The 143646-nt window shown below is 43.1% G+C and overlaps 5 protein-coding genes across 10 annotated transcripts in view; 2 read left to right on the top strand and 3 right to left on the bottom strand.

The window, feature by feature from the left end:
* Positions 1-6325, bottom strand: part of VTI1A (vesicle transport through interaction with t-SNAREs 1A) — a 333655-nt gene extending 327330 nt beyond the window's left edge. For all 3 annotated transcript variants that reach the window (XM_065407890.1, XM_065407891.1, XM_065407889.1), the window contains exons 1-2: positions 6158-6325; positions 215-273 (exon numbers count right to left, since the gene is read on the bottom strand). In XM_065407890.1, coding sequence (XP_065263962.1) covers positions 215-273; positions 6158-6251 — 153 coding nt within the window. In that variant the 5' untranslated portion in view covers positions 6252-6325. The remainder of the gene's footprint in view (positions 1-214; positions 274-6157) is intronic.
* Positions 6326-6632: 307 nt separating this feature from the next.
* Positions 6633-26092, top strand: ZDHHC6 (zinc finger DHHC-type palmitoyltransferase 6). Of its 2 annotated transcripts, XM_065407474.1 has the most exons (12): positions 6633-6700; positions 7589-8075; positions 10512-10603; positions 13313-13472; positions 14447-14608; positions 15674-15727; positions 19105-19272; positions 23387-23428; positions 23928-24073; positions 24161-24204; positions 24919-25029; positions 25488-26092. In XM_065407474.1, exons 2-12 carry the CDS (start codon positions 7809-7811, stop codon positions 25589-25591), a joined length of 1350 nt encoding a protein of 449 aa, XP_065263546.1. In that variant the 5' UTR covers positions 6633-6700; positions 7589-7808; the 3' UTR covers positions 25592-26092. The 2 variants fall into 2 exon arrangements, with proteins under 2 accessions (XP_065263546.1, XP_065263547.1); XM_065407475.1 differs by lacking the exon at positions 24919-25029.
* A 5977-nt stretch (positions 26093-32069) lies between these two features.
* On the bottom strand, positions 32070-55040 carry ACSL5 (acyl-CoA synthetase long chain family member 5). 3 transcript variants are annotated; one of them, XM_065407104.1, is made up of 20 exons: positions 54885-55040; positions 54007-54115; positions 51928-51992; positions 51726-51827; positions 51222-51321; positions 49609-49787; positions 47404-47436; positions 47058-47109; positions 46088-46161; positions 45237-45314; positions 41423-41557; positions 40665-40799; positions 39170-39265; positions 37802-37874; positions 35909-35997; positions 35707-35823; positions 34755-34898; positions 33214-33315; positions 32630-32701; positions 32070-32210 (listed from the first exon to the last, which is right to left on the bottom strand). In XM_065407104.1, exons 1-20 carry the CDS (start codon positions 55038-55040, stop codon positions 32070-32072), a joined length of 2052 nt encoding a protein of 683 aa, XP_065263176.1. The 3 variants fall into 3 exon arrangements, with proteins under 3 accessions (XP_065263176.1, XP_065263177.1, XP_065263178.1); XM_065407105.1 differs by lacking the exon at positions 32630-32701; XM_065407106.1 differs by lacking the exons at positions 51726-51827; positions 54885-55040 and having other exon boundaries at positions 54007-54109.
* Positions 55041-84541: 29501 nt separating this feature from the next.
* Positions 84542-126993, top strand: LOC135881791 (guanylate cyclase 2G-like). The gene is made up of 21 exons (XM_065408499.1): positions 84542-84925; positions 89060-89408; positions 96129-96232; positions 96506-96691; positions 97287-97431; positions 98663-98798; positions 102798-102901; positions 103727-103890; positions 105295-105444; positions 106374-106457; positions 107365-107469; positions 108298-108369; positions 112798-112966; positions 115651-115806; positions 117436-117613; positions 119012-119152; positions 119941-120133; positions 121248-121422; positions 124394-124492; positions 125545-125636; positions 126910-126993. The coding sequence occupies exons 1-21, from the start codon at positions 84542-84544 to the stop codon at positions 126991-126993; spliced, it is 3270 nt and encodes a 1089-aa protein (XP_065264571.1).
* Positions 126994-134425: 7432 nt separating this feature from the next.
* Positions 134426-143646, bottom strand: part of TECTB (tectorin beta) — a 14891-nt gene continuing 5670 nt past the window's right edge. Inside the window, exons 5-10 of the mRNA XM_065408689.1 lie at positions 140862-140965; positions 140691-140774; positions 139953-140115; positions 136636-136705; positions 135262-135294; positions 134426-134478 (exon numbers count right to left, since the gene is read on the bottom strand). Coding sequence (XP_065264761.1) covers positions 134426-134478; positions 135262-135294; positions 136636-136705; positions 139953-140115; positions 140691-140774; positions 140862-140965 — 507 coding nt within the window. The remainder of the gene's footprint in view (positions 134479-135261; positions 135295-136635; positions 136706-139952; positions 140116-140690; positions 140775-140861; positions 140966-143646) is intronic.

Below are 143646 nucleotides of genomic sequence, written 5' to 3'. Positions count from 1 at the left end.
AAAGTCTACTACAAAGGTACAGAGAATATGTTACTTAACAGAAGATTGTAAGGTTTGAGACATTTCCTGCTTGTGTTTCATATTCTAATAAAAGTCTCACATTACTATGGACAGGACATTATTTCTGAATATATGCTGAATATTACATTAATGGTACTTTCATTTATTTGTTCCACGGGAATTTTCATATAACATTTGAAATTCTGTGACATACCAGCTCTCTTGCTTCTTCTAGCTGTTTCTCCACATTTGCAACCATCTGCTTCTTCTCATCTAAAATAGAATTATGAAGAGAGAAATAAAATTTTGCTCTTCGCAGCAAAGAAAAGTCATGTATACAATTTTAGAAAAAGCGTATCTAGCTCTTAGTATCTGACACAAAGGATTATTTTTGGTGTAAAATTAGTATATAATTGTGACATACTGAGGTGCAATCCAGATCAGTGAGGGGCTGTGTCACTCCTGCCCTGCAACCTTGAGTGCTTTATAATACCTTGCTGATAGTAGCTCCCACCAGGACCGCTCACAAACAGCCTTCCAGCATGCAAATCACACCTGTGATTTCTGTGAGTGTCTGTATGTAGCTACAGCCTGCCAACTACACCTGGGTTACACTCTGGCTCTCAGCAGCCTCATCATACTTCTGGGTGACCCCAACACACGCCCAATCTCAGATTTCCCCCCAGAAATGTATGTCATATACTGTCCAGCCCTCTCCTGGACAGTCCAACTATATGAAGCCCGTTATTCCTTTAAAGGTAATAATATACGCACAATTTACCACCCTACATGGAGTTACCCAGACACTTCCATTTAAACACACTGGATTAGATAAAACAATAAAACAAGTTTATTAAGTACAAAGAGATAGATTTTAAGTGAGTACAAGCAATGAGGCATAACATTCAGAAATGATTACAAGAAAATAAAGACAAAATGCTTTTTAGTGCCTAACTTAAAAAATTACAGTATATTAAATTCAAGCAAAGTTTTTCATCACATTTCCAGCACTTACTGACCAAACTCCCCCAGAGTTCAACTAAATATTTATTAATAAAAGAAAAGAACGGCGTTATAAATGGTTAACAGATCATATAAATACAAATAATTGCAAAGTCCTTATATCAGGTTTGATGGAATAGACTGCTGGCTTGTAAAGTCTCTCTGGTAACTTCCAAAAGATTGGAAGGTCTTCAGTCTATAGTTCAAAATGCTCCTTTTAGTTGAAATCCATAGTCCAGACAATTAGGGCAGGAAAAAGAGGCAACATGGAGAGGTCTCAGGTGTCTTTTTATATCCTCTGCCATGTGCATGGAAATGTACTGTCCCAAATGAAGCCCATAGCCCTTATGTGCGGTAAATTACTGGTCCAAGATGGAGTCCAGGGTCACATGAGCATATCACCATTTGCAGACTCTCAGTGGGTGGCCATAGGCCCCTTGCTGTCTGAGGCATCCTCAGGAAAAGATATCTGGGCGGGATGAGTTTCTTCTATGGCCCATTTCACACAGCACTTTGCACTGATCAGCAGTATTAGAATGAGACGTTTAGGTAAAGATAGTAGTCTAGTTTGGTGCACATGTTACAAGATATTGCTGACTTCCAAGTGCAACACCTATACATAGTATTTCCTTTCCATTCCAGCTGTTCATAATGTCTCGCCACTTCCTACCCTTTGGAGAGGCTCTCCCTTGCTCTCATAGTCGCTGTGCATTGTGCAAAAGGCAGATCTTTCTCTGAAGCATCCAGCCTGGTCATGAGTCGCTTCCACCTTCCTTTCAGTCTTCCAAATGCATACTTCCGTCATTCTGCAGCTACTCAGGGTATAGTTAAGCAGCTCCTTTCTCTATTCAAGTGTCCAGTAAAAGGATTAACAAACCATGGAAAGGGTGAGTTGGGTCTCCCAGCATAACAGATAGAATTACAATTCCATTAACGTCCATAGTGGTTTTGGAAGAAAAAAATTCATTTCATTACAAAAAACAGGAAAGTTGTCTAAAGATCCTGGCACCGTGGCACTTTCCAGACCATCCCACATTACGGTTAACAAGCCTGCCATAATGACCAAGAAGGCCTTGTATAATCAAGAATAACTTCCTCTTTCTGTTGATTAATTCCAATGCCTGGCAGTGGGGTCACAGACACAAACAGGCATGTGGCGTCCATCAATGGCCCCTATGCAATATGAAAACCACAAGTATTCAAAGTCATCAATAATCCCCTACATCATAATAATAATCTCCAAGGTTTATTATCCAGGATAATAGCATCCTCTTAATAACAGCATACACTTCCATGACTACAATACCAGCAGTAGATTTGCCAACACCAAATCGGTCAGCTTCTGACCACCAGCAATCAGGGGTGTTAAGGCTTCCAGAGGGTGATGGCCACATGCCGTTCCACACTGAGAAGGTGATCTAGCATTGCAAACCGAGGATAAGGTCTGTGCAGTTTTCCAGAAAAGCAGCCCTCTGCATCCTAAAGTTCTGCAGCCACTGCTGGTCAACCCAAGTCTGTAACAGTGTCCTGTCCCACCAGTCAGTACAGGCTGGCTGAGCCCAGAAGTGGTGCTCTACTGAGTAAAGCCAATTCAGGAAAAAGTCATGTAGAAGTAATTGCTAGCTTTCATCCTCTTGCTTCTCCTTCAGCATCCGCACAGCATCATGGTGGTTCCTGTGGTGACATCTCCTCCAAAGCCACCAACCTGCCTGAATTCCAATACATCTGGAGCACCCTGTTTGTATTAATGATGGTCAGAATCATCTTCAGCAGTGCTTTCTTCATGCTCCCTGACAGCAGTTTGAAAACAAAATTTTTTGTTTGAAACTCAGTTTGAAAATGATGCTGGCAAAATGTCTATTGCCTCCACTGCCAACCACATGCGGATAAAAATCAACTGTATCTCATTTCTGTGCACACACAATCAGCACCATTATAAGGCTCTCACAATGCATACAAGACATTTACATGGAAAATGAAATTGACGTCAAAAGAATTTAAATATACTAGATTAGGGACATTTCTCAACCAATATAATGGTCTCCATTTAACTTTTGTTAGCAATTGGCTTTCACCAATCAGCTTGCTCTGTAACTTCTTAATTACTGTTTACTAATAAAAGTATAACAACTGCTGAAAGCTTTTACAATAGGTTTTCTAATAATATTAAACCTCTGTCATTAATTTTAGATTATAAACAGTACTATTACACCAAGAAAATCTTAATTTGAACCAGAAGTTTCTTTGATTTTTGTAATTTTATAATGTCATTGGCAAATGCCTGGAAAAATACATTAATCTTCCTGGTATAACGTTAGTTGTTCAAATAGAAAGAATACATAAATGACAAAGTCATTTTAAAATGCAGTTTTACCCTGACAAGTGACCAAAGAAGAAATCTGCTCTCTGAATGTATTCAGAATTGTATCTGAATAGTAAGACATGTTTTAATCACATTTCACTCCCATCTTATTCTGTTCTCTCAAATTCTTATGATGTACCTATCACCATCATAGCCCTGCAAAAGCATCGCATCTATAAGAAAGAGGGCTGTCTGTCTGCAGGCTCAGGAAAATAATGCAGAACCAGTTTACATGTGTGAAGTAGTCTTCACAAGCTTAAGTACTACAATTCTTTTTTTAAAAAGTTTTTAAATTAAAGTTTGAGTCCTGCCAAAAATGACAGATTAGGCCCTCCCCTCCCCCCATAACTAGCAAATAGGTAAAAAGATTTTTCAAGTCCTGAAATAAGTAATCCTTACAACACCCAAGTAAAGAAGGCAAGTAGGATTCCCTCTTTCATTTAATACAAAAGAAAAAAGCACACCCAAAGAAAACTAAAGAAGAGGTTGAGAGACTGTTTGCCTACAAATATATAGCATGCCAGGGGACAGTATTAGAACTCAGACAACAGACAGTGTTGAAAGCATGTAACAGTTTTAGCACCTAGATGTTAGAGCTCTAGAAAAGCATCACCAGTCAGGGGATATTCTCCTTTGGCTCAAGCAGTCAAACTGTTATTAATATACTTTTGATTCATACCCTAGGAGGGACAGAGTTCTCAGACACTAAGGAACATTAATAAAACACAAGAAGCCATCAGCTTAATTTCCTTAAGACCTGCTGGGGCTTCACAGAAAATCTATTTAGAAGCCACTCCCCTGATCCAAATTTTCTTGGCTTTTCTAACGCTATTTGCCTTCACAGAAGATATTTCTTCCTCAAGACGTCTTTTGTTCCTACGGCTTGTTGGTTCTGTAATACCACACAGCCTTGGTTAAGTTCCCCACTGGGACACTTATGTATTGTGACAATAAGGACTGTTAGTTGAGTCATCCTTCTAAACGAATCAATAGTCTCTCAACATCTGCTAAATTCTTGAATGTTGGGGAAAAAATTAACCAGAAGTTCTCCTATTCAAATAAATTCAAAGGGAAGCTTCTAGCAGGTCCATCTCATGCAGCAGAAGGAAACAAGGTCAGCGGGATTCAGGAGCTCTGCCATATAAAGGAAATTTGTATTATGCAGAAGCAGCACTACTACACCCCCCCACCCTCCTGCTTTCAGAGTGGGGGAGAGGGCCATTAGCAGTCTTTCCCAAAAGTCTGCTGAAGCACACCACCTCATATCTATCGCTCCTCATCTTTTTTTATTCTTTTTAGTTGAACAACTGAGATTATGCTGAGACGATTAATGTATTTATCCAGCCATTCTCCAATGAGGTTATGAAATTACAAAAATCAAAGCAATTTCTTGTACTTTGGTAGCATCTACATAGCATCCAATCACAGACTAGGGCCTTGTTGTGCTTGATACTGTACAACCACAGAGCAATGTCTTTTTAAACAATGTGCTCTATATCAGCCAGAAAATTATGGCCCGTTATGGAGAAGATCAAATGATATGCTCTCAATGCTCCCTTATGCTGGGTTTTAAAAATCTGTGCATCCATGGTTACCGAAATACCTTTCCACTTGTGACCAGAGTGCAAACTGAGCTACTGTCCCCTTCCTGAGCCTGCAGGCAGCACTCCAGTGCATCTGCTGCTGCTGCTGCTCAGACCTTCCCCCACCAATGGAGAAAATGTTTCATGTTTATCAGACTCTTATTAGCGACGGTCTGACAGGGAACGGCGGACACTCCAATGCAATATTGGGGGAGGTCCTGCTACAAACTCCGCGTCCCTCCGCACGGAAGGCGGGCGGTGCCTCAGACCCTCTCAGCGACCTACAGATAACGAGGTGTCCGGGATACGTGCCCGGCACCTGCCACAGGGGCTGAAAGTAGCACCGACGCTGGGTCCCTCCCCACCTACTCACGCCAGCCCACCCCAAGCACCCCGCCCCCCTGCCCTCACACTCCCCCACGCAGGTACCCCGCCCCCCTGCCCTCACACTCCCCCACGCAGGTACCCCCGCCCCCCCTGCCCTCACACTCCCCCACGCAGGTACCCCTGCCCTCACACTCCCCCACGCAGGTACCCCTGCCCTCACACTCCCCCACGCAGGTACCCCCGCCCCCTGCCCTCACACTCCCCCACGCAGGTACCCCGCCCCCCTGACCTCACACTCCCCCACGCAGGTACTCTGCCCTCACACTCCCCCACGCAGGTACTCTGCCCTCACACTCCCCCACGCAGGTACCCCGCCCCCCCTGCCCTCACACTCCCCCACGCAGGTACCCCGCCCCCCTGCCCTCACACTCCCCCACGCAGGTACCCCGCCCCCCTGCCCTCACACTCCCCCACGCAGGTACCCCGCCCCCCTGCCCTCACACTCCCCCACGCAGGTACCCCGCCCCCCTGCCCTCACACTCCCCCACGCAGGTACTCTGCCCTCACACTCCCCCACGCAGGTACCCCGCCCCCCTGCCCTCACACTCCCCCACGCAGGTACCCCTGCCCTCACACTCCCCCACGCAGGTACCCCGCCCCCCTGCCCTCACACTCCCCCACGCAGGTACCCCGCCCTCCTGCCCTCACACTCCCCCACGCAGGTACCCCGCCCTCCTGCCCTCACACTCCCCCACGCAGGTACCCCGCCCCCCTGCCCTCACACTCCCCCACGCAGGTACCCCGCCCCCCTGCCCTCACACTCCCCCACGCAGGTACCCCGCCCTACTGCCCTGCACCCAGGCACCCAGCCCCTCCGACTCACCGCCCAGCAGCTTGGGCACCTTCCCGATCCTGCCCGTGATCTCCGCTGTCAGCACCGCGAAGTCCTGCTCGTAGCCCTCGAAGTCGGAGGACATGGTAGCGGCAGGGTCCGGGCCGGAGACGGCGGCGGTAAGGAGAAGCCGGTCTCAGCTGCTCACGGCCAAGAGGCTTCCGCGTTGTGCCGCAGCCAAAAGCGTCCCTCCTGGAATCGGCAACCCCTGACAATGGTTCCGACGCTGACCCCGCGATGCCGCCTTCCCTGGAGCGCCGAGAGCTGCCCATCCCCCGCCCGCTACCCGCCGAGTCCCTGACCCGAGCCCGGGGAATAATCGTCCCCTCAGGGGCCACGAACTGCGTCCGGAATCAACATCGGCAGGAGGATTTCCGAGGGGACCCACTTCTGAGCTTAACCGCCAGGGCCGGAAAAAAAGAAGTGAGGGCGGAAGAGAAGAGTCTTATTTCCGGGTCACGTGAGAGCGCCGCCGGAAGTGCTGGGAAGCGCTCAGCGGGGCATGGCATGGCAGGAGCTTTCGGAGGGGCTGAGGTGAGCTGGGGGAGGCGGCTGGGGAAAGAGAGGCTACAAGGGGCTCCGGGGCTGGGGGGAGGGGAAGGCTACTTGGGGTGGGGATCTAGGGGGGAGGGGAGGCCAAAGGGGTATCCAGGGCTGGGGGGAGAGGGGTGGCTACAGAGGGACTCTAGGCATGGGGGAGGGGTGGCCCCAGTAGGATCCTTGCTCTGGGCTGGGCTCGGCTCATAGCGGTACGGGGGGACCCACCTCTCCCCTGCTGGGCTCTGGGGCTGGCAAAGGGTAGGGTGTGAGGGGAACCCAGGGGCAGGCAGAAGGGCCCCCCATCCCCTGGGGTTGGTGCAGAACATAAGCCATTGAATGTGGGAGCCAGAGTTGGTGCTCAGATGTCTTCTCCCAATAGCCTGACCATAGCACCTGGAGAAGGTAATCCAGATCTCTGGGCTCGGTGCAGGACAGGCTCTGCTGAAGACCTGCTGAATGCTGCTGCGTATTGTTGCAGTTACGGCCTCTCTGGCTCTTACGAGACTGCTTCCCTACAGCAGAAATGCTGTCACTGACTGATGGTCTCCTGCTGTACATGCACTGGTTTGTTAATCCTGTGATGTGGGTCTCTTGTGAGTTATCCCAAATGACTGATGTGGTGTTTCATGATTTTAACGGATATTATTGCATTTTATTTAGATTTTAAAAGTATAAAAGAGACACCTATTCAAAGATCTAGGTACGCTCTCATTAATATCACAATAAAATCAAAGCAATGTGAAAGTAATCATTTCATAGGAACTTGGCTTACGTGACAACACAGCTCCCTGGGCTGTGCATTGAATTCTGTCATTGCAATCGACTTACAGAACACATTTTGTTTTCCTTTATTTTGAAATTATCCTATTTCTGTGTTTCTAGGTCAGGAATAGAAGCAAATCGTCCTCTTGAGATGGATGTGAAGAGCTCCTACATCTGAAGACTCTTCCAAACATTAGAAATGTCTTGATCACAACTAACTATCTGGTATTTGGAGGCATGACCGTTATTGAAGATATGAAAACTTATGACAAATGGAAAACTGTAGTTAAAAATAGGAACATTGAATATTATTTGAAATAGGAAAATACTCTTCTTCAAAATGGGTGCACTGTGTTCAGTTATCAGGTTTGAGAATCTCCAGGAACTGAAGAGACTATGTCACTGGGGCCCCATCATAGCCCTTGGTGTGATAGCAATATGTTCTACTATGGCTATGATAGATGCTGTTATGTGGTATTGGCCTTTGGACACAACAGGAGGAAGTGTGAATTTCATCATGCTCATAAACTGGACTGTCATGATTCTTTACAATTACTTCAGTGCCATGTTTATTGGCCCTGGATATGTTCCTTTAGGATGGAAACCGGTAAGGAAATAAAATAAACTTTCACTGATAGTTAATTTTCATGACGAAATCTTAATAGTCATCTTTGCTAGTAGTCTGGCAATGCAGAAATTAAACTCAAACCTCGCTTGCCTTGTCAGCGTAGATTAAGAAATTCTGTGAAAGTAGCATGTTGTAAGCCAGGAGTGTCAAACTCATTGGAAGGAGAGGGTTGGATTCCATTTCAATATGATAAGTGGGTTGGTGTATAAATTCAGGATCGTATACTACCCAAAATATGTTATAGAAAATTCTCTAATGTCAGTAGGAGGTTTGCGCAGAGATCAAGGAGGAGAATATGGTTTTATGTAGTAATTAAACATTTGGTTATTGTTTCTTGTCTTTTTGGTAAGTGCTTTCTTGTCATATTGCTCAGTGAGAAAATCTGTCCTTTGGGCGTCCGCTAGCTCTGCCTTTTGTTTCTCTTCCTTCACCATCAGCCTTTCAGTTTCTACCCTCTTCTCGTCTCTGAATTTCCTTCGCTCCAGCAACTCCCAGTTTCCAATCTAATGTGCTTCAGTCCTGCCTCTTATCCCCATTCCATCCACTAAAATGATGAGTGGTTAAATAATTAATGTTGAGTCTGTAGTGTTATTGTCGACTTTATTTTTGATACTTCAGTCAGATTAATAGGGAACAGTGGTGTTCTCTGAGTCATTGTTTCAGGCTGTTTGCACACTCATGCAGACGTCAGTATCTATTACACTTGGTTCACATTTGGAAGATTGTCTGCAGTCGTGAAGGTTAGAAAACTAAGCTTTAATTTAAAAAAAATAAGTTAGATTCTGGTGAATGTGAATATGTTTTGTGAGCCATATAAATACATCATGTGGGCTGGATCCAGCTCCATGGCCGTATATTCAACACACTTCTGTAAGCTAAGGTAGGAGGTTGCATTTCTTTTGTTCTCAGTTTTCAATCTCCTCAAGCTAATTGAAAAAGTATTTATACATAATCGAAGGGCAGAGGTACAACTAGGGTGGCCAGGGGCCTGTTTTCAGTCCAGTCAAAAAGGGGACCTGACAGTGTCCAGTCTGACCTACTGACCAGACACGTGAAGTCCAGTTACTGCAGATGGGGGAGGTGCCGAGTCATCACCCGCGCCAGCTCCTACTTAGCCAGGGCTGCCTCCTACCTGTGTCAGGTGGCTGCAGCTCCCAGCCTCCGCTCTGCAGGTGAGTTCCTCCCAACCAGGACATAGGTGTGGGAGAGAAGGGAAGAGCAGCGAGCAATGGGGGAGAGGGGGAAAGAGGAGCGAACTAGGGTAGGGCCTCAGGGGGAAGGGGCAAGGCAAGGGCGGGGCCTCAGGGAAAGGGGAGGTTCCGGCACTCCTGCTGGAGTGTTCAGTTTTTAAATATTACCAAGTTGGCAACCCTAGGTACAACGTTTGAAGACTGTGTGCCAGTGGAGTGGTCCCGGTTCTGGCTTTACAGTGCTCTTCAATAGAAAGGTGAGGCAGGGGGACCCTAAAGCTGCCCTAACAGGGTAGCTGGGCATTCTACTTTATATAGGGAAATCACAGGCTTTATGCCATCCCCCTTCTGGCCCCTCCTCTTGCTCTCGAGAGCATGTTGGGTTGACAAGGAGGTTGGCTGGAACTTCTTGCACTCTATTGCACTGGTTCTCAAACTAGGGCCGCCGCTTGTTCAGGGAAAGCCTCTGGCGGGCCGGGCCGGTTTGTTTACTTGCCGCGTCCGCAGGTTTGGCCGATCGCAGCTCCCACTGGCCGCGGTTCGCAGCTCCAGGTCAATGGGGGCTGCAGGAAGGGCAGCCAGCACATTCCTCGGCCCGCGCCACTTCCCACAGCCCCCATTGGCCTGGAGCAGCGAACCGCGGCCAGTGGGAGCCGCGATCAGCCAAACCTGCGGATGCGGCAGGTAAACAAACCAGCCCGGCCCGCCAGGGGCTTTCCCTGAACAAGCGGTGGCCCTAGTTTGAGAACCACTGCCCTATTGATCACTGGTAGAATAAAATACCTTTCAGGCCATTACCAGTTAGCCCTAAGGCTACATTAACCTCCTTCAGGGTCCGGATTGGTCCAGAACTGAGAGAGAAAAACAGGCACATAAATAGAAACAAATTTCTAAGGATTCAGCGCTGCCAGTTATTCCACACAGGTTGACCTGCGCAGAAGCCTGCTTGTGCAGAGTAACTTGCAGGGTGAGGACCTACATTTTTCAGGTGGAAATGTATTTCTTTTGTAAAGCATTACAATTAACAAAGAGTTAATTGGAATGGTAGCCAAAAGTTTTGCTGATTTCTCTCATACACTCTTCTACCTACCATTTAAAAAGGGTGGAGACCAACCACACCCAGACAAAGCAAAGCACAGAAGCATCATAGTATGAAAGTACTAAGGCATACTCTGCTAGTGGAATTACATATTTGTTTCTGATATGCTTCTTCTTATGCTTAAAGGAAAAATCTCAGGACTGCATGTATGTCCAGTACTGTAAAGTGTGCCAGTCTTACAAAGCACCACGTTCACACCACTGCCGAAAATGTAACAGGTACGGTATTCCTTGTGTTCTTTTTTGTTCTTGGCTTAAAGCAGTTTATGGTTTTAATGGTGAGTTATTAATATATATTATTTGGAGTATTGCACTGTGCATTGTGCAGGGACTTCCATATTCAGAACAGTGTGCTGGTTTCCAATATCAAAATACACTGCTTGAAAATGGAAATGAATTTCTCTTACTGTTCTGAAAATAGAGCGCATATATGGTTAAAACAGCCATCTTTAGATATGCTCTTTTTTAAAAATTTGAATATTAGTTCCCATTAAGAATTTTTTAAATAGAAAAGTATTTGGATAGTGGGGTGAGTGGGCAAAAGCACCTGGGAAACTTTCATCTCCTGGTGACTCCTCCCACCCACCCGCCCAAAAAACGAACATCTACTTTTCATTTACTTAAGGAATACTGATTTGAGTGAGGGCCCAATTCTTCCATCTTTATACCTGGATAAAACTGACTTTAATGGGAATCTTGGGCTGGAAGTTTGTGAAATCTTTGTCAGGAAACAAGAGCTAAATTTTTTTTAAGCATACCCCAAAACCTGCTGGTTCAGCATAATAAACCCATAGTATAAACTTTCTAAGTCACAGTGAACTGCCACTTCATAAATCTTTCAGTTGCTTTGTTTCGAGTTTAAATAGTTTTGTCAGAGCATAAATAGCTGCACTGGGAAGGGAATGTGGCTTGAAAAGATGCACAAATACTTCTAGCCATCTGCAGTGCAGTATGTATTTACAGTTCACTTATTTAGCTCAGCAGTGCCTGATCTGAAAGCCATTTGAGAACATAGAAGAAGGAAGTTACAGCATACTCATAGATGTATTCCTGTTAACATTTGATGCATTAAATTGAGTCCATTTTATCAAGGCTGTGTTGAGCTCTATCATTGTGTGCATTACAGGAAGTAAGGAGTCTGAAACAGAGGGACAGCACTATCATTTGTATGTACATCAGTATATGATTCCTGTTTTTAAAAACTTAAAATTAGACTCCTGTCTACAAGTTACTGTTTTTTCCAAGAACGATTGATTGTGAAAGAGATGGCAGAAGTTTAGTAATATTCGCTTGAACTGTGAAGTTCTGTTAGCAGTTAACCTTTCACAAAAGAACATATTTGAAAAATTTAGAACATCAGTAGAGCATACTTAACTTTTTCATAGCTTGTCAGTAAACTCTAAGCCTTTCTAAGGTAAGGGGACTAGCTGCAGAGAATTGACCATGTTCTCAAACTAGTTATCAGAACCTCTTTCTTTTACGCTGCTGAAGTATATTGGTCTGTTAGAGCCCAGTCCATCACTCTGAACCTGTTTACGCACAAAGTTTCAATGATACATATAAAAATTACACTTATAATTGTATTTCCTTAAACTGATGCAACTTTATGTATGGACATTCTTATAGCAGTTTAATTTGTATCTGTAGACACAAACTAAACCAATGTAACCAGTTTTAAACTGATATATGAATGCCCACAAGGGTTTGTATTCATTTAACTAAAGAGAGTTTTAAATTAATTTTATCTTAAATCGGTGCAACTTGTGTGTGTAGGTTTTCCAGAAGCTTTTAAACTAAACTTAAAGGGACACTGTAATTTTGAAAAGGACACTTCCATATGCAAATTTTATATCTACTATTCTTACAGTTAATCTCTAGCTGAAAGAGTTAAAGAAAAATGTTTTTCCCCTCTGGTTTTTCAGATTGTTTACTTTGGGTATTTGTATAGTCCACTATTTTGTTGATGGTACTTGCTCTTCTATTAGCTCTGCAATGTGATATTTACCAGCAGAAGAGCTGAAAGCAAAAAAGCATCAGGTGGGATCGTGCACAGAGAGGAAGGGGAACTGGGGAGGGCAGTGCCTGGGGATGTCCTGTGTGTCCTGGGGATGTCCTATGTGGCTCCTGTAGAGGGAAAAAGACGCTTCTACACCTCCGCAGAGGAGCTGAAAAATCCTTTTTCTTTTTTTTTCTTTTTTTAAAAGAGTTCTAAGCCATAAAGGTGCTCTGTTAGAAACTGAATATTGTGAAACTAGTTATCATTTAATAATTAGTTGTCCCTTTAAATGAAAACAAAAAAGAAATTGGGGGGGGGGGGGGAAACCTATGCATCCTTTAGCTGTTTACTGTCATATCCTGGTGTTTGGTGTAAATTCAAATGTGATCAAAATTAGAGAAGTAGCAATTAGAGAAGTAGCAAGTACATATGAGGATGGAACCAAACTGCAGTCACCTGGACAGATTAGAAATGTGGGGACTGCAGGCAACACAGAGATCTAGTACACACCTCGGGAGGGGAATTAAAGATACAGAATAGTGGATCTAACCGAACAGCTACACCCATTGCTTTAAAATCGGTTTATTTTCATTTTGTACTCTCCTAATAAAACCTTTTTCACATAATCAAAAATTGTAATAGTCACATGGAAAGCAGGGAATCAGGAGTGGGAGGGAAAATGGAGATTGTTTCATGGATTGTCTTTAAAAAAAAATGAGAACCCGAGGACTGGATGAACAGATATATCTTTACCTTCTCTAATTTCTATGATTATAGGCTCTTTTAGAGGAAACTCAAGTAGGCTTTAATGTATGGAGGGAGAATTGCCAGAAATTTAGTTTATGCTTTTTATTTAAGTACTACTGATGTACAGTCCAGTGAAATATCACTAAAGTTCTTGAATGATAACAGTAAATTTTTTTTATTCTTAGGTGTGTGATGAAAATGGACCATCATTGTCCGTGGATCAATAATTGTTGTGGGTATCAGAATCACGCATCCTTCACTCTGTTTCTCCTTTTAGCTCCACTTGGATGTATCCATGCTTCTTTCATTTTTGTTATGACCATGTACACTCAGCTTTATAACAGGGTAAGAAAACACATTTGAAAGTTCAAAGCATTGTTTAAAGTAAACAATGGAAGTAAAGATGCCCCAACCCTCTGTAATCTGCTCTTTTTTCCTGTCATTCTTCACAGTCACTGTGTTTTCCTCCCACTTTGTTTCTTTATTGACTGGATACAACTTCTGGGTAGCACTTTTAGGGGTCAGGTCGTTTTTTGCTTTATGCTTTGGATGGTGACCAGGTCAGGTATCCTTTGCTTTTTTTCTGCCTGTTGCCAGAAGTCAGGAGATTTTTCCCTTGTGTTCAAGAACAGACTAGATTGATTATCTCAGTCTAAGACTGAAAATAACCTAAAGCAATTTCATTTAAATCAAGAGAAGTTCAAATAAAAAAGAAGCAGTATTTGCCATGGAATCCTTACCTTTTCACAGAATTATGTTTCCAGTTCTAAGCTTTCATTTTAAAACACAGTTGTTTCCAGCTTGCGTGGTGGTGAAGAAAAGCTTTAAAATACCAGTTGAGTATAACTAGAAAAATGACCTCTGCTGAAGCAATAGCATGGAGAAGTGTGACCTGCCCCCTTCATCATTTTAGCTTTTTGGTGGTGTTGTTTTAAACCTATGGATGCAAACTTATGCCATATTGTAAACAGAAAATGTGTGGACAGCATAATACTTATCTGAAGCTACCAATGAATTTCTACTAGCGTGCCACAGAATTTAGAGAATTTGCTGCAGAATTTAGGACCAGCTTGCTGTGGAGTCCACAGGATAGTGACTGTAGTTCTCTACAGAGTATAAGCTTTTAATCTAACAAAGACCTACTTCTGGCAAAGGACAAACTTGTGAAAAAAATTGAGAAACTCTACTAGTGTGTCTTTTAGGAATCACTGTTACTGCGTTAAAAACCTTGGCAGAGGCTTGAAGTCAGGTTTCTCATTGGTAACTTGTTTAGTTTCATTGGAAAATAACAGCAATTTAATCATATTTTCCATTAATAGATATCTTTTGGGTGGAGTTCTGTAAAGATTGATATGAGTGCAGCCAAAAGAGACCCACTTCCTATTATTCCTTTTGGATTGTCTGCATTTGCTGCATCTTTATTTGCATTGGGACTGGCATTAGGAACAACCATAGCAGTTGGTATGTTGTTTATTATCCAGGTGAGTTTAACAGCTTTTGTTACAAACAGCTAAAGGCTGTAAGATTTACTGGGGTGGCTACTGATGTCATACACTTCCTTATTTGCTTTCTCCACACCATTTTTGATTTTATAGACCTCTCTCATATCCCCCCTTACTCTTCTCTTTTCTAAGATGAATAGTCCCAGTCTCTTTAATCTCCTATGGAGAGAGATTTTGTTACCCTTCTCTGTAGCTTTTCCATTTCTAATACACCTCTACCCCGATATAACGTGACCCGATATAACACGGTAAAGCAGGGCTCCGGGGGGGGGGGGGAGGGGGCTGCACACTGTATCAAAGCAAGTTCGATATAACGCTCTTTCATTTTCTCCCTCATTCCTTCTATCATTTTCTTTCACTGAAGAATTTAGGGAGTGTAATCTAATGGGTAGAGAGGATTTGGGAGTCAGAATTCCTGGGTTCTGTTCCCCAAAAAGCAAATCATTTAACCTCTCTCTTTCTCAGTGTCCCCATCCTTGAAATAAGGATAATAATGGGTATTGTGGTGTTACATTTTTTGTTTTTCAAGTGCTTTGAGATCCTCTGATAGGAGTGGTACAAGTGCAAAGTATTACATTTTAGGCCTCCCCTGTAATGCACAATGAACATTTTTAAGGGTATGTCTACATTGCAAGTGAAGGTGTGATTGGAGCTGGGGTAGGCATATGCAAGCTAGTTTTAGAATAACATGGACAATTAGAATAGTGAAGATGTGGTGGCATAAGCTTCAATGTGGGCTAGAAACCCAAGTATGTACCCGGGTTCCCAGTGGACATATACTCAGGCAGCTAGTCCATGCCACCACGTCTTCACTACCATGCTACAATCACATATCCACCCTATAAGGATGGGATTAGAAAACATTTTATTCATGCTGAGTTTTAATATTTGTAATATTTTATAAATTGCCATGAACTTTTAACCTAAACATTTCCCTACAGTGTTGGAATGACTGTTATATTAAATGAAGTACAATTTGCCCAATTGATGTACTTCCTAGATGTAGCCCATGCCAACTTCCTCTAATTCTTTTACTTTTTTTAGATGAAAGTCATTCTGAGGAATAAAACTTCAATCGAATCATGGATTGAAGATAAGGTAGGCTATAATTCTAGTACATCCTGCAGTATATTCTATCACGACACTACTGCGCACTATATTCATCTCGGTTTTTTTTATTATTTTGCCTCTCGGACTTTAAACCCAAGGTATTGTTGCACTGTAAAACATTGTTTCAGGTCACCACAGATTTAAGCTTGCCTACAATACACAGTTGTACCCAAGACTCACTGAAACATATCTAAATAGAAGACAAACCCTCTAAGGCAGGGGTCGGCAATCTTTCAGAAGTGGTGTGCCGAGTCTTCATTTATTCACTCTAACTTAAGGTTTCGCGTGCCAGGATTCATTTTAACATTTTTAGAAGGTCTCTTTCTATAAGTCTATAATATATAACTAAACTATTGTTTTATTTAAAGTAAATAAGGTTTTTAAAATGTTTAAGAAGCTTCATTGAAAATTAAATTAAAATGCAGAGCCCCCCGGACCGGTGGCCAGGACCCGGGCAGTCTGAGTGCCACTGAAAATCAGCTCGCGTGCCGCCTTTCACACGCATGCCATAGGTTGCCTACCCCTGCTCTAAGGATATCTTTTATTTGGGGCATAGGAGATGAACCTGGAAAATACATTATTTCCCTTTGGACAGTTGTGCTACCCGAAGTGTGTGGCTCTGTATCTGGAACTAAAGATGACCGTCCTCAACTCTCTCTTTATCCAGGCTTGCCACTTTTGTTGTCTCACGCCCTCACCCATTCTGGCAATGGTGCCGCTTTTGACCTCATCTAGGAGATGAGTTAAAACAAGTATTTTTGTGCTTTCTTCTATGACTACTTCATTCAGTATGGAAAGCCCTCCCTAAACTAATCCATAAGGCCAGTACCTTCACCACCTTTAAATCCCTCCGTGAGACCCACTTTTTCTATAATACCTAACAAGAAATCAGCCAGCTAACAACAGCTAAAATGTAAGGGTGTCAGTGATGGTGATACTTTTTTTTTTAAAAAAACAACCTAAGTACTCGGAACCACCAAGTTGTGCACCTAACTGACCTGTTATCATCGTCCTCCCCCTGCTCTTGTTTGTCACATTCACTTGTTATCTCTTGTTTTAAATTGGACTGTAAGCCCCTTAGGACAGGGACTGTGTGTTACCACAGTACCTAGCACAATAAGGCCCTACGGGTTCGCACAGAAGCTAGCACAATTGGGCCTTAATCCTAATTTGAGTCTTTCAGCGCAACCACAGTACAAATAAAACATGAGGCTCCACGTGTGGCAGCTTCCTATTAAAATGGAATAGAAAACTGCCTTTGGGCTTCTGTGTGCAAACACAGAGTCATAGTGGTAAGACTCTTTGCAAGTACAGATTGATTGTCGTTTTCATAAAGTCGTAATATGCTCCCGCTGAAAACTATACACATACAGAAAATGGTTTAAATTTCAAACTGCGCAGCATTAAATATATTTTATCCTTCTGTGACTGTACCACTAGATGTCACTATTACTTAAAGAATTAAAGGTTGTTAGGTAATAAAAGAGAACATTCAGAATGCACATGTATGTGAAATCATTTGAGAGGTGTGGACGTTATTTCAGATAATACCAAACTGCGCACATATCATGAAAGTTATGATATAATCTGAAAAGTCCATGAATTCTAAATTATGCAACACATTGTACCAAGTTTTGAAAATTGGCCAGACATCAGCCTTTTTAAAACAAGCAAATATTTGGACCATAGTGAGCTAATCAGTGGTGTATCTAACTGACCCCATTGCTAGTGTCATAGGGTAACTGGCCCCTTTAAGAGAGGATGTAGGGTCCAGTGTATCTGTGACTGATTACCTGCTGCCCAGTTGAACTTAAGGGAAGGTGCCTGGGCCTTACTAAAAGGGAAGTGGGGGCAACCAGGGGGAAAGAGAAGAGAGCTGCTGCTGAAAAGGCTCAGCAGGGAAGCAGCTGGGGAACCTGTTGGAGGACTGGCCTGAGAGTCCAACAAACATAGGCCCAAGAAGGGAGCCTGTGCAAGCCCCTGACTGCATGCAGAGGGACTGAGCAGAGCCTAGGAGCGGGCTAATAACTGTGCCTAGTGAGAGGCTTGGAGCCAGACTCAGACAGGAGGCAGCGCTGTGCCCTACTGCCAGAAGCTGGGCCTGGACAACAGGGGCTGGATCACTCAATAAATGCCCTGTTCTGTTCATTCCCTCTGAAGCACCAGGCTCTAGCCACTGTCAGAAGACAGAATATTGGGCTAGATCAGTGGTTCCCAAACTGGGGTTCGTGAAATTTTACAGGGAGTTCTCGAGGAAAAAAATCCCTAATGGCGGACAGAGCTGTCCCTAGGGACCCCAGGCACCACGGGGCCAGCAGCCCAGAGCCCCTGGACTTCCAAGAGCTAAGCAGATCAAAGCAAGCATCTCTATCACACTGGGGAGATTTAAACTTCAAGATTCCTTATAAGAAATGGAAAGGGAGGTGGATATTTTTTGCTGTTTTTAAAATGAAATAGGCAGCTAGGATTGTTTTTAAAATTATTATGAAGAACAAATTTAAGCTTTGTTGTAATGTGCGTTGTTTGCCTGGATTGCTCAGGACCTGAATGCTTATGTAGGAGGAACTCTTTGAATTGGCTTTTTAAATCCCTTCTTGCTGTTTCACATCTGATACTCCTTGATGAAACATAGGAGCCTTGTCTTATAACAAGCTTATTCAAAGTGATACAAGCTATGAAACTGAACTTGTTGCCGCTTTCATAATGTAATAAAAATACTGTAATGATAAATAGTAATTAATAATAGTGTGTAATAAGCATGTCATAAAAACAAATGTTATATTTCCGAGATCACTGCTTTTATAATTTATACTCAGGTAAATGAGAAAATCCCTGGAAATATTCATTTTTAGGAGGAGGTTCGTGAGACTTGACATTTTAGTGAAAGAGGTTCACAGGTTGTTAAAGTTTGGGAATCACTGGGCTAGATGGATTATTTGTCTGACCCAGTATGGCCATTTTCATGTTCAGTGGGAGACTGGGGTGGAGGAGACTTTACTGTGGAAAGAAAGCAGGTTTGTGACCAGACATAAGCCCCTGTGGATTATTCCTGGGAATCTGTGAAGGGAATGAGGCAAGGGCCTCCTTGCATGGCTGCCATGGTGTGCATGTGCATGCATGCACCCGGTGACACTACGGATGCTATAAATGAGTAAAACACATTCCAAAATAAAACAATACGAGGCTATAAAATGGCACAAACTAGGGAAACTCTCGCAGGATTTCACTCTCTCTCTCACATTCTTGGCCTTATGGCACTGTAGGGCCTGTACAACCCTACTCTTGGCACTCTTAGTATTAGCTGTTAAGTCATGTTGTGTGGTTTTTTGGTTTTTTAATGTCATGTATGTGTTTTCTGTGTGCAGGCCAAAGACAGAATCCAATATTACAAAACGGGAGAGATCTTTATTTTTCCTTATGACATGGGAAGTAAATGGAAGAACTTTAAACAAGTGTTTACGTGGTCAGGGATTCCTGAGGGAGATGGCCTCGAATGGCCAGTAAGAGAAGGCTGTCATCAGTATACTTTGACAGTAAGTATTCTTCTCCGATCTCTCCGCTATTTTCCATGTACACACTCACACCCCTCAGATGTCTGCTTACCTTCACACATTATAAATCTGTTTTTAAATAACCCCACACAAAATAAGACTAACTATATCACAGATAAAATGGAAATATAAGCTCTGTCAAATCCTCCCCCATCTGTAATACAGTAGATTCAAAATGTTTAATTTTGCATTTAAGAATTTTAAATGCCCATCATACTACTTCATGTTTCCTGTTAAGTGTCGCTATACCTGACTTTATTTTGCATGGATTAAATCTGTTTCTATTTTTCATTTAAATTAATTTCCTACTGAAAAAATGCATAAAAGATGCTTGTGTGTTTTTTCTTCCTACCCTCAGTTTTCTTCCAAGAAAGGCTAAATGTAGCAGTTCCAGCTGGCTTAGTCACCATTGCCCATCTAACTTGTGTGTGTAACTTTTCCTCACAATTCCAGTACATCCTATTCAGATTTCTGCAGCATCTTTAATTGAACTGTTTGGTCAGAGAGAATGGATATAGAAATAGGGTATCTAGTGTAAAAATGTATCAAAAGTTTTAGACAATCTTTATTTTTCTTATAAATGACTACTGCATTTGGTAAATAAAAGTTTAACTTTTGCCTTGTGTACTTTTATCAAACTATAAATATGCTGCAAGCAGTATAACAGATTTATCAGTGCAGAATAATATACCATTTATTTTCATTCTTCACACTTTTATATAAGACTTTCGATTAACTCGGCCTCACTTAACAAAAGTGTGTCCTTTTTTTTTTTTTTTTTTTAATTTTATTTTATAATCTGATCAAGGAAGCATCTCTTCATTTATATCTTATTATCCTAATTTAAATTACCCTGTATTTTAAATTGCTCAGCCCTAGGAAGCAGTATCTGCTAACAATGTAATTCACTCTTTCACTGCTGGCTTATCTTTATAGCTATAAATTATTCTTTTTGCTACTACTAGAACTATCATATAGTATTTGTTTTGCAACGTTTTTAATATCGAAGTCTCATTTTAACAGAATGGAATAAATTGTAAATTTAGTCCTTGTGAATGGTAACGGATTGACAAGCATTGACAGTATTTATTCATTAAAATAGTTATAGCATGGATATCAGCAGTGTAAACTTCCTATGCACCTCTCCTTTAAAGTGCCTCTACCCTGTTATGAAGGGACTTCTAGGAGGAAGTTCAAGTTCTTGGTGCCTGCTAAGACTGCCATCAAAAGTGACAATTACCTGAGGATCTATTCTGGTTTTATTATTTGATATTAAACACTTTCTTTGCCTCTACACTGACAATAAAAGCTAACCTCTCCAGTATTTACTTAGAACAGGTGTAGGTAAAGCAAGTGGTACTTATAATTCCAAAGTAGTATGTCCCACTCTGGATCAGTTTTTGAGACGGGGGGGAAAGAGCGCTTAAAATGAGTCCATTAAATAAAGCAGGCATGCAATCCAAAGGATCCCTTTGGTAATCTAATTGTGAGAATCTGGAAATATTCAGATGCTGTGGGGATGTGTGTGGTATAAGAACTTATATAAAATAGAAACTCCTTTTAAAAAGTGGAAGTAAATCCTAGTGAGGAAAATAGAAAGAAGCATAAACTCTGTCAAATGTAGTGTAAAAATATAATTAGGAAGGCCAAAAAAGAATTTGAAACATCTAGCCAAAGACTCAAAAAGTAATAGCAATTTTTTTTTTTTTAAGTACATCAGAAGCAGGAACCCTGCTAAACAACCAGTGGGGCCAATGGACAATCGAGATGCTAAAGGAGCACTCAAGGATGATAAGGCCATTGCAGAGAAACTAAATAAATTCTTTGTATCGGTTTTCATGGCTGAGGATGTGAGGGAGATTCTCAAACCTGAGCCATTCTTTTTAGGTGTCTCAGATTGAGGTGTCATTAGAGGACTTTTTGGAACAAATTGATAAACTAAACAGTAATAAGTCACCAGGACCAGATGGTATTCACCCAAGAGTTCTGAAGGAACTCAAATGTAAAATTGCAGAACTACTCACTGTAGTCTGTAACCTATCATTTAAATCAGCTTCCGTACCAAATGACTGGAGGATAGCTAATGTGATGCCAATTTTTAAAAAGGGCTCCAGAGGTGATCCTGGCAATTACAGGCCTGACTTCAGTACCGGACAAACTGGTTGAAACTATAGTAAAGAACAGAATTGTCAGACACACAGATGAACATAATTTGTTGCAGAAGAGTCCACATGGTTTTTATAAGGGAAATCATGCCTCTTTGAGGGGGTCAACAAGCATGTGAACAAAGGGGATCCAGCGGATATAGTGTACTTAGATTTTCAGAAAGCCTTTGACAAGGTCCCTCACCAAAGGCTCTGAAGCAAAGTAAGCTGTCATGGGATAGAAGGGAAGGTCCTCTCATGGATTGGTAACTGGTTAAAAGGAAACAAAGGGTAGGAATAAATTATCAGTTTTTAGAATGGAGAGAGGTAAATAGTGTTGTCCCCCAGGGGTCTGTACTTGGACCAGTCCTATTCAACATATTCATAAAGAATCTGGAAAAAGGGGTAAACAGTGTAGTGGCAACATTTGCAGATGATACATAACTACTCAAGACAGTTAAGTTCCAGGCAGACTGCGAAGAGCTACAAAATGATCTCTCAAAACTGGGTACTGGGCAACAAAATGGCAGATGAAATTCAGTGTTGATAAATGTAAAGTAATGCACATTGGAAAGCGTAATCCCAATTATACATATAAAATGATGGGGTCTAAAGTAGCTGTTACCACTCAAGAAAGAGATCTTGGAATCATTGTGGATAGTTCTCTGAAAACATCCATGCAATGTGCAGCGGCAGTCAAAAAAAAGTGAACAGAATGTTGGGAATCATTAAGAAAGGGATAGATAATAAGACAGAAAATATCAGATGGCCTCTATATAAATTCATGCTCTGCCCACATCTTGAATGCTGTGTGCAGATGTGGTTGCCCCATCTCAAAAAAGATATATTGGAATTGGAAAAGGTTTGGAAAAGGGCAACAAAAATTATTAGGGGTATGGAACGGCTGCCATATGAGGAGAGATTAGTAAGACTGGGACTTTTCAGCTTGGGAAAAAGAAAAAGACGACTAAGGTGGGATAGGATTGAGGTCTATAAAATCATGACTGGTGTGGAGAAAGTAAATAAGGAAGTGTTATTTACTCCTTATATCACAAGAACTAGGGTAATTAATGAAATTAATAGGCAGCAGGTTTAAAACAAACAAAAGGAAGTCTTTCTTCACACAACGCACAGTCAACCTGTGGAACTCTTTGCCAGAGGATGTTGTGAAGGCCAAGACTATAACAGGGTTCAAAAAGGAACTAGATAAATTCATGGAGGATAGGTCCATCCATGGCTATTAGCCAGGATAGGCAGGGATGGTGTCCCTAGCCACTGTTTGCCAGAAGCTGGGAATGAGCGACAGGGGATGGATCACTTGATGATAAGCTATTCTGTTCATTTCCTTCGGGGCACCTGGCAATTGGCCATTGTCGGAAGACAGGATACTGGGCTAGAAGGACCTTTGGTCTGACCCAGTATGGCCGTTCTTATATTCCTTGTACACACTAAAACTAAAGCCAAGGCCAGTCGTCTTGATTGTCCAGTAAGCATGCTTCCTTTCGGAGAGGTAAAATCGTCTTCTGCATTCTGAATGAAAATGGGTTTGGGATCAGACTCTTGTAGTTCTTGTGTGCATTTATTATAATCTGTTAGCTAATGGATGGGTTAATTGATGGCCAAATGTCAATAGTGCTAACTAAAGGAGGTGTTCAATTTGGTGACCTGGCATCACTGAAGTCAACGAGATTTTATGTTGTTCATTTCAGTGGGAATGGGAGCAGGCCCTTAGAAACAATAGTGATAAAGAGAGAAAAGGAAACTCCATGAAGGTCTCAGCTCTTAATAACTCCAGCTTTACCCCACAGATAAAGCTTTTAAGGCAGAGTGTCCATAAATAGACTTTAAACGGGAGGAAATAGATTTCAGGGTACTATTTAGTTTGTATTTAAAATTGGTAAGTGCTCTCATACTAAATGCTGCCTTAAACTCCTGTTTATAATCTTTTGCAGATAGAGCAATTGAAACAAAAAGCAGACAAGCGAGTAAGAAGTGTAAGTATTTCTGTGTTGCTTGGAGTCTAACATGTTTCCTGTGTCAATAAATGTAAGTTATTACTGATATACTAGTTCTCGGTAAAATGGAGCTTTAATACTACCCATCCAGTTTAACACTTTGGAAATACAAATTTTGATTTCTCACAAACAGAGAGCTGCAATCCTATTTAATTCAGATATTGATCTTATTTTACACTAAATTCTTCCTCTCTAGATTATATTTGATAAGCAGGAGAGTCCAGTACTATATACCCAAGGCACACAAGTGCATCCATGACAATACAAGATAAGAATGACTCCAATCTTCTTTTTTTTTTTTTTAAACAGTTAACATAGACTTTAGAGTGGCTGTGACAGTAGTTGTCATTACACATCAGATTCTCAGTATGCTTGAATTGATTTTAGTATGAAATTAAGGCTAATGGAAAAGTGAGACTGACAGCAAAGGAGTGACTTCTTGCACTACAACATGTCTGTGATCTCTTTAAATTGGCAGGTGCGGTACCGAGCAGTAGAAGATTACAGTGGTGCCTGCTGCCCTGTGACTAAAGGTGTTAAAACATTCTTCACAACCCCATGCACTGAAGAACCGAGAATTGCACTGTGTAAAGGGGATCTGCTTTTGGCCACTAGAGGCTTAAAGTTAGTGGCTTTATACCTTTAAACTTGATTGAGAGAAGTTTGTGTGATTTAGCTACTGTCTAATGAATATCTTTGCACCTTTTTCAGACACTGGATGTATGGAGACAAAGTTCTTGACTCAACTACTGACGGTACAAAGCAATTACTTTTAATTATTCTTCAAGAAGCAAATCCGTGTTATAGTTTTAGCAGTATAGTCTAGGTTGGTACACTGTGCAAATGTAAAAACCATTAATTAGATAACTCCATTAACTAAAATATGGTAAATAGTAAATGTTAATCTTCAGAATATAGAATTGACATACATTCAGCTGCAAAAAACACCCAGCAAACTGATCCAACTTTTTTGAATATTAACATTTGATGGATACTCCAGGTTTTATAAAGGAATAAAGGCTGTAGTTTCACTCAGTTTAATAAATTCTACAGAAACATATCCTGGATGGTATTAAGAGGCTCATTCTGTAATTTGGTAAAACCCTATTAAACAGAGATTTGATGAATATATCACTGCATGTTTCTCCGAACAAAAAACCCCTCACTGTTGTCATGATTATCATTTTATTTCTGGTATTTAGAGGGCAATGATTTGTGAACCTGTTAAATAAATAGTTTAGTTAAAAAAATATATTTAATGCAAAATAGACTGCTCCAACATCTGGAGCTTGTTAGTGTCCCTGAATCAAGACTGATTCTAAATCCATGTTTTATGAACCATCATAACTATAAACAGTATGTAAGTTCTCGGTCTAATTCTACAGAAAATTAATTTCTAACAAGATGTATCAGATTTTAGAGTCAAGTAGTTCTGACTGTCATCTTGCCATATCTAACCCCATCTGCAGGGCTGCCAAGAGTGGGTTCGGGCCCCACAGCAAGAGCGGACCGGCTAAACAGGGCCGACGAGAGGTGGGGGAAGCCAGGCCCCGGGCTCCCTTCCGGACCGCCAGGCCCCGGTAATTTGTACCGGCTTCCACCCCTCCCCTCTCCCCCCCACCCGCCGGCCCTGCCCATCTGTACTTAAATTCCAATGACTTTTTTTAGCAGCTTCTATCTCAAACAGTTAGGAATTAATACTTTATAGTGGAAAAGCAGCTTGGAATACCAGCTTCAGAATAGATATTTCTAAGTTCCAAATTTTGGCTGCTCCGAATCAGCCTGGAAACAAGGAAAGATGAGGATAAGTTATGATGATGTGTGTGCCTTTCTTGGAAGGTCTGAGACTGCCTAGGGCTAAATGTGCTTTGGCAGTTAACTTCAGTAAACACTGATCCTAAGCCAGTCATCAGAGTGAGTAATGTCAAGTCCTGCATTTTGAGGGTTACATGATGTTTATCCATTAGAATGAATACACAGGAGGATCCCTGGTAAATGCTATATTATAACTAATTAATGTATCTTTTCTTACCACCAGCTGGAATGAGAGTCAGAGGCTGGTTCCCAAGGAAATGTGTGGAAAAATGCCTGTATGACTCTGAAATGGATCAACCATTGGATGGAGAGAAGAAAAATAGATAGCCGTCTCATCGTCTTTACGAATAAATGGAAATGTTCCTTTCAGACCACAGTCCTTTACTTGAAACCTTCTGTATATTTAGACTTATGCAGGAAATATGGTGTGAAAGTGACTTCTTTTTCTCACAATTAAAGGGTACCCTAGTGCCATGGTTTGCATATATTTTTATTAATGTTTTTATAACTGAAGAAGCCATTCCACATAGATGCCTTTGAGATACAAAGGTTTTTCCACCTTAGGACAGATTTGATTGTGTTTTCTTTACTGTTTAAATGAAGGATTTTTTTAATTGCAAACTGAGGGACCTTTATTTCTAAATTTTTCCACAACGGTATCTATGGCTAATGCATGCTGCTTTTCCTTTGTATATTACTTGGCCGTGTGTCCCAAGTGCCCCCTTGAAAACTATAGAGTAAACTTTGAATTCAAATGCAAGTATGATTTGCTACCTGTGACTTTTAATAATGTGTAAACTTTTGTCAATTGCAAATAAACAATGTGTATTCTGTATATGTGTATTATGACTGTGCATTGAAATGTTTAAAATGTCACACTGGTCAATTTACAGGTGCAGAAATGGGAAAAGATCTGGATCTGAAAGGAGCTTACAGTGATGGAACTTTTAGAGATAGGAAGATCAAGAATTGAAACATTACTACTAACTGTAATCAATGTCCTCTGCATACTCTGGTAAGGGAGCAAAGTCCACCTAATTAATGGCACAGTTGCAGAGTTAGCAGCACCTCTGTTCCAAGCACCCACTACAGGGGCTGGGCCTCGTGACCTTACTTGTCTCAAGGTGGAATTTCAGAATTCCTTCACTCCTAGGCTGCCCTGTATAGACCAACTGTTTATCAGCCTGCAGGGCAACAGGTTTTGGGATCCTGTGATTGGTGATAGCTATTAACATCCTTCTTCCTCCAAACTGATTTGATTTAGCACTTAGCGTAAATCATTCGTTTGGTTTTTTTTTTTTTCCTCTAAGCAGGATGCATGTTTTAAAGTGTTAACATTCCATAATGATAGCCAAGGTAGGCTTAGCTACTTCACACACCTCCCAGTTCCACTGTCTGAGTTCTCCTTTGTACCCAGTGAGAATCCTTTTAAAGCCAGCAAGTGTTTTTTGTTCTCCTAGAGGCTGGGAGCTGTTGGTCAAATTAGATGCAGGGGGATGAGAGCTGAGATAGTGTCATTAGAACCCCTTGACAGTCCCTTAAGTAGTTCAAACTGGTCCTAACTGCTTCTAGCTTCTCCTGCTGGGATCATCCCCAATAGTCATCTATTAGGAAGCACTGAGTCAAAGCTATGTGTAGAGAGCCAGGCCACTGTCCAATAGAAACAAATTTAAGAGCACTCCTATACTTGTCTACTGCTGTGACATACCCACCCCACCCATGACTCTGGCTAGGTTTTACTTTAATGATTTCAACCATTTGAGGGTTCTAATGACACTATACACAAGGGTGTGTAGTGGCATTAGCCTAACTGCTTAATGGGCCTTAATTCCTGCAGTGTTGGCCAGGCACCCTAGCTTGGTGATGACTTTCATGTTTAGTAGAGAATTGACAGTTGTAGCTGGTTGCAGTGACTCACTTGAATGTCTGTTTTTCCAAGTAGACCATTCAGCCTGTCTGCATTCCTAGCTGCCCTAGTTTCTAGCTAAAAACAGGATTCCATGGAATAACGTAGGAAGTATGCCATTAACTTCCTCTGTGGAGGCAGCAGCAGGTGTTAGCCAAAGTGTCTAGTTGCATCAAAAACATTATGGAGGTATATCAGTGGAGGCTATGAACCGGTCAGCTGAATAGGCTGTTCAAATCTCTACCTATGGAGATAGTTCCTTAAGTTTACTCAAAGTTCATCATATGAAGGTCTCTACAACTATGAGGGCTAGGAATTTGTTTAGGTGAAAACTGAGCAGGTATCAAGATTCAGTAAGAGAAACTATGGCATGCATAGCACCTGTCTATTGAAGATCATCTAAATCCTAATAAAACATGCTTTGTTTTACAGTATGAATTCCTTTACTTAAGGGAAATTAAGTGGTAACTACAACTATGTACTGGAGTAGTTTTGATACAATTGACCTACTCCTAGAGAGTCAGGTCATAACTTTCTCACAGTGGTACTTGACTTAAGTTACTCTAAGCTTCAGAATTTCAAAGGGGCGGAAGAGAATTTGACCTTACACTGAGTAGGAAGAAGGTGTTTGTTTTTTTCCTGCTTAGATAAAGTTTGTTTTAAGATGGCAGTAACTTGCTGCAGTACACTAAACTCCCATTAGCATTCCTGCAGAGTACATGATGGCTGAATAAGTTAGTTTTGGTAGTGTTTGTCAAGCATCTTTGAAGCCACATGTGAGTTAATACCCACCTTCCCTCACTTATAATGAAAGTGAGTGTAGACCTTGAGAATTAGAACTGCAAAGAGCAATCAGGAGATTGTGAACAGTTTAAAATAAATCCTCAAAGTTCTGTTAAAGTTACAAATGCAATTGTGTTTTACATTATAGTATGAGCTTATCCTGTTCCAGCAAAAATTAGTTTCTTCTATACAGCATCTCTTTCTTCCCTAATGGGGTTAATGCCTTTCACTGGTGGTGGAGGACTAAGCTCCACCATCCCACTCCGGTCACCAGATTGTCTGCAGAAGAAGTTGGCACTTCAATTTCCACTGATCATTTATAACATTCTAAATGCTGTGCTGTAGTTAGTGATTTGTTTTTCCCTCTTCTCCCTCCCTCTCTCTTCCCTCCTCCCCCTCAAAAACACAAGGTAGCTAGTAGCATGACGGTTGCTTCCACCCAGCACTCCTTCTCATGCCCACGTAAGAGCTGGCTAAATCTAAGTGCTATCCCTTCTGTGAGGCAGCATTTACATGCTCTGCAGGGTTAGAGTTACAGACTGTCTGTTCAGAGCCAGCTAACCCACACTGCTTCTGCTCTTGAGTGGGTTTCTCAAGCTGTTCCTTCTGAGAAGATGGAACCATGCACCTGATGAAATGCAAAGTTAAGTAGTTGAGATCTCAATATCCCTTTTTGGGCAGTCAGTACCAACATGCTACAAGCCAAAGCAGTTTTTATTCTAGCCCCTTGCATGTTCATGCTGGAAGGGAGGCTCAAACAGAAGGAAACATATTTTGAAGACAAAATGGTTCCAAAAATCCAATGTTTTTGTTAACTTCAAACAGCTCTCAGTGGTGTCTGAGCAAAAAAGCCCACACCACAAACATGGCTCAATGGGATGGGACCAGTGGTCTATGGAGTCTAGTATCCTGTCTGGCAGTGGCCAATACTGGCTACTTCAAAGGGACAGAAAGCAACATAGCAAGCAATTATGTTCTAAGAAAGTCTACCTCCAGGTGACTAAGGCATGAGTAGGGCCCTACCAAATTTACAGCCATAAACGACATCCTGGACTGAAATCTGTCTACTGTACAGATTTAATGGGGGGGAGACCAGTGTTTCCTCAAATTGGGGATCCTGACCCAGAGGGAGTTATAGGGACAGGTCACAAGGTTATATTGAGAGTTGCATTATTGCCAGCAAGCAACAGTGCAAAAATAAAGGTGGCAATACCATACCATGCCACCCTAACTTCTCCACTGGTGCCTGCAGAGCTGGACAGCCAGAGAGTGGTGGCAACTGACAGAGCCCAGCTCTTTACTTCTGCCTAAAGGTGGCAATACCATACCATCCTTACTTCTACACAGCTGGTAACAGTGGCTCTGCCTTCAGACTGGGCTACTGGCCATCAGTTGCTGCTTTCCAGCTGCCCAGCTCTGAAGGCAACACGGTCTCCAGAAGCAGCACCACAGAAGTAAGGGTAGCAGTACTGCAATCCTTGCTATAACCACCTTACAAGCCCTGCCTCCCCCACCCCCCTTTTTGGTTCAGGACCCCAACACCACTGAAATTTCAGATTTAAATAGCTGAAATCATGAAGTTTGATTAAAATCTTATGACCATGAAATGGACCAAATTTGGTAAGGACTTAGGCATGAGTGTCACTCCCTGCTTTGGGAAGGGAGAAGTAGAGGTCAAATCTTCTCCATGGCAACAGAAATAGAATCCTGGGCAACAAATTAGCCCATCTTTCTTTTTTTTTAAATATAAAGTATGGCAACCCTCTTCTGGCCCAGAAGCCACCAGAACTCTCATCCAGACCTGGAACACCTACCCTTAGCAGCCTGGTTGCTAAAAGTTAAGTACAGTCATCATGGATTTTCTTATTAGCCTCTAATGCATTCTGATATCCAGGTAGATCTTACCAAGAAGTTCATTGATCTGATCAAATTATGTTTCTGGGGTGGAGAAAAATCAAGTGTTTGGAGCAGGGACTACTTTGTTGTCCACTACACAACACTAGTGTGCCCATCTTTAGATGCTACTGTAATACAACCCAACACCACAAAGTCCTGTGGATCTCAGCTACACTAGAGCTTCTCTGGGACAGTGAGAACCAAGCACTGTGGAAGAGTGGCAACCCTAGTGGTATCCTTTAAGCAGGCATATCAGACTCACCACCTGATCATCAGGGGTCTAGGTTAATCAGAGTGATTGACAAAACTGGCTTGACTTCTAGGGTACACCTATCAAAAAGCCACATGATAGTTGATCCAAGCTCTGAGCTGCACTAACTAGGAATTATGCTATGGGGCTAAAAGTAGCTGTGTAGACATTTTGGCTTGGGAGGGAGCAACACCCCCCTTTAAGTCCAGTGAGGGGGAGAGTCTCAGAGGTGAGGCTCCAGCCCAAGCCTGGATTGTCCACACTGCTACTTTTAGTCCCATAACACAAGCCTGAGTCAGTTGACCTGGGTTCTGAGACTCAGGGCTGCAAAAAAAAAAAAAAAAAAAAAAAAACCACACACCACACCACCTGCAATGTAGACTGTAGTCACTATTACCTTTGAAAGAACATTTAGAGAGGGGTCTCTTCTAGTGGGAGAAGCTGTGGGAGTGAGGAGATTATTCCTGTTCCAGAAGCTGTTCCACCAACACAGCTGCACTACAGTAGCGTCTTCACTAAAGTGCTACAATGTGGATAGAAGAGCTTTCCCATAGGTGTAGCTAATCTGCCTCCACAAGAGGCAGTAGCTATGTTGACATAGCACTGTCTATACTGGGGCTTAGGTTGGGGTAACTGTCAGAGGTGTGGACATTTTACACCCTGGAGCAATGTCGTTATACCAGTGTAGACCTGGCCTAAACCTCATCTCAGGAAGATTTACAAATGAAGTTTCCATTCTTCTGCTGAAGGAAAGCTACTGGATTGGTTCCCCAATAATTCCTGGTTTTACAAAGCTTTTGCTTTATGTGGGGAGGGACTTTCATTCCTGTATATTATTTTAATTAAATCTCTGCTTAGCCTTCTCTTCCCCCCCTCCTTGCCTTCTGTTGTCAGCTGCTTGCTACTTCCCATTAATGATAATGGAAGAGACATGTGCAACAGTATGAGGCACTTCTCACCTGATAGCTACTAGAAAAAAAAATTCTCAGGTTGCACACTTCTCTTCCTATTTAACCTATCCTGGTAGATTAGGAGACAATTTGACAGGGAGATTTAGACATGAGCTAAAATTAAGAAAACTGTTATGAAGTTGTAAGTTGCTGGAGAGCTTTGAAAGGACACTTCTGGTGGCCTTAGTGGAAGGATAGGGCTTGCTGCTGGAACCTCCAGCACTAACACTGGACTGACTTGGTATTCCATAGGTAAGAACAATGGACAAAAAACAGCTTCACTCAACTTATCAGATGGATAGAGGTCTCAGTTTTTAATCACCCCATGTTTGCCCTGTAGCTCAGGTGGTATGCATGCAGGAAGCCAGTAGGTCAGCTATAATTTGAGCTAAGATCTCTGCTTAACAAAGCATTCTGCGAAGACATTCTACCACTATGGTCTGAGTGACTGAATTTTGCCAAGGACTGTGCAGAAATGATTACTCCTACAGTATAGGTTTTTTTAATGTGCAATTAAAATTTATTGCTTCACATAGCAGTCGTTACCAGAAGGCAGCTGAAGCACAATACAAATAGTTTCAGGCTTAAGAAAGTGCTGGAGGCACTATGAATGAATGGTCAGTCTTCCAGCCAATGATGATTTCATAGTTTAATAAGTGGAGGGCATGGAGAGGGACCACCACTTTTTGATGAAGGTGGAAGCTTAGTAGAACCTGCCCATTTGCTTCCTAAGCACTTATTTTAGACATCAGTGTGCTTCAGTCTGAAAGCAAGAGCTTCCATGTTACTTGGAATCTTGTGCCTATTCCAGAGGCAAGGCAACTGGAACAATAGTTTATGGTCATCATTGTGATGAAGTCCAAACCAAGGCATAAAATTGGCAAGTATAAATATATCATCTTCCTGTTAAGATTCCTCTTGCTCCTCTATTCAATCTTGTTCTCAGTAGGTGACTTACTGTCCTGAGGAGTGCTTTGGTATTCCACAGAAATCTCAATGGGTGTTTAGAATGCCACCCTATTATTCCTGCATATTTGCATAGAGGGCTTCAAGTTGGGTCTGAAAGTATTTAGAGAGTTCTGCTCTTTTTGCCTTCAGTGTTGGAGTCAGGAGTCCCTGTTCAATAGTGAACATCTCTGGATGAATGTAGATGTCTTTAACCTGAGTGTAGAAAGACAGACATTTAAACTAGCTATCAGTGATGTGCTAGAAAGTGTATTAGCACCATGATAAACTGAAAAGCCACTCAATTTCCATATGGATAGGTTCTTTACTAATGCGGTTCAGGACTAGTTTAAGCTACAGCAATGCATACTTCCCAGGCCTTTAGCAGCCACTGTTTGCCTGTGCTAATGTCTGTTACAGAAAGTTCATAATCCTAAATAGAATATCAGGGTTGGAAGGGACCTCAGGAGGTCATCTAGTCCAACCCCCTGCTCAAAGCAGGACCAATCCCCAACTATTCTTCCCCCCCCCCCCCCATCCCTAAATGGCCCCCTCAAGTACTCAACTCACAACCCTGGGTTTAGCAGGCCAATGCTCAAACCACTGAGCTATCCCTCCCCACCCCAAATACTCACTTGTTCAAAGGACTTAAGGCCAGCTTCTCTTCCTACTTTCACCATGTCTTCTAAAATAGCTTTTTTCAATACCTAATATAGACCAAGTTGAAAAACAGACCATGTAATACAGCAAGCAGAAGTTTAAAACTACCTCCCTTTCTAAATCCATGGTGGGGTAGTGGTCCCATTGTGAAGTTCTGCTTAGAGGTGTTGGATACTTACCACTCAGTACTGTGTTCAGAGCCCTATAAACATTAGCCACATCCCCATGAAGGCCAGTAGAGCATTATCCTCATTTGCCAGATAGGAAGACTAAGGCAGTGTAAGGATTTCCAAAGCCCCTGTGGCAATGGCAGAACCAAGATTGGAACTCAGGCCTGGCCACCTCAACCCAGTGCTTGCTCCAGGACATACTCAAAACAGTTGTGACTAAGGACTAGCAACTAGTATTTTAAATGGAAGCTTAAAATTTAAAAACCTCTAAAGACACTAAAGAAATATCCTAAGTCCACATTAAAGGCAGTTTCTGCAGGACTATTATTCTCTGCAGCACAAGTATAATGCACCCAGAAGATACAATCTTAAGATAAAAAGGCACTTACTGAATTTTTGTGAATTTCTTCAGATGAACCTTTTATTCCAAGTTTTGCTGCAAATTTTGGAAGTACCTCAGGGTCAGGAACTACTACACCCACTAGAGAAGACTGTGGAAAGAGTCATGTTTGGAACAAGATGTATGATGTGAAAGTGTCAAAAGTTTAATGCAATCCTGTTCAACATTTAACTGTTGGACTCAGTACAGGAGTCAGACCTAGAATCTCAACCCAAAGAGGCTTTGCAGAACTATAGGGTTCTCACTTTGCCACCACTGATATGGACAGAATACATGCATCAATTTAAAAAACAGTGGCAATCATTGCAGAAAATTCTTTTCCAGGTGTCTGGCTAGCAAATCTTGCCCACATGCTCAAGGCATAACCGATCACCCTGTTTGGTATCAGGAAGGACTTTTGAGGTCAGATTGGCAGAACACTTGGGTTTTTTTGCCTTCCTCTAACAGCATGGGGCACTGGTCATGGGCTGGTTTTAACTAGAGTAAATGGTATTCTCTGTAACTTGAAATCTTTAATCACAATTTGGAAACTTCAGTAAGTCAGCCTGGGTTATGGCCTTATTGCAGAAGTGAGTGGGTGAGATTGTGGCCTGTGATGTGCAGGAGGTTAGACTAGATCTGGGTTCTCAAACTGGGGGTTGGGACCCCTCAGGGGGTTGTGAGGTTATTACATGGGGGGTTGCAAGCTATCAGCCCCCACCCCAGACCCTGCTCTGCATCCAGCATTTATAATGGTGTTAAATACATTAAAGTTTTTAATCTATAAGGGGGGCTCACACTCAGGCTTGCTACGTGAAAGAGGTTACCAGTACAAAAGTTTGAGAATCACTGGACTAGATGACCATGATAGACTTTAAGGCCAGAAGGGGCTAAGAGTCTAATACAATTGCCTGAGTCCTCTGGATAGGGTGAGTGTTACATACACCAAACTACTTACCATTTGAGTTAGAGTTTTGCATAATTTAAATCAGCTCAAAGGGTGAGCTACAGTTTAATGGCTTCTCCAAATCAGTCTAGCCACCCAGCTTATGCTCTGGGCACCCATTTCTTAAGAGTGATGATCACCCTCTGGTTTAAGACTTTTCAGCATTGGTCTAAATGCTCCCATTGAAGTACATGGGAATTTTTATCAACTGCAGTGATATCACTTAGGCAACTTCTGATCACTTGAAACCCACACAGATATTGAATCACCTCCCAGCCTACTTAGAGATCACAAAAATTGTGAGATAGCATCCTGACAAACACTGCTGAAGAGAAGATTCCTGCCCTCTAATGGGAAGGCTAGTAAGCGACAGCCTGGTTAGCAGGCAGAGTTTAAAGCCTAGAGTCCACTAGTAGTCTGACCTCTTGTATATCACAGGCCAGCTATACCCCACAGTGGCTCTGGAGGGGAAGCTGCAGCTTGTACACAGAACGAGCTTCAGAGGAATTTATGGGTCTGAAGTACTCAAGGTAATGCTTCAGAAGGCCCAATTCTTAGCACTCATTTCTTATTTAGGGAGTAAAGCACTCAAAGAAGCAGTTTACCTTTAAACTCTCCCCATGTACAAAAACTTGCGCTACAGGAGCACTTCTGATGTAGACATTTTCAATCTTCTCTGGTGCAATGTACTCTCCTTGTGCTAGCTTAAAGATGTTCTTCTTTCTGTCAATGATCTTCAGAGTTCCATTCTATGGTAATGTTTTAATGTTAAGGTATTTCCTAATATTTAGAGTCATTCCTTCCCCCCACAAATTAAAGCTTGCTTCTAAAAAGCTGACCTACTCCCTTTTGCAAATGATTTCATTTTTGTTGCATGGAATCATGTGGCTTGTCTCAAACAGCTGCATCTTCACAACCCCACAGAGAAGTTGAGAGGTACTAATTGGTTCAGAGAAACTGATTAACTTAAGCCCCAACTCCTCAGTTATTCTTCTAATTATCTCAGAAGATGATTAGGCAGCACCTTTATTTTCCTCTTTATTAAGAGAAGATCTCACCTTGCCTGATCATTGTGAAAGCAATGGCATGTTCTGGAGTTAAATTACTGGCCTGACAGGTGTTATTTGAAGCCTCCCTTGTCTGAGCTAATTGGTCTTGGGCACTCCGCCCTCATGCAAGAAACTTTAAGTTACTGGCATCTTTGTTTAACCACATATTGTACCAATCAGTAGTGAGAAGGGGTCCTTAGATGGACTCTACACTGACATCTAAGTTTTGATCAACACTCCAATTCTATGTCTATATTATCTTTGTAGTATGCCAAAGAAAGCCCCCCCCATTTAACTTGTTAGAGTTATCTGGAGTATATATCCAAAAGAAAGATGCTTAGGCCTATCTTTAACAGTTTGGGAAGATATTAGTATTATGTACCCTACAACAGTCCAATACTTTTTGCCTTCACTACAAGTTTAGTAGTGATCATCACTTCCCCAAGGTTCCTCAGCCAGCTAGGGAAGTGTTCCTCCTATAGCAGGTATTAAACCAGTGAAAACTTACTGGCATCCATTTCCCAATGTCTCCAGTGTGAAGCCAGCCGTCCATGTCAATAGCTTCAGCTGTTTTCTCAGGATCCTTTAAGTAACCTTTGAAGACATTTGGTCCTTTAATGCAGACCTACAGCATGCAAACAAGAGATTTGTCATTCCGTGTAGCATTGCAGCAATCCTCACAGCATCACTCCAAAGACAGGTTTGCCTACCTCTCCTTCATTATTGGAAGAGAAATAGTTCATGTCAGCCACATCTTCTAGTTTTAGGATATTGCAGGGTAGAGGTGCTCCAACATGGCCTGCATGAGAAGTTTAGGCAGATTTTATTTGCAAGATCTAACCTTTTGCAGAATCCATGGGCGACTTCCTCACACCCTCAAGGTATTTTGAGGGAGTCAATTTAAAGTCAGTTTCAACTTTAGAGAGACTGGAATTCAAACCCTTGAGATTCTTTCAGCCCCCCCATAAATTGTTTTGGAGTTTCTAAACTGTGTACTATACAAGGTAGGAAAGTAATGGTTGGATCAGGGATGTTCTTCACTGCTGCAGGAAAACAAACCCAACAGATCTTGATTAAAGGTGAAGAACATTTTAGCTGCCAAGTTATTCTTTATGCTGAAACTATAGAATCTCCTACATCTATTGAGATAGAAGTCATTGGTCCTTACCACTGATTGTTTAAAATCTTAGGACATGTGTAAGTTAGTTTGCTCCCGCCATCTCATGTCCTGGCAGTTTTCTAATTTAGGTAATAATTTCTGCCTAAGATCCCCCTGCTCATCTTTTCCAATTGTATTTGAAATTTTACCCTGTCCTAAGTCTCAGCTACTGTGTGCTGGTAAATGGATTTCTGCCTAGTAGTTTCGATTCATAGTGATTAAGTGATCCAAGTTGGATCTAGCAGTTTCCTGAATAATGGTTGTATTGAGGCTTAGTTACCCAATAATTAGCTTGTTTTATTATGAGCAACAATAAAACAGCTCTGCATTCCTCCAGGAAGATACTGAATCAAGATCCATTTTATATTCCATGTTGTGCAGAAACACCTAGCCACGTAACAGTGCCTCCCTGGATGATGTTTAGGTCCCTACCAAATTCATGGTCATGATTTTAAAAATTGTAAATTCCATGATTTCAGCTATTTAAATCTGAAATGTCAGTGTTGCAATTGTAGGGGTCCTGACCCAAAAAGGAGTTGTGGAGGGGTTGCCAGATTATTGTAGGGGGTTGCAGTATTGCTACCCTTACTTCTGCGCTGCTGCTGGTGGTGCATTGCTTTCAGCGCTGGGCAGCTGGAGAATGGTGGCTGCTGGCTGGGAGCCCAGCTCTGATGGCAGAGCCACTGCCAGCAGCAGTGCAGAAGTATAGTATTGCCACCATTACTTCTGTGCTGCTGCTGGCAAGGTACCACCCTCATAGGTGGGCACCTGGCCACCCAGATCTGAAGGCAGCAGTCAGGGTGGCAATATTGTGACCCTCTAAAATAACCTTGCAACCCCCCTACAACTCCCTTTTGGGTCAGGACCCCCAATTTGGGAAACACTGGTCTCCCCTGTGAAATCTTTATAAGGAGGGTAAAAGCACACAAAAAAGACCAGATTTTGCAGAAGGATACTAGATTTCATGGTCTGGGGGCACCTTTTTCATGGCTGTGAATTTGGTAGGCCCTTATTGGGTTTTAGAAGAGATATTGGAGATTCTGGGTGAAGTGTGACCAAGGAAGATATGCATGTGCGCTTTGGTCCTTTACAGCCTTTTATGCCCAAAGAACACATTTCTATTCTTCGGCCCCCAACAGAACTATACCATTAAGCCACCAGGTCAGTAAGTTCGTGCTTAACAGAAGAGATGCTATTCAGGCTAGCAAGCCCTCCCTCATAGAAAAGGCAAAGCAAGGTTACCTGGTGCTAATGGGTGTTTGAGAAGTTGTGTGCACAACAGGGCAACAACCAACTGAAAGAGTATTTAAATTCTGTCTACCAGGTGGGAATCAGGGTGATCTTTTCAAAGGCTCCTAGGACAATTTAGTTGCCCAACACCTTCCATGGCAGGGAGGCATCTGCCTTTAGCAGCTTCAGGGAAGACTTTCAATCTCAACCATACCTGTTGTGCAATCTCCAGGCACTGTGAAAGTGCAGCCAGCTGCACATTCTGTCTGACCATAGGCTTCAAAAATCTGGATAAGATGGAAACAAATCTCCTTTTAGTGTTGGAGTCTTTGTGCGGTCCCTGCTGTAACATAAGAGTTGGGCCCATCTGTAGAGTGTCAAGATGCACTTTACATGACCATATGAAGTATTTTGCCACTTCTGGCATATCCAGCCTTTGTATGCAATAGACGCATATAGAAAAGAATAATAGTGTACAGCTATTGTAAAAAAAATCCAGATCCAATAGCCCACTGTTTTGGTAGGATCAGAATTTTACCACTGAGAAGGTTGAGCCTACATCCAGTTCCTTCATATAAACACAGAATTCCTAGTGCAGGCCTCTGTTAACAGCTCAAGTGCCGATTTGAGCAGAGAGATCCCATCTAAACGCTTCCTATTGGCAAGAAAAAGTTAAATCTGTTTCCTCCCTGAGCTGAGCTGTCCAGACTCCTTTCCCAGTTCCCTCCAGAGCCATTCCCACCACCCACACCCTGCATAGAGCTAGTGGTACACTCCTGCCACAGAGAACCCTGCATAAAGTGGCTGAAGTGCCAACACTTGCAAATAGGGCATGTTGCTAAAAGACTCCTGGCACCCCATTACACTCCCCTGCACATTGACTGCTGTATTGCAGAGAGCATCTGCTGGAGGGAAGAACTACTCACAACATACCACAAAAAGTTTGTGTTCTCCCCTTGCTATACTAATGCTACAGCATGGGGATTGCAAACTTAATTTGCAGAGAGGAACATGTGCAAAAGAACAAGTCTTAATAGGATTGTGGCACTACAAGAGGCTTTAAATTCAGTCATCTGACTTACTGCTCCTCTCCACCCTTTGCTTTCTATTTGGAGTAAACTTTTCATAGCAGGGAGTCTTCAGATTTGGCTATATGAAATGCCTGACAGTGTCAACCTTCCAAGCAACCTCATCCTCCACTCATTCAGGAAGAGGCCCTTATTCTACATAGCACTAACTCTAAAGATTGTAGGATGTTGGATCCAGCTAGAAAAGTGCAAGTACATAGATGGGGAGAAGAGTTTTAGTGTGATCAAGAGTCAATGATGTAGAGTGTCTAGAACGGAGGTCTTTTAGTGCAAAACTGTTTTCTGCAATGTGGAATGCTATGGCATTTGTCTTAGCTGCACGCTGAGAAGTCCATACTGCATACAAAAATAATCCCCCACTACACTCAGTCTGGGCCAGTGTCACTTGTCAGTGAAAGTGCCATCTAAAGTGTTCTGTCAAATCAAGTCTGAGAAGTTGCCATAGTCTCAGAGAAGAGTCTGCACCACGGAATAAGATGGCAAACATGGCTCACCTGACATCCCAATGCTCCTCTGAGAAGTGTCAGGACAGAGGGAGATATGGGGGCAGCTGCTGTTACCATTATACGCACTTGCCCACCCATGGTCTCCTGCAAGAAATGATTAGAGTAGTCAAAAAGCAGAGCCTCATCCATCTATAGGAGTCAAGGGTTTGTTACTCATCAGCATGTTAGCAGTATCTCATTTTAAAGCTGTGTACAGGAACCTATGACTTCATTCAAGGTATGCCCGTTTTCTTGATTTCTTCCTCCCCCTCTCCTTAACAGCAACCATTGCCACAAGCAGCTAGCAAGTCATTGTCCAAGCCACACAAGCCCTCCAAAAGCAGCATACCACTTCTTGAACAGAATTGAGTACTGCTCCAGCTAATGGAGGACTAAGGCTTAGTTGCCATTCGTGGAAGGGAGAGGATCACAAGACACCAACAGGTCCTCCTATCTAACAGGCATCAGTGGTGCAAGCACCAAGCTGCTCAAAGGGAAAAGTTGAGACATTATTGTATTCTGTCCCACTTGGCTCTAGAACATGGTAGCTACTTTTTGGAATTACTTCAAGGCAGCCAAGTCAAGTCAGATCAGCATTCCTCTCCCCACCCCCCAGCTGATTTGGCAAGGGTCTCAGGGTGCTTTTTAAAGTGCCAAGAATTACAATCTCAAGTGAGGTAGCTACATGTAACATTCAAACTGGAGGTGGAATGCTTGTCATTTATCCATTTTACATGGCCAGCCAGTGATCACTCAAGGATTAGATCTCTACCTTCATCTCCTGCTTTAGCTTCCAGATCTCATTCCCTCCCCTATCCATGCTGCTATTGCCCCAATTTGGTTGTTGATCCAGTGGCTGTTCACTCTGAACAAAGAGCTAGGCTATTCTCCTCTTAGATGCCAGACAAGTATCTGGTGTATTACACCTTACACTAATACTACCATAAGGAGCAGTCAACAAGGATTGGACACTTCTAGATTTTAAAGAAGCAGTCCCATCTTCCAGAAAGTTCAGTTTCAGCTCAAACTCTGCCTTCAGACTAAACTCAGGGGCACAGTATATTTTCCCCAGACACTTCCGTCCAACTGGAACACAGCAACTCAAAGTTGCATTCATGCATGTGTGTACAATGAAGTTAATCACTGCAAGTCTAATAGTTTTACTGTGTTGGTTTGAACTATTACTATAAAACAGTGTAGTGTTTGAGACATGTCCTTGTGTGTAATTCACCTTCGTATTACACGGTTCCCATTCTGGGCCTGATCTACAGATGTTCCAAGTCTGCAACAATACAGCCTGGTTCTTCAGCTCATGTCAGACTCCTGCTTTCAGCTCTGATCCAAGGTAAACAGCATTACAGTGGATATAGTATGGTTTTTTGGCTTACCATACTGTTCTAGCCTCTGCTTATCTCCAGCAGCTCATCTATCACCTTATTTGGGCCTGGAGCGGTTACTGTGAATATGTTCTGTTACACAAATTATGTTCATCTTTGAGACATACCTGGACTTTCTTAAAGATCATTTTGTCCCAGATGCTGTCATTTCGGAGAATGCCCTTCTTCACTTCGTCCAGTTTTCTGGCTAATGCAAAGTTGAACAGAACCCGTTTCAATGGATTCTGTGCACCACTTTGTATCTGCAGGTAAAAAGCTGTTTAAGTGAGTTTATTCATGAACTCACCAGGATATTTTCCCTCATGATAAAGAAAAAAACATTACTTTTAAAAAATTTGAAGGGTGCTAGATTCAGTGTCCAGTGCCATCTTCCTCCATTTAGAGACAGCATGGACATTGGGAAATATAATGGTGCCACTTGGTGTAGTGGTCACCTCAGCCATGACCTTGAGGGACTGCCTTTGTGGTAGATTGGGCCATGCAGACTCTGCATAGAATGCCATGACAGTAAAGACTGCCAGTAGGGTTTGTGTTTGCTTTAAATAAAAGCAGACATTCCTGCCATGAGTGTTAACAGTTGAAAATCCACATTTAATTTGATTTCATGGGAAGTATGTGAGGTATTTCCATCTAGGAGCTACAATCATGACCCACAAGCCCCCGCATTGTGCTAGGGGTTATAAAGACAATGCTCACTCCTCTAATCAGGACCTCTGCCCCCCCAACGTGTGGGTATTCAGTACATTTAATTTAAAGCCAAGTTTCCAGTGAGTGCTAAGTTGTGTGAATTTGCATGTTGGAAGCAGATTTAAGTGCACATCCCCCTTCATGTAAATTCATCTGGGAAAGCAGCAGCTTTTAGTACCTTGTCATAGATCCTGTTGAGCAGTCTTGGTACTGTTGGAAACATAGTCGGCTTCAAGGTTTTCATGTCATCTGTTAGTAGTCTAATGTCTCCTTGGAAGAAACCCACTCTTGCGCCACTGGAGTACATTATAGTCTAGAAAGTAAATATACAGAGAATGAGCCTAGTTCTGGAAGTCCTTGCTTGGGGTAAGAATTCCCAGCCTCATAGGACTAGGAGTCTCAGAACAATTAATGAGTTTAAGGTTATGCAGGCTTGTCATGTATCTGTAGCATACAGCTTCCTTGGAGGAGTGAAATAATTATCCTTTGTGCTCATGCACCCCCTGGGAGCAAAGGATGAAATCACTTAATCTTCAACATATCCCCATTTTAAGGATGGGCAAGTTACTTGTACCTGTTAACCAAATGACATCCCTCTTGTAGGTCTAGTTTCTATCATGAGATCCCAGACTGTAGTGGAACAAGTGAAGAAACTGAATTGTGATATTAAGATCTTTTTAAAAACACTATTACACTCACTGCTATTTTCTGAGCGCTAAGGGCTTCCTGTATTCAGTGTTCTTTAGAAGTATTAAGATTCAGTATCCCTGACATTTAAGGCTTACCATTTCCATTTTACAGATAGGGAAGTGGAGGCAAAGGGGCCAAGTGACTTGCTCAAGGCCATTGAAGTAGTTCAGGAATCAGGATTAAACAGAAGGCGAGGTTGGGTAGAGTGTACTTTGTGAAAGGTTATTACAATATGGTCCACATGTAATGTGGATTTGGACTTCTGGATCTACTCTGGGAGGATTTATTGCTTCTGAAGGGCTATTAGAGTTAAGGGATGTTTTAGCAGTGTCATTTGTTTAGGTGTTTTCTTAGTGTCCTCTGCCCTACACTTTGCAATGGTGTGACAGTGTTGCTTTAAGGTGGGAAATACCCACCATCAATCCCTTCAGAGGTAGCAGATACCAAGCAGGGCTACGTTTGTCAGATGTAATTCTGACAAAGGTTATTTACTTCATTCAAATTGATTGAAATGTGAAAATTAATGAGAGTGAATCCATTTCTCAGTGGGATCAATAAAATCAGGACTGGCCTGAGATCATGCCTTAGGAATAGAAGAGCCCTCAGTTCCTCCTGTGACCCCTTACTTTCTTTATCTTGCTCACATTCAACCCCTATTGGTTCAGGCCCTTGATACAAGGGGCTCTGGCTCAAGGCCTGTTATTTTGGGAATATTAAGGTGTTGCAGGTGAATGCTAGAGAGTCAGTGTGATAATCTAGACCCATGTTCACACCTTACATACTGTTCTAATATATTTTGTACAAATTACACCTAGTAAGGTCATTTGAAAACTCAATTTGCTGATACATCATACAGGGGAATCTTTGCCATATGTATTTCAACATGTTCCAAACTCCATGGCTCTGTCCAAACAGATGTTGGCAAACAGGTCTGTCCTAAAACAAAGGAATGTGTGCTGTGCTTAATTTGCATTTAAGCAAGAAAAAAAAAGTCAAACAGGAAGGGAAACCAAGGAAGCTCAAACAGATGAGCAAGTGTATGTGGAAGGATGTTCCCTGCTGGTTATCTCCTAGTGCCCAGCTAGAAATTTTTCTAGTGAGGGACTGAAGCTATAAAAAAGGAGGGACAAACATCTCAAGGCACCCCTTCTCTCTCCCTGCCCATCCCATACGCTGCATTCATTGGACTCTGGGGAGAGGGGTCCTGACCTACAGGGTTTTGTCAGTAAGATGGCTCAAGCAAAGCATCTCACCACATGCTTTTAATCTAGTCATTTAAGCTAGCAAAAATGTAACCCAAGTGGGGCTGGCAGACTGTACTATGCAGACACTTGCAAGCTGAAAGACTGCACAATCCATGTGGGAGCTACTGTGGCAAGGCATTGTAAGGCACCCAAGGTTGCAGGACAGAGGTGACATTAATCTGGATCATACCCTGCTAAGTCAGTCTCCTGACCTGTGCTGCAATGTTTTGTAATTTGAGATATTTACAGGTACATGTGTTCACACATCCACAGAGGGTTTATAGTACCTGTTTGAGTGATGCACCAGTTTGTCTACCCACATATGTATTTAGATTAGGGCTGTCAACTGCAGTTAACTAATGTGATTAACTCAAAAATTAATTGCACTGTTAAATAGAATACCAATGGATATTTAAATATTTTTGGATTTTCTACATTTTCAAATATATGGATTTCAATTACAGAATTGAAAGTGTACAGTGCTCACTTTATATTTGATTACAGATATCTGCACTGTAAAAATGGTCAGATGTATGAGCTGAATTGAAAAAGACTAAGTACTGTAGTGCTTCTATGATGAGATTGCACAACTGACAAATGTAGGTTGTTACATAACTGCACTCAAACAAAACAATGTAAAAACTTCAGAGCCTACAAGTCCACTCAGTCTTACTTCTTGTTCAGCCAATTGCTAAGAGAAGCAAGTTTGTTTATGTTTACTGGAGATATTGTGAAGAAGCAGGCAGCATTGTCACCTGAAAATGAGACCAGGAATTCACATGGCACTGTTGTAGCAGGCATTGCAAGATATTTATGTGCCAGATATGCTGAAGATTCACACGCCTCTTCATGCTTTGGCCATCTTTCCAGAGGACTTGCTTCTATGCTGAAAACACTTGTTAAAATATAAATGTGTTAATTAAATTTGTGACTGAACTCCTTGGGGGAGAATTGTAGGTTTCCTGCTGTTTTACCTGCATTCTGCCATATATTTCATGTTATAGCAGTCTCAGATGACCCAGCACATTTTAAGAATACTGCATTTTGTCAAATTTACAGTGACAAAGAAGATACCAATGTGAGATTTCTAAAGATAGCTACAGCACTTGACCCAAGATTTGAGAATCTGAAGTGCTTTCCAAAAATCTGAGGTGTGGAGCATGCTTTTAGAAGTCTTAGGAGCACACTGATGTGGAAGCTACAGAACCACCAAAACAGGGGAAAACAAAAAAAAACAAACAAAAAACCCAAACTTCTGCTGGTGGCATCTGACTCAGATAATGAAAATGAACATGGGTTGGTCTGCACTGCTTTGGATCGTTATTGAGCACAATGCATGTCCTCTGGAATGGTGGTTGAAGTATCAAGGGACATATGAATCTATCACATCTGGCATGTAAATATTTTGAGACACTGGCTACAACACTGCCATGCAAATGCCTGTTCTCACTTTCAGGTGACATTGTAAACAAGAAGCAGGCAGCATTATCTTCTGCTAATGTAAACTATCTTGTTTGTCTGACATTGTCTGAACAGTGCACAATTTTAGAAAGCAGACAAGTTAGGACACCATAGACTACAAGAGATGTCGAGAAGGTGAATTGGGCAGGCTATTTACTTTCTCAGAAGAGTGTAAGAAAAGCCACTCTGAAGTTGGACAGATGCCTTTAGAAAGGCATCACGTTAGCAGCTGAAAGAAAAAGTTTAGATAATGTGTAATGTAGCCTGCAGAACTAGTTGCCAAAAGTATTTAGTTCAAACCTTTGGCAAGTTTAAAAGAATGTATATGAATGTTCTGATTAGTCATAGTTACATTTGTTTAGTGGTTGGTATATGCCCTGGAGCATGACTATTAATATCACTAAATAATGGTTTTGAAGGTTGCCCTATGGACAATCTGGTATTGGCCAGTCACATAAGTCAGTAGCTAACTGTGATACTGAGTTAAGTGTGCCATTGTAGGTCTGGTTGCATGGACAGAACTTCTACTAGATCATTACAGGAAGGACCTTGGTATAGAACATAAGGAAACAAATTAAGGGCTTGGTTTACTCTTACCTGTACTACTCTCTCAAACATGTGAGCCAGAGGAAGATAGGACACTGAGATGTCTGAAGTCTTGCAGTCAAATGTAGTCTACAGTGAAACAGAACAGCATTGAGGTGGGAGATGATAGTTATGCCACAGCATAGAACAGAATTCAGCAGATCTAGGTTTAACTGCTATATTGAAGTGGCAGGTAATTTTACACCTGCTCAAACCTCTGAGTAGGCTGGAGAAGTCAGAACTTTGGTATTTCTCCCCCCCCCCCCCCCAAGTGATCTGTTAGAGACCACTGAAGTTAGCATGGGGGACAGAGGGAGGATGGTGGCCATCTGCAATTCCTGAAGTCCCTGTTTAGTAGATTTCCTCAGCTTGGTTTGGAGCCAAGTCAGGCACTGTTGAAAGAGTGGGATTTGGGCGGGGGGGGGGGGGGGAAAGAGAGAAGAGAAACGAGAAGAGTTTGGTCTTCCTTCTAGGAGCATGTCTAACTTTCCTGAGTGTCCTTGTATAGACAAGCCCTAAGAAAGGCCCAAGATGGGAAGTTCAGATCCAATCTGAGCAGCCAGGATTTAGATGTTTCAGATCTTGTGGTCTGGCTCAGATCCATTGCTAGGACCAACTTCTCATTTCTGTAAAATTAGTGTTCTGGCTTTGGACAGGAGTGAGGTTAGTTGTCTTGGCCTGGTCTGCAGGGGAGACTTGTCCATTTCAAAGTCCTGCACACAGTGTAGGCAGATTGTTAAGTTGACTGTGGCAACTCAGGAGGACCTGAATAGTTTTGTGAAGCTGGGTGGCTTAGACAGGATAACAAGCCTCCAAGGGAATAAACACCAAGTTAGTCTGCAAACATGAAAGCAGCAACTTACCTCAGTACTTTTAAGGAAAGCAGCAGCATTTGCAACAACGTTTTCATGTGTGAGCATGGCTCCTTTTGGGTTGCCTGCCAAAGATCATGGGGAAGAACAAACTCATGGCAGCTGGAACCACTAGGGATCGGGCAAGTTTTGTAGTTTACATTTGGCTCAGTCACACGTACATTTGCAAGCCCTCAGGGGATTCATTTGTGGTATTGGACTCAAGTCAGGTTTCCATATGTAACTAGTAAGTCTTCACTAGCAATGTTAAAGCGTTGCCACGGCAGTGCTTTAATGCAGCTGTGTAGTCATGGCACCACACCCCCACAATGGGAGTAGCTCCCAGTGCTAGTGCTCTGTCTACACTACCACTTTACAGCACTGAAACTTGCAGTGCTCAGGGAGGGTGTTTTTTCCCTTTGTAGTCTTGAGACAGAGCTTTTGGATCAGAGATAAAAACCATCACTACATAAGCATTACATCTAATGCAAGTGTACCCAGAACATGGCCTATAGAATCTTGAGGTGCAGTCTAGGAGTGTCTCCAGCTAGGCATGTTTTAAGTGGAGGTGAGAGCGGCAGGTTTAAGGGATAACATGTCCAAGATGGAGGGCCAGCTTCTTAGACTGGTGGAATTATTCACTTGAGTGGAGTTGCATGGATGTAACAAAAGGAGATTTTTGGCTCATGTCTGCTATCCCTCTACAATGGCTTCCATTTTTATAGTTGTAGTGTAGTGTATGAAGCCTCCTGCAATTATTCACTACAGGATGACAAACCAGGAGAGGCTCTCATTTGATTGCAAGTACCATCAAGCAGCTTGCTTATCACAGAAGGAAATTAGGTTTTCTGCGTTTCAGGTCTTGTGATGTTGAGAGGGGATACTGGAAATGTCTCAATAGTCTCCCCGATCCAAGGGAAGAAAAATTTAGATAAACAAGACAGACTTTTTAGTGTCTGAATTCTACTTGTTAGTTACTTACCTGTTGTTCCACTGGTGAAACAGACAATGCTAAGATCCTCAGGTTTAGGAGGCTAAAGAGAGGACAAAAGAAGCAGTGTTAATTTCATAATCCAAAGGTTTTTTTTTTTTTTTAAATCCTTTGCCCCACTACTGTAGTGTCCAAGCACCTTCCAGGTAAGAAGCCAGTAGCCAAATCCCTGGTATTTCTCCCCTTTCCAGCAAGGCTCTGCTTGGGTTCAGTTTTATTTTGTAAGAGTTCTGAGGTAGAAAGGAGGGGGATCATTGGTGGACTTATGATGGAGAAGCCTCTTCAAAGAGGCAGGTTTTGCAGTGCTTTCAGAGAGTATTAAGTTTCAGTAACTTACAACAGGTTCTCTTAAGTTGTTCCTGCCCAGCTCCTGTGTCAAGATAGATTAAAAAAAAAAAAAAAAAGACATCTTTTAACACTTATTGTAATATCAGAATGTAAATGCAATGCAAGCAGGTGAAACAGGCCAGATGGGGCATGTGATTATTTAGCCAGCATGTGTTTTGCTTGTGTCAATGAGTTTACACCTTGACAGGCACTGGGCTTTCCCTGCACTTCCACAGCAGTTACTGCAGAGCCCTCTTCAACATACTGCAGAGCCCTCTTCAACATACTCAAGACAATTAAGTACAAAGCTGGCTGTGAAGCATTTCAATGGATCTCACTAAACTGGTGACAGCATGGCAGATGAAATTCTATGTTAGTGCATAGCAGAAAAATAATTCCAACTGCACATACAAAAATGGGGTCTAAATTAGCTGTTACCACTCAAAGGTTACGTCTACACTTACCGGAGGGTCTGGCGGCAGGCAATCGATGTTCTGGGATCGATTTATCGTGTCTGGTTTAGACGCGATAAAATCGATCCCGGAAGTGCTTGCCGTCGACACCGGTACTCTAGCTCGGTGAGAGGCGTATGCGGCATCGACGGGGGAGCCTGCCTGCCGCGTCTGGACCCGCGGTAAGTTCGGACTAAGGTACTTCGAATTCAGCTACGTTATTAATGTAGCTGAATTTGTGTACCTTAGTCCGAAGTGGGGGCTTAGTGGGGACCAGGCTAAAGATCTTGGAGTCATTGTGGATTGTTCTCTAAAGACATCTGCCCAGATGTAGAACAGCAGTCAAAAAAGCTAACAATGTTAGGAACCACTAGGAAAGGAAAAAGATAATACCATGGAAAATATAATGTCACTATATAAATCCATGATACAGTACACAAGATGTGGGTGTGTGGGGTTCTGGTTTTCCCATTAAAAATAGATTAGAATTGGGAAAGTACAGAGAACAGAAACAAAATGTAAGGGTATAGAACAGCTTCTATATGAAGAGAAATTAAGACTGGGACTATTCAGTTTGGAAGAGACAGAGGGATAGTATAGAGGTCTATAAAAATCATGAATGAGTGGAAGTATTATTTATCCCTTCTCATAAGAACTGGGGTCACTCAATGAAGTTAAGCAGATTTAAAAAAAAAAATTCAAGATGCAGTCAGTCAATCTGTAGAACTTGTTGCCAGGGGATGTTGTGAAGGCAAAGAGTATAACTGGGTACAAAAGAGATTAGATATGCTCATGGAGGATATAGCCATTGCTAGCTATTGCCAAAATGGTCAGGGATATAACCCCATGCTCTGTATTTTCCTAAGCCTTTGACTGCCAGATGTGGGGGAAATGGACCATTTGATAGTTATCCTGTTCTATTTATTTCCTCTGAAGCATCTGACAATGGCCACTGTTGGAAGGCAGGCTACAGGGCTAGATGGATCATTGGTTTTACCAGATATGGCCACTCTTATGTTCTTAATATTCCCATCCACAGAGGCCCAGCAAGCTTGTGTTGGACCCCTGTACTGCAAGTTTTACAGCCCATGCATTTTACAAGTTACAGCTCCAGAATCTTGTGTTTGAGATCTCCAGAGCTAGCTTTAATTTCAATTAATTTCTGGAGAGCATGAGGGAAACGCAAGAGGTGGTACAGACCATGTACCTTAGGTGGCTAAGGATCAAGAGCTGAAGAAAGTCTGTCCATTCGAACAGTTTCTGCAAGGCTTACCAGTTTGATTTGGACTGAATTTCTTATTCAAAAAAGTCTGTATGTTGTCATTTAAGGGAGCACAGACTAACCCCCAACATTGCTATTGTATTAAAAACTAGACATCTGAATACCAAGTCAGTATGCCAGCTTAAATGCATATAAAGAGACCTTTGTAATATTAGATATCATCTTTAGATGCAACTTAGGAGTGTTGTATCTCCTTAATAGGTGGTACATGACTGAGCCACTCTAGGGAAACTCCAGTTGCCAGTGTAGCAAACATGTTCCCAGTGTCTGCATTGCACTAGTCAATACATTGCTGTTTCTTCAGTGGCATGAACTAGCGATCTGAACGTTCAGTCTGAAGCTCTCAAGCAAGCAGTGAAATGGAACTCTGGCTTCAAATCATTGACTGATCATAGCGTTAAAATCCTTCTCTTACCAAGTAGCTGTATTGACCTTTCCCTGAACAGTCACCAGATAGGCTGTAAGTGAGGGGTTCACATACCTCAGCTTCCTGAAGAGACAGGATCTCAACTCCTTCTTTGGCACCTTTATCCTTGAGCTCATCATCAAAGAGATCCATCAGAATGATGGTCTTCAGACCTGGGATCTTCCCTTGCTCACAGTTTTCAAGCAGGACTTGTGCCTTTTCAGGTTTGTCACAGATCACCATGGAGATGTCAGCTACAGAAAAGAGAGCCCACACTTCAGAAGCCTGATCCACCTCTTGCTGAAATTATAGGAGCCCTGATCTGACCCATATTGAGATTTATTAGCCATGATTGATTAGAAGTTAAGGGAAATTCAGGTTCTGTCCTTCAGATCTTTCAGCATGTTGAGTTCTCATTTGAAAGGTTGCAGCCAAAGCCAGTAGTTGAAGTTAACAAATGCTCTGCACTCAGTTGCTATGGTTACAAGTCTGGGCCTATACTAATGGAGTCATACCAGGGCTGAATTTTGACTTATGTACAAGTGTCAGCCCTGCCCCACCCCTCCCCCAAATGGACTGTACATTTTAGTTGTACATGTAGAAGTGGGTCTTGGTAGCTGGAGGGGGGGGGGGAAATCAGCAATAAGTATTTACAGTGGGATTTTCAAAGTCACTCAATGACCAATTCCAGCCTTGGACTTAAGGAAAGAAAGTTGATTGGCATTAAAACTTTATCCCCTGTTTAGAAGTTACATTTTAGCCATGTATCTTGAGGAGTATTGGCCTCAAATACTTGGAATTTACAGAAGCCTTTTACATGTGGTTTTAGTAATTCCATGTTGTGGTAAGACAGCAATGGAACACTAATGAGCAAGCGACATGTTCAGACGCAAATGAACCTAATTAGATTACTGCTCTGTTGTCCCAGGAGACAGAACCTGTTGCTAAGGTTAGCTTGGCTTGTAATTTAATTTGTAGTGATTTTACAAGTTGACTGATGGTCTGATTCGGTTTGGCAATCCTGCATTTGATTTATTTGAACAGAGAGAAAGTTCTGACAAGGAAATAAGCAAGATAAAGACCAGTGGAAGAATCCGTCACCTAAAGGGAAGACTTGAAATAGACAAGAGGGCGTTCACTCATTTTACTAACTTTGGCTGTAATCACGTTGACAGTTTTGTATTCAATTAGTCCCATAGGATCTCAGGCATACTTAAGTGTTGGCAGGATTGGGCCTTAGTATTATCCTGTGTTTCAATTTAGAGTCTCACCTCAAACTATGAGGATACTGCACTAGTTTGCTTTTCCTAGTTGGAGAAAGTTTTGTAGGGGGTCTCATTAATAAGTGAGATACAGATGACCCAGTTCTTCCCAGGTAGACTCAGTCCTTAGAATCTAGTGGACAGTCACCAAATCTTAGTACAAGAATTCTCCCAAGAAATGCGGTGGTAGACCTATTGCTCAGATCATGTCATCTTACAGGATGGGCATTGAGAAAGTAGTGCTAGCTACAGGTGATGTGCTGACAGTTTAGGGTGGAGTTGCAGAGCTAGAAGTGAAGAGGTCTAGGTTTGTTAGCTAGTGTAGGTCTAACTACTATGAAACCTGAAGCAGAAGAGGAGCATTGTTAGGTCAGTGAAAATGGAAAGGAAGAGTTATTTATTGTGAAGAGTACATAAGGTTTTTACCTTTGTTAATAATAAATACAATGGCATCTGGCCCCAGAGTGTCATAGAGTGGAACAGCAACCATTGAGTAAGTGTAGCAGGCATATTCTGAAATGATCCACTGCACAAAACAAGAAATAGCACTGTTAGAGAAGCAACCACCCTGAGTTTGTTACCCGAGATGTATGGCAGTTCAAATGCTTTTGCCAGAGCAAGTTTAGTAGCCCCTCACACATACATCTAGTATTGATTTGTATATGAACCGCATGTTATGGCAGCCAGAACCCAGATCTTCATGGTTAGTCCTAAATAGCCACCTGGACTAGGATTAGCAGATACAAAAAGGTGATTGGAAGGAAGACAGATAATCAGTTCTTCTATGGGTTCAGGCTTTAACTGTTCTCAGATTGCCACTTGGAGCCCAATCCAATCCCTACTTAAATAAATTGGGGGCCACTCCACTGAATTTAGACCCCCAGGAGTGCTGGACAGTTGCCCATTGCTAGGGTTCTGCTTGTCACTTACTTCTGGTCTATTTTGAGCAAAGATGCCAATAAATTGGTCTGGTGAGGGTTTACATCCTTTGAACAAAAGCCCTGATCCCAGGTATTCAGCTCTGTCCGACACCTGCAGGAATAGAGGAAGTAGTTTTGGCTCATTACCACTGGAGACTACTACAGTGTGCTGATCCATTCTTTGGACGGTATACAAAATAAGTGGAACTAACCTGTTTGTAAGTCAACCACTGATATGGCTGTTTTGGTTTTCTGTACCCCAAACACGGTCCATTTTCTACAAAAAGTTGGGAAGTTTGTTATGAAAATTTACATACAAGTTTTATATTCAAACTGATCTTCATTTATTGGGTGGTCTAAAAGATGGAAAGTGCCTTGTTGGATCAATCTCTGAATCAATCTTATGTAGTTACTCATGTAGTTAAGTGTTTTGCTAGAATCTTTAATCCCAAGAAGAGACTGCACAAGAGGTCAATCTTCCAAGCAATCAGGGAGAACTACAAGAATGTGTAAAGGTAACTAGGAGGAGAGTAATGTGTGTGCCCCATAAAAAGGTGGTTTCTTGGAAAGTCATTTGTCTAGAGAGCAAGAGAGTTGGGTAGCAATTAGCCAGAATTGAGGTACTCCAACTCCAGAAATAGAGACATACCAGAGACTTGAGAAAAATGGAGTTTTAGTAACATCTCTGGCAAATTGATCTTCAGGACAGATCAAGAGTGTTCAACTATTGATTAGAGTTCTGAATGGCTTCTGGCTGTGATTGTCTCTTATACCCTTTGATATTTGCAATTTTTTTGGGATTTCTTGTAGTTAAACACCTGTTAACTACACCTGCATGCTGCCCCCTATAATGAATGCATTAAGAATTTAGCATGTGTCACCTATTCACTATTTTCTAAGAACTTTCATTCACCCAGTTAGGGAGCTGCAATACCATCCAATTCTGCTGGCCATTCACAGGACTATTTTAAAAGACAGACTGACTCTTACGGCCATTGCACATGTTGTCCAAAGTCAGGGTCAGTTCATGACTGCAGATAAAATTGGCTAAATCAAATAACTTTCAACATGTAATTGGCCATGCAGTCTCTAGCTCAGAGTCATCTTATCTGGAAAGCGAAGTGCTACCTAGCTACAGTGCACTTTGAGTTTCAATCAGATATCTGGACACAGTAGTGGCATCCTCTATGTATTAGAGTTCAGGTTCTTTCCTTTATACTAGGCTGTAGAGACATTAAAATTTAAGCTTATGATCTGATCCTCAGTTAGCAAACCTGAATGTCACCTTCAAACAAAGAGGGCTTTTTGATTGTACACACTTAGCTACAAACATACACTACTAGTAGTTCCCACCCACTCATGTTGAGTAATGTGAAACTGTAGGCTTGTGCACTGAGCCACAATGACCACCATTACCCATACTTTGCACTACACATTTCCCACTCAACTAGATGCACAAGATGCTAAAAAACAAAGTAAGTGACTGGAAGTGCTTGTCTTCAGAATTCAGTTGCATATGAAGAGTTTACACACTGCTTTTGTACTTTTTGTAGTGGACTAGTTTGTTCAGCAATGAAAAGAATTATTTCCTAGCATAGTATTCTCCCAAGGCTTTATACATGAGCCATAGGCTGCATTAACACTAAAAAAATTCACATCTCCCCCCGCCCCCCAGTAGTGGTCAAGTGTCCTGAAGGCACAGACAAATTTTGTGTTGAATCAGAAAAACCTTGATTCATCTCTTATGCCATAGCCAAATGTTTCCAACAGTAGTGATGGAAGCTTCATTGCTTTGGACTGTGGAATTAGACTGGACAAAAAGCTTTTTGTCCAGTCTATTGAAGGCATTCTTACATTGGCAGGATATTAAACGATCTGAAACGGTCTGATCTAACAAGTTTACTGAGAGGTATTGGCATCTTGAGAGCAATTTGAAGGGGTATGAAAGATGGCGGTACTGTTTATTTGGATACTTGTGAATCTGAAAGGCTGATTTATTCCTTTATTTAAGGAGTTACTATCCCAGGCTTTTTAGGTCTGGTTTGCTGTATTTAAAGCATGGTCTTGCTCTCATTGAGGTATGTGGCTTAGCCCCTTAGATTGAATTTAATCAATGCACACAGTCAGAACCCTCTCAGAGAACGTCCAAAAGAGACAATTTAGTTGGACCTAGACTAGACAATAACATCTCTTCTGGCTTTAAGTCTACGTAGCTGGAACACACTAACACACTAACTTCTTATGACCCACATGAAGTACTTAAACAACTTTGAGAACAATATCCTACTTACCAGACACATGAAGTCCTCTTTGGAAGGCCTCATACATAGTTTTGGCATCCTCATAGTAATAAGCAAGCAGCTTGTTCTCTGGCAAGAAAGTACTTCTTCGGGCACCTCCCTAGGGTCAGAGCACATGTTTGTAAGTGTTGTTACAGAGCAGTGAACTGAAGGTCAGGTGTGTGACAGGCAGCTACTTCCTCCTCCAACCCTCTCCCCAAAACCCTTTGAGGGGGAGCTTTAACACACAAGCCTACAATCAATTAGGAGGATTTAACTTCCTCCTAGAGTTCTGTCTGCTTGCTCAGTGGGGATGAATCCATCCACTATAGTCTCCAAGACTAGAAAGCCACCTTAAGTTTAGGTAAATTTACTTCATCCTCCTTTATAATCAGACAGCCAGGGTGTTTGCAATATTTCAGAATCTACCAGTTGTGTACTTATTTTAGCCTCAGAGCTGACAGGTTATCAGATAGGTATTTCAATGAACTCATCAATACATTGAGTAATTGCCACTAGTACCACTCAAGTGATCTAGATGTTGCTTGTTTTGTCACAGCTAATAACGGCCCACCCCTTATTATGGGCATAATATTAAAGTAACAGTGAATTAAGAGTTTTGAGATTTACCCAAGGTATTTCATGCTCCTACTCCCCATAATTTTAGGCCAGATCTCAGATTGGAGGACTGAAAGAAATTCCCCTAGTTTAAGTCACCTTTGTTTTTTTTATAGCTCCCATAAGAAACCCACGACAAAAAATACAAGGCAGTTTTTGTTTTGTTTTTTAAAATTAACTTTTACCTAAGGCAAAGTTTTCAGTTGTGCCTAGATCCCCTTGAAAGTCAAAAAGAATTAAGCATTTTACTTATTAAGCAATGTGAGCATTACCTGAATTCCTATTGACTGGTTGTTCAAGTCAATAGGAGGTGAAATGGTCTTTGGTCTGGTTATCACCCATAAGAAAATTGTAGCTCCAAGAGTAATAAGGCCAATCAATGCTGGTGTTGGGAGTGGTGAAAACAAGAAATGAAGTATCCAAATCATGGTGCTGGATCAGCACCACCAGGGTGTTGGACCTGAGCAGAGAAACAAAAGGTTTAGCAGAGTGTTATGGCTTCCATGATTAATGTGAATAGCTATTTTAAGAACAAAATAAGATGCAAGATGTTTAGACAGGTGCAATTGGTGCCAAGTAGCATGAATCAGTTAAGTGGGTTGCCTTTGAAGACATCCTCTTTCAGTATGTAATTGACACCATGCTTATGCAATGCTGTAGGTCCACAAGTTCTCAAGTCACCCATCCAGTAAGCCTACTCCATTCACTGTGAACACCAATAGACTCCTCACCTCAGGAACTAAGATAAAGAAAGTTAAATGGGGGAAAAGCTAGGAGATTCTTTGAGAAAGTAACAGACCTTCTAGATAAAGGAAATGCGGTGGATCTAATTTACCTAGATTTTAGTAAAGCGTTTGATACTGTGCCGCACGAGGAATTATTGGTTAAATTAGAAAAGATGGGGATCGATATGAAAATCCAGAGGTGGATAAAGAACTGGTTAAAGGGGAGACTGCAGCGGGTAGTACTGAAAGGGGAACTGTCGGGTTGGAGGGAGGTCACCAGTGGGGTTCCTCAAGGTTCGGTTTTGGGTCCGATTTTATTTAATCTATTCGTTACTGACCTCTGAACCGAATGTAGGAGTGGGCTGATAAAGTTTGCGGATGACACAAAGTTGGGAGGTATTGCCAATTCGGAGAAGGATCGGGATATTCTGCAGGGAGACTTGGATGACCTTGTAAATTGGAGTAACAATAATAGGATGAGATTTAATAGTGAGAAGTGTAAGGTGATGCATTTAGGGATGACTAACAAGAATTTTAGTTATAAGTTAGGGACGCATAGGTTGGAAGTGACGGAGGAGGAGAAGGACCTCGGAGTCCTGGTTGATCGCAGGATGACTATGAGTCGGCAATGTGACGTGGCTGTGAAAAAAGCGAATGCGATCTTGGGATGCGTTAGGCGAGGTATTTCTAGTAGGGACAGGGAGGTGCTGCTTCCGTTATACAAGGCGCTGGTGAGACCTCATTTGGAGTACTGTGTGCAGTTCTGGTCTCCTATGTTTAAAAAGGATGAACTCAAACTGGAACGGGTACAGAGAAGGGCCACTAGGATGATCCGAGGAATGGAAAACCTTTCCTATGAAAGGAGACTCGAGGAGCTCGGTTTGTTTAGCCTAACCAAAAGAAGGCTGAGGGGGAATATGATTGCTCTCTTTAAATATATCAAAGGGATTAATACCAAGGAGGGAGAGGAATTATTTCAGCTTAGTAGTAATGTGGACATGAGAACGAATGGATATAAACTGGCCGTGGGGAAGTTTAGGCTTGAAATTAGACGAAGGTTTCTAACCGTCAGAGGGGTGAAATTTTGGAACAGCCTTCCGAGGGAAACGGTGGGGGCGAAGGACCTCTCTGGCTTCAAGATTAGGCTTGATAAGTTTATGGAGGGAATGGTTTGATGGGATAACGTGATTTTAGTCAATTAGGCATTAATGTGCCATCGCGGGTAAAATGAGGGTCCGGCTGTAGAATCTTGCCTGTATGCTTGGGGTTCTGCTGATCGCCATATTTGGGGTCAGGAAGGAATTTTCCTCCAGGGTAGATTGGCAGAGGCCCTGGAGGTTTTTCGCCTTCCTCCGCAGCATAGGGCAGGGGTCGCAGGCTGGAAGATTCTGTTGTGGGTGGGTCAGCTTTTGTGGCCTGCATCATCCGGGAGGTCAGACTAGATGACCATATTGGTCCCTTCTGACCTTAGTCTATGAGTCTATGAGATTGAGAGGAAGAAGTGGTTTCATTAGGACTGGGTGATTACCACTATTGAAAGAAGTGGAAAGATTTGGAGGGGCTAGAGGCCATGAAGTTTAGCCAGATCTTGCCCCAAACTGGTTCAGTAATGCAGTGAGTTAGTAGAAGCTCCAGACTGAACAATGAGAGGGGAAGAAAGGCAAGAGCTGGAAGCTGCTTGTCAAAGGAGTTCAGTGGGGACTCCCACCTATCCTTAGTCCTTTTACAAGAGTGGAAGGAGAAGTCAAGGGTAGGTTTTTCTTTGATGCTGGTTGCTAGAGCATGCTTGCATGTTAAGTAACTAGAAGAAAAGGCAGCTGCTAAGAAAGAAGTGGCTAGGAGTGGGGGAAGGTTGAGGCAGAGAATAGATGAAGTCTCCTTTCCCCGTCAGAGGGGAAAAAAATAAAAAAATAATGTCTTTTGGATTGGAAGGGCAGGTTCTCAGATAAGTCTTGAGCAGAGCAGCTATATGGATTGAGAAGTTTTAGCCCTTTCTACCCCTACCCACATCGTCCTACTTTAGCTTAAAATTGTCACTGCTCTGCCTTGCTGATTTCATCTTTGCATTAAAAGAGGAAATCTAATTTAATAGCTGTCCAGCTAGTATCTATTCCCTCTACAGAAAAAATGCCAAGACTGGTAGTTTGTGTTGATAGAATCTTGTCCTGAAGACCACAAGAATTATTACAGTGGTATATTTGTTTAGTAAAGTAGTACACTTCTGGAATGCCAAAGAGTGAATTATGCCTGAGCTACATCTTGATCTCCCATGTAACCAGGATCTGGCCACCGTTTCATACACAAGTAGTGAATGATGCCCACATTGTAGAGCATAGAAATTTTCTGTGAAAACGTATCAGTGAAGCAGGAAGCTTTGGGGAACCACCACAAGAACTCTGCCATATTAGGATGTGTTTCAGTTCTGTCCCCCAGGTACCATTTCTGAAGGTGAAACTGCCCTAAATAGTATATTGAAGAGGTAAAATAGGAGCAGCTCTTCTATTTTGAAGTATAGGATGCAGAGATAAGGATAGTTTTTCAGCCCTTTGCAGATTTGTAGGCTAGGTACTCATCTTGGAGTCTATTACAAAATGCATCTGATGTAGATTATGACTAGGTCTACACTATGGTGGTAAGTCAACCCAAGTTACACAATGCCAGCTATGTGAATAATGTAGCTGGAGTCGACGTAGCTTAGGTTGACTTACTGTCGTGTCTACACCATGAGCCTCTTGTTCCAGTGGAGTACCATGTAGACTGGAAAGCACTCGGCTGTTGATTTAGCAGGTCTTCAGTAGACCTGCTAAATCAACCCCTGGAGCATTGATTCTACAGTAGTATAGACATACCCTATGTCTCAATAGCTTTCTGTAGGTGATTTAGAATGTGCATCCACAGCTCTTGAGAAGGATGGACCTGGGGCAAGGCTCTGGAATGGGAATAAGGAATTTAGATCCAGTTCTTGATTCTGCCTTTAACTTCAAGTTGGTCAGGTTGTTTAGACAACATCTGCCTGGAACTAGCCATTTTACTCAATTATTTTGGACATGAGCTTGAACCAGACCCCTTACCAGAGTTCCCATCAAATTTAGGAGGTGCTTGAAGTCAGAATCCAGATCTAGTTTCACAGCAAGTAAACCTGAATACCCAGAGTTCAGAGTCCAGATCCACATCTGACTTTGCTGCCTATCACCATGGATTTTAGCACAACTGATCACTGGGATGTTAGATCTGGTTCTGAGTTTCCATGTTTGTCTTTGTATAGTGCCAGAGCAGAATGTTGCTTTCCTGGTAGCTTTAAGTAGTGGTGATGCCATGCTTTTTGCTGACAAGTAGATATTAATTCTTATCTTATGTGGCTAATTTTTTCTGATTGTGGGCAGGCTTGTTCCCTTTCCCCAAATGTATTTTCTTCACTCTATGTTAAGTTAGAAACTGAACTAGTATCTTTTAGCCAAGTTGCGTGTGGGACTAGTAAAGGATGAGCAGGCTATGTGCCACAGTTGTACAATTATCAGTTTTTGGATTTGCTGAAGCATGCTTCAACCCCCCCAAAACAACTTATTTAAAATAATGTTGCTTGTACTCTTTGCAAAGAATGCAATGTACACACTGTGCAAGTTTGCACCAAGTCCACTTTTTTAATGCTATTTTTGTCCACCTGCTTTCAAATGTCTCTAGTGGAGGAGGAAGGGCAGGCTTCTGAAAGAAAATGGGGAGGACAAGGCCACAAAATAGCACCCTTCTCCCACTTTTTTTGGGGGGGGGGGTCAGATTCTACATGGACTATTGGAGATTAATGGAGTGACAATTAGGACAGAACAAGGGCTTTGAAATTAAAGCCAATGTTATATTCATACTTAACAGTTTGGCTACAGGGATGCTCAGACCACAGCTGATCATGCGGAGTAATATTGTCCCATTGTTTCCTTGTACTCCCAAGGCAGTCTGCCTGTATCCACATCTGCCATTTTATACTCCGATTGTAAGCTTTTGGGGGCAGGGATCACCTTTTCGTTCTGCATTTCTATAGCCCTGGTCCAGGATTCGGGCTGCTAGTCACTATGAAATACAAATATTTCATCTGACAGAGCTGGTCAAAAAAATTGACAGACCAGTTGTCAGAAAATGCAGTTTTGTCCAATTTGATATTTCAGTAAAACACTTGACAGGAGCACAGCAGCCTTATTGGAGTAATTTGATGGCATCAGGATAGTGTGTTGGATTTGGTTTTGTAAGGTGTTTTGATTTGTCCTATTTGAGACAGTTTCCCCACAAGATGGAAGTTTGTTTTCGGACCAGCTCTGCTTAGGAGTTAGTCCTTTTTGCAGAGTTAAGATTTTGAAAACAAGCAACTGTCACCTTAAAATTGTACAGTAGAACCTCAGTTACAAAAACTAGAGTTACAAACTGGCTAGTCAACCACCCCCTTCATTTGGCAGCAGCAGAGACAAAAAAGCAAAGTCACTACTCAGTTAAACTATTAAAAATAAACAAAGGGAAAGCAGAGTTTTCCTTCTGCATAGTAGTTTCAAAGCTATATTAAGTCAATGTTCAGTTGTAACCTTTTCAAAGAACCACCATAGTGTTTTGTTCAGAGTTACAAACACCTCAGGAATGGAGGTTGTTTGTAACTGAGGTTTTACTGTAGTTGAAACTCATCCTGGGCATTAAACCAAGGAGGTTAGTTGGATCACACCAGGCATAAAATTTGGCTCATTCTTATTTCTACAGCCTGGAAAACATGGTGTCCTTTTTCACATCTAATTGATGTGTTAATTCTCCTGCATGTACAGACTTATTCAGCAGTGAACACAAAGGCTAATTAGAAGGAGCCTACAGCCCCAGTCTTTCCTTAACTAAAGGGTTAAGTCAGTTCTGTTGATTGTTAAAGTTGTTCTGAAACAAGCACATGGCAGATAACAGGAATCCATGCTTTATTTTGCATCAAACAACCTGAAGTCTGACAGCTTACATTTGCTATCCCTAGCCACTTTACATTTCATAGTCCAAACTATACATTTAGTTTATCTCCATTGCACTGGTTTTCCAGACAGGAAGTAGGGGATTCCCTTGGCATATTTGAAACAGAACACTCCCAGTACCAAGTCTGACCTAGGACAAATAGTTCATATTGACTGGTCCTTTGAACCACGTATTTAAGATACAGTTCTGAGATATCATGAAGCCAGTTTCTCTTCATTTCCAGCAGGTTGTTTTACTAGCCACTCGAGATGTGCAGCAGAAACGCCACATGCCATTTTAGATACCTTGTGCCAAAAAACCTGTGCTGCTACTGGTTTCAGTTAGTGGTCAGTGCTCAGCACTTTGAGGAGCCAGGTTCAATGCCTCGTAAGCAGATTACTCTGCACCTGTGGTCACCTTTGAAAGTTTCACCTTACAGTAGTAAATTCTGTGCTCATTCAGGAGTGGTGTCCCCTGCAGGATTTGTAAATCAGAGCAAAATTTGGCCTAGAGAGGAACGGATTTGGTTCCCTATTTAGGGAAAAGGAGGAGTTTACAGCTTTTGAATCCTTTTGGCAGTTCAGTCTCAGACACCTTCACTTCAGCAAGGGCACTTTGGGTTTTATGCTTGTTGTAGCACAACTTCTGCTCTTGATTATGCCTACGTAACCCTATTGAAGCCAGTGGATTTACATGAGTTTTAACAGAGTGGGATTTAGTCCAGTTGCCTTAGTGGTTAGAGGCAGGAGACTGCAGGATTGCAAAGAGCACCAAGGTGAAGTGGCAAGTGATTGAGGTAACAGACCAGTGGACTCCCACATCAGTATTTATTCAGGGACAAGTCCTGAGGCTGTCAATGTTTGATCCAAGGAAGTAAGAACATGCATTTTGAGGTCTCACCGTCTTAGCCATCTCACTAATGCTTAGCCTTCACTCCTATTAATGTACATCATAGCTACATGTACAAAGGGAGAAAATGTACATCATGCTCTCAATGTCCCAAGGTTGTTTCTCTACACCAGTGGTCTCCAAACTTTTTTGATCATGCACCCCATCAGTAAAAAAAAGTTTGATCACACCCCCCCACTGCACCAGCTCTACCATTTTTGCCGAAGCAACAAAACAAAAAACCACATGCTCCTCCTGCCATGCACCCCCAAGGATCCTCTTGTGCACCCCCCACTTTGGAGACCACTGCTCTACACCACACTGCTCCCCTAGTTCTGTGTCCCATTAGTCCAATTCACTCCAGTCTTTGAGGAGACAGCTTGATCATGCCAACTGCAGATTTAGCAAAGTGGAGTAAGCTGTGACAGGTGTTCTACAGTAGTTCTAGATACAAAGATCACCATTTCAATCCAAGAGATGGACTATTTACAAGGAAGCATTAAAGTAGAAAGGGAGATTAAAATAACCCCCAAAAGTGGTCAATATGATGGTTCAGGTAACCCTGTCCCATTTCTAATGCAAGAAGTGGAAGTTGGAGGATTGGCTGGTATTGATGCCAAGACACCTGTATTTGGGAGCAGTTTGTTGATTTCTTACATGTGTTATTCATACCATGTATGAAAGTCAGACAACTGGATCACCACAACTGGCATCCATCTTCTCTGGTCATGGCCAATAGTGTTTCAGAGGAAAGTGAAAGTCCCTGCCCAGAATGCACTTTGCCAATAAGCAGTTTCGTATGTGGTGTTTGCTGGCGTTGAGAATGCTCTTACCCTATTGCTCACCTAGATTGTAAGCATTGAGTAAATTCCAGCATTAAGATTGCCAGCCAAACCTTAATTCAGTCCCTTTGTGCTTATGCTACAGTCTTTAGTTGCATCACTGTACATTATGGACAACCTTAATTCTGGCATTTTAGCCTTCAGATATTTGAGTTTGCAACTTTAGTCATGTTCTTAAAAAAAACAAGAACACACCACTAAGTTACACACGAACTACATTAAGAGAAATCAAACTCCATTGTGAAATCATCTTGACACCCATATGGGCCATCAGCAGGGTTAGAACCTTTAGTGTCACTGCACAGACCTCTGCAGAACTAATCGAAGACTGCATAGTAGCACTGGTAGGCAGTCATCTTCTAGACTGCACTAGATGGGGATGACACGTTGCCAGTGGGTTTTACAGACATTTGCTGAAATCAGAGGAATGGTGAACACACAAATAGAAAACCACACACACACTAGTTTCATTCCAGGCTGTGGAGAGTGTCTAGTGGGAAAAGATGCTGTCCATTCCCTTAAATTTGACCCCTTCTGCCCTGTCCCAGTCCTGTCTTTTCCACCCATAGCTCCTTGCCCCAGCCTTATTCTCATCCAGGGAGCCCCCACTTTCTAATCAAGCTTCTCACCACTGTCCCTTAGCCCCACTAGTCCAAGTTCCTGCTCACAGTTCCATCTCTTGCACCCTCACCCAAGTATTCCCATACTCACATCCCAGTCCTGCTTCTCCTTGGCACCTTGTCCCAGGCTTTTCCCAGACAGTGCCAGTTCCCATTCTTCCCCCTCCAGCCTAGTTCTGGTCAGATCTCTCTGCCCCACCTCAGCCCAGTTCTTTGCAATCCCAGGATCCTTTCCCACCCTCTAGTCAAAGTCTTCCCCTTCCCACAGGCTCCTTTCCCCAATTTAATCCCAGGTTTTTGCTTCTGGGTTCAGTTCTTATCCCTCTGCTTTCAATTTAGGCAGCTTCTTCCTCCTTGCTGCCTGAAGCCTCCTCAGGGAGGGGGAGGAAGAGGCAATGAATGAAAGCAGAGACAGGCCCCCTGCTCTGAGGTTTGTCTACACCTAGCTGAGGATTGTGTGGAAAACAGCTACATCCCTAACATTGAGATTACAATGTACCCTCCCGAGCATAGATGCAACTATGCGGACACAGCTGTGGTCACTTGGGGAGGTGGTGTGTACATTGGCAGAAAAACCCCTTTTGTTGGTGTAGGTTGTGTCTACACTATAGGGTTATGCTGACATATTGGTATAACCTCCATAATGTAGACAGACAATCTCAATTCCAGTGCCTAGAGCCAACATGACCTGAAGCAGCCTGCAAGTGCAATAGCCAGGAAAATCCTGTACAACCCTAAGCTGGAGCATACTCTGTACAGACTGTTCAGAGCCTAAACTGTGGCATCTGAGCATGTGCAAACTGCAATTTCTCCAAAGGTTCACAACTTGGTCAAATTTGATCATTTTTATGGGGCTAGGCCTCTTCCTGTCCCCACTGTTAAGGCCACCCTCCTGCTAAATGACAAGTCCCTGCTCCAGAGCATGTGGGAAGTTCTAATTTCCCCCACAGAAGAAGAGTTGAGTTTTGTATGGACCACCTTTCCTCTAGACTTGTCCTTGAGGAAAGTAGAACTGTTTTAGCTGATAGTTTTTGGAAACTATCAGCTTCAGGCAGACATCTGGTATGGAAGACTTCAGCCCAAATAGTTTGTTTTCAGTTCCTATTCTAAGACTAAGTTTGGCAGTATTTTAAGGAAGTATCAGGAAATGTTACAAGTTAATACTTTAACACATAGCTATTAATAGTAGCTAATTGTTGCAGCCCAGTCATTTTAGATATGCAATCCACATTCTGAGCCTAGTTTTCAGACACAGGGGCATTCCAGGGGCAACTGGAGCCTGATTAGCACCTTCCTGCTCCCCAACTTGCTCCAGGGGAATCGAGAGCATAGAAGCAAGGGCTTATCTAGCTAGTACAAGGGATTAAATCAATCCCCAGCAGCCCCTTGATAGGGAAGGGGCAAGCCAACTCTTCAGGCCCTGTTGTGGAGTTCTGCGCTTTAGCATGTACTGACCAATCTGGCTGGGAAGCTAGCAAGACCGTCTGCTCACTGCCTTCATGATCCTCCTCCCAACAGTCACCCACTTACTATTGTCATCAGCTAGTCACCATGCTGAAAAGTGTGCTAAAGTTCATTTGAAAACTGACCTTTAGCAGGTTTATCACTAAAGATCTCAATCTCAGCACTGCCTTGAGATTGCCAAGCACATGCAGTTTCATTATTTAGAGTCTAAGTCACTTGGAGAGCTAACACCTTGGTTAGTCAGTGCACTCTGAGTCAACTGTCATTTACTATGCAAACAGGAAACGAAAAGAATTGATTCACTGAGCAACTGGTTCCTCACCTTCACTAACAGTCCAAGGCAGAGCCAGGTTCATCTCTGGTCTTTGTCCAGCATAGTTAGAGAAGGAGTGAAATGATGCCCTGCCCAACCTCCCCCCAGATAATCTTGATTTTTGAAGAGACATGATTAGGTGGTGTTATACAGAAGCAGAAAGCTGTAAATCCCTTGAAGCACACCTAATGAATGAGTCACTGGGATGATTGATTCACAGGATTGGGGGGGGGGGGGGGAGGAAGAAGACTCTTCAAGCCAACTGACTAGTCTCCCCAGAAAGCACAATTTAGGGGTATGTGGCCTCTTTAGAATCCCCTTGTCCATCTGCCGGTCACTCTTGACAACACTGCTAATGTTCAGAGACTCAGAGGTCATCCCCAGTGCCCAAACAAGGCATCTGTCCCAGTAACACAACAGGGTTATGTGGCTGCCCTGATTCCCTCACCATAAGGTGGCTGTTCTCCTTACAGATTCACTTAATCATCTGTAGATATGAAGCATAGAGGAGCTGCCCAGCTCCAGCCAGGATCTGGACCATGGAGTATCAAGGGTCAAGTCTGGGCCATAAACACCAAGACAACCAGGAATACATAGCATTGAAATCAAGTCCTCTACTTGGTAGTGAGCCTACAGTCAAGCAGAGGCAGTTCTCCCACAAGAGAGAAAAGGCCAGGTGAGTCAATACATCATGTGTATCAACAGAAGGTCATGACTGTAGGGTCACAGCCTGAGACATTCTTGAGCACCTGCAACTCATTGGCCTCAGCTGCTCAAATTTCACTTTAATTGGCATTGCCAGTAGCCCTCAATTTGGTCTACAGGTAGTTGTCTTGTGTAATAGAGTGATAGACCACTAAAGTACACTCATGACTGTCAAGCCTGATCAATGGTCAGGGATAACGTGCACCAGAATCAGAGTACAAAGGCTTACCACTGTGATAAAACTGTTCTGATAAAAGGTATCAGTTGCACTGCTGTACTCAAGGCTGTAGGTTACTGTTTTTATTATACTTTACTCCTTTTTAAAGGATTTCCACAAAGGCTGAAAGTTAGAGGGAATAAAGCTGTATGCTTCCACTCATGATCTATGGATTTGAAAGTTTGACTTAGGATAAATCAAGGATAAATCAACAGTATTAGGAGAAAAACACTAAGGGGTGGGAAATCTAATGCAGAGTGGTTAGAATCATCTTTAGCCATGTAGAGGTAAGGGTTAATCTGTGAAACCTATGGCCTACAAGATCAGAGGAGTGGTCTACAGATGTGCCTACACCACAGGAATCAACACCACATCAGGGAATGGTGATGCAATACAGTATAGTGGACAACCTCTTATGTTCTCTTCACTTGGAAGTCAGAGACTAGGACTGAATTCATAGGCACCTTTAAGGTATTAAGCACATAATATCAGTGAGATGTTGCTGATCATTTGCAAAGTGAGATGTTGCTGCAAACATCTAGATAATAAGGTGACAAGTAACAGTCAGCATGGATTTGTCAAAAAAAAAAAAAAAAGTGTCAAACCAACCTGATAGCTTGCTTTGACAGGGTAACAAGCCTTGTGGATATGGGGGAAGCGGTAGATGTGGTATATCTTGATTTTAGTAAAGCTTTTGATACTGTCCTGCATGACCTTCTCATAAATAAACTAGGAAAATGCAACCTAGATGGAGCTACTATAAGGTGGGTACAAAACTGGTTGGAAAACTGTTCCCAGAGAGTAGTTATCAGTGGTTTAGAGTTATGCTGGAAGAGCACAATGAGTGGGGTCCCACAGGGATCAGTTCTGGGTCTGTTTCTGTTCAATACCTTCATCAATGAGTTTAATAGAGAGTACACAGTTTGTGGGCAATAACAAGCTGGGAGGGGTTGCAAGTGCTTTGGAGGATAGGATTAAAATTCAAAATGATCTGGCCAAACTGGAGAAATGGTCTGATGTAAATAGGATGAAATTAAACAAGGACAAATGCAAAGTACTCCACTTAGGAAGGAACAATCAGTTGCACACCTACAAAATAGGAAATGACTGCCTAGGAAGGAGTACTGCAGAAAGGGATTTGGGGGGGGGGGTCATAGTGGACCACAAGCTAAATAGGAGTCAACAGTGCAACACTGTTGCAAAAAAACACACATACACACCAGACGTTATTCTGGGATGTATTAGCAGGAGTGTTGTAAGCAAGACACAAAAAGTAATTCTTCCGCTCTACTCAGAGCCCAACTGGAGTATTGTGTCCAGTTCTGGAAAGATGTGGACAAATTGGAGAGAGTCCAACAAAGAGCAACAAAAATGATTAAAGGTCTAGAAAACATGACCTATGAGGGAAGATTGAAAAAAAAATGGGTTTGTTTAGTCTGGAAAAGAGAAGACAGGGAACATAACAGTTTTCAGGCACATAAAAGGTTGTTACAAGGAGAAGGAAGAAAAATTGTTCTCAACCTCTGAAGATAGGACAAGAAGCAGTGGGGGGGATTGCAGCAAGGGAGGTGTAGGCTGGACATTAGGAAAATCTTAACTGTCAGGGTGGTTAAGCACTGGAATAAATTGCCTAGGAGGTTGTGGAATCTCCATCGTTGGAGACTTAAGATCAGGTTAGATAAACACCTGTCAGGAATGGTCTAGATAATTAGTCCTGCCATGAGTCTAGGGACTGGACTAGATGACCTCTCAAGGTCCCTTCCCGTTCTAGGATTCTATCACCATACAGTTTTACTCACGGTGGCCATTTGACACTTCTGTGGTTCTTCGGAGATAAGGGTGAACAGAAGGATTGTGGTCCTATTAGCACCTACATGAGTGCCCATCAGTTATTTGCTCCCACAAATGATGCAGTAGGGCTCATTCCAGAGTAAATTCATTTGCAAATTACCTCTGATTTCCTTAATCCCTTTTAGGGCTCAGTCCTGCTCCTGCAGCAGGAAATTAGAATCTTTCCTTCAGCTGCTGAATCACAGGGTCTATTAGGTTTTCAGTATCCAGCCAGTCACATAGAAGAGAGGAAATCTACAAGCAGGAAGCAGAGTGGCTTGGTTTGGAGGAATACAAGGCTGTGATTGAACAATTGCTAGTTGTATCTGCTATCACAGGCAGGTTATTTTGCCTACTGGCTCAGTTTTCCCCAACTGTGAAATAGGGTAAATACAGTCATCCTCCTAGAGGGGATATGAAGATTAGATATTTTGGACACATGAAATACAACATAAGCATTAAATATTTTCCAAGGATAAGAGGGGCCCAATTCTCCTCACACAGATGAAAGTCAGGAAGAATACAGCTGACTTTTTTGGAGTTGTACTAGCATAAGAGTAGCAGGGGAAGATGCAGGGGAATGAATCCTCATGTTTAACATGAATTGCTTTCCTCAGGATCCTGTCTAGCAGTTTAGTAAGCTCAGTTACAAAACAGGGAAAGAAACCTTTAAGGCATTCAGAAATCCAGGAGTTCTCAGACATGGCATTTTACTCTCAAAATGGAGAGTTTGGTACAACACTCCCTCCTTGTAGCCAGCTCTTTGCTACAACTCATGTGTTCTTTGAAGCTCATTCATTGGTCTCCTCTACTGCAAAGAGTCAAAGCCTCAGGAAAGCATTCCCTGTTCTGAAGTTGAACAATGCTGTTCCTTTTAGATAGCAGTAATTTCTGGGCCTTGACTAATTGGAACAACTCCAAGCAATGTTGCTCACCAAATACAGGTGAAGGGTCCTTTTAATCTGATGTCCCAAAGCTTTTTGGCTCAGTGTTATACCAATGCAAAGTGCTTTACTAACATGGTTATAATGTAGACTTAGAAACCCAAGGGGCTAAACAGATATGTTTTGATTGAGATTATATAAACAAGTCAGGAACAAAACCTAGGTCTTCTGATTACCAGTCTTGTGCTGTAATCACTAGCATAGTTTATCTTCCTTTAAGGTTCCAGTCAGAAGGAGTTTACTATCTTTCTTGGTTGACACCTATATACTAGTGAGACCTTGTTGAGCTAGTTTTAGATAGTCAAGCTTTTTAAGGTAGTTAATATTTAGTACTCTAATAGATTAAAGGGCCCTTTATGCACTAGTGACTTATCCTTTTATTTGAGATCCTTAAATGGAAGGAGGGAGAAAGCAAGAAAGTGTTATTAGTGGGGGAAACCAAGTTTAGAATGTCAAGTATCAGAGAGGTAGCTGTATTAGTCTGAATCTGTAAAAAAGCAACAAAGAGTCCTATAGCACCTTAAAGACTAAGGGATGTTAGAGTGGTTAGATATCTTGCTTATAGTTACACAAGAAATGCAGAGCAGTAGTAACGATCAGTTATTCAGACTTATGAGTTACAAAAGTCTTTTTACCTATCCTGTACATTTGCCAGGATATGTATCTGTTGATTTTTTAGCACCATTAAGTTTATCAGTGGAGGTAGTAGCTCTTTAGAGCCAAGTACACTTTACAGTTACACATATCCACAAGTAGAAGTTAAACCTTTGATAGTAAAGGAAGTAAAGTTATATTTACTTTACTTATAAATTAAACCCTTTAATATAGATACAAAGAAAATACAGCTAATGAGAAAAAAAAAGTACTAATCCCTCAAGAACTAAAAGTAGGAAAACAAAAGAAAACTTACCTCTAGAAGAAAAGCACTGCTACTTGTTACACTCACCTATAGAACACTACAATATACACCTCAGGATTAACTACTGTTTGTCTCTGCCAGGTTTAAATAACCAGTAATCAGAAGAGCATGCTGGGAAAGGATCTTATAAAAGAGTGACCCTAGGCTAGAGAACATAATGGTTCCTAGGTAATGATAGGGGAGAGATTGAGCTTGTACATTTCTGAAGGACCAGATAAAAGATAAGAAAGCCTTTAAAGGTCAAATCTTGAGCATTTGATATAGTTGTGATTTTGAGATTGTTTTTTGCTAACAAAAACCCTGTTGTATTTTCAGTATTAGTAGTTTTCTGTATTTAAAGAATATTTACTGTTGCATGCTGATATGATAGTGTTGCTCTACTGTTTGTGAGGTTAAAAAATAAAATCCTTTCTACTGGAATATCCTTTGCCCTGGGCTATTATTTTTTCTTATTGCCATAGAGGGTTTTTATAGTTGTTTATACCTGCGTAGGGTGCTAATATGCTGATCTGGTGATAGTTTCTACCTGTTCCCCACAACTATAAATAACTTTGCAAGGTATAAGGTAGTAGCTAATCAGACCCTACAATTTTAAATAGTGAAGTTGAGTTTCTTCCCATCAGAGTGACTTTCTGCATGTGAGAAATCCTTGGGGTTGTGTCCCTTTTTTTTAAAGGTCTGTAGACCCCTCTTACACTCCTTCCTCTCCCAAAGGTAAAGGAATAGAACAGCTGTTCTTTGCTGTTGGTGGCTATACTTCACTCAGCAGTCTTTCTTTGAGCCCAGAGATCAGATCCTGGACTCAGTGCTGTAGATTTTCACCAGCTATGGATTTGGCTCAAGGTACTTTAAAGAAATCACTATTATAAGTACTGTCTTAATACACAAGCTTTGTACATATTCTGTCCCCAAATGTATCTCCTACAAACTCATTGACTTCAATGGGGCTACCCTAAATATAAACCAGTGCAGATGTGGGCCATTATTAATCTTTTCTGTTCCTGGGGGGGGAAAGGTGAGGTTTTGTGATTAAAGCACATAACAGGGAATTGGCTCTCTCATGGACTTGCTGTGTGACTGGGCAAGTAATTTAACTTCTGTTTCCCTATTTCTAGTAGAAGAATAGTTGCATATCTCAGAAATGTAGTTTGTTGTTTTGTGTATGAAACTTGGCTGTGTTCAGCTTTGCCTAGCACTAGCTGCTCCCCCGAATTCAGTTAGTGCACAGGTATATATGCTCAAATGGGAAAAGCAGGCCTATGTTAGGAGTTTCCTGGATGCCTCTTCAGGTGCATTTATGTTCAGAAAATGGAGTGTTTATTAAAAGCAAATGAGTAAGAAAGTGACATGAACGTTGTTAATTTTTACATGATGACCTTCCAGCTTAAAAAACAAACATGGTTTGAGCCAAATCCAGCTCTCAGAAAAGGAGGAACAAGTTTTACTGACTCCAGTTAACAATTTTTTTTTCAAAGGGACAAAGTGGACCAGAAGCACAAGCACACAAATCTCAGTCTCTTGCCTTCTTAATGGGCTTAAAATGGAAAAAATACCATCTGTACTTACACCCACAGGTAAGTAATTCAAATCAGTGGCACATATTGTACATGTTCTGAGAACAGCTGTGTAATTGACTGCATTCCCTCAATGGAAGTGTTTACGTGATGGAGGAGCGGTTAGGATGAGCTTTTACACAAGGAAACAGGGCAATTGTCCAAAGGTGGCAAAGTTACCTATTTAGCTAAAGCAAATAGCAAAGTGTGCAAATAAACCAAAAAGAACTACTCGCTTAGTCCACAGTTCACTCTGTACCGTTGCCACACCAGTGTTTGGAGGTGATTTCAGATTTGGAGTAGGACTTTCCTAAGTTTTAGTGAGTGTGCTGATGTTCTGAGGTGTGTGAGAGAAGAGGTTGATTTAGCCCTGTCTCATCTCTCGGAAATAAAAAGCTTAAATAATTCCCCTGCCCCGTCAATCGTTTACATTCCCAATGTGGTGGGAAAAACCACATGTTGTGTAAATCCATTCTTGTGTCTATTTAAAAAAATAGATCACAATGGGTCTCGCATATGGCCCTTGTCACTGCAGTATATGTATACAAACAGACAGGCACAAGGACTTTGTTTTGCTATTGAAATCAATAATTCCATTGCTCAAAGCTGGCAGTGTGATGCAGTGGGCTAGGAGTCAGGAGACCCAAGTTCTTTCCACCCCTGCCTCTCATTTGCTAGTTGATTTTTGGCAAAATGTGTCATTTTTGTCCCTCAGTTTATCCCCAGTGAGCAGAGGGGGAATGATACTTTGAATATGAAGATCTCAAAGAGTTTGACACAGTGCTCTACAAAAGCTAAGTATTTATTGCAGGAAGCTGTGTTTCTGTACCATCATGGTGCAGAAACACAGCTTCCTGTCAGTTTGAAAAGGCACCCTACAGTGTATTATATTTTCTCAAAAAATTTTAATGAGGAGGGATTATTATTTATTTCTATTATAGCACCTAGGAACCCAGTAAGAGGAAGCTTATTTGGTAGCTCTCCCTCCGGCATGTAGTATTACTGTGATTGGCTTGTATGCTTCTTCTGACCTCAGCACTACTCATCTCATAAGCCCTCAGAAATCTAAACACCCCAGTAATCACTCATCTCTTGCCTTTAACAACATATATTGTGGGTTGTTATGGGAGCTTTGTGTTTGCATGGGAGAATGGGGGGCTGTTACTATTTTAATATCCCTTTAAAATTCTTCCAAAAAGGAATTTAAAAGCACCATTTTCCGACCAGGAGAAAGAATGTTACAGAGCTTACCTTTTTTCCTAAGAGAGGGACACGATATCTTGTGCAAGGTTTATGTCCCACTCAGGTTGCAGTACAGCTCCAAGTGGATGCATAAGGCTTGTTGTTTTCACAGACTGTTCCTGTGGCAGGATTGTATCTGAAATCATCAACAGCGCTGCTTTAATAAACAGGTGACAGCGCTCCTCGGTAACCTTTGAACTGGCATTGCAACAGGTTCAAAGGCAGTAATTGTTCCTGATTAAATATGAGCAGTAATTTCAGCCAGTTAGAAATGTCAATTTAAACAAAAGGTTAAACAAACAATTCTCAACCAATGGCTTTACAAAGGAAGAGCACGCCTTGAAAAGCTAACACCAGCCCAGAGAAAGCTAAGTGCTTCGTGCTTTAATAGGGCTTTCATTTGTTTTGAGTGCTTGGGATATGTAGTAAGAGTGGCTTGATTCAGAATGGGAGCCTCTTATGTGCTTGTGATGGGCAACCAGATTATAATACCCTACCCCTTTACAACCCCATTAGAGAAGAGCCTTTCTAAGACATTACGGGGAGGGGCAAATCCTGCCCCTGCCTGAGCAGAGGTGTAGATTCCCTTTGCCGTGGAACCTGTACAGTTTTGCTAATCAATGGAGTAGTGCACTTCTTTGGCAGGGAGTTCAGTCCCTAGGGACTCCTAATGCAGCAGTGCATAAGGAATAGAGGTGCCATGGTAGGGTCCAAGAACGTACTGATTTGTGGAGATCCTTATCTCTCCCCACCAGCATGGGGTGCGATGTAAGTGGGTCACATCAGTCACTGGATTGTAGATAGGAAGCACAGTTCAATGGTTAGGGTGCTAGCCTGGTCCAGTGACACCTGAGTTCAATTCCCTGGTTTACCATAGATTCCCTGTAAAATGGGATAATAGCACTGCCCTACCTCCCAGGGGTGCTGTGAGGATACATATATTAAAGATGGGAAGGTGCTCAGCTATTATGGTGATGGGTGGTCATTACATACTTTAGATAGATCCTCGGTGTAACTGCTTCAGAGCCTGGGGAACGGGCCTACCACCATGTCCGTGCATTTGTCAGAGCCCGGTTTGGTTACTTGAGCCAAGAACTGAGTTCAGGATTTACCTCTAATAGTCTGAAACACTAAGGGCCAAATCCCGAGTCCTTACTCAAGCAGAGGTCCCACTCAGTCAGTGATTTTGGGGCTGGCTCCAGAAACAACAATGTTGTGTGTAAGGTGTTAAGCCATTACTGTAGCAGAGTGTTTTGAAGGGTTACAAATTACAATAGTACAGTTGGCATGTTGATTCAGGCCTGGCTGCAGTCTTGTGCATCTGTCTGTCTTTTATTTATTTATTTATTTAAATGTGAATCAGTGAACCAATATTGACCCTTTTCGTTAAGGCCTTGGGTAGTCTTAATCCAAAACACCACGATAGACTTTAGAGAGGCTTCTCCTAAAAGTTGAGCGACTGTTGCCCAACATGGGTAGTTCTCTCATGTAATTGCACTCACTGTAGTATGTTAATCTTGTCAGTCTATGGCCAAATTCAGTGGTGGCATAATAGCGTAACTTAACACTACTTTGCCTCTTATCGCCCCATGTGCAACTGACAGAGTAATACGGTATTTCATGGGTGTGCACAGCAATTAGCTGGCTGGATCTTCAGCCAGTGTAAGTTGGTGTAGCTCCATCAACTTCATTAGAGCTGCTGTATACTGATTTACACCAGCTGAGGACCTGGACTGAGAGTATCTTACTTGGAGGTAAAAAGAACAGGAGTCCTTGTGGCCCCTTAGAGACTAACACATTTATTTGAGCATAAGCTTTCGTGGGCTACAGCCCACTTCATCGGATGCATGCAGTGGAAAATACAGATATATATATATATATATATATACACATATACACACACACACACAGAGAACATGAAAAAATGGGTGTTGCCCTACCAACTGTAACGAGAGTAATAAATTAAGGTGAGCTATTAGGTGAGCTATTATCAGCAGGAGAAAAAAAACTTTTGTAGTGATAATCAGGATGGCCCATTTCCAACAGTTGACAAGAAGGTGTGAGTAACAGTAGGGGGAAAAAATTAGCATGGGGAAATAGTTTTTACTTTGTGTAATGACCCATCCACTCCCAGTCTTTATTCAAGCCTAATTTAATGATGTCCAGTTTGCAGATTAATTCCAATTCCGCAGTTTCTCATTGAAGTCTGTTTTTGAAGTTTTGTTGTTGGAGTATTGCGACTTTGAGATCTGTAATTGAGTGACCTGGGAGGTTGAAGTGTTCTCCGAATGGTTTTTGAATATTATAATTCTTGACATCTGATTTGTGTCTGTTTATTCTTTTGCATAGAGACTGTCCGGTTTGGCCAATGTACATGGCAGAGGGACATTGCTGGCACATATCACATTGGTAGATGTGCAGGTGACCGAGCCTCTGATAGTGTGGCTGATGTGATTAGGTGCTATGATGGTGTCCCCAGAATAGATATGAGGTGTGAGGTGTACGGAAAAGCATAGAAGAAAAAGTACTAACAAAAAGATGTAAGATAAAGTAGTCTGCCCATGCCCCTCCTATATATCTATATCTATAGATATATATACACACACACACTTGATCTTACACTTTCTTGATAATTACTTTTCCTTCAGCACCCTTTTTCCTTTGGCCTTTGCACATCCATTGAAGGCCAAATCAATGCAAGTTATGTTCCTTTACTATGACCTTACTCCCACTGAGACTTGTTTTATGATCAACCCACACCATTGATAAGTTCACTGCTAACATGGCCCAGGAAGTCTAAGCATTTCTGAACTGTGGATTTGTCATCCCTTAATCACACAGGTTGGGCCTTGAGTGGAGCAAGTGTTTTGTTGAATTACTAACTCAACAGTTATCAATTATCCAACCGGTTTCCGTTTTGAATGCAGGATTAAACAGACATATTTGCAAACACTGAAATGCTTCTATGTTGAGACTCTGCAGAGCAGAGTTAAGTGTACTGTACGCAGGCGTCATTGCTCCTGATTGAATGTTGCCTTACAGCTCGTGTTTGTGTCCTCAGGTCAACAGCTGACCTCTAAAGCACTCAACAAGTGACCTAAGACACACTAATCTAACATTTTCAGAAGTGCCCAAGGTTTCTAAGTCCCATTTTTAAATGTGACCTAAGCACTTAGGCCCAGATCCTCAAAGGTATTACTCCAGTCAGCATTGCAATGCCTATCCCCTAGGGGAATCCTCAGCCCCAAGTTAAGCACCCAGGCTCCCCATACAATGCATTGGGACAGACAGATACCTAAGGAAGGGACCCTCAAAAACCAGCAAGCTGAGAGGAAAGGCAGGCACGCCTGGATTAACCAATGTGCACTTGCACAGGGCCCCCATCTCAGGGGGACCCCCAATGACTGGGGTGGGGGAAAGCCAGAGGCCAAGAAGCGGGGGTGAGGATGTCACAGGGCCAGGGCCCCACCTGCATGCTGCAGGGAGAACCAAAGGGCCAGAACAGGGAACTGGATCAGCCACGCAGGACAGGAGCTGCTGTTAGTTGCGTGTGGGGTGGGCTCACTCTCCATCACTCGCCCCCTCCAGACCTCCCAATGTTACGGGCAGGACCCAATCCCGTGGGGATCGGACCACCCAGTGCCTCCCACCCCCTCTAAGGTAATCATAGAATATCAGGGTTGGAAGGGACCTCAGGAGGTCATCTAGTCCAACCCCCTGCTCAAAGCAGGACCAATTCCCAACTAAATCATCCCAGCCAGGGCTTTGTCAAGCCTGACCTTAAAAACTTCTAAGGAAGGAGATTCCACCATCTCCCCAGGTAACCCATTCCAGTGCTTCACCACCCTCCTAGTGAAATAGTTTTTCCTAATATCCAACCTAAACCTCCCCCACTGCAACTTGAGACCATTACTCCTTGTTCTGTCATCTGGTACCACTGATCCATCCTCTTTGGAACCGTCCTTCAGGTAGTTGAAATCAGCTATCAAATCCCCCCTCATTCTCCTCTTCTGCAGACTAAACAATCCCAGTTCCCTGAGCCTCTCCTCATAAGTCATGTGCTCCAGCCCCCTAATCATTTTTGTTGCTCTCCGCTGGACTCTTTCCAATTTTTCCACATCCTTGTAGTGCAGGGCCCAAAACTGGACACAGTACTCCAGATGAGGCCTCACCAATGCCGAATAGAGGGGAATGATCACATCCCTCGATCTGCTGGCAATGCTCCTACTTATACAACCCAAAATGCTGTTAGCCTTCTTGGCAACAAGGGCACACTGTCGACTCCTATCCAGCTTCTCATCCACTGTAACCCCTAGGTCCTTTTCTGCAGAACTGCTGCCTAGCCATTCGGTCCCTAGTCTGTAGCAGTGCATGGGATACTTCCGTCCTAAGTGCAGGATTCTGCACTTGTCCTTTTTGAACCTCATCAGATTGCTTTTGGCCCAATCCTCTAATTTGTCTAAGTCCATCTGTATCCTATCCCTACCCTCCAGCGTATCTACCACTCCTCCCAGTTTAGTGTCATCTGCAAATTTGCTGAGGGTGCAATCCACGCTATCCTCCAGATCATTAATGAAGATATTGAACAAAACTGGCCCCAGGACTGACCCTTGGGGCACTCTGCTTGATACTGGCTGCCAACTAGACATGGAGCCATTGATCACTACCTGTTGAGCCCGACGATCTAGCCAGCTTTCTATCCACCTTATAGTCCATTCATTCAGCCCATACTTCTTTAACTTTCCGGCAAGAATACTGTGGGAGACGTATCAAAAGCTTTGCTAAAGTCAAGGAATAACACGCCCACTGCTTTCCCCTCATCCACAGAGCCAGTTATCTCGTCATAGAAAGCAATTAGGTTAGTCAGGCATGACTTGCCCTTGGTGAATCCATGCTGACTGTTCCTGATCACTTTCCCCTCCTCTAAGTGCTTCAAAATTGATTCCTTGAGGACCTGCTCTATGACCCAATCTCCCTGGGGTCTCCCAGCCCCGTGGGGCAGGATCTGATCCCAACCCCAAGGGCAGGGAAGGTAGGAGGGCCCCCGATTGCCATAGTACAGAGGGTCCCAAAATTCTTTAATTCAACCCAGGAGTGAAATGGCAGGGAAAGGAGAGGGACATGGGAACCTCCCTCTGCTCTGGATTCTCAGATGCAAACCCTCTTCTGGAGTTAGGTACCTAAGCCAGGTCAGAGCTTAGCTAGCCTGTGCACTAGAAGCTGAAACCATCTTTCTGTCTCTTGCTTGCACCTGATCCCTTTCTTACACCTGTTCTATGTTTCTCTCAACTGCCTTCTGTGCCAGTGTTGGGCAGCCACCACACCTGTCGATGGCCTCATCTGACCCTCTTGCTGCAGGGTCTGACACATGCAAGGTCTTAGGTGCACTCAGAGCATATTTACAGGATCAGGTCCTGCTGTGTTCCCCTGCCTAGTTTGAGAATCTCTCAAGGCCTCTGGGGCATTAGGCTGAGCTAGGGTTCTGAGCTGCTTTTAGCTGTGGGAAGGGGTGAGGGTTTAGGCAGCTTTGTGAATGCTGACCATTGGTAACGTTGTTGCCTAGGGGACTTAGCCTATGGCAGCTGAGCACTGGACTTGTGCACCTAGAGACAGACAGGTGCCTCTGAGTCCATGTCTCTCTGAAAGTCAATGGGACTTATGATGTGCCCAAGTCATTTGAAAAAGAGGGACTTAAGCTTCTAAGCCAATCAGGCCCTTTGGAAACCATTTCCCTAGGTCATACATTTAAATAAAACTGTTGGGGGATAGTATTTTGTGAGCTGTGCTCTAATGTATGAGTATCCAGTTCCTGTCACAGGTTTAGGTGGAGAAGTGCCATTGAATACTGAATTTATCTTAATATGAGTGCCTCTCCCCTAAGAGCACTGAACTATGAAATAAAGTTGAAGTGGTAGGAACCATGAGGAATTGAACTCAATTGATTAGAGCTGATCAAATGACTTGTAACCTATAATTTACACAGTGGCTTTGCCCTTCATTTCTCCTTATGAAATATCTCTGAGCAGAAAATGATTTTTGAAAGGTTATTTCTTCAAAATTATTAGGTTTTTTTGCCATTTTGTTGTAACTATCTGGGTTGGTTGCACATAGTTCTTTGCACGTATTCAGTATTGCATGTTTGTCCTTTGTCTAGTTCTGATTGGTGATATAAATCACATGGTTTATTTATGTTTCCTGATTGGAACCAATTCCACCTTGAATATTTAAATAAGCATAAGAATCCAAAATTTGTCCAAGACTTGTGGAAGCAACTTTGAAACTTGCCCTCTGTGAAATTTCTGCCTGTAAAATTTGATAGCTTGTTTGACAGAGGAGCATGAATCTAGGGGCCAGAGGACTACTGAGGAAACTGCATCTAAAAAGCCAACTGAATGTCCTCCAGCATTCATCCAGCTGTAGTACAGATGATGGGCTATGTATGCATCTTGTAGAGCTCTCACTGTAAATGTGTATTATGAAAGAAAGTACTTCCAGACCCAGTCCCATCCTTGCTGAGTAGGGGGCGGGATAGCTCAGTGGTTTGAGCATTGGCCTGCTAAATCCAGGGTTGTGAGTTCAATCCTTGAGGGGGCCATTTAGGGATCTGGAGCAAAAATCTGTCTGGGAATTGGTCCTGCTTTGAGCAGTGGGTTGGACTAGATGACCTCCTGAGGTCCCTTCCAACCCTGATATTCTATGATTCTAACTGTCTGCCAGACAACTCCTCTGGTTTTGACTTTTACTTCCACATTGGTATGAAAACAAAATCTTTGAAAATATTTTGCACAACGGAATTGTGTGGAATGACTGTTGTCAGATCAGAAAGATAGGCTTGTGTCTGTGTCTCTGGAAGTTACGGAAGAGTCCACCCCGGACCACAGAAACCTTCTCATTGCAAATGGTGTTGCAATCAGTAGGTCTCCGTAAAATGTTTTGGCTTTGATGAAACAGCATATTTTGATGAAAAAACATGTTTAGTCAAATTCCTGACCAGCTGTATTGATGAGCTTGTGCAATCAGCCCAAGATGGTAGGATGTAATGACCTTTAGATTCTACTTGGTGCATAGGGCTGAAGTTTAATCCCTCGCTCCTCTATGTATGTTTAATAGGCAAGAAAGCACATTGCTTTAGTCTTTTCTTTATTAGTCTTGTGAAATCTGTTAAAATGCAATTGGCTGTTAAACAATAAAAGACTAATCCCTAATCAACTTAAATAAGCGATAATTGCCTGATTGATAGTAACATTAATTCAGTGCCAATAGTTTATAACCAGTAATATTGTTGTTACATCAGAGCTGTCTCATAAAAAGATAGACATATCATTAAACGGCCCAGGTCGTTTAGACTGCACACATGTTCGAATATTTACAGTCACTTTGTATGCTTCCTGGATGTGCTGCTCTGATCTGGCTGTCGACTAGCAATGCTAGTGTATACGATTGGAGATGGCAATCACGCTCTTGGCTTGTAGCATAGACGTAGCATTAGTTACACCACTGTGACAGAGTAACTCCATTGATTTCAGTCAGGAAATAGATGGTGTTTCCCTGGACTTATCCTGGTATAACCAAGGTCAGAATTTGTCTATTTTTTTCCCCAAGGAAAAATGTATTGTGTTGTCTCTGTGGCCCTGATGGGACTCCCGGTAGCGAAAGGTTTTGGTGACTCTGCTTAATCTCCATCAAATGAATGTAGGCCACACCACAACACTAGCCAATGTAACATGGGTTCCAGTGTTCCAGGTGACCCGTGAAAACAGCAGTGCTACCATGCAGACTGTGCACTCTGGAGTCCAGTAAACCTGATGCTGTTTGAGCCACGGATGTTCATTGCAAAGAAACACCATGTGGGCATCTCCTCCTGGAGAGCTTAATGCTGCAATGGAGGCTGGTGAAAGTGAATAGGCAAAGCTGCCCCAAAAAGCTGTGCTCAGGTCCTGTTTTACAGCAGTTAGTAAAGATTGCAGTGTGCCCAGCTTCCAAATGAGAATGAACGCTGCTTACCCGAGAAGTCTCAGGCCTGGTCTACACTTACCCCCCAAGTCGAAGTAAGGTACGCAAATTCAGCTACGTGAATAACGTAGCTGAATTCGACATACCTTACTTTGAACTTACCGCGGTTCAGACGCGGTCCACACGCGGCAGGCAGGCTCCCCCGTCGACTTCGCGGTACTCCTCTCATCTAGCTGGAGTACCGCAGTCGACGGGGATCACTTCCTGGTTCGATTTATCGCGTCCACACCAGACGCGATAAATCGAACTCGGAACTTCGATCCGCAGCCGTCGAAATACCCGGTAAGTGTAGACTAGCCCTCAGCCATTCCTCTGAAGCTAACTGATCTCTACTTTTTGATGAGTGTTCACATGTGGCTTGATCGTGTTGCCTTGACCCTTTTGACTCTCACTCATCAGGTACCAAATCCTAAAAGGTGCTGAGCGCCTAAGTGTTAGGTGCCACTTAGAATTTGGCCCCATACTGTTCTGGATATTTTAGCATATTTAACTTTCCCCGCTGTAAGCATAAAGCATGTGAAAGAAATCTGTCATGGCCAGCATGGGCAGGCACAACAATTTTTGAAAGGGACTTTGGTTATTGACCACTCAACTGAAAATTAAAGTAGAAGCAAGGGGTGGCTTTGGACTTTGGGACTATTCACTGATAAAAAAAAAAAAAGCTAGCGTTCAAAGAGAGCAATATCTGACGTGTAATATTTCGATGAGGAGAGATTAAAGACCATTTGGAATGTTTCTAAGTCTTAGCACTGTAAATTGTGTAGGACATTAACTTTTGCACAAATGTCCAAGTAACCTGCAACAAACTCCATTGTAATACACATCGACATCAAGGCTTGGCCCATCTAAAGCAAGCCTAGTCTTGAAGTTAAGATCCAAACTTCTGAGACTTTGGTTTGGGTCCATCTCTGATTTAAGGACTGGGTAAATAGCTCCCCTGATGTCAGTAAAATCACAACATGGTAAAACTGATTGAGCAGAGAAACCTGCCATAACTACCCAAAATTGTATACATTTTTCCTCCACAATTATAAACACAGAGGGTATTTACAGTATTTGCCAGTATCCGAAACCTGAGACGTGCTTATAACTGCCACTGAAGTAATCTTTTCTTTTTATGTAGGCTAAACTCTTGATATTGAATCATTCAGGATTTTGCCTGGGTAACGACTGGGTAGAATCCGTGAAGTTCAAGATATGGCCTAATGAGAGTTGCAGGTGCCCAGCACTTCTTGGGATTTAGTTCCAGGGACCTTATTCAGAGCCCACTGATTTCAGAGAGCCTTGGAAAAGTCAGCAAATCTCACTGATGTCACTTGTACTTAGGTGCCTAAATGTGGATTTAGAAGCTTATCTTTAGGCACATAGGGAGGGATTTACAAAGGTACTTAAGGGACCTAAGCCCCAGACTTAGATGCCTTAAAATTATTTCATTAAGAGTCATGAATTCAGAATTTGTTCACGTTCACTGGTTGTGAAGCAAAGGAGCAGTCAAATAAGGCTTCCTGGGATGAAATTACCTGGCTTTCTTTAAAGAAACAATTTTCTTGGATAGAAAAATCTGTATTCAGCTATACTAGGCATATGCTGCAGTCTAGGGAAACATATGACAAGAAAAAGGAGATTGATTGATTGATTTCTAACTCAAGGAATTAATGTTTCCCATGGTTGGTAACCTATAAGTCATGTTTATTAGGAGTTGATTTTATAAAGTATTTGAAATGACAGTTATTCCAGCGAACATGATTTAAACAATTCCCACCTGCCTGATTCATTAGGAGAAAAATCTGAGATTTCTGAACTTCATATGTGCAAGATGATACTCTGTAGTGATGCAATTGTTGCCACCAAAATAGCTTTCAAAGACTTTCCAAATACCCTGGAAGTTCTGCAATTTCTGTTTCTTCAAGCTGGGTTCCCATTAATCTAGTTGCCACCAACCGAAGAATAGACGTTGGGCCCAAATTCACGGCTGGTGTAACTCCGTTGACTGCATGGATGAAACTGGTCCCTTTTTGGAGTTTGACCGAAGGAGAATGTGTTGTTCTTACAAGAGCAATGATTTTTGGAAAGCCAGATAGATTTTATTAGCAAAGGAATAAAAAGACAGAAACACATTGCTTTACTCTTGCTGATACACCTGTTAAAAGAATCCTTGGTGTGTTGTACCTTGTAGTTTTGAATGGAACTCATCTGCTTATCTTTTTCTAACAGCAGTGGGTAAAGCCCATAACTGCAAACTGTATGGCTGACAAATTTGTGCAATGCAAGGGACAATGTTCAAAACAATAGAGTGGGAGGGGGAAAAGGGTAGTGAATAAATGGAGTGGTTTTAAATGGGATTAGCAAGCCTTGTCTATTTCCTCAGAAGTTTTATGGCCACATCTAGAACAGGTATCTGTAGTTTGTTATTGTAATGATGTAGGTATTTTTGTTCTGCTTATTGCCATCTGGTGGCCAATGTGAGAATAGTGATTTACTGTTAGGAGCCCCCAGGCTGTACTGAGCTTGCTGCAGGGCATTGTGGATTATGTGAGGAAGTTTTCCCAAGATTGAGCCTGCTGAGTTTTCTATGTGAACCTGTACTGGAATAAGAGATTTCCTTTTTCAGTTCTAATCTGTTTTGGGTCTCCATATAGTATCAGTTGCTCAACCAAGCAAAGGAGAGCCTTAGTATGTGCAAGCATATATGACCACTTGAGTTGCGACACAAGGATCTGCTGCTTCGTGAAAAGTGTGTCTCATGCACTGAAGCAAGTAAAGCTATAACGTGACTCCAGTCCAGTGACCTAAATATCCATTCCAGAGTTTGTGACTGCAGTGGAGAGAACCCCAAGTTAAAAGCCAAGGAAATGCAGAATGTGAGAGCAGGGAAGGCAGAATGCAGCAACTCATTCTGTCTAGGTATTTGTGTGACCCCTGTCAGCATAATATCTGAGTATCCATGGGCTCTTGATCACTTCAAGTTTTCATGGTCAAATTGCAGAGACAGGGCTGAATGGCAAAATTGCCACTGGGCCTTGGGGATGTTAATTTTGTATCTCCTCCTAAAAATGTAACCTCCAGCAGCACAATGCCCCCTCACACTGTGTTGGGCATAGAGAAGAAAAGGTGCTGTCTACAGCTTCATCTGGTGTAGCCTTTCATGCTTGGAAATGGGCCCTCTAGTTCACTTCTGGGGCAGGTGGGGAAGCTTGTGCTTCCCAACCACCTGAGCTGTTCCAGGTCGAGAACTTTACTCTTCAGACTTATCAAATCGGTTGCCATCCTCTCTTAGCACAGAATACACACACACACAAAGTGTTTTCTTGTTAGCAAACCAGGGTGCCCAAATTACATGGGTGTTTCACCTGTGTTGTTTGGAAACTCTTCCATTTTAGATATAAACGGTTTCTCCAATGGTGCATGTTCATTCATTCCTAGAGCGGCTTGAAAAAGTCTATGTATGTTGAAATTTTGACCATAAAATGAAGGCAGGGAGCGAAATTTGTGAGAATTTCCCCTCCTCCCCCATTTTTGCCCCCAGCCAACTCAATTTGCTTGTAAAATTCTTCATTACTTATTGAGTGCCCAAAGATGTGGTAGGTGTTCCACAAACCAGAGAGAGAGTTCCTGCTCAAAGAAGGTACAATCTGCCTTTGACATTACACAACAGCTGTCACAACAAACTAGGGTGATGAAGAACAAGGGTAACAATGCGCAGTTACTCAGTAAGTGTGTATACACCTTGATGATAGTGTTATGTACTGTCCCACTCTCTTTCACATATAGTATTATATTATGTGAGGCATACACATTTGTTTTCTTTCTAACTAGGCCAGAGTGCGAAAGAAAGCAATAAGTGTTTTTACTGTAGTGTTGTGGATAGGAATCAAATTCAGAATGAGCCTGAGTATACAACGAGGACTGAGTCTAAGATCCATGCTGTCCCTTTTAAAACATGCAAGGAGTGCATCTGAAGAAGACGAGTGGTGTTTTACCCATGAAAGTTTATGCCCAAATAAATCTGTTAGTCTTTAAGGTGCCACCAGACTCCTTGTTGTTTTTGTGGATACAGACTAACACGGCTACCCCCTGATACTTGACATAAGGAGGTACTTCACACAATGCACAGTCAACCTGTGGAACTCATTGTTAGGGGATATTGTGAAGGCCAAAACTATAACAGATTAAAAAAAGAACTAGATAAGTTCACGGAGGATAGGCCCATCACTGGCTACTTGCCAGGATGGTCAGGGATGCAATCCCATGCTCTGAATGTCCTTAGCCTCTGTTTGCCAGAAGCTTGGAAAGTAAGATGGGATGGATCACTCAATGATTGCCTATTCTGTTCATTCCCTCTGAAGCACCTGGCACTGGAAGACAGGTTACTGGGCTAGATGGACCATTGGTCTGACCCAGGATGGCGGTTTTTATGTTATGTTCTTAAATGCAATGAACGGAAAGCTGTCAAATATTTGAACAGACTTGACTTGTAGCACTAAGTCCAAAGTAAAGATCCTACTGAAAGGATAGATTGCACAATGCTCTGGAGAGTAAGGGTTCAGTTAATTAGCATTGTTTAATTAAAATCATGTCACAGGCAAAGGAGCTGGTGCTGTGATTAGAGCCAATAGTATAAGTAGCACTAAGAGCAGGAGGAAAGTGAAATCTTCCAAATTGCTGATGTGCTGCTAGTTAAGGGACAGCATGGATCTCAGAATGGGTCCTTGTTATATACTGAGGCTCATTCTGAATTTGATTCCTATCCACTACGCTACCATAATAACACTTATTGCTGTGGTCTTTGCTAATGCTTTAGATCGTGGACTGGAAATGTCTACGCTTATTGTGGCATTTCAAGCACCTTGGAATGCCTCCCACCCACTTAGTGCCCAAAAGCTGGGCTCAGCTATCCAGATTGCCATTGATAAAGTCAATTCAGACCCATCTTACCTGGGTAACTACACCTTGGATTTTGTTTATGCTGATTGCGGCTGTGATGCCAAGAAGTCCGTCAATGCTTTCATCAATCAGGTTCAGAAGGAGAACGTTTCGGCCCTGTTTGGACCTGTCTGCTCAGAAGCAGCTGAGGTAGAGTATGACTTCCCACCACTTTCTCTCTCCCGGCCCTGCTGCTCTGTGTACTGTATGTATTTCTGCTTTCATTATGAGTTGACTAATTCAGGGAGTTGTGTTTGACCTATAAATCTCTTAATGGGCTCTCTTAAAGATGTGAATTCAGTGCTGGTGCTTGAGTTAACAGCTGCTTGTGGAAAGTGGCAGCTGGGAAGATGTTTCCCCTGAATTCTTCTCAACTCTGGAACTTGCTTTCTTCGTCCTTGGTCTGATACAGCCTGAGATTGCTGGCTTTCAGAGCATTCTGCAAGGCTTTCACAGGCTTTTGTGGAGGGATGTGTTGAGGGGGAGAATGTGATTAGTTCTGATGGGCAGGGAGCATTTTAGTTGTGCTGTCAGTCTAAAAGTCTCAGATGTATTTTGGTTTGCATGTGTGCTTAGATCTTAGGGCACAGAGTACAAATCAAGGGAACAAATAAAATTAAGATATTTGCTCCTTGGGGGTGGAGAAACCATCAGTTCTGAAAGTTAATGAAAATTATGGAAAGGATAAAAGTGATACTTCCTAACAAAAAGCACTAAATCTAGGACATTGTGTCTATCAGATATATCCAGGCTATTATACACAGTTTCTCCCCCCCCCTCCCACCCCCAACTTATCTCAGGATAGAAGAATGATACGTTACTGTCTATTGTTAAAGTGCCCATATTAAATTATTCCCATAGGCTATTTTGAAAGTTGCCTAGTGAGGTTGTTTGCCAGTTTCTATGGGCAGCTTTGACAATCTCAGCTGTTCTGCTTACGAAGCCACTTAAATATAATTGGCTAGTTAATAGAATTCTTTCTGTAAATCAAATCTTCTTGTTTTACACCAGTAAGTTTCACGTGTCGAAAGCCAAACCTCAGTGACAGTAAACAGGATTGATTTTTGTTGTTGTGAAAATTGTTCTTTTAAAATCTGCTGGGAACAACTGAAGACCTTTTAGTAGGAATGTTAAAGCTGACTTGTAAGTAGTGATAGGCAAAAGGCCCAGAGTTTTTGTTCTATTTGGATTGGAATCCAAACGGTCAAGCGTTCATCTGAAGCTCTTTGGCCTGCCAATCCCATCAGAACTAGCTTTTTTTGAGATGTGCATTACCTCCTGGGTAAGTGCAGATTTGTTTGCACTGTAATCAGAGCTACAGTTCGTACACTGCATGGCAATGAAACAATTTAGGACTTTGACTACAAATAGAGCTTTGCCATATCAAAGTTCACAATAAGCAGGATCCATTATACTGTGGGATTAACACCCCCCCTCCCCCCACGATTTCTGCTTCTATTTATAGAATTGGGCTTGGAAAAGTCTGTCTTGTTCAACTTTCTATGCCATTGCTGCAGGATTGTTCCCTAGTCCTGTCCATTTAGTGCATTGTCCCTTCTAGTTTAAATATACCAACTGATGGTGTTTCTGCTACTCTCCTTGGGACTATACATCAATGTAACAGGGTAATTTCCCTGTGCTGGTGATAGATAAGTAATTGACCCCCTTTGCCCCTCATGCTCTGCTAGCATCTGTACCAGGGCATATCTACTTTATTCTGTAGTTTCTCTCTCTTTCCTGTTTTCTTTTCTCTTCTTCAACTCCCTATCCCCAGTTCCCCATTCACACCAGTTAACTTCATGTCTCTTGACCTGGGAGATCCCCTGTTGTCTCCGAGGCTCAGCTACATAGGCAGTGGTTGGAGATCAGACTTTGAGACAGCAGCCACGTGTCTCAGAAAGATGCTTCTAGGACCAGCTACCTTAGAGGCCACTGTGGGAGCAGCCAGTTTCTAAGGGGCCACCAACTGCTTGAAGCATGTTTGTATTGAAGTTGGATCCAGGGTCATATCGGAGTTTTCCCTGACCTTGCTAGTCCCTACCCAGCCACCCATTCCCAATCCCTGATCTCACCCCTTCCCTTTTGATCCTGATTCCCTGATCCTTCCTGACCCTGCACCCCTTCCTTCCTGACCCTTCCTTTTCTGTTTCCTGTTCTCAAGCCTATTTCTGTGACAAATCTAGGGCTTGTTTACATGGGAAAGTGATTTTCAGACCATATCAATTCCCTCATTGCAAAATATTTCAAATAATCAGGACTGGATATGGGGGGAGAGGGAGTGTATGGGGAAATGCGAGTGGGGTGGGTTTTGCTCCTGTGCAGTGGGAGGGGAGCTGGAGTGCATGGGAGGGCTGGGGGAGCTGCACCACGGGGAAGGAGCTGGGAGATGTAAAGGAGAGGTGGGTCTCCCAGAGAGAGCTGTAGAGACAATTGGAGGGCACAGGTTTGTGCAGGGCAAAGGGCCCACACAGTTAGGGGGAGTCAGCAAGCAGGTGGCCCCTACCAAGAGCCATGGGAAAGAAGCAGGTGGAGAGGGAAATGAGGAGCTGGCTAGGTGGATGGTGAGCAGAGATCTATGCTTAATATACAAAAACTTGCTTGCTTGTCTCTCAGCTCCTCCTTCCCCCACTCTCTCATCAATCCCCTGCAACCCACCTTAACGTCCTCTGGGCAGAGACGGGTCTCCTCATGGACTGACTGTACAACAAGTGGATCTGATCCTGGACAGGCGTCCTTAGGCACCCCTGTAATAACTAATAATAATACAGCAGGGAGGGAGCCGAAGCTGGAGAATTGGGGCCAGGGAGGAACATTGGGAGAAAAAAAAGTCTCCCTTTTATTGTGCTCAGCAATATGTGATGCCCAACTCTTTCAAATATTTAAATTCCCTTTGTCACTGGGGAAAATATTTAAAGAGATACATGGCCATGAAAGCATGGGATAAGATATGGGAAATAAGCACTGCTCAGTAAAGGTACCGCATATGACTCAATGTAAACTACTGAATAAGGTTGTGCTTTTTTGCAGAGGGCCAATGGAAAGCCTGTGCTGTGGGACTTACATGGCACAGTGGTCTTTTTCTTCTCCTCTGTTCACGGGTGAATTTCATCCCGTGTAACCAATTCGAATATAATAGCAGTGAATCCCAACCCCGCCAGAGCATATGTGCAATTTCAGTTGCCCAATAATTTTAATCACAGACCCACAGTAGCAGCTCAGCAATGAGGTGGTGCTGGAACGCTGTTTGAGAAGTGACTCATAAAGCCTACAAGGAGGCTACACTTGTGGATGTGTGTTTGTGTTATTTGTTGTTAGTTGCGTTTGACTTTGTGGGCAGAGAGAAGAGCAGAAAAACTTTCAGACTGACTTCTGCTGGCAGCCAGAATCACATGAGATGCTCACTGGAGAAAGTATTATCCCCCATGATCCCTGATTAGCAATGGTATGGGTTACCTGAGCAATAGAGAAACCTACCTGGACTTTTACAGTGATCCCTATATCATCGGGACCCCTTTAATAGACTTCATTAATGAAATGTCAAATTGGCACCACTGAACTTTCTCTTTCCACAGAATAGAGCCTGCAGCATGAAATATTTCTGTCCTCATTTGAATTTGAAAGTGAACTTTGATTTGACCATGTTTCTGATACTTTCATGTTTTCATTCTAAGAACTTCCTAGTACTCAAGGTTTAGTACTGTGAATTCTCAAGAAAAGTGAATTTCAATCCTGACTATGCACTAATTTCAAATAGCCTGTGTTGAACAGAAACAATGCAACATGCTTTATGTAAGTAACCAGCACAGTGTGAATTTGTGCAACTTGCATAGTCATTACTGATCTTTTGTTCTGAATTTTGAAAATGATTCCTACCTTTGTAATGGACCAAACTAAGTCTCCGTATCGAACAACCACAGACGGGGATGTCCGAAATCTTGATTTGAATCCTCATTTTGTGGCATGAGTCGAGCTCTTAGAACTTCATTTGAGGGGTGAGGGAAGAATTTGGAATGTTGAAGTCAATGGAGTTAACCAGAGATTAATTTGGTTCATACAATATTAAACCCCAATTCTTGGGCTTTACACAGTTCTTCAGCTATATAGCATCATTGTTCTATAACAATATGGGGGCTGTTTCTGAGTTAAACCGGTGTGAGAGGAGAAGCAGATGCCAGTAAACCTTCTTAAGCAAAACAATTCACTTCTACTTATCAGTCTAACCTTTGCATTTTAAATACTGACATTAAATAACATGTCTGAAAAAACACTTTTGTTGCTGTCTAGGTTACTGGTTTGCTGGCTTCTCATTGGAATATCCCCTGGTTTGGATTTGTTGGCCAGAGTGCAAAGCTGGACAATGCAGATCTATATGACACCTATGTCAAACTTGTCTCCCCTCTGCAAAGGATAGGGGAAGTTCTGCATAAAAGTCTGCAGTATTTTGGCTGGAAATATGTTGGATTATTTGGAGGTTCATCTGATGCTTCCACCGGGGAGAAAATTGATGAACTCTGGATGTCTGTCGAAAACCAACTCCAAGTCAATATCACTATCACTGCTAAAGTCAGATACAGCACAGAAGATCCAAGTCTCCACCAGGAAAACCTCAAATACATATCGTCTGTTGCCAGAAGTAAGTTCCAGTTTAAAAGTGTTTTATACTGGCTGGCTTTAAAGGGACTACATGGAGAACTTTGCCAAATACAGATGAATGAAAAATTACTACAACACATCACTTGTATCAATCTGGAAGCTTATCTGGTATAATTTTATTAAACATAGTTGGCTATTAGGGTATGTCTACATTGCATACTAAGCCCAGGCTCTGACTCAAGGTTGAGTCCAAGCCTCCCTTCCTTCCACAAACAAACCAGTCTGACTTGGGTTAACAAGCACTCAATACCTAGGTCCTAAGACCCTGCCGAGGGTGGGGGTGGCTCAGATCCTGAGCCCCCCTGAGACTTAGCTCTAAGTCCAGTAATTTTGCAGTGTGAATGCATGTCAGGCTGCAAACCCAGGTCAGAAAGTCTTTGTAGTGCAGTATAGATGCATTAGCATGGCTATGAGACCAGACTCCAGCCATTTTAAACCCAGGTTTACAATCCAGTGTGGATGCTCAAGCACAGGCCTGGAAATATCAAAGCCACAAGCCTAGGTCCCATAGACCGAGGCTTAGTGTGCAGTGTACATACCCTTAGTTACCTGGGGACTTCAATTGGAGAGCAAAATATGGCCCGCCATATTAAAGCAATTAAATTATTGGTCCATTTAGAACAAAAATATGCTCATACCCCTTTCCCCCCCTGCCCCCGAGTATATATTGACTCATATTTCTGTAATAACATGTCAGTGGGAATAGACTATGGGAGTGGAATGTGATTGTCAAATCAACCTGGCTGAACCAGAATTTTGCCCTTAGCTTGTCTCTCATATGTAGGTCAGAGGAAATGAGATGCACAGCGTTGCATGGAGCGTATTCATTTTTATGCTTAAGGAAAGAAACTCTGTCAGGAAGCTTGAATTGATTACTTCTTAGTGTATATTCTGCATTATTATTTTAGAATGATTTCTCTCTCTCTCTCTCTAATACACACACACACACACACAAGCTCAGCTGGGAGTAACTTAGAGGATGGTTGATATGTTCTCACTAGCTGTGGAGTAAGGCACGCAAGGCACTATCAATAGGAAACATTCTCCTCTGGGTGAGAGGGCAGCAGCAAGATTGTGTAGTGTGAGTGAAACCTGGAAACCAGCTACACTGACTTAACTGGGTTCATTGTGATTAGCACGGATCATTGTGCTAGGCACCACACAGTGTACGAACAGGAGACACTCCCTGCCCTGAAGAGTGATCCAGATGTTGACTTGTTTTTAATGTAACTGGAGAACTCTTCCTTTTATTCGTTATTTCAGCATCCTTGTTAATTCAAATAAATGCAGTCATAACTACATAATAGCAGCAAACAAAAGAACTTCCAGTATACAACACTGATCTCATTTCAGTTTGAAGTGAATTGCACTGCTGTGACTGCCAACTTCTGCAGGGAAAGGGATCTAAAAGCCGTGTATAACACACAAATGGACCAACAACAATTTGCAAGTCTGGTTAGCTAGACTTGTTCGATAAACTCGTTAGTTTGTTAAATGGCATTAGAGACTTCTTTTTCTAAAATAGCCCTTTGGCAGCTGGTATGTCCCCGTTAAAACTGACTTCTAAAGGATTTAGCTACATATCTCTCTCCACCAATCAAAGGGTTAAACGTGGCTTGTGAACAGGAAATGACTAGAACTGGTTGAAAAATTTGAAACAAAATGTGTTCCCATAAGAAAGAGGGGTTTTGTTGAAATGAAATGTTTCCATCTAAATGAACAAGAGAAATATGTTATTCTGGGTCAGCATTGACCTGTGTCCTAATTCAATCCAGTGCCTCAAGGGAGTTGTAGTTCCAGGTCTGTCATGCCCCCGTTGTCCCCTATCGGCCCAGCTGCCTGGCTGGACGACATTTGCCATGACACACTATGGTCCCTCCCTGTTGCCATATCCTCGTGGCGCATCCAGGACAGGGAATCACTAGGGTCATTAGGGATCAAGAGCTACTGCACTCATAATGAACCGCAACAGCTCAGGTGGATGTAGAGATTAGTGTAAACCCAAATGGAAATGTAATGGGTTTGTTTCAAGTTGACAAAGTGAAATGAAATGTTTAAATTCAGGAGTGTTGATTGAAATGTTTTGACACTTCCAAATCAAAATCAAAATATTTATTTGGAATGTGTTTGTTCTACAGAAAGTTTTGAGATTTCAACTTTTTCTCCCAATTTGGAATAAAAACAAATGGCAAAATATCAGAATTTCCTGAATTCCACCCTACTTAGCCAATCTCTTAGCTCATTGTCTGGGGTCCCTCTCCTCCCCCACCGCTTTGCTTCACCAGGGATAGTATGACAAAGTGGGAATTTTTTTGTAATATTTTTGAGTCCTGTTTGTGCCTCAGTTTCCCCTGTATGTTGCATTGTTACCTGGTGGGTGGAAAGAGACTGTTTGCTCTTGGGGCAGGCTAAGACACAGGTGTGAATTGTGCCTAATTGTCTAGGGCTTAGGTTCCATATCAGTGGAGCTCTTGAGAAAACAATGGCAGAGCCAGTTGCCTGGTCATTGACATCTAGCCAGCAATGCCCCAGAGGGATATGAACTTCTCTGCCTCTCAGCAGGGCAGCTGAGTGGCATTTCCCCATCTCAAGAACAAAGGACTGGGTGGGGTGTAAGTGTGGGCTGGGAGAGGCAATCGGGGGCACACTTGGGGTTCTGATGAGGGAGGTTGGAGAGATGGAGCTTGAACAATGGATTTCTCTATGGCTTGGCTGGGCTCTGGGCTAACCAGAATGGACTATGTTTTAACCTTCATTCCTCTAGGCTAACCTAGGGACTTCCTATGCTGTGTTCCAGATGACTAATAAACCCTACTGTTTTGACAATGCTGTGTGAGGGTCACGGCACATGCTTGGACAGGCGCATTAGTCCCCGAAGAATATACAGGTCTCCATGGGGGCCTGTTTCAGTTGGACGCACTGAACAGAGCTCATGGTGTGAAGCAGGAGTGCTGCAGGCCCAGAGCTCCAGTTTAAGGAGGCGGTGAAGCCATGTCGCTTACCCTGGAGTATGTGTGAGATCCCTTGGGAGGCTGGCTTACTGAAAGAGTTCCTTCTAGACTGTCCCAAATCTGGGGCCTTAGCAGTGATCCTGTGGCTCCGTGACAGATAGCAACCCCATTCGCCTGCTTGTCTGCATCTTCCACACACACGTTCTTCTATGCTGTCCCCTGTGCACAGAACACTCTCCCACTCCATGGTATTGGGGCATCCTTCTCCACACTAAGGGCTTGTCTACGCTACCCGCCGGATCGGCGGGCAGCAATCGATCCAGCCAGAGTTGATTTATCACATCTAGCATAGATGCGATAAATCGACCGCTGAGTGCTCTCCTGTCGACTCCGATACTCCACCAGAACGAGGAGCGCAAGTGGAGTCGACGGGGGAGCATCAGCTGTTGACTTACTGCAGTGAAGACACCGCGGTAAGTAGCTCTAAGTATGTCAACTTCAGCTACACTATTCACGTAGCTAAAGTTGCGTATCTTAGATCGACCCCACGCGGTAGTGTACACAAGCCCTGAGCCACCCAAGGCTCAGCCTGATTGTTTGGGCTGCACACATGCAGGGACTTGCCCATAGGACTACATAAAACACTTGAATCACGCAAGGAGCTCCAGTTGCTCATAGAAATAGAGAAAGCTCTCTCCCTGCCATTCAATGGACAACGTGTCCTTCCCATCACGCTGCTGACAGTGTGTGTCAGTATTCCCTGGTGGCACGGTTACACAGGTCAGCTTTCTGGATTCATGAAAACTCTGCCTATGGACACAGCTTTTCCAAATCTGGTCACAGGTGAGAGGAGAAGACAACCTGTCCAAAACAAATTAATTGACCTGTTAACTAGAGCTGGTCAAAAATATTTCATCAACCATTTTTTTTTCCAACCATTTTTGTGAACAATTTTAATTTTGGTCAACGTTTCCTACATTTTCAACACCCACAGCAACAACAACCCCCCAACGTTTTCTGTTAAAAAGCAAAACACAATTTGGTTTTTATTAAAAATATTGGGTTTTGATAAACTTTTTTTCAAAAACAAAATTTTACTAAAAACAGTTTTTGAACTCACACAACTTTTTATTTTTTTGGTTTAAAAAATGTAATAAAGTTTGGGGGGAAAAAAGAATGTTTTAAATATTTCCACTAAAACAATGGAAGACCTTTGTTATATTACTGAAAGTATGTGATCAAGGTTCTTCTTGATCCTTATTATACAGAAACCTAATCCGGTTTAAAAGCTGTTTGCTGTAGCAGTGCAGAATTCTGAAGCAAAATGCGTGTGTGCTCATTGGAACGTCAGTATCCAAATGCTTGGGTAGATGAGAATTATTTCACAACAGCACATGGTTTAGCTCTGCGGCAAGCAGCAGGTTTTGCCTATTGCTTGCAGCTACAAGACGACGATTTTTTGTGTGTGTTTTGAAAGGCATGATTACAGAAAGCTTTTCCTTATATTTAGCCTTCACACCCTTCCCTCATTAGCACATCATCTTTAAGGAGAAATGAAGAAAGATATTAACTCAAATAAACATGTTACATCAGAAAACCTATGAAGCTGAATATAATTGCTGTGCCCAATTGCCATGCTGGCTACAGATCCCACCTGGGTGATTTCCATTCACTCTTAGGCTCATGAGAAGCTGATCTTTGACAGGGTTCCTACTGACTTTCTCTTTGGCACCTACAGCATCTTGGAAGTGTGTTCTGATTTTCCCTTTGTAACTAGATGAGAATGACAAGATGCAGCATAAGGATTTTGCTTTACTTACTGAAGATTAGTACGTTGCTCTTACTACATAGAAAATATCCACATGTGAAACTGACAGTACAATAAATCCCTCCTGCAAATGCCATTCTATGACACCAAAGTTAGCACTTCAGAAGACAAGAATGCAAGGCAGACTAGAACCTACTGCCCCTTTTTGAGCTGCATAGGCGATACGTGGCATAAGTCAGAGGAACTATTCTGAAGAGCAAAGGATCAGAAGAGGGGCAGAATTCCTCTGATCCGTTACAGAGGTTCATCTGACTGCTTAGGGCCATGCCAATACAAATCAGTGCAGAGGGGGAGGAGATAATGTGTACCTCATAAGGAGTGGGAGGAATTGGGGTCGTGGTCAGACAACTCGTTGATATGAGGGTCAGCAATGTGAAGGGAAACAGGAAACCTGTGGAGGGCGCATGCCCCAACCTGCTGACTTTCACGTACTCAGGAAAAAAGGACTCTTCGTGTGATGCTCGAATTGTCAGGCCCTCTAGCTTCTCTAGAACACCCAGTCCCACCGACAACAGTGGGATGTGATTTGTGTGTGTATATATAGGACTCGGGTTGTATATGGCTATCAGCTTTAGCGAATGCTTGCATGCAATGGAACTACAAGGGTTAGTATAATGTGACCCCAACCTGTTTGTTTCCATTGGGCACCACAGTGATACAAATAACTCCATCTGGAAAGTATATATTCTTACATGGGGAGTATTCCTTATGTAGCATTTGCTTCCAGATTTCCATGTGCTGGATTTCTACACATAGCCTTTCTAAAGGTGGCTGGAAAACTGATCCCCCCCCCCCCACCCCCATATGTACACAAGAACAATATCTTTTTGAAATTTCCCTCTTAGGAAATTCTGATTTTTGTGGGTAAGGGTTCCCCCAATATGCACTTTCTTCCTGTTCCCCCCCCCTTTTTTTTCCCAACTGGGAAACAGTAAGAAATTATGGGAAAGTTGCAGGGTGGGGGGTGGATAACGTCTCATGTTTAAAAGTAACACTACTACAGTTACCACTTAGAAGTGAAATTGTTACTTTCTCTTACTGCCAGAGAGAACATTTTGTTACTCTTTTCCAACTGACACAAGTTAGTTAAAGGTCAGAAAGTCACAGCAGGAGAGGGGGAGGGGATGGTGGTGGGAGGCAGGAATCTAGAATTTCAAACCAAAAAAATCACTTTCTTTTTTCTCAGGAATTTTTGTTTAAAAATATTGCAAATAAAAAAATGTCTTTGAGAATTTTTTCCACATTTTTTTTTATTTTGTATTGAAACCCTCCTTGACAAAGAACAAAAAATAAAAACAACAAAACAAACAAACAAAACAAACAAAAACACTTTTTGTGAGGAAATGTATTGACCATCTCAAATTGCCACTTGCATCTGCAGATGTTTCATGGCTGTCTTTGGTTGCTGCCATGTGTCTATTGATGGGAATGTACCACTCAGTGTGTTTTGAGCTACACAGTGGATTTGCTATTTTTTTTTTGGAGTAAATTACTACAGATTTTTCTACGTCTCTACTGTGTAGCAGAGAGAAGCCTGTGACCCTGGCAACCCTTATTCATAACAGTTACCTTTCTCCCATGACAAATCATATTGACTTCAATGGGACTACTCACATGAGTAAGTAGTGGGTAAAGTGTGTAGGATCCTCATTCCTTACTTTCTAGCTACCACTGAAAGCCCCAGTGAGCCATGCATGTTTCATTTAAACAAGTCCATGACAAAGAGCTTTTGATTGACATCGGTCCATGCTGGCTAAAGCAATAAATATGTTCAATGTGTAATCATGAGCCATGTAATTTAACTCAGCTTTTAAAAAATCATCCTAGTGTTGATTGGCAGCTCTGATTGTCTTGTCCATTTTTTTTTAATTTGGTGGATGGATGGGGAGCAAATGACTAAACACACCTTTTTCTCTTGCAGTTATTGTTTTAATCTGCAGCTCTTTGGATGTCAGGTCTATTATGCTGGAGGCCAAACATCTAGGGCTGGTGAATGGGAAATTTGTGTTCTTCGTTTTGCAGCAGGTCAGTGGCAACCTGGCGAGTATTGCTCCAAGTTGGTTTATTAGCACTTGTTTTTGTCAGTTTGGAACCTGTCACCAGCAGAGAATTGACATTAAAAATGTTGTAGCAAGAAATCTTTATAAACCAACGTACAGTAAAGATGGCCCTGACTCTGCACCCCAGTTTGTGCTAGCAGATCACAGTTCAAGCCCAAGCTCAATAACTGCACTTTGAACTAAGAGCGCCATCACTTTAAGCCACTTACTGTACCCTCAACTCATTTTTCTCTTTCAGGACAATTTTTTGAAAGAGGCACTGAGCAGCGAGAAGAACAGCAGTGTGCTTGAAGCCTACCAGCCAGTGTTTCTGATTTCTCTCAACCCTTATGGAGGATACACTATGTATTCAGATTTTCTGAAGCAGGTCCATGAAAAACTGAAGGGACAGCCATTTTACAGCTCACTTTCTTCAGAAGAAGAGGTTTGATATGGTCCTCTCTAATTGCTGCCCGTGTGGCCACTGGGTTCAATTCATACCATGGGCCATCTCCCTCTTGTGCAACGTGTGTGTGTGTGTGTGTGTGTGTGTGTGTGTGTGTGTTTGTTTGTTTGTTTGTTTCTGCTGATTCCACCAGGAGTACTTACTTGAATGAGGTGGCCTGAGATCAGAAACATATGTGGGTCACCCATTTATTGATTTTCAGTGGGTGGTGATGATATTGCCAGTTAAGTAGAAGGGTGACTTGAACCATTTCTATAGAGGTTTTCCTTCACTCTCATGCCATCCTATCTGGACATTGATCCTGGTTGCTTTTCTATACAGAGGATCAAATTCATATGTATGTAGACACAGCTCCAATTGCAGTCAATGGAAAATTGCACCTGCTTACTCCAGGACTGAATTTGGCTCAGAAATTCACTGTTGACTTTATCCCAAGGTTTAGTATCAGTCCTATAAGGTTTATATGGAAATTTTGTAAGCAAACCCTATACTCATTCTCTAGGGAGAAGGACCTTCTGTCTAAGTCCTTTATCTCTGAAGCTGAAACATTGCTTTTCCATTTTGCGCTTTTCAGGTGAGTTCTTACTCTGCTTACCTGCACGATGCAGTCCTGCTCTATGCCCTGTCCGTAAGGGAAATGTTAAAAGAAGGGAAAGATATCAGCGATGGACGGGCACTTGTCAACACTTTGAAAGGCTACAACAAAACTCGTTTGTATGGTAAGCTGCTGATGGGGAGACTTTGTCAATCACATGCAACTGACTGAAACTAAGCTTCTCATGAGTTAGCACACTTCTTATTGTCTTAGAGGGAAGATTTTCTTGATTTTCTCTGGGCAGTGTGCAAAGTAACATCTTAGTTCAAATTAATCTTTTTTTTTAAAACCATTTTTAAATACTGATGAATTGTAGAAGTTTTGCAAAGGTATGTAAGGTTGGATTCTGTTCTCAGTTATCGGAGTGTAAATCCAGAGGAACTCAATCCAGAGAACTAGAAATATTATCCTACTTTTTTTTTGCTAAAATGGTGGCTTGCTTGTAACCATTCATTTTTCTTTTCTTTTTATACCTTAGCAAAACACCAGCTCTTAGCGACCCCCACGTCTGTCATTTAAAAACAAACAAACAAACAAACAAACAAAAAAAGAGTTTTAGTGCTGGCCAAGGTGTACTTCCCATGTTCCCCTTTTTGCAGAAATGGTAACAAAGCATTATTGTGCTGTGGTTTATAAAACCAAATACCAAGAAAGTAAGGAAGGGGTGTAGGTGGGCACTACATACCCAGAGCTGCTTTAGTTGGAACTGTTTCTTGTCTACATAAACTGTTTGTTTCCAAAATTGCTTTGACATTTTTAACTTTGAAAAATGTTGTCCAGCTCCATAGTTAGCAGGGTGTCGTCTTCTATTGAAAATGGGTCCCTGAAGCTTACTTGGGCACCAGACAACTTCAGCTCCAGTTCACTTCAGTTGCAAATCAGCTTCCTGGTTCCACTCCAGTTCCCTCTGAGCTGGGCAGCTCTACCAGTCCCACTGCAGCCCCTGGCTTCTCTGGAAAGGCTTTCTCACAGAAAGACTTCCCAGAGAAAAATCCTGCCCCGCTCCTGAACTGACAACTCCTTCCCCCTTGGTTTAAAGGGTTCCACAACCCTCCTTCGTGGGCCAGTGCTGCAATTTAAGCAGGCTTCTCCGGCCCACCAGTCCTCAGGTTCTTGAACTCCGACACTTCTTCCCTTTGGTTCCAGGGCCCCACAGCCCTCCTTCTTAGGTATATGCTATGGTTCAGGCAGGCTCACTTGGAGGGTGCCTGGCTTGTACTTAGCTGGGTGTCAGCTCCCTACCACCACCAGCCTGTTAGCTACTAGTGCTAAAGAAGGAACATGGAATTAACCTTGAACCAAAAAAAGCCCAGCAGTGTTGAGTGAGTATGCTGTGTACTCTTTTATCTTTCTAGGGGTTACTGGCCTGGTGTATATCGATGAATCAGGTGAGAGGTGGATGGATTACTCTGTATATTGTCTGCAGAAAGCTGGGAATTCATCACAGTTTGTTCCTATTCTTAATTATGATGTCGAGAGAAAAACAATCAGGTACTGTGGGTAATATTTTTAAATGAAAATACAATATTGAAAGTAGCTTATGGGTGATAAGTCACCCCTGTTCAGAGAGCAAGCACAAGGCCTTGAAGTTGTACTTAAGCCCTCAATATTGGGCTTATGTGTTACATAGGCCTTGTCAGAGCCTCTGCACAGGGGTGAAATTCACTGGTTGTGAACATGACTGCCCAATGGCCGATGCGAACACAAGATTTTCTGAGAGTACTGCATTACAGAGCTAATTCTAGGACAGTGTTTCTCAAAGTTTTGTATTGGTGACCCCTTTCACACAGCAAACCGATGAGTGCGACCCTGCCTTATAAATTAAAAACACTTTTTTTTGTATTTAACATTATTATAAATGCTGGAAGCAAAGTGGGGTTTGGGAGTGGAGGCTGACAGGCTCACGACCCCCCCATGTAATAACCTTGTGACCCCCTGAGGGGTCACGACCCCCAGTTTGAGAACCCCTGTTCTTGGAACTGCTGCAGATATAACTTCTCAGAGTTTAGTTAGAGCAAATGAGATAGCCTTATATAAGTAGAATATGTTTTGTGTTTTAGTCTTATTGTATATGACCAGTATATGCTCTGATATTGAACTCATATGAAAGTGGCCTCTTTTCTGTAGTGCAGGTCACCACACATAAGTTACGTGTATACAAATATGGCATGTTATCTCAGTTTGAGAAACATGCATCCTTGTTTCCACTTGCCTTTTCTATTAGAGCAAACTTTGTTAACATGAAAATGTCTTACACAAGCAGACAATATCACCGGAAAGTAATGGCTCTGCTGAAAAGAAATCAATTGCCAACCTTAACTGAATGTATCTGATAGTCCATTAGCAGGTTCCGGATTGGAGCATGTTGATAATTAGTAGGGTTGTTGTGTTTTTTTTTAAAAAAGAGTATTGATTACAGGCAGGTGGATAATTTCCAGTGAAACACTTTCCTGTTGGAAAACAGGGTTTCAATGAAATTTTTTGATTTTTACCAAGTATTTTGGTTTTTTGAAAATTTTCATTTCATTTCATTTTCATTTCACTGGTAGTTGCATCGCCCCGCCCCATGCACACACTTTCTGACTTTTTTCCAACCTCTGGCAGCTGAAATAGAGCAACAAAGTATAGGGGACACTGTTATATGTTGAAAGTGTTTCGTTCTCTTTGAATGTGTTATTTTCAACACTTTAACAGTTTTCTAACAGACAAAAGTTGGGAAATATTAAGGAAGTGTTGGAAAGTGGTGAAAAATCCCATTTTTAGCACCGTTTTGCTGTTTAAGACTGTACAAATGTGTTACACTGGTTTTAAATAGTATAAAAGTCTCAAAAGTAGGCTTCCCCGCCATGTTCTACCTTTTTGTCAATGGGCAAAAAAGGGGGAAAGAAAAAAGGGAAATAGCTCCAAATTTAGCAACCTTAACATTTTTCAGCTTTAAAAAGCTGAAATGAAATGCATTTGAATTTGAAATGAAGCAAAAAAATTCATTGTGTTTCTAAATATTGATTTGAAAGAAACATACATCTAAGGGGAAAAGGAGTTCAGGAGAGTTGGCAGTTTCTCAAAGAAACAACATTAAAAGGGCAAGAGCAAATTATCCTGATAGGAAGGCAAGATGGGAAGAACCGTAAGAGGCCAATATGGCTCCATCAGGAGCTCTTTAAGGACCTGAAAATCAAAAAGGAATAATACAGTAAGTGGAAACATTGCTAAGGATGAGAACAAAAGAATAGCACCAATATGTAGGGACAAAATCAGAAAGGCTAAATGAGCCTAGCAAGGGACATAAAAGGCAAGAAGAGGTTCTATAAATATACAGGAGCAAGAGAAAGATGATGGAAAATGTAGGTCCTCTATTTATAGTCAACATCAAGAAGGCTAAGGTGTTTAGTGCCTATTTTGCTTTGGTTGTCACTAAAAGGGTAAATTGTGACCAGATACTTAATACAATTAATATTAACAAGAAGGAAGGAATGCAAATCAACATAGGAAAAGAACAGATCGAAGAATATTTAGATAAGTTTAGATGTATTCAAGTTAGAAGGGCCTGATAAAATTCATCCTAGGGTACTTAAGGAACTAGCTGAATCAATCTCGAAACCCTTAGGCCTGGTCTACACTGGGGGTGGGATCGATCTAAGATACACAACTTCAGCTACGAGAATAGTCGTATCTTAGATCGACGTATCTTAGATCGACTTAGAATTACTTACTTCGCATCCTCGCAGTGCGGGATCAACGGCCGCGGCTCCCCCGTCGACTTTGCTTCCTCCTCTCGCCAAGCTGGAGTTCAGCAGTCGACGGGAGAGCGATCGGGGATTGATTTATCACGTCTACACTACACGCAATCTGGCGGGTGAAATCCCTGAGCCCTGGAGAAGAGCAAACATAGTACCTATCTTTAAAAAGGGGGGGAAAGGGGTCCAGGGAATTATAGACCAGTCAGCTGAACTTCGGTTCCTGAAAAGATACTGGAATAAACTATTAAACAATCAATTTGTAAGCACTTAGAGGATAATAAGGTTGTAAGTAATAGCCAACATGGATTTGTCAAGAAGAAATCATGCCATACCAACCTAATTCCTTCTTTGGTGCAGTTACTGGCTTAGAGGATGGGGGGAATCTGTAGACATGATATACGTTGATTTTAGTAAGCATTTTGACACAGTCCCACATGACATTCTTATAAACTAGGGGAATATGATCTGGATAAATTATTATAAGGTTGGTGCAAAACTGGTTGAAAGACTGTACTCAGTGAGTAGTGGTCAGTAATTTGCTGTCAAACTGGGAGGACATGCGTCGTGGGGTCCTGCATGGGTTTGCTCTGAGTCCAGTGCTATTCAATATTTTGATTAATGACTTGGATAATGGTGTGGAAAGCACACATAAAATGTGTGGGTGACACCAAGCTGGGAGGGGTTGCTACCACTTTGGACGACAGGATTAAAATTCAAAACGACCTTGACAAATTGGAGAATTGGTCTGAAATCAGCAAGATGAAATTCAATAAAGACAAGTGCAAAGTACTACACTTAGGAAGAAAAAATCAGACGTGTAACTACAAAATGGAAAATAACTAGCTAGGTGTTAGTACTTCTGACATGGGTCTGGGGATTAGAGTGAATCACAAATTGAATGAGAGTCAACACCGTGATGCAGTTGTGGAAAAGGCTATTATTGTTCTGGGGGCGTATTAACAGGAGTGTTGTATGTAAGACACAGGAGGTAATTGTCCTGCTCTATTTGATACTGGTGAGGCCTCAGCTGGAGTACTGTGTCCAGTTCTGGGTGCCCCACTTTAAGGAGGTTGTGGACAAATTGGAGAGAGTCCAGAGAAGAGCAACAAAGGTGATAAAAGCTTTAGAAAACCTGACCTATAAGGAAAGGTAAAAAAACAGGGCATGTTTTGTCTTGAGAAAAGAAGACTGAAAGGAGCCTGTGATCAATTGTTCTCCATGTCCACTGAAGGTAGGACAAGAAGTAAGGGGCTTAATCTACAGCAAGGGAGCTTTAGGTTAGATATTAGGAAAAACTTTCTAACTACTATATATGGATAGTTAAGCTCTGGAATAGGCTTCCAAGGGAGGTTGTGAAATCCTTGTCATTGGAGATTTCTAGACAAACATCTGTTAGGGATGGTCTAAGTATACTTCACCCTGCCTCACCACAGGGAGCTGGACTAGAGAATCTCTTGAGGTCCCTTCCAGCCCTACATTTCTATAATTCTATAACAAAATATGTGTTCCATTTCATTTCAAAAACCCCTGCAGAAAATCAGAAATTTTTGATCAAAACATTTCAAAAGGATTTTTTTTCTGGTAGAAATTTGTGTGTATGGGGGCGGGGAAATCACATTTTCAGATCAGCTCTAGTATTTATGAGCTTTAGAAATGATGCCAATTTTGTGATCCCTGTTGGAAAATAACTTTAGGAAAGGAGGACAGGCAATAGAAATGGGCACTTACATTTATCTGTCTCCATCTATAGCCCAACCACAGAAATTGCCTACATCAGCTGGCTGGCTGACTTTCCTCCCAAAGACAGACCGTACTGTGGGTTTTATAATGAACAGTGTGAAACTTCAGTTATAAGTGAGTATGGTCATACTTAATGAGATCAGCACTCTTGGGTACATGGACAGGGGAAAGAGACAAAGGAAATACGTTGCTGCTATTTAGCATCTTTCATCCAAAGATCAAAGAAGCTTTTTATAAACATTAATTAATGAAATCTCACAATACCACAGAAAAGGAGAAACTTTGTGAGTGTGTCTACAGTATACCATCCTCATTTTATAGGGAAATTGAGGCAAAGAGAGGCTGAGACTTAGGACCAAGATTTAAAAAAATGGATACTTAAATTTACATACCTAAATCCATATTTATGCACTTAAATAAGTAGAGCTATTGTGTGCTCAGACTTCTGAAAATTAGGCTATTACTTAGGTGTCAGTACTACATCCATATTTAGATTTTTTTTTTAAAATGTAGGCTAATATTTGAAAAGGTGTCAGTTAATCTTTGGTGATACTCATTTTTTGGATTCACAACTAGTGACACTTAGGGCTGATTTTCACAAGTGGTGAGCACCGACATCTCCAGTTGAAGCCAGTATGAGCAGTGAGTAATCCGCGTCTCTGAAAGTCAGGAGGGGGTAGCTATGTAGGAAATATTAGGAGGGCATTATTCCGCTGGATTCTCCACAAGGAGCCAATTAAATTGGTGTTCCAGCTGTTTTATGCTGCCTGAGTGATGCAAAGCCCCTGGATTGGAACCAGGGATCAACCAAGCATATGTTATCAATATGAAGCAAGGTGACAACTCACTCCTGAAAAAAAATCACCTGTTTGGTTGTGCCATCAAGTTTTTTCTCCGCCTCCATATAGTTGGGGATGATCTGTATCATGTCTTTAACAGGTACGCCTGTGACCGTTCTGATTGTCGTCCTGTTGGTAACCGCCTCAGGAGCTGCCAGCATAATGGTGTTTTTAAAGATCCAGGAAAGGAAGCTGCAAAAGCAAATGGATGACATCTGGTGGAAAATAAACTACAATGATATTATTATGCTTAAAGATCATAAGGTAAAGCAAGACCTTGAAATACCAGGAATCACACTAGTTATAAATGATTCTCTGAGAGAAGGGATCCATAAGTTTGTCATCATTTTAGCAATTAATAAGAACATAAGAACATAAGAATGGCCGTACCGGGTCAGACCAAAGGTCCATCTAGCCCAGTATCCTGTCTACTGACAGTGGCCAATGCCAGGTGCCCCAGAGGGAGTGGACCTAACAGGCAATGATCAAGTGATCTCTCTCCTGCCATCCATCTCCATCCTCTGACAAACAGAGGCTTTTGTCATGACGTTGGAGAAATTTACTTACAGCAAAGTACATAAGCATGTCCTTACTTTAAGCACTTAAGTAGTCTTATTTAAATCAATAGGCCTACTCTTGTGCTTGAAGTTAGGCATGCCCATGAGTACTTTGCAGTATCAGGGCCTAAGGAGTTAATGGGTCAAACCATGACCTGGGTTACACTGATGGAATCTGGAGTGATTACTTTGCAGCAGTAGATGCTCAGTACAGGACTGGGTCCTTATACTGTGGTGATCTGATCTGCGTTGCCTGGCAGTGTTATGTCAGGTACACTTTTCCCCAGTGATTTCTAAAACATTTTCTCAGCATATTACTCACTAATGGGTGAAATTCATTGCTATCCAGAGGAGCAGCACAAGGCATATTCAGCACAACAGTTCTACTTACACCTTAGTTGAAAATTGTTTGGAGAGGGCTCATATTAGTCCTATGTCAACCCTGGACATAACCCTCAGGGCTTAAATATAGAGCTTTGTGAATACCGATTTATTCAGTTCACTGGCTGAACAGAAAAATTAAAAAAAATATTTCAGGTTAGTCGGAAATGATTGTTCTCCATCTTTTTCAGAGAACTGAAAAAGTAAAAAAAAATCATTTTAAAAAATGTTTTCATGGTTTTATTAAAAGTCAAATTGAGGGAAATACCAAAATAAAATATTTTTCCAAAACGAAAAGTCAAAACATTGACGTTTCTGAATTTTTTTTTTGACTGGAACAATTAGCCAAAATTGATCTGAATTTGTGAATTGTTTTGGTCAACCCAAATCTGCATTTTTGTGTGTGGGGGAAAAAACCAACCATTTCTCATGAATTTTTTTTTGCCATTTTCTATTTGTGGGTCATGTACTTTGTGCTGGTCCTCTGTATAGGAGTGAAGCCCAAGCGTATGTGATTTCCTTCTACATCAGGTTTGGATGGCATCTTGCTTTTCATTACCTATGTTTTGTCTTTATTATTTATGGTAAGCACTGCAGGAAAACCCATTACTGGGTTTGTCCCTCATCAGTTTGTCTTTGTCAATATGGGCAAGTCTTAGGTCTGTCAAAATTTAACTAGGTTATTTATGAAGTTTTAACAGTATCACATCCCTTGTGTTTTCTCCTAAAGGATCATTTTGAGCTATCACAAACAAGCACACCAGTGTCTAAAGGACAAGAAAGTGTTGGGTCCAGTTTGATATTTTCAAGCAATTGGCGGTCTGGGTTGAAGGACAAGCAGGGGAAAGATGTATTTTATACCGCAATAGGTCTTTACCAGGTACGACTACAAAGGGAGATTAGGTGAGCTTCAGTAGGTGTACTTTCTGCTCTGTTATGTTAACTGTGTCCTTTTTGGTTTCCTTTGTGCGGCTTTGGGTGCTCTGTACAGGTGAATAGGGCACAAGATGGCCAAAAGAATAAAAGTCACAGTAGTTCTCAGGATTCACAGGTAGGACTGTGAAACTGATGGCACTAATTTACTAAGGTTGCTGATAAATGTCCAGCTCTGCTTTGCCAAAAATGGCAGATTGCAGAAATGTCCTATATGAAATTCTCGCAGAGATGGAGTCAGAGTTTTTGGGTAGAATAATTGGCCTTCCAAAAGCATGACATATCTTATGAGTCTTAACTTACTGGCTATATAATATAGTATATATACTATGACAGCATTACAGTTCTTGGTAATTCCTCTATGAGTACATTATTTCATCTGCAGAAAGTTGTTCTGAAAATATATGCTATATCGATTAACATCATTGGGCAGAATGTTATACAAGAGAACCTAAATTAAAACCACTTCTGGGCTGTATCGTCTGTGACAACCATTGGTAATTTGACTGTTAGCATAGGATCTTCATTTGACTACCATGCTTTGTTACAGTCAGCTGGTTTCCCAATATAATTTTGGCATCTTTCCCTCAGAACCCTTAAAAATTGATTTAAAAGGCAATTTCAGCTTTGTCACTGGGCAAGTTAGTAATCCAATACCTTGTACAGTGAAGCTCATATTGGTCATCTCTTATGGCTGCGTGTCTGTACAGGGAAAGATACTTTTAGCCATTTTAACATGGTGGTTCTAAACTTCTAAGCACATGCTATGTTTTCTCATAGGTGCCTTCATAACCTTTTTTGTGCAGATCTCTTCCAAACAGTTTCTGTGTTAAAGTACTGTATGTTGGATTCCACCTTTCTGAATATTTGTTTCAGGGAACTCTTGTTGCAATCAGGTACATAGATAACCAAACAGATGCCTGGATTCGGAAACAGTCAGTCCTTCATGAAGTTCAGATGGTAAGGTTCAATCTCAACGTGATCCTCCTATGCCCGACTGAAATGAAATGCAAATTATGTCACAAACATACTGTAGGTACTGCTGAATCGGGCAACTGGCCCATCTATCTTTAGCAAGCTGAAATTGACATCCAGAGCCTGCAATATCTTGTTGGTGTTGAATCTGGGAGAAGATTGGATTCTACTTAGGCTTCATCAGTGTCATGGATTTTGGTTTTGGGCACCTCTATATTAAAAAGGTATTGACAAGCTGGAGGAGAAGACCAATAACAAATAGGACTTAACTGAGTGACAGGAGGGACTGACATTTTAGGAGAGCTCCTGGGCCAGATTGTGATACCTTTTCTCATGTTGAGTGTTAATCTTACTCCTGAAGTAATCCTATTGATTTCAATGGGTCTAATCATGGTTCACGGTTCTATTCAATGTGAGTAAGAGTGTCAGAATCTGGCCCCAAAGGACTAAATATTTATACTGTGAAGATAAACCAGGGAAATAACTGCCTTCTCCATCTTCAAGGTAGAAGCATTAAGAAGGGAGAGGAATTGTCTAGGATGGTCCAAAGGGGTATTTTCAGGGGCTGTGAAGAAGATATTAAGCTGAAATAATGGGGATTGTACTAATAGTGGTGATCTATCAGGCTAGAATAGACTCCTGGGGGCTGGAATAGACTCCTGGAAATGGTGGAAGCTCCAATGCTTGAATCATCTGAAGCAAGACTAGTGTCAGGAATAGAAAATATATTGTTAGAGGCATTCCTGAACTAGCCAGGTTTGGACAAGGATGAGCTAATGACCTTTTCATTTCTACCTTGTAGGATTCTTGTAGTAAATGATGACTAAGGAACAACTCAGGGGTGGTGCTGTAATGTAAACAAATGTGTTTAACGAGGCCTCTTTGCTTTCAGATGCGCGAGTTGAGGCATGAGAATCTGGTGGCCTTCTTTGGTATATGCACTGAAATTCCCAGTATCTGTATTATTACAGAGTACTGCAAGAAAGGAAGCCTAAAGGTGAGAACACCAGCATCATTTACATCAGTAAACTTAGGGTTGACTTGTAAGAGAGCTTGCAAAAGAGCTGTTCTGAGCTCTAGCCAGGTCAGCCAGGACTGATATTCCTCACCCCCCTTTTGTTTGTTAGCTGTTTTTGCTGCTTACTCTTGCTCTGTTGATATCAGGACTTTCCTAGCTTCTAATAGCTAGGACTTCAAGTGCACATGTCCCTTCCTACTTCTATGCATCTTCATTGCTTTAGTGTTCAGTTCTTTCTTATGTGCAACCATTTTGTGAATACCAGATATGAGAAGCAGAATAGCACCCTGGACAACAATAAAAAAAACAGACATTACACCACAGAGGCAGTGAGTATTAGGACATCTTATTTACCAAGAAACATCTTATTTACTCAGCTTATTACATAAAACATAAGAATGGCCCAACTGGGTCAGACCAAGGGTCCATCTAGCCCAGTATCCTGTCTTCCAACAGTGGCCAGTGCCAGGTGTCCCAGAGGTAATGAACAGAACAGGCAATCATCAAGTTATCCATCGGCTGTCGCTCATTCCCAGCTTCTGTAACTTATTGTGTAATAAAGCTCTACAGAATTTGTATGTAAATATGGAATCAAGTTTGTAATTGCCACTTGCCCAATAGCGATACATACAGACTATTCTCAGCAACTGCTGATTTGGAGACCCGTACACATGTATCAGGAAATAAGTTTTCCGTTTCCAATAAAAGTTCACAGAGCAAATAGGCTGAGTTCAGTTCCATGTGCTCACTGCAACTCAGTCTGATGAGATTCAGTCCAATGTCATTCTGAATGTTTTTGTTTTTCAGGACATTTTGAGGAACTCTGATATTGAATTGGATTGGATATTCAAACTCTCTCTCGCCTATGATATAGTCAATGTGAGTATGACATTGAATTGTTTTCTGATAGAAAACCTTATTTAAAAAGTTATGGAGCCTAGAAACGCTTATTGCTCTGGACTTTGAACATGTCAGAGACAAAAATGAGAATAATACACTATCCCGTTGGAGCCAGATGGAAGTGTTGGGTTTGCATTTGATAGGGGGTTGAGGAAGTTGTTATTGCAAATTATCCTTATTTTATTGCATGTATTTATTTCATTAATTTGGGAGTTCTGTTGCAGTGACCTATGCTTACACCATTAAACAAACCCCAAATTAAACATTTGTTACACATAGGAAAAAAAGGGGGTGGACAGTTAAAAATAAAATGTAAAAAGTCCTAAAGTTTTGAGACAATTGTTTGACATTGTAAGCTCTTCAGGACTGGACTGGCCATTCAAAAAAGAACTAGATAAGTTCATGGAGGATAGGTTCATCAATGGCTATTAGCCAGGATGGACAGGGATGGTGTCCCTAGCCTCTGTTTGCCAGCAACTGGGAATGGGCGATGGAATGGATCACTTGATGATTACCTGTTGTGTTCATTCCCTCTGGGGCACCTGGCATTAGGGTGACCAGATGTCCCGATATTTAACCCTTTGTCCTGCGTCCCGATCAATGTACAATTGGGACGCTATTTGTCCCGATATTCAGGTAAGGAGGTGAGCGGGAGGGAGGCGCTGACTCCGTGGGTGCTCCAGGGTTGGAGCACCCACGGGGAAAAATTGCAGCCAAGCTCCCGCCTCCTCACCTCCTCCTTCCCCCCTCCCCCCAGTACGCCACGTCCCCGCTCCTCCCCCCCAGCGCTTCCCACCGCCTAACAGCTGTTTGGTGGCGCTTAGCGCTTTCCAGGAGGGAGGAGCGGGGACGTGGCACGCTCAGGGGAGGAGGTGGAGAGGAGGCAGGGCAGGGGCGGGGACTTGGGGGTGGAGCGAAGGCGGATGCTTGGGTGGGAAGAGGCGGGAGGTGGGCGAGCACCCACCCGGCAGAGAGGAAGTCAGCGCCATAGGGGTGAGTGGCGGGAGGGGGGCTGAAGAGGCGAGTGAGCGGCGGGCAGGCGGGGGGGGGGGGAGGAGGGACGCAGCAAGCCAGCAGGGGGCCACGGGATGAGGAAGGGGCGGGGGGGAGGGGGGCTGAGCGGGGAGGGGCGGGACCTGGGGCAGAGTGGGGGCAGAGCCTGGGAGGAGCGGGGGTGGACTGTGGGCGGGGCTGATAGCACCCCAATGTATCCCGATATTTTAGTGTTGTGATCTGGTCACCCTACCTGGCATTGGCCACTGTCGGAAGACAGGATACTGGGCTCAATGGACCTTTGGTCTGACCCAGTACAGCTGTTCTTATGTATTTACTACATACAACACTGAGCACAAAGGAAGCCTAACCTGGTTGAGGCTTCTAGACAGTACTGCAATATGAACAACAGTAATAAATAATACACAAAACCATTATTTTAACATGTTTCTCTTTTCATTTGTACAGAGTTGTTTTCCAAAAGCAAAAATTTTTGCTTGAAAATTTATAGATGCTACTAAATAGGGGGGAGGGAAGGAATTCCATTCCGATTTTCTTGTTAAAGTCCGATTCTGGTTTGTGTGTGTTGTTAAGACACAAAATGGGAGTGAGGAGAAAGGGGGAAAGATTACCAAATGATACAAGAGGTTGCTTCTGTTTCTGATACTTGTTGGTCATTTACTTGAAGACCCGTAGTGCGTGGCCCGTGAATCACGTAGCCACTTTTGTAATCTGGCTTTATTCACCTGGCCCTGGCAAATATTTTGCTACATTCCTTTGTCTGGTTTGTGGAAGTGAAGGGACTGTCCCCTTGCTGAGGTGCTCATGCTCCCAAGGCGGGCAGGAAGGAGTATGGCCATCCTGCCACATCCAAAGGAATAGGCCACACCTTTCTAGTCATGAATTTCATTCTTCAGTAAGGAATGAATGAAAAGTGCTAAGTAAAATGATTTGTTTGTGTGACAGCAGTGGAAAAAGGCCTCTCTGGATTGGGGCTCCATTGTGTTAGGTGCTGTACAAACACACAGTAGGAATACGTGTCTGCCCTGAAGAGTTTGTAATCTAAAGTTTTGGTCCAATGATTAGGGCATAAGTCTAGGATGTAGGAGAGACAGGTTCGTTTCCCATCTCTGCCACAGACTCTCCTATATGATCTTGGGCAAGTCACCTAGGCCTAGATTTTTAAAGGCGTTGTGGTGCTCAGTGTCACAATATCTAACTGATTAGGAGTCTGTCTTGTTTTCAAAAGTGATTTAGGCACTTAAGAGTCTTACAATGGTATTTAAGCTCTAAGCTCCTAAATCGCTTTTGAAAACAAGACAGGCTCCTAAATCAGCTGGGCATTGCAATGCTGAGTGCCACAGTGCCTAAATACCTGTAAAAATCTGGGCCTAAGTCTGTTTCTCAGTGCCCCATCCATATAGGGATAATAGTACTTCCTTACCTCACAAGGGTGTTGTCAGGATAAATACGATAAAGAATGTGAGGTGCTCACATACTATTGTGGTGGGGAGTGTCACATTTCAGAGCAACCACGCCTGTATTTCTCTGCAGTGGTCCAGCAAGGGTACGCACTGTCAGGTTTCCAGCTCCCTTGCCCATCACCTCTCTTGGTGAGTCTCACTCTCGGCTGACTGGGGTATTTCCAGGCTGCACAGTCCCATGACTGTACTGTTATTCCCAGCAGAGACAGACTGCCCAAGCAGGCCTGCTTGCTTTGTCTTCAGAGACGGTTAGCAGTACGACTGCCTACAGTTATGTTACTACACAGCTCTTTCTAAGCAAGCCTGTTTGAGTCTCAAGGTAAAAGCATTACAGAGAAAACCTATTAAAATCATTAGAAGAACCTACACGCATGCTAACAAGCTTACCAGAGATCACCCCTACTCCAACATGGGCTCTGGTAGGAACAGTCCTTCACTACTCTGTCCAAGCAGGGGGGCTGGAACAATTTGTATAGGGGAAGTGCTGAGAGCCATTGAACCAAACTGTAAACCCTGTATGTGATGGAAACCACTTCCTGCCGGGGCGTGCAGCAGCACCCCTAGTTCCAGCACCTATGCGCCCAAGGGGTTTCCTTGTGGTACCAAGTTCATCACCGCTTCAGCTCAGAACAAGCACGCAGTCTTTTGGGGCTGGGCCCTCAGCAAGCCAAGTTTCTCCAAACCTTCCCTAAGAGTTGGGGCTCTTCTTAGAGCAGAAATAGTGCCCCGAGCCTGTCTGAAAACAGGCTATTTAAACAAAAATCTTTTCTTTGGCCTTGGCTACACTGGCGCTGTACAGCGCTGCAACTTGCTGCGCTCAGGGGTGTGAAAACGCCCCTCCCCCGCGCAGCGAGTGCAGCGCTGTAAAGCGCCAGTGTAATCAGCGCCTGCAGCACTGCACGCTCGCTTGCAGCGCTGCAAGCTACTCCCCTCAGAGAGGTGGAGTACATACAGCGCTGCGAGAGAGCTCTCGCAGTGTTGCCTCGGTGACTACACTCACCGCGGCAGCGCTGTGAATTCCCAAGTGTAGCCAAGGCCTTTGTCTGTTGGTCCCTGGAGGATTCAGTTTGAACTAGTATATGTGGACCCCACCAGATGGTTTCAATAACCAGAGGAAATACATTACCATCCCCGTATTCCTGGAAGAGTTACATACAATTCTACAATAACATAGTTGCATTTTTAATACAATGAGCCCCCAAAATATCAAACCAAACTCCATAAGGTTTAACTTAATTCAGGAAAGTATCAGGGGGTAGCAGTGTTAGTCTGGATCTGAATTAAGAATGGAAATTTCCATTACATGCGTCTGACGAAGTGGGTATTCACCCACGAAAGCTTATGCTCCAATACATCTGATAGTCTATAAGGTGCCACAGGACTCTTTGTTGCTTAATTCAGGAAAGTTTATCTTCAGTCCATCAGGTTTGTCCAGGGTATTGAATGATATTGTCAGTCTGTCACAGGGACGATATTAAATACCCAAGACATCTAGGTAGAGAGGTCAGAGATTCCATGTGGGCAAAGGGATTTGTGAAAACAATGTCCAGGATCGGGGCCTAACGTAAGGCCAGATACCCTGGGTGAGTGGAGGGAATGAGGACAACAGTAGCAGTGATAGAAGAATGTGGCTATCCAGACAAAATGTGGGCATAACTAGTAGGTTTCTGGATGGGTTTGACCAAAGCAGACCATTGCTACAAATAGCCTGGAAAACGTAATGGAAAAAAGACTAGCATAGATACGATGAGATTTAGGGACAAAAGCCCTGGTGTTTCTGACCAGAACCAGCTGAGCCAAGAGCTGGTTACACTTGCTGTTTGTTGCATTGACAGCCAAAACTACATCCCGCCATTCATTGGGGGTATTTTATTCTGGCTGGTGCTTCTATAGCCACCACTCTAAAGTCACACTGTCCCTGTTTTTGTAGGGGATGTTGTTTCTTCACAGAAGCCCATTGAACTCCCATGGAAATCTGAAACCTACTAACTGTTTGGTGGATAGTCGCATGCAAGTGAAACTGTGTGGATTTGGGCTATGGGAGTTTAAGTATGGAAAGAAATACCGAGTAATTACTGAGAAAAATACCAACTATGCAGGTAAGTGGATTATACAAGAATTACAAGCACAAGGGATGCACCAAAACAACGATTGATGGATTCCTCTAGCGGATGCTTTCCTTCATACTGGTCTTCACACACATTTTATCTACAACACCTCTTTGAATATTGGTGATTGGAACACAGCTTTTGGAAATTACAGAGGTGTTTTTTTTTTTATTCCAGTAATGCTGCATATAGATGAGCAAATAGCAGCAAATAATGCATATGATCAGTTTTTGTCTCTATTTTGCTCAATAATTGTCTTTGAGCAGCTTATGATTTTCTACAATTTGTTGTTTGACAATGTTTGCTGAATAATTTTGGTGAATAATTTTTGGTCTGTAGCTGTGGATGAATTAAGGCATAAATGCTATAGACATTTATCAATATTGATAAATGCAAAGTAATGCACACTGGAAAACATAATCCCAACTATACATATAAAATGATGGGGTCTAAATTAGCTGTTACGATTCAAGAAATAGATTTTGGAGACACTGTGGATAGTTCTCTGAAAAAATCCACTCAATGTGCAGCGGCAGTCAAAAAAGCTAACAGAATGTTGGGAATCATTAAGAAAGGGATAGATAAGACAGAAAATATCATATTGCCTCTATATAAATCCATGGCATTCCCACATCTTGAATACTGCGTGCAGATGTCATTGCCCCATCTCAAAAAAAGATATATTGGAATTGGAAAAGGTTAAGAAAAGGGCAACAAAAATTATTAGGGGTGTGGAACGGCTTCCGTTAGAAGGAGAGATTAATAAAACTGGGACTTTTCAGCTTGGGGGGAAAAAAGACGACTAAGGTGGGATATGATTGAGGTCTATATAATCATGACTGGTGTGGAGAAAGTAAATAAGGAAGTGTTATTTACTCCTTCTCATAACACAAGAACTAAGGGTAATTAATGAAATTAATAGGCAGCAGGTTTAAAACAAATAAAAGGAAGTATTTCTTCACACAATGCACAGCCAACCTGTGGAACTATTTGCCAGAGGATGTTGTGAAGGCGAAGACTATAACAGGGTTCACAAAAGAACTAGATAAATTCGTGGAGGATAGGTCCATCAATGGCTATTAGCCAGGATGGGCAGGAATTGTGTCCCTAGCCTCTGTTTGCTAGAAACTGGGAATGGGCAACAGGGGATGGATCACTTGATGATTACCTGTTCTGTTCATTCCCTCTGGGGCAACTGGCATTGGCCACTGACAGATGACAGGATACTGGGCTAGACAGATGTTTGGTCTGACCCAGTATGGCTATTCTTATGTTCTTATAGACCTGTGCCTAAAGCCCCAGGTTCTGGAATAATTTGATTACAGGAGAATCACTTTTTTTATATATAAATAAAGGCAAAGAAAGAAAAGAGGGGGGAAAACCCCCCCAATTCTAGCCTTCATAGTTGCAAAGAAAAGCTTGAAAATGTGACTCAAGTGCAACTGATGTAGTGAAGTCTGCCTGAGTCTGCAGGTGGCTGAAACAATAGCTCTGAGACGTGTTAACAGCCTCATGCATCTGAACAGGGTGCTTACTCCAAGGGCCACAGCTGTGAGGAGTCATACCGATACCACCCTGGAAGGTGCTGGCTTCTCCCCAGTCCACAAAGGCCTCACTACCACACTCAGAGTATCTTTCCAGGCACAGTTTTATTTCCCAGATGTAGGCAAACAAATCCCAAAATAGTTCCTCAGCCCACTCTCGGCTACAACTCCCAGGGGATTTCCACCTTTGCCTTACTCAGACCCCCCTCCTCCCGCTTCAGGGCCTGTTGCAAGATCCTTCTGTGCTCTTTTAACAGAGCACGACCCAGGAGGCTCTTCCCCCCTCGCCGGTTCCCACTGCCCCGCCTCCTGGGGGGCTCTGGCAGCCTTTCCCAGGGAACTTCCTGCTGCTCCTGCCCCCGCGCTTCCAGACAGCCTGGCTCTTTATGGCTGCAGGTGCTGCTCTCCCCTCCTAATTGGCTGAACTGGGAGACCCTGTTCTAGCACAGGGGAGCTAGGTCTGCTTCATTTATGCCACCCTGTGACCCTGACCAGGGCCAGCTCCAGGCACCAGCCGACCAAGCACGTTCTTGGGGCAGCACCTTGTAAGGGGCGGCCAATCTTGGGGTGGCGGGGGGCGGTCAGGGTTCTTTTTTTTTTTTTTTTTTGGTTCGGCGGGGCGGCGCTTGAGGGTTTTTTTGTTTGTTTTTGTTTCAGCAGCGCAGCGCCCGGGGTGTGTGTGTGTGTTTCGGCAGTGCGGCGCCCAGGGTGGCCCTTTTTTTTTTTTTTTTGCTTGGGGCGGCAAAAAAGTTAGAGCTGGCCCTGACCCTGACAGAGGACTCCACATGTGGGCCTTCCCCTCCCAGCTCCTGGGAGCCCATTCTCTGCTTTTACCCCTATTCTCCCAAAGGGGGTCTTGCTGCCACTTCGGGGGGCGGTGGGGGAGGAGAGAAGGAGTGGCCTTGCTGCTGCCCGCACCTCTCTAGCTAGCTACCAGGCAGTGGTGTTGTGTGGATGAATGAGTGCCTGCAAGCGGCAGAGAAATTCTCAGTTGGATGACACTATAAAAGCACAAACCATCCCAAATAGTGTTCAGAATTTTAAAAGGCTGTCTAGCCTGTTCTTTGCCGATGACGAATTTGACCCAGCTGAAGCACAGACTTCCTTGCTGTTTCCTATTTTGCCTTGTAGATCTCTATTGGACAGCCCCAGAACTGCTCAGGATGGGGGAATTTCCATTCCCTGGGACCCAAAAGGGGGATGTCTACAGCTTTGCTATAATTATGAGGGAGCTGATTTATAACAATGAGGATGGCCCATTCCAAGACCTGAACAAGGAAGCAGAAGGTAGAACTTTGTTCCTCTCTTTGTACTCCATTTCCAGATGGTCTTCCCTCTGTGAGCACATTTTTGTATCCTGGAGTTACCCTAAATGTAGTAGGACTTCACTGCAAATAAAATGTGTTTTAAAATTCAGATTAGCTGTGACCTGTGTTAGCTAACTGTGGTTAAAATAGCAGTGAAGACACAGCTAACTCAGGTTAGCAGGTAGCATTCAACCTCAGACTCCCGTATAGGTTTTAACCTGCGCTGCCATCTCTTTAATGCTATTTTAACCCAGATTAGCCAGAGCGGGTTAGCTATTCTGAGTTAGGAACACACCTTTAATTTGCAGAGTAGATGCACCCTTGGGATGCAAGAGACTTTTTGTACGCTGAATATTATGAATGAGTATAGGCAGATAATTGTATTGCGTAACTATCTGCTTGCTAAGGATAGACACCTTTGGTCTTTGGAGAGTCACACAGGCTTAACTGTATATATGTTTTAAGTGATTTTGCAACTTTGCCTAATAAAGCATAAGAATTTAGAACTTAATCTGAGCAAGAGTTCCATACTGGTTTCCTAACCTTGTATTGATTTCCTGTCACTATTTCTCATTGCTTCCCGCATTATAAGAAAAAAAATCACAGTTGCTTTGTTTAGCTTTGATTCAAATACAGCAGCAGCTGTCTTCTCCCACAAACTCCTATAGTCCACATATAGTATCTCCTTGAGGTGCATTACTCATAGGAAAACCTGTCTCTCTTGTTTGACCTTCTATCGATCTGAATAAATTCCATGTTGTCTATTCTGTTCAGATAATAGGGCTCTATATACCTTTTTATCTGACTTTATGTGCAAATTAAATGCATCACAGCAAAGTGAAGTGTAGTAATTGCTCAGCTGAACATAGTACCAATGAAAACACCACACCATTCACACTTTGGAGCTACTCAACAGCCTACACTATTATGGCATGTGCCAAGTTACTACAACTACACTCTGAAATCCCTGTATCTGAGGCCTGGTCTACACTACGGGGGGGATTGATCTAAGTTACGCAACTTCAGCTATGTGAATAACGTAGCTGAAGTCGACGTAGTTAGACCTACTCACCGCAGTGTGAATCGACTGCTACCGCTCCCCCGTGGACTCTGCCTGCGCCTCTCGCGGCAGTGGAGTACAGAAGTCGACGGGAGAGCGCTCGGGGGTCGATTTATCGTGTCTAGATTAGACGCGATAAATCAACCCCCGCTGGATCGATTGCTGCCCGCCGATCAGTGGGTAGTGTAGACATACCCTAAGAGGAGAGAGCATTAATCTATAGAGACAGATTTGGAGACACAATTTTCCTCAGCACTCCAGGGTGTGTGAACACTGCCCGTGGGATGGTACGAACGGCTTCCTTCTTCTAAACTAGCCAGCTGCATGGGTTGCATAGAAGAAGCAGACCCTAAGCTCATCCAGGTGAAAGACTGTGATTTGCTCTGACCCTTATGTGAGGTGCATAAGAGAAAGGGAATCTCCATGCAGTCTCTGTTTTTCCTCCTCTCAGATGCCTGCATTAAGGACCAGGACAATTTGCTCCAAAGTTAGGGACACTAAAATAATTAATAGACTCAAATCCTGATTGATCACATTTGCTAAATACAGAGATAATAAACCGACTCAGGGACCCAACTGTACTCGTCCCACTGCGGCCATCCCTGTCAACAGAGAAATGCAGTGAAAGGATCATTGCAATGCTTAGAACGTGTTGGGATGAAGATCCAGGGAGAAGGCCAACATTCTCCTCTGTGAAGAGAGGGTTAAGAGATGCAAGCCCCGAAGGGTGAGTCTTTCTTACCTGTCTGAGAATGATACCAGATATACATTGTGCTTTTCATCCAGCAGGCTCCCAAAGTGTTTTATAGATGGCATCCATTACATAGGGATTACTCACACATCGCTGAAATGCAGCTGCATCAGAGATGGGATGTAGCAGCTGTTTAACAGCCCACAGCACCACTGCAGGATAGTTTAGAACAGGAAGATAAAGAGTTAGATTTTCCCAATATCTCACCTTTCTGACTATAAAGATAGTAAAGTTCTGGACTAGACTTCCAAGAGAGGTTGTGGAATCCCATCACTGGAGGTTGGACAAACACCTGTCAGGAACGGTCTAGATTACTTGGTTGTGTCTCATCACAAAGAGCTGGACTAGATGACCTCTCAAGGCCCTTCCAGCCCTACATTTCTGTCATTGTATGAATAATGTCCAGCTGAAACCACAGTTGAGGGGTGGGGTGGGGGTTAAATGGATGTAGTTAACTTGAAATCTAGTCAGTTTTTAAAAAGAGAGTTTAAAGTTCTTTCCCAGAACTGTAGCTCCTCCCTGTCAATGGTTGCATTTTTGCAATCACATTTTTCCTAGTGGTGAAATGTTTTTCTTTCCTCTCTTGAGTGAAAGACTCACATGGTGGAAACTGTGGGCTATACAGGAGGAATCATTAAACTAATGATATGCGGAGTACTGTCAAAGTAGACTGGAAAAAAAACAGGCATTTTATGCTCTAATCTTTTTCACATACAGTATCTTAAGTGTTACCAGTAATAAATTTGTAAAAAACCAATCAGACAAAAATGTATTTAAATTGATGGTATCTTTAAGTAGTTAGCATATAATTATCCACAGCGGAATTTGGCCGGGATGCCAGGATACCATTTTGAGTCTTGTAAGGGACTTTGATTTGATGTTTCATCTGAAAATTGTCACTTCTGGCAGCACAGTGCTCCCAAAGACTATGCGGGGGCATTGGGTCAGTACTCACATTAACTGCAGCATGGATAGTCTCCATGGATATTTCTTATCCAAGTTAAATTATGAGATCTGATGACAGGCCCATAGTGGGGAGTAGCCAAGTATCAGAAGTCATTTCTCCCCCATGAACTCTAGATGCTAGAGGGGATCTTTGATGGAAATGGAATACAGTTCCCATCAAAATTTTGTATTACACCTCTACCCCGATATAACGCGACCCGATATAACACGAATTCGGATATAACGCGGTAAAGCAGCGCTCTGGGGAGGGAGAGGCGGGACGGATCAAAGCAAGTTCAATATAACACGGTTTCACCTATAACACGGTAAGACTTTTTGGCTCCCGAGGACAGCGTTATATCGGGGTAGAGGTGTACTTAGTGCTATTATGTAAATTAAAAACAATATTTGTTTGAGCAATTCCATTAGCCACATCAGCATCTTGGATAACATGGTAAACAAACTGGAAAAGTATGCCAATCACTTGGAGGACGTGGTGGAAGAAAGGACAGCCCAGTTGGTGGCAGAGAAGAAAAAGACAGATAAACTTTTGTCAGCAATGTTGCCCAGGTAATCAAACAACTTTTGTACGTTCATAAGTTTGTCGACAATAGAATTTGGGGCAAGACAGAGCCTTTCATACTCAGTGTATCTCAGAATGCTTTGCAAAGTACTATTGTCACTTAAACACTGCTAGTACAGCCTCGGGCTCTAACTAATGAATGGTAATTAAGCAATGAATTATTATTATTCATTATATTGTGATAGTGCCTAGAAGCTCCAGTCAGGGACCAGGGGCCCATTGTGCTAGATGCTGTACAAACCTAGAACAAAAAGACTGTTCCCCCGAAGAGCTGACAGTCTAAGACAAAGGACTACAGCCGGGTACACCAGACATGAGGAGCAGTAGGAAACAATCAGACTGAACTGTTCAACATAAGTTGTGGTCTAAGCGTGCCAGCTCCCTTACTCCTTGTCAAATATTTTGTAGGTATAGCCTGGATTCAGGCTAGCCAGCATCATTTTAAAACGCATTTAATGCCATCAACTTCTTGTGCTCCACTGACCTTCACCCTCACACACCTCTCTGGCAAGTGGCCACTTTTCTCTGTTGCACCCTCTTTCCCTCCAGTAGATGCTTTAATTTGGGGACCTTTTGCCAAAGTGGAAGCTGGTGTAAATCCAGATTGAATCTGGTTTGGGGATTTTTAAGGCAGGCTTAAAAGTGCTTTAAACAGGCCACTTGGTGTATTTCCCAAACACGCAGGACGTTAAGGCCAAATGGATTTATTCTGAGGTGGAGGGAGAGAGAGAGAGAGAGACATGAAGGAAATGATCACTTTCTCCTCCTGTCCCAGCTTCATCCGAGAGCAGCTCATCGCTGGGAAATCCGTGGAGCCTGAGAGTTTTGATTCTGTGACCATCTTCTTCTCAGATATTGTTGGGTTCACCAATTTGTGTTCTCTCAGCAATCCCCTGCAAGTGGTTAATCTCCTGAATGACCTGTACAGCCTGTTCGATAACATCATTAAAACGTATGACGTATACAAGGTGAGACACGCTGCTCCCCGGGTTCTCAGGAAGCACAATTGCTGGGCCCAGTCCTGCAAGCAGTGTGTTTGCAGAACTTCTATCAAAGTCAAGGAAAGTTTCCTGGAGAGCGAGAGAGCACTCAGTCAGGCTCCCCAATCTGTAGTCACTTGCATCCAAAACCCATTAATATCACTGACCTGATATAGTTCCAATTGTTGGTGGTTGAGTGCAGTCAGTGGCAGAACCATGACTAGAATGTAGAAGTTCTTAACTCCTGGTTTTAAGCTTAGTCCACTAGTTTGCACTGTCTCAAATATCTATTCAGGGACACCATCATAGCACCTAATCACATCAGCCACACTATCAGAGGCTCGTTCACCTGCATATCAACCAATATGATATATGCCATCATGTGCCAGCAATGCCCCTCTGCCATGTACATTGGCCAAACCGGACAGTCTCTATGCAAAAGAATAAATGGACACAAATCAAACGTCAAGAATTATAACATTCAAAAACCAGTCGGAGAACACTTCAACCTCCCTGGTCACTCAATTACAGACCTCAAAGTCGCAATACTCCAACAACAAAACTTCAAAACCAGACTCCAATGAGAAACTGCAGAACTGGAATTAATTTGCAAACTGGACAACCATCAAATTAGGCTTGAATAAAGACTGGGAGTGGATGGGTCATTACACAAAGTAAAACCTATTTCCCCATGCTAATTTTTTTCCCTACTGTTACTCACAGCTTCTTGTCAACTGTTGGAAATGGGCCATCCTGATTATCACTACAAAAGTTTTTTTTTCTCCTGCTGCTAATAGCCCACCTTAATTGATGACTCTCGTTATAGTTGGTATGGCAACACCCATTTTTTCATGTCCTCTGTGTGTGTATATATCTTCCTACTGTATTTTCCACAGCATGCATCCGATGAAGTGGGTTTTAGCCCACGAAAGCTTATGCTCAAATAAATGTGTTAGTCTCTAAGGTGCCACAAGGACTCCTTGTTGTTTTTGCGGATACAGACTAACACGGCTGCCCCTCTGAACTCTAATATGGGCTGCTATTTGCCCTGTGCCCCAGACACGTAACGTGCTGCCTAAGTGCTTGGTTTTCCTTGCTACAGGTTGAAACCATCGGAGATGCCTACATGGTTGCCAGTGGCCTTCCCATCCGCAATGGAATGAAGCACGTTGAGGAAATTGCTACAATGTCTTTGCACTTCCTCAGTGCAATGATCCCTTTCAAGATAGAGCACATGCCCGAAGAGAAGCTGAAGCTGCGGATTGGCATTAACACAGGTAAGTAGCGTGAGTCTCACCTGCTTCCAATACTGAGATTTGTTCTCGGTCCATATAAGTTGAGCCACAAATACATAATTCACATGTTTGCATCAATTCGTAATTCACCTCAGGATGAATCAAGCATCAGGTTAAGATGAGACCGGAGAGCATTTTTTAAGGGGGCTTATCCTCCAGTCCTAATTCAGCCAAAATTCCCCTCAACCTTAATTTGGAGTTTTGCCTGAGTAAAGAACTGGTGGCCAAATGTTTGTTTTAACCTTGGGTATGGGGTTCATCCTTAATTCATTGTAGCACATATTGAGCAGTTACAGCATGAGGCAGGGAGTTTAGGAATTCTGGATTCTCTTCATACCTCAGCCATGACTTGCTGTCTGACGTTGACTACTTACATAACTGCTCTGTACCTCAGTTTCCCCATCAGGAGGCTGGCAATATTAACATTCAGTGTCCTTACAGATTGCTGGGGAGATTAATTAGTTCCTATTTTTAAGTGCTCTGAGATCCGTGGTTGAAAGGTTCTATCGAGGTGTAGAACATTAATATAAGACATTCAGAAAAGCACTAACAGTGAGTGCTCTTTCCTGTGTTTGTAAATCACTGTGTAAATGTACAGTGCTATGCAAACATTTTACAATGATTATAGTAACGTTGGGCTTCTGCTTTAGTACTCATCTAAAGAATGACACCTCCATTCTTAATTGGTGCTTTCCATTTCCTATCCAAGCAATGCTGGCACAGCTTGGAGTCTATGCTGACAGAAGAGTTTGTGGGGAAACTCAATGCAGCATATACCAGCAAGATCATTTAGATGTGCATTTCAGTGGTAGGACTCTTCCTGAAAAGATAATGCATGTATCCAAGGTCATCTCACAAATACTGGCCTAGAACTATAACATTACCTACCATTGGAGCTGTAATTTCTACAGCTGGGCAAAATTTTTCAGATGAATAGTTTATTTGCTGAAAAATGCAGTTTCAGACAACATGAAACTTATTCAAAAATTTGACACAAATTTGCCGAATAGTTTCATCTGCAAAAATGGAAGAGAAGGCCACGTCCCCTATAACTTTTTGGCCCAGTGTATGTAGGGCTGGGATGTTGGAGGCCTAGGTTCTCAAATTGACAGAGGTCAGGAAGAAATCTCCCTTATGGGCAGGTTATTACACAACTGCCTGCTGCTATAGAATGTTTTGAAACTTACTCTGAAGCATCTGGTACTGCTGGAGTCAGGATGTTGTTGTAGATGGACCGCTTGTCTCCTTTAGTATGACAGGAAAGCATAATCCCAACTATACATATAAAATGATGAGGTCTAAATTAGCTGTTACCACTCAAGAAAGAGATCTTGGAGTCATTGGGCTGGTCCACACTAACCCCCCACTTTGAACTAAGATACGCAACTTCAGCTACGTTATTCACGTAGCTGAAGTCGAACTATCTTAGTTCGAACTTACCGCGGGTCCACACGCGGCAGGCAGGCTCCCCCGTCGACTCCGTGTACTCGTCTCGCCGAGCAGGAGTACCAGCGTTGACGGCGAGCACTTCCGGGATCGATCCCAGAAGATCGATTGCTTACCGCCGGACCCGGAGGTAAGTATAGACGTACCCATTGTGGATAGTTCTCTGAAAACATCCACTCAGTGTGCAGCGGCAGTCAAAAAAGCGAACAGAATGCTGGGAATAATTAAGAAAGGGATAGATAAGAAGACAGAAAATATCATATTGCCTCTATATAAATCCATGATACACCCACATCTTGAATACTGCATGCAGATGTGGTTGTCCCATCTCAAAAAAGATATATTGGAATTAGAAAAGGTTCAGAAAAGGGCAACAAAAATGATTAGGGGTATGGAATGGCTTCCGTATGAGGAGAGATTAATAAGACTGGGACTTTTCAGCTTGGAAAAGAGATAGCTAAGGGGAGATATGATTGAGGTCTATAAAATCATGACTGGTGTACAGAAAGTAGATAAGGAAATGTTGTTTACTCCTTCTCATAACACAAGAACTAGGGGTCACCAAATGAAATTAATAGGCATCAGGTTTAAAACAAATAAAAGGAAGTATTTCTTCACACAATGCACAGTCAACCTGTGGAACTCCTTGCCAGAGGATGTTATGAAGGCCAAGGCCATAACAGGCTTCAAAAAAGAACTAGATAAATTCATGGAGGATAGGTCCATCAATGGCTATTAGCCAGGATGAGCAGGAATGGTGTCCTTAGCCTCTGTTTGCTAGAAGCTGGGAATGACAGGGGATGGATCACTTGATGATTACCTGTTCTGTTCATTCCCTCTGGGGCACCTGGCACTAGCCACTGACAGAAGGCAGGATACTGGGCTAGATGGACCTTTGGTCTGACCCAGCAGGGCCATTCTTATGACAATTTCTATGTTCCTTTCTCAGGGTGTTTCAGTGACAACTGCAAATGTTGGGGAAATAATTGTCTAAATATTTTGATCTTCATACATGTCTCGGTTCTAATAACACAACTAAGCATTTCTATGCTGTTTTAATAATCCCTAGCTCTTTTTCCTCCATTGATCATAAAGATCCTTACAAAAGAGGTCAGTATTATTATCCCCATTTTACAGATGCGTAGTGAGATTGTGATTTGTCCAAGGTTACCCAGCAGGCCCCTGGCAGAGCTAGAAATTGTACGCATATTAGTTTTTACAGCAACAGTCAGATTACCTAGGGATTGTTGCCATGTTCGCAGTTGCGGAAACTGAGACAATGAGCCATGAGTTGCGCAAATCAAGAATGGAAGTTGGCATCAAAGCTGGGATTAGAATTTAGGAGTTGCACATACCCATGGTTGGGCTCCAGATAGGAGACTGACACTCTTTCATTTAAACTGCTTCTCCAGTGCCTAGTTAGGAGTCCCAGTGCGGGGCAAAATTGCTTTGCATAACACTTTCTGTCTTGATAGCTTCATGGTTTGTGCTTTGTTTTGTACTCTAGGACCTGTTGTTGCAGGAGTGGTGGGAATCACAATGCCACGGTACTGCCTGTTTGGAGACACTGTCAATACAGCCTCAAGGATGGAAAGTACCAGTTTGCGTAGGTACCATTTACGACGAGTTTGCAGTCATCCTGCATGGAATTTTTTTTAACCACAAATAGAGGCAGTGTTACACTTAACCCGTTGTTAATTGACATTTTTTGTGTCAAACCTTTGCCATGCAATGCTCTGATAACCCAGTTTGATGAACCCTGAGGATTTCTTACATCTGAGATCATTGTTGTCAGCAGGAGCACCGCCAGCTTTTCTGCCGCCCTAGGTGGTGGAAGGTCCCGCCCCGAAATGCCTAGGTCACCTAATGCGTTGCGCCGGCCCTGGTTGTCAGATAATAACAACTAGTTCTTACATGGTGCTTTTCATCAGCAGATCTCAGAGCGCTTTACAAAGGAGGTCAGGATCATGATCCTTATTTTACTGCGAGGGAAAGTGAGGGATGGAGAGGTGAAGTGACTTGCCCAAGGTCACCCAACTGGCCCGTGCCAGAGCCAGGACTAGAACCCAGGTCTCCTGAGTCCCAGTTCATTGCTCTGTCCACTGCTCTCCACAGTGACAATGTTTCGTATTTCACAACCAGCTGGGATGTTCAATCTTTGAAGAACAAAAATGAACATGGTGTTTTGTATGTTTGTTACTGCCCTCAGACACACATGACTGTGCATCATAGACCCTATGCTGCTACATGGAGAGGTCTTTGCTTGCTCATTTCTTTCCCGCTGATGCCATGAAGCTCTGAATGACCATATTGTGCAGCATAGTGACAATTGCGAAGACCTAGATAGCCATGGATGTTACAATACCAAATATGAAAAGAGAAAGTTTGAGGTTTATATAATAAGCACCGTGCTTTTGCCCTGGAGACCGTTTCTGACAAGTGACTTCATTTTAAATGGAGTCAGACTAAAGCCTAAATCTTAATTACAAATCCTTCTGAACAGGAGGAAAGTTTCAGGCCAAAAATGAAACACAACCTTTAGGAAGCTAAACGTTAGGTTCTAAAGAGATTGATCCTGCCCCTTTAACGAGTTAATCCTCCCCAGCCAGTCAGTCATATACATTTATAAAATAAGTAAATAGATTTGTTTTGCTGTAGCTCTCCGAATCCATGTCTCCACAACCACTGCTAATGCCTTGCAATCCATCGGCGGGTATGACTTGCAAGAAAGAGGGACCATAACAGTAAAGGTATGAACATTGAGAATGCAGAATGGGAGCCTATCATGCCAAATAGGTAGATCTAATATATTCGACAGCATATGAAGGAATTTTCAAGGATGTACAATGTATGCAGAACATATGCTTTCCTGGATATGAACTGATGTTAATGCATCAGTGTAAAAACAAAACAACAAACATGTAGAGGTGTTCAGTACTATGGTGTGACTTAAATCAGACACCGCCATCATTTTGTTTATGATAACCATCTGCCTAACATAGGACAGTGCTTTGCAAACTAGAATGAAGCATTCCAGAAAAACAGGACTCAGTGATGTGAAGTCTTTGTGCTTTCACAGCCCTTTCCATGTCTCACATCCTTGGATCCTGTGCATGGTTTCTACCTTGTCAAGCTCTGTTGATATTACTATTCTTTATTGCTTATGTTGCTGGAGTGCCTTGAGGCCCCAATAAGGGACCGTGGCCTCATCATGCTAGCCACTGTACCAAGGTATAACCAAGAGATGCTTCCTGCTCCAAAGACCTTACAGTTAGAGCTTGCCAGAAGTATTCCAATGGAACAGTTTCATTGGAAAATACCCATTTCTCAAACCTGAAATGTTTGACAAAAATGGTTTGAGTTCCATGGTCCCTGGCTGGGGCCAGGGACCCTGGGCTTCCAAGTGGGCAACCCTAGGACCCAGCTGGTCAGGGAGTCTGGAAGGCCTGGGGTCTCCTGCCCCAAAGCAGTTCCTGTGATGGGCTTGCCCCGCAGCTACAGACACTGGGAGTCCAGGCAGCTGCTGACTGAAATCAACATTCGTGTCAATTTCATGAGCGCAGTAGGAATTTCAGTCAGTAGCAGCCATGTTTTCAGGCAGGGCACCGACATTGAGGGGCACCGGATCATTGCACTTGGAGGTGCCAAATCCCTGGAGGCAGGGAGGGAGTTAGTTTGATTTTTGTTTTGCTTTTTTTGGGTTTTTTTTTTATTGCACCTTTTGAGTATGGGAGACACCGAAAATGTCTTCCGTTCTGGGTGACAGCACATCTAGGGGTGGCCATGGTTCCAGGGAGCCCATTTCATTTTGAAAACGCCACATGACGATGTCTCCTTTCCCCAAGATTTCCAGTTTGGGGGAAACTTTGAACAATTTGGAACAAAACCAAATTCTGAAATACCAAATTATCCCACAGTCTAGATATTCCTAGTTTGGGCCAACTCTACTTAAAATCAATGTGGGTCCCCCTCCCCTCCCCGATTTCTTTGTACAACTCCACTTTCACTTCTTTCTGTTATCAGGGAAAAGGAGAGCAAAGAACGTTTTGGTTAAAAGGAAAAGCTGACCTTCACTTGGCTCTCCCAGAGTTCAGTGACAAATGGTGAGGCCGTTTGAAGGAAACTTTGCAGGTAAGACAGTGATAAGGTTTCTGTAGGGAAGGTTGTTAAATCCGTATGCTGATAATGCAGTTATACAGTTCAAGGACTGGAGGAGTGATCTAACATGTGGGTCTATTGAAGCTACTCCACGTGGCATTGCCTCTTAGGAGGTATGTTTGTGCTGCAGCTGGGAGCGTGCCTCCCAGTCCAGGTAGACAGGCATGCACTAGTTCTGCTTGAGCTAGCAAGCTAAGAATACCAGCACATCATGGGCTAGACACCAGAGTACAAGCCCACCTGATCCCCTAGGTCCATACTCGGGTGGCTAGCCCGTGCTATACTGTCCACACATGCTAGTTTTAGCATGCTACTTTGAGCAAAGCAAGTGTTTGTCTGTCTGCTTGTGCTGGGAAACATGCAGTGTAGACGTATCCTTAATGAAATATAGGAGATTTGGGAGTCATTAACTTGACTCCTCGGGTGGTTTATATCAGTGTTGCTCCATTAACTGCAGTGGAATTACGCTGTTCAGGATCTGACCCTATTGTGTGTTATCCAAATATTCTCATTCCGGCATGACAGTCTGAGTTCAACAGAGGCACGGCAGTGTAATGGCGTCGTGGTTCATGAGGACTGTGAATAACAATTCCTGGGCTATGAGATGGGATTATCACTTACAATAACATTTTCAAGCCACATTGTTTTGGTTGTTAAATCTGAAAACAGCCAGTTATTCCTTGCCCATTAACTCCTAGACTCACTTGAAACTCAATCCACCTGGGATCTATGCTGGCATAGAAGTGTAACCAAGTATTTAGTGTGTATTAGTGTGGCCAATCCGCACAGCATCTGAGTCTCTTAAAGCTCCCAATTATAAGCCAGTACTTAAACTCAAGATGTAAAGGTTTTGGAGCTCCCTGGCTCAATCCCTGGTCATGACCAAAATGGCAGTTGTCACAGATGCACATGAAGAAATCTCCATTAAAGCCAATGGGAAGTTCTCCTTAAAAATCAATGGTAGGATATGACCTTTGGTACATAAGAAATAGAGGGAATTAAACTGGTCTTTGCACCACGTTATAGCGTATTCACTGGGTAAATTTCAATTCTGTCATAAACTGATGACATAAGTAAGGTGTATATGAGCAATTCATTTGGCCTACAGTCTTTCCCCTATGAGGATTATTTGGCTTGTTGCATTAAAACCTTGGCAAATCCTATATCTACCCCCAGGAGATGCCCTTTCAAAGCAGATGCAGTTCTATATCTTCCTATTTATGTTCCCTTACTAGTTGATTAGAAGACAAGACAGAGAGTATGTTGCAATGCTACGCAGTGTAATCTTTAAGAGGTGAGAGAAACATCTTCACCACTTGTAAGTTGATAATGCATTAATATGCATACCCCACCAAAAACATCCTGGAAACAAAAAGCATATTATGCATTTCGAAAGCTTTATATAATTAGGAAGGAAAAAGATCAGGAAACATTTGCACCGCTGTGCTGTGGCACATCAAGAATTTGGAGATTGGCATTTTTCCCCCCCAAGATATTTTTGCCTTTCGGTTGAGAAGTAAAACCCCAAAGGCCAGATTTTCTGGTCTGCAAAGGCCTTTTTGTGCGGCACCGATGGCTGCAAGTGACCACAAAACTAGAGAATGCCAGTGGAGAATCCACCCTGTTCAGGATAATTCTCTACTGGTGTACACCAGCCTTCCCCTCCCATCCCGAGTAAGGGGAATGAGAGAATGTGGGTGAGATGGGGCGAGGAAGAGGCATAGCAAAGCAGAGCCCTGCTACACCCAATCCTCTTCTGGTGTAAGGCCCATTATACCAAGCACAGGCAGCCTGGAAATGAGGGAGCCATTGCAGCTGTTAATCTCCATGATGGCTGAGGACAGCTCAGGGAATGAAGAATTAGGACCACCCTAAATTCCTAGGCTAGTTGGCTATGCAGTGTTATGCCACATTCCAACCAAGGGCAGACTGAGGTGAAATAATTCTTACAACGTGTTAAGAGCCCAGTCCTGAAGTGGCCAAACCTTTCTTAACTTCAATGAGCAAAACTCCCACACCCGGACTGCAGAATTGGAGCTACAGTTTTTGAATCCATTTGTAAAACATTTTGGGATCCTTCTGGAAGAAAATCACTGTCACAAGATGGGCTGGCCCTTTAAGGGATTTGGACTCAGCCCCACCTGTGCCTTGTCATCAGGACCCTGGTGATGAGTTTGGGCTTCAGCCAATGGTTGGGTCAGGTGACCAGGCATCATGTGATGGTAGCCCGTTGGCAGGGCTTCCTATAAGAGAGAGCCTGTTCCCTCAGAGAGAGGGAGGTCAGGAGCTAGGACAGACCTGGGAGAAGGCTCTCCAGACAAACCCAGAGGGGACCTAGCAGAGGTGCCCTGCTCAAAGGGATGTGGGGAGCTGAGAGAGAGCGAGCTGAGGTCCAAACCTCTGATATAAGGGGATCTGGGGAGAGGGCTGCAGGGATCTGGGGAGAGAGACCAAGGAAAAGGGCTTCCCTCATCAGCGAGAGGAAAAGGCCTGGCTGGAACAACCTGCAGTTAGCGGCAGGAGTAGAAACCTCGAGAGATGTAACAGCTGTCAAAGGAAGAGGCTTGAGGAAACACTAGGCAGGGGGAGCTGGGTTTTTGGAAAGAAGCCCAGCGAGGGGCTTAAGAAACTGGAGTGGGGAGACAGCAGAAAGACTTGTTTTAGCTGCTATTATACATGTTGCTTTTTTATAATTGTGGTGATGTCTTAATAAACCCAGACCCCAAGAAGGGGTATTAATAGACTCACTGGGCGCAGTTTTTGAGAAACCCAAGAAGGGGAAACTGAGTCAGCAGCAGGGTTCCATGCTGGATCAGGCCTGACCGTTAGTCACCCATATAAAAGAAGTCCTCATCTCCTCTGCACTGAAAATTGAATCGTATTGTGCTACTTCTCCCCGTGGTTCTTGACACTTTGGATGACCATCACCTTCTCGTTGCAGTAGGAGGAACTCGTTGCTGGGGATATTGAACACAATATAAACTGAGGCCATTTGACTGGAACATGGAATGAATGGAAGACTAATATCGTAGTTCAAACATTGCACTGATGAATGCAGAGACCTTCAGAACTAGAGTTCAAGACAAATGTCTTCCTGCCCCACCAACCACAGCAGACCCCAGTCTTCTCTCGTCTTGGAAGGTGATCTCTCGTAAAAGCGAAATAGATTGTTGTGAACAACATGGGCTAAAAATCTCTCACCACCAGCCACATTCCAGAATGAACCCTCAGATACTAGTAACGTAAACAGCAATTAAATGGGGAAATTAACAACCATGTGCAGTATGGAGATGAGCAAAATGAAAGTTAAGTGCACTTTCACTTCTCTGCATTACAGGCCCCATGAAATAATGTCACAGGTCTTTCCCTTGTAGGTCAGAACACTCCTGGATTCCCTGGGAATAGCAGCTGGGTCACCGCTGCAGCCTGTACACACTGTTCCAGACTGGTTGAGTTGCCCCTTTGGGATAGGGACTGCCTTGGCTGAAACCTCCTAAGGATCTGTATACCCAGTCACAAGCCCAAAGCCAAATCACTTCTGAACTTTGGGGATCCAAATTGGGATCAGGATCCAAACTTCGTAGCTTGTGTTATGACGACATGCAGCTGGTTGCGTGGGCTAAATCGGGAGCGGTTAATATCAGCTGGGCGGTATGGCACTTAGACGCTTGGTTCCACAACTGGCAGGGACTGTGGGAATTCTGTGATGCACTCAGCTCCTGGGAACACATGGGTGTGAGACTCACCTTGGTACAAAATAATAGTTGCTGTATAGTCAGTAGCGGCATTAGTAAACCTATCAAGGGAGCTCAGTTCAGACATCCTACGCAAGAGTTGTGATACCAGACCTCCGATACAGGGATAGATAACCAACATAGACCAAAGAACCTCCCTTTGGTGAAGGTGCAGGGTAGACCCAGAGCCAATACTGTCTAACCTTCACATTTCATGACATGAGCACATTAATCCCTTCTGGCATGGACAGGCGGAAAGCTTTAGGCAAGAAAGCAGCTGGGAGGAGTTGCTGAAACCTAGTGTTAGGGAAGGTGAGCAAATAAAGAAGGAAAAAAGCCATGTGAAACTTTTTTTTGAGTCAAGATGCTCTGTGAATCTCTAAAACATTCAACAGGATCTGCTGTGGCCTAGGAAATATCTCAAAGCCGGAACATCTCATTGAAATGTCTTCCCATGGTTTTAATGATATGAACAGGCCTAAGTGAGGAAATCCATCCACCTAATGTAAACCCAACCTAGCTAAAACAATTTGTCTGGAGAGTGTGCACTATAAGCTCAAAAGGCTAAATACAGTCTGATCTGATACTATTATGTCAGAGGTCATCATGGTGGATTCTGTTTGTCACTTATTTCAGCTAATAGGAATCCTTGCTTTAAGCTACTTATAAATTAAACTACCTATATTAGATGCCTTCCACCTATTTAGGCAAATGGTGCCCAGAGTGAGAGAGAACCTGTGCAGAATTTGAGAATAGTGGACATACAGTATCATCTCTGAATACTCTAGCAAGGAATAAGGAGGACAATAAGTTTGAAACGTATTTTATTAGAATTACGTCAGGGCTTCCCCACCGCATTAGCGTTGTTGACTTTCATGTGCTGCCATAGTTTATGTAATAGGTTAACACTGAAATTGTATGTTATTTTTTTTACAGTGGTTAAGTACTATATGTGCAATGTCAAATGAATTATTAACTATTGTTATTATTAATTATATAATTCTGGTAGCACCTAGAGGCCTCAACCAGGGCATGGGCCTCATTGTGGTAGTGCTGTGTATGATTACAAAGTTGTTGTTTTTTTTAATGGAGATGTATCTAACTCATAGAACTGGAAGGGACCCTGAAAGGTCATCGAGTCCAGCCCCCTGCCTTCACTAGCAGGACCACGTACTGATTTTGCCCCAGATCCCTAAGTGGCCCCTTCAAGGATTGAACTCACAACCCTGGGTTTAGCAGGCCAATGCTCAAACCACTGAGCTATCCCTCCCCAAAGAGCCTAGAGTCAGACAAGGTGTATCAAACAGGTGCAGCTGGGAGGGAGTGGGAAGGAAGAATGGAGGAACCATAACAGGACATTATAGCATCAGTAGCAATGATCCCAGTAAATGAATCAGAGAAAAGGCAAGCACATTAAAATGGTAGCTTGAAAAGGATGCAGCTCTTACAGGAATTTAGCAGGGTTCAAAGAGGGACAGCATTGTTACACAGCTAACAAAGAACAGACAGAATTAGGATAGTGAATGCAAACAAAGTGCATTGGAAAGGAGATAGAACCTGATGCCTCAGGCTTTAAACCAAACTTGATTAGGGATTAGGATAAAACTGGCATGTGAGGCAGATTACCCCATCTCTCTACCACAGGGCTTTTTGCACTTTTGTGTGAAGCATCTGGTGCTAGCCACTGCTGGAGAGAGGATACTGGACTAGGTGGATCTCAGTCTGATCCAGTCCGGTATTTATGTTCTTGTTTTAGTTATGTATTTTCGGTACTGTATGTATAGATATGTGTACTGCTGGCACTGGGATTAATGGGGGCAAATAAACACTGATTGTACCTAGTGTATTCATTTTAGTCTCTTTTATCATAGATACATAAAAGTTTGATGGAAAGACCTATCCATCCATCTCCTTGCCCACTAGAAGAATGTTCCTTTCTGGACATTTTCAAGTGTTTTGTCCAATCTGGTTTCAAATGTGTCAACCAATGGACCTTCCATCACTTCCCATAAGACACTATTCTACAGCCCAACACATCTCACGCCTGGGAAATGGTCATGTCTCCCTCTAGTGGGAGGTCCCAGAGGTGATAAATACCTGCCACCTACTGACAGCTAAGAATTGTTGCTACTATTATAATTTGTATTGTGACAGTATCTTGGGGCCCCAACGGAGATCAGGGCCCCATTGTACGAGGTGCTGTTTGAACACTGCAGTCAGGAGGCGCTTTTGTGGCAGCCGTAGAACAAACCGGAGGTAGATTTGCTTGCGCTAGCTCGCTCAACAAAAGCAACGTAGCAGTATAGCCCCCCCAGTTACAAGTCTGCCTGGAACCCTCCATATGTAGGGGCTGGTCCACACTACCCACCCAATTTGGCGGGTAGAGATCGATCTTCTGGGATCGATTTATCGCGTCTCATCTGGACGCGATAGATCGATCCCAGAAGCGCTCCCCCGTCGACTGCGGAACTCCTGCTCGCCGAGAGGAGGAAGCGCTGTCGACGGGGGAGCCTGCCTGCGCCGCGTGGACCCGAAGTAAGTAAATTTAGTTCGATATAGGAAACGTCGACTTCAGCTACGCTATTCTCGTAGCTGAAGTTGCGTTTCCTATATCGATCCCCACCCCAGTGTGGACCTGCCCTAGGAGTGGCTAGTCCCATGCTGCCCCCAGGCTGCCACTCCACTGCTATTTTTAGTGAACTAGCTTGATCATGTCTAACTTGGGTATGCCTACATGTGCTGCCATCACACCTGATTGGCTATCCATAGTGAGAGAGAGTCCCCACCCCAAGGAGCTTGCACTTTAAATACTTCTCTAGTTCAAGGGGTGAGGATTTGTGCCTTTTGTGCTGCTGATCATGCACGTGACCCTTGCCGACAACAGTGGTGTCTGTACATATGGAGCCATGCTAGATTATGTTGTTCTGCTTCTCCACAGAGTCAGTTTTTATAGCTAACATAGTTCTAGGTGCAAGTTAATGCAACATTTCCCGTTGTGTGGTGCTCAGACCCCTGGTGGACACAAAGGATAGGTAGAGGAGGGGAGGTGCAGGAGATGTGCGAGGTTTGTATGGTGCTGAGCATTTGGGCCTGATCCTGATACTTATGCACATGAATAATCCTATTGACTTCAGTGGGACAGCTCATGTGCTCCACTGGATCATGGCTGAGTGCTCAGCCCCTTGCAGGATGGAGTCCTAAACTGAGCTGGGGAAATCTTTAACAAAACCCAGTGGAAGGGGGCTACAACTGGTGGGCTTTTTGTTTGTTCGTTTGTTTCTGAAGGGGGCTCCGCTTTGGGAAGTGCTGAGTTAGCCATGCCCCTGTGTTTCTTACATAATAGAAACAAGCACCGTTTCACACCACACCAGTTCAAAGGGGAGACGTAAACAGCATGTGTAAGCCCTTGCCGTTCACTTTTATAACATAACTGCAGAGACTGGGGAAAGAAAGATCAGCGTCATTATTTCCCATTATTATAGAAACAAAAATCAAGCCATGTTTTATTTATTTTTCCTGTAAAACAATACAGTTTCCCTGCCCCCCATGAGTAAAATAAACATTGTTTTAAGTAGTAAAGTACAGTTACAAAGTGTGTTTGGGGGGAGGGGGGAGGGATGTGTTAAGAACTGCAGCTGGGCTGTGTCTCACAGCAAAATAGCACAGATTCCAAGCATGAAGATTAGATGACTGAGAATAGCTGCAAGGAAATCACAAAGAGTAAGGTAAGTTCTCAGCTGAAACCTTCAGATGTCTTACATTAAATTCTGTTTAGGTTCTTATCCTGTGCCCATCACCTTGGCATCTGAGCTCCCTAAAGTGACGCGGTCCATGTGTTAGGCTTAATATTTAGATTTTGAAATGTGTGTTACAGATCCAACCAGGAATAGAAATGTTTTCGTGGCATTTTTTGTAAGTTAGTGGAAACGTGGGTTTGTTTCTGCATCTGAATGTTCTTCTGCAGTGATGGAAATCCCCAAATGCAGCAACATAGGGCTAGTGCAGTGGTCTCCAAAGCGGGGTGTGCGCACCCCAGGGTGTGCGCAAGAGGATCCTTCGGGGTGCGCAGCAGGAGGAGCACCGCAGTTCGGGCGTCTTTTTTTTTTTTTTTTTTTGCTTGGGGTGGCAAAAACGGTAGAGCCGGCCCTGCGGCGCGGCAGGGGGTGTGTGCTCAAAAATTTGTTACTGATAGGGGTGCGCGATCAAAAAAGTTTGGAGACCACTGGGCTAGTGCATGAAAAGAAGAGTGAAACTGACACTAGACAGAAAGGGCAACTGACAGGTCTAGTTTCACTGTCCAAGGTACCTCAAGTGCCAAAAAAGGAAACAAACCACATAAATGTTGCAAAATAAAAATTGATGTTGAAAACTCTTTTTCTTCTGTAGGAACTCTGTTTGCGCTGAGTAGATTTACAAGTTTTTAAAAAAGCATACGGGATCGATATGGATGGTTGCATTTTTGGTGTCTTATTTTGCTCTTTACCTGAGAAGTTGTAGTGACCGGATAAACCTCCGCCTGTATAATATTAGAAAAGAGAACAATTGGATGGCATTGTTGAATGGAAGGCAAAGTCCAGCAGTGTGATGAGGGGGAACAGAACAGCTAACATGCAGTAAGTATGTCACATGTTGCTAAGTATTTTCTCTCATGGCTTTAACATCTCCGCTGTGAGCTTCATGCTGAACAGGACTAATCCTCCTCCCGTCTCCAGGGCTAATTCTCCTCTTGCTTATATTGATGCAAGTGTGCATATAGGAACAAGAGCACCGAAGTCGGTGAAGTTACACCAAGGTAAGTGAGAGGAGAATTTTCATTTACACTAAAGGCTTCTTTATACCACTCAGTAGCACAAAGGGGCTGTAAAGTCGGTGTTGATTTAATTGCCACCTTGGGGAAAAGGGCCACTAGTGTAAGGGCTGGTCCACACTAACCCCCCACTTCGAACTAAGATACGCAACTTCAGCTACGTGAATAACATAGCTGAAGTCGAAGTATCTTAGTTCGAACTTACCACGGATCCACACGCGGCAGGCAGGCTCCCCCGTCGACTCCGCGTACTCCTCTCGCGGAGCAGGAGTACCGGCGTCGACGGCGAGCACTTCCGGGATCGATCCGGGATCAATTTATCTCGTCTAGACAAGACGCGATAAATCAATCCCAGAAGATCGATTGCTTACCGCCGGACCGGGAGGTAAGTATAGACGTACCCTAAATGAGAATTAGGCCAAAGCATCTGCACCAAAAGACTTGCATATGAGGGCTGGATCCTACAGTCCTAAGAGTGCTAACTTCTGGACCCTCCTCTAAGGAGAAGTAAGAACAGGTGGACAGACGTGATGGGTTTGAGCTACGTTTGTGTGTGTGTGTTGGGGAGGGGGGATATTGCTGGGATCCACAGTTGTGCAGATCCACCAGCCAAAGCGGCTTATCCATAGAAACACTTGCAGCACAGCTTCGCTGGCACACAGCAAACTTAGGGGAGAATTCCCCCCCCCCCCGCCACCACCACCACAGTGGACCATCTCTGTATGCAGCCCCTTAACCCAGGCTGCACGTGTATTTCAGGATTATAGTCGCTGAACTCTATGGTTGCTTTATCTATGGAGGGAATTCGGAATTGGTCCTTCTACAGCAATTGTAGCAAAATTCAACCCTTCCTAGTAACCACCAAAGTCTAAAGATTGTTATTTAACTGCTGCTAATCTTCTCCATTCTCTGTCTAGGGACACATTTATATGGGAGCAGTACCTCTCCCTCTTACTGTCATCCCTGCCCGGAGAATGACTGACTGGTCCCATATGTGACACTTTGTAAGAGAGAGAAACTCTTTTCCAAATAGAAAACATCCACACTTACTGTGCACTGCAAATTCCGCCGCTAGAACTCCTCCGGTTTGTTCGGTGCGTCGTTTTCGTTTTTCACATGACTCAAAAGAACAGACATTTATTTTAAAAAAGAAACCCTGCAGTTTTCCTTTGTTAGAAAATGAAATCTTGGCCAGTCCCTGTATTTTGCATTTTAAAAGGAAACCTGACAGACTCCAACAGGGCCATCCCTAGACATTTTGGTGCCCCCCTACGCAGCCCCCCCATGCAGTCCCCCCGACCCCTGCTGCAGTCCCCCAGGATGTAGCTCAGAGGAAGGGGTGGAATGGGGGCAGGCTGGGGCGGAGCAGGGGTGGGAAGAGGCGGGGCGGAGCAGGGGCTAGGGCTTTGGGGAAGAGGTGGAGTGGGGGTGGGGCTGGGGCGGAACAGGGGCTGGGGCTTTGGGGAAGAGGTGGAGTGGGGGCGGGGCTGGGGCGGAGCAGGAGCAGGGGCTTTGGGGAAGAGGTGGAGTGGGGGTGGGGCTGGGGCGGAGCAGGGGCTTTGGGGAAGAGGTGGAGTGGGGGCGGGGCTGGGGCTTTGCGGAAGGGGAGCCCTATGCCCAAATTTCCTGGTGCCCTATGCAGCTGCGTAGTTTGCATATGGGTAGGGATTGCCCTGGACTCCAATTACTAGCTCCTTGCATCACTCCTGAGAGGGGCAGAGCAGGACCAACACTCACTTTTCAAAGAGAATCCCTGTTCCATATTTTCTGAGAATCCCGGAGTGGATTCAAATGGGCCATAGGCAGTAGTCCTTAAAAAATGATCTTCAAATTCATTTGCTGCTACTTTAAGGTGCTGAAATGACAGCTGCCATCAAGACCCATGTCTTGTATCTAACCACAGACTTGGCCAACCTGCCCTCTTCACAATAGCTTAGAGAAACCCCCTCTAGAGGGGGAAAGCAGGGTTGATCCCCATGTGTTCAAGCCTTGGCTGCTCTATAAGGTGATCATTGAGGATACTGCTATGGTTATTGCCAGCTGAGATTCCTGTCCACTGGGGAGTGGCCTGAGACCGCCAAATTCGTTCCTCATAGACTGCCAGATATGTAGCATAATGCCTTCTGTCACTATTGGTCTTGGAAGCAGTGCACTACCGCCTGAGTCATCTTGCCTGTTCCCTGCCCCTTCCAGATCGCATAACTTGTTTATTTTTACACAAGCTGCACATGGTAACTTTGGTTTCCAGAAAAATACATTGCTTGTAACCCCAGAGCCACCACCTTGGTTCAAGCTTATCTGCAGCGGACACGCTGCTGGGCTTCCTGGTCAGAATGGGCTTCACCAGCTGTTAAACTCCTGGAGCTCTGTGTGTCTGCCAATGAAACAATCCCCATCCTACACCCTCAGGTCGGCCGCAGAAGATTTGTGGCAGCTGAACCTTGATAATGGGAATACTTGGAAGTACTGAAACCACCAGCTTGGCTCTCTGTCAGGTTCCATTCCAGGCCCAGGGATTCATAGAATCATAGAATATCAGGGTTGGAAGGGACCTCAGGAGGTCATCTAGTCCAAGCCCCTGCTCAAAGCAGGACCAATCCCCAACTAAATCATCCCAGCCAGGGCTTTGTCAAGCCTGCCCTTAAAAACCTCTAAGGAAGGAGATTCCACCACCTCCCTAGGTAACCCATTCCAGTGCTTCACCACCCTCTTAGTGAAAAAGTTTTTCCTAATATCCAACCTAAACCTTCCCCACTGCAACTTGAGACCATTACTCCTTGTTCTGTCATCTGGTACCTCTGAGAACAGTCTAGATCCATCCTCTTTGGAACCGCCTTTCAGGTAGTTGAAAGCAGCTATCAAATCCCCCCCCCCCCCCCCCCGCATTCTTCTCTTCTGCACACTAAACAATTCCTGTTCCCTCAGCCTCTCCTCATAAGTCATGTGCTCCAGTCCCCTAATTATTTTTGTTGCCCTCTGCTGGATTCTTTCCAATTTTTTCCACATCCTTCTTGTAGTGTGGGGCCCAAAACTGGACACAGTACTCCAGATGAGGCCTGACCAATGCCGAATAGAGGGGAATGATCGTGTCCCTCGATCTGCTGGCAATGCTCTTACTTATACAGCCCAAAATGCCGTTAGCCTTCTTGGCAACAAGGGTACACTGTTGACTCATATCCAGCTTCTTGTCCACTGTAACTAGGTCCTTTTCTGCAGAACTGCCTAGCCACTCTGTCCCTAGTCTGTAGCAGTGCATGGGATTCTTCCATCCTAAGTGCAGGACTCTGCACTTGAACCTCATCAGATTTCTTTTGGCCCAATCCTCTAATTCGTCTAGGCCCCTCTGTATCCTACCCCTATCCTCCAGCGTATCTACCACTCCTCCCAGTTTAGTGTCATCAGCAAACTTGCTGAGGGTGCAATCCACGCCATCCTCCAGATCATTTAACGAAGATATTGAACAAAATCAGCCCCAGGACTGACCCTTGGGGCACTCCGCTTGATACCGGCTGCCAACTAGACATGGAGCCATTGATCACTACCCGTAGAGCCCGATGATCTAGACAGCTTTCTGTCCACGTTATAGTCCATTCATCCAGCCCATACTTCTTTAACTTGCCGGCAAGAATACTGTGGGAGACCATATCAAAAGCTTTGCTAAAATCAAGGAATAACACATCCACTGCTTTCCCCTCATCCACAGAGCCAGTTATCTCATCATAGAAGGCAATTAAGTTAGTCAGGCATGACTTGCCCTTGGTGAATCCATTCAGGGAGCTTTGTTTGCTTTATTTTCATAAATGATTTTGTTCACTTCTGGCTCCATGTGATAAGTGGGACATCCAGCAGGACTGGTAGGAGACTGTTTCCTGGCCTTAGTTACATGTCATGGCTCAGGGCTACAAAAGTTTCATAGAGCTGGTTGGAAAAAACAGTGAACATTTTTTGAAAAAGACGTGTGATTTTTGTTTTCTTTTACTGTTTCTTTCAAAATTGTGATAGTTTTTTTTCACTCAGCTCTATTGATGGTGGAAAATCCTGAAAAAAATTCTATAAAATCTTTCACTGAACTTTTTCCATAAAAAAGCCCCCAACTGAATTTGCACCAAAACCTTTAATCAAACTTGAAATGCAGACATCAGCCTACTCAATATAGGGACAGTTATGTGCTGACTCCAGCGGCTACTCTTACAAGTGCATTGCTTTGGCTCCCTCTAGTGGACAGAACATAACCATGAAGAAACTTCTCTTGAGAGCAAAGAAACAGACCAGACCCCCAGATTCCAAACACTTGACTGGGGGCTGACGACCCTGGATCTGAATTTTGTAGCTTGGGCCCATCTCTAATTCTTAGCAGAAGGACTTACCACAGGGCAGGAAAACTTTTCACTGTCACATACGTGTGTCTCACAGTGCAGCCAGACTTTGGACAGTTTGGGGATGTTTTGGAACCGGAAAGCATTGAACTGGAAGGTGGCGCGGCTGTTTTTCCCATTTTCATGCACTAAGATAGAGTTGTCCGTCGCGCACCTAGATTGCACGTTGAAAAGCATCATGAGAACAGAGACAGCTGCAAGGCCTATCGGCCCTAGATTTCTGATGCTCTGCTTTCTTTAGCCTTCTCCGAATAGCAGTATCAGGATACTCCCTTTGACTGAGACTGGAGTGAGACAGGCATTCAGAATGCTCTGCTTGAGCCCACCTTGATAGCCATTCTGCTCTTAGCTGCACCATTATGACATGTAGGGGAATACATGGGTTGCTTGGGTGTCAGTGAAAGCAGAGTGTGATACAGCTTCTTCATGCAACCTTCTTACTTTTGGCATCCTTGGATGATTTTACAAACATTGGAGGGACAACACAGTCCTCTAATAGGTAATAGCTTGTTACCTAATCTGTCCTGGACTATGTGCCTCAGTACCATAACTCCTAGGCTGCTACTCAAAGCGCAAGACCAATCCCTCTTGTGCACACTTTGTATGACTGTAGACCCTAATATCATGCTTTGCCAACCAGAACAAACATGACCTAAAAACACCCAACTTAATATCCACGTAACCCAGCCAAGTAACACATCGTTTGGCCTCACTCATACAGCTACCTACCCTTTTGTGATCAGTGGCCACTGGATTTGGTAGAAATACTCGGATGAAGGTGTTGCCCAGCAGTTGTTCAGAACTACTTTAAACCTGAGAGGAAACCAACCAATACGCCGACATCAGCAACAAACTATCTGTCAGCAACAGTTCCCCGTTGTAAATCAATACGTTTCATACCTGTTACTTAACCCCTTGGCTTCCACTCCAGCAAATACATCTGAACCAATTTCTGAGGTTTCAACGACAAAGGGAGCTTCTTTTTTACTTGAAAACTTGGCATTCTTTGAGAGAAAGAGGCAGCGTTATAACACCTCCAAAGCAAAGACGTGATTATGTAATAAAGCCAAGCACAGAAAAATGGAGTTCAGAAGTCTGGATTCCCTTGCTCGGGGGCAGAGATGAAAACAAGCCGGTACGCCCCGGTACGGTGTACCGGCAAGAGCCGGTTTGCCGTACCGGGCCAGCCCGGCTTCCCCAGGGGGCAATTTAAAGGGCCTGGGGCTCCCAGCAAGGGCTGGAGCCCCAGGCCCTTTAAATTGCCACCAGAACCCTGCTGCTGGAGCCCTGGGGCTGCAGGGCTCTGGGGGCTATTTAAAAAATCCGGGGCTCCCGCTGCTTCTACCGCCCCGGTCCTTTAAATAGCTGCCGGAGCCCAGCCGCTTCCCCAGGGCTCCGGCGGCTATTTACAGGGCTGGGGCGGTAGAAGCAGGGGAGCCCCAGGCCCTTTAAATAGCCCCCGGAGCCCAGGGGTAGCGGGGGGCTCCAAGGGCTATTTAAAGGGCCCGGGGCTCCAGCTGTCTCTGCCGCCCTGGTCCTTTAAATAGCCGCGGGAGCCCTGCTACTTCCCCAGGGCTCCCGCAGCTATTTAAAGGGCTGGGGTGGTAGAAGCAGGGGAGCCGCGGGCCTTTTAAATAGCCCCCAGAGCTGCTGCTGCTACCCCGGTGGTGGGGGGGGGGGCCACTTACCTTACAGGCTAGGCTGGGGCTGGCTCTGACTCCTTCAGCCACGCCCCTTCCGCCCTAAGCCCTGCCCCTTCCGGGGGCCAGAGCTGGCCTCAGCGTACCGGTAAGTCACTGGACTTTCACCCCTGCTCGGGGGTGCTCTGATATGGGATCAGACACGATTAGCTTTACATATCACTATATCCATCCATCTTTGCTAACAGCATTTCCCCCATAATGTCAGATCACAACAGTCACTAACATGATTAAGGCTTAAATTGCCAAGTCGAGTTGCAGGGGGGCTCAGGAAACCATCTTCCTTTTGTCAGGAAAGGGGCTGGCCGGCTACCTTATGTTTATGTCCAGCAAGAAAGAAGAGGCTTCTGCAAAAGACAGTCTGAGTGTGTTTTGCTGAACTGACAAGGTTTGCATGCTGGCGTCCAGGGGACCCTGAGCCTAACAGCTTCTCCTTGCACTGTAGCAAAACAAAGCTAGTAAGAGACTGAAACTGTGTAAACAAAAGTGTGGTGTACAGTTCAAAGCGCCATCTGTCTGGTTAGATAGATAGATACACAGCCACAAAGCTCCACAGAGCCATCTTTCATCTGTTTCTTCCCTCGCTTTGTTTCCTAACTTTCTCATTCTCTAGCACTTTTTTCTCACATTCCTCTGGACAAAAAAAGCCTAGAGACATTACAGCCGTCTCTTGTAGCTATAGCTTTGAAATATCCAATAGGCTGCCTGTATTGAACTTAACCCTAAGACTGTACCTAGGCTAACAACCATGGGATGGTCCGTGACATTAAGAACTCTACACTGGTTTATAATTGCTTAGCCTTGTTGCAGAAGGAAGCATGGATGACGGGGAATGCAGAAACTGGATGTGTCAATCCTCACAGGCTCTACGACACTCACTACCTGCAGAGATGGCAAAGAGAAGGAGGTGAGGGACGAAGGCTAAGAACACCATACTTATGGCTGGGATGGAATTAATCCTGCCTGCCTGACTCTGTGGCCGAGGAAACGCATCATGGTACAAAGTTCCTGCTGCTACCTAGTCCCTTGAAAGTGCTGGTAGGAGGTGGAGGCAGAAGTGTCCGTTTAAAGGACGGGGGAACTCCTACTCCAGTGTGAGCTGCCCAGGAGCGGCCGGAAGAATTCTGAGTCAGGCAAAATCCCTCCTGCAGTGAACCGCTGAAGTGCGCACCCCTGCCCCTCGTGTCAAGTACACTCGCTCCACCACATCTGCTGCATTGGCCTCGTCCCAGTAGCAACCTATTGACATGTTTTTTTTTTTTTTGTGTAAAACAGCAGGTGCTTTCTATTTGGAGGGCCCTGGCACATTCCTCAGGGTTTAAGACTTGGAAGGGAAAATGTAGGGCTCCATGCTGCCCTCTGCTGGGAGAAAGCAGAATTTTCTACAGCCTTTTTTACAACACAAGGTAATGTTAACCATCCTGAAGACACTGGGGAAGGTATTTGTTACCTTTGGCCTGAGGTGATTAACATATTTGAAGGCCCGAGACAGCCACAAGCCTAACTCAACATGTTGTTTTAAGTTGCCAGCATAGATACTATGACATGCTCTGCCAAGAAACAGAAGGAACCTCTAAGGGTACGTCTATACTTACCTCCGGGTCCGGCAGTAAGCAATCGATCTTCTGGGATCGATTTATCTAGACAAGATGCGATAAATCGATCCCAGATCGATCCCAGAAGTGCTCGCTGTTGACGCCAGTACTCCTGCTCTGCGAGAGGAGTACGCGGCGTCGACGGGGGAGCCTGCCTGCCGCGTCTGAACCCGCGGTAAGTTTGAACTAAGGTACTTCGACTTCAGCTACGTTATTCACGTAGCTGAAGTTGTGTATCTTAGTTCGAAGTGGGGGGTTAGTGTGGACCAGGCCTAAGTAATGCTGAAGCTACAAATGGGTTTGAGCATCATTAATCCTAACCCTGCAATGAGCTGAACTCGTGGAGCTGGTTTTCCTGACCTGTACCACTTGACATTGATTTTTCTATTA

The sequence above is a fragment of the Emys orbicularis genome, chromosome 7 (assembly GCF_028017835.1).
Source record: "Emys orbicularis isolate rEmyOrb1 chromosome 7, rEmyOrb1.hap1, whole genome shotgun sequence".
Lineage (NCBI taxonomy): Eukaryota > Metazoa > Chordata > Testudines > Emydidae > Emys > Emys orbicularis.
Note: the sequence above shows the minus strand (reverse complement) of the source record. Positions and strands in the feature narration are given on the sequence as shown.

Coding starts and splice junctions, on each gene's coding strand:
- ACSL5 (XM_065407104.1), bottom strand. CDS start 55,040: ATGATTTGGATACTTCATTTCTTGTTTTCACCACTCCCAACACCAGCA. Junction 47,110..47,403: donor ACAACTTAAGAGAACCTGTT/GTAAGTTACTGA, acceptor TCCTCTCTTTAG/CCTCCTAAACCTGAGGATCT. Junction 39,266..40,664: donor TGATCTTTAAGAAAGTCCAG/GTATGTCTCAAA, acceptor CATTTCTTGCAG/GAGACCATGGGTGGGCAAGT.
- ZDHHC6 (XM_065407474.1), top strand. CDS start 7,809: ATGGGTGCACTGTGTTCAGTTATCAGGTTTGAGAATCTCCAGGAACTG. Junction 15,728..19,104: donor AATCATGGATTGAAGATAAG/GTAGGCTATAAT, acceptor TTCTGTGTGCAG/GCCAAAGACAGAATCCAATA. Junction 24,074..24,160: donor TTGGCCACTAGAGGCTTAAA/GTTAGTGGCTTT, acceptor CACCTTTTTCAG/ACACTGGATGTATGGAGACA.
- LOC135881791 (XM_065408499.1), top strand. CDS start 84,542: ATGGATCTCAGAATGGGTCCTTGTTATATACTGAGGCTCATTCTGAAT. Junction 84,926..89,059: donor TCTGCTCAGAAGCAGCTGAG/GTAGAGTATGAC, acceptor GTTGCTGTCTAG/GTTACTGGTTTGCTGGCTTC. Junction 124,493..125,544: donor GATGGAAAGTACCAGTTTGC/GTAGGTACCATT, acceptor GTTTTGCTGTAG/CTCTCCGAATCCATGTCTCC.